The sequence below is a fragment of the Micrasema longulum genome, unplaced genomic scaffold, assembly GCF_059751315.1.
Source record: "Micrasema longulum isolate JH-2025_06_02 unplaced genomic scaffold, ASM5975131v1 h1tg001021l, whole genome shotgun sequence".
Classification (NCBI taxonomy): Eukaryota; Metazoa; Arthropoda; class Insecta; order Trichoptera; family Brachycentridae; genus Micrasema; species Micrasema longulum.
In genome coordinates, this window is record NW_028278209.1 from 588,090 (window position 1) to 709,958 (window position 121,869).

A 121,869-nucleotide genomic window follows, 5' to 3' on the forward strand; every position below is an offset into this window, starting at 1 on the left:
ATTTTCTGGTGTGAAAAACCCTTTTGAATAAATATTTCATGTCGAGAATCCGAGAACCCGAGACCTCTTGCTCATGGTAGGCAAATACTCCGACCATTTTTTATTTTTTTTAATATGGGAGTTGCATTTTTTTACCTTGCTTATACGAGTACACGGTTTATATTTTAAAAAGAGGATTTTTCTGCTATTATATTGCATTATTTAAGCTAAACCGTTGGAATCAGGAAGAATATTCTAATGTGGGCCAATCAGGTACTTCTCTGCATTTGCTCATGTGGAGAGGAAACCACTTAAAACTCTTCAGAAGAAGCCAGCCTGTTGACAGTTGTCAACCGGCCTTCCGTTCCACTAGAAGAGTGTTCGGCATTTTATTCCCTACTTTAGTTTATTTTACCAATTACCTGCACTATATTGATCATGTATGATACTACCTCTCGTATGAGTTATTTATTACCTATCACTGGCTTCTGCATCGCGCCTCCAGCTGTTGTCTTTGAAAGCTGAAAAAGGGGCAATGCATCAACAGGTGAGGGACATCTTGAGGGGTTTCATCGTCGCATGGGCAGCGGTCGATCTCGGAGAGCTTGAAGCAATGCAGGTAGCTCATGAACCTACCGTGACCCGTGAGAATCTGGGTGAGCTCGTCGCCAGCTTTCTGCATTCTCCTGAAATCATAGGCATGGAAAATTGCAGGGAAAAACATTTTAGTAATACTTCCGGTAAGTTCACTCAAATAACGATCGTTCCAAAGTTGAAGGGTTCTGCTTCTTATTTGCGTAGCTTCCCAAGCTCTTTTTCGTCAGTTTTTTCGTTGCCAAGGATTCCGCAGTTTCCCCTTATCCAGCCGATGTACACGTCCTGGTGTCTGCATCGTAGGTTCTGGATATCTGATCTGATGTCTATAACAATAGGGTTGACTTAGTTTCGGTCAGTTATTGCATGGACGCCAGATTTGCAATCGGTCAGGATGGTTATTTTCTTCCATCTGTTTGGTGGCTTCTTTAAAATATAGACCAGGGCTTCTCTGATTGCAAACAGTTCCACCGGAGCATTACGCTGATCATTACACCGACAGTTCAATATTATCGAGCGTAATTATTCACAATGTATTCTGTACCTGGGTGAATAAAGGATTCAGTTATGTGTGTGAAATGTGATCAGAATTCTGGGCAAGTTTTTTCCACTAGATGCCTTCGCCAGGTAAAAATCCTGAACTAGAAATAAGCCCGGCTCATACTGCAGTCGTTGGGGCGTTCATGCTTGAGGTGTTAGGTTCGATTCGTGGCATCAGTATCAGCGCATAAACCTTCAATATCTCTTATTACTTTATAGCATTCTTCATAATCCTTGCACACAAAAATATCTTGCTGATAACTATATTTACAATTTTGATCATGGTCTATGGCTTCGTTACTATCAAGAGAGAACACTTTTCATTCCTATACAGCATAATTCTTTAGCGAAACCAATTCCTTGCAATGTACCAGACTCTGTAGTAAAATACCTCTTTATGTAATAAATGCTTTAAGGTGCTTTTTAACTTTGGTCAGCTTCAAAAAACGCCTAAAACATTATTACATAGAACCTTAATTTCTCTTTTTGCGTTCTCCCAAACTTCGTACTTTCAGCTCTTTTACTTCACAAAACAAATTGAAAAATTGAAGTGTTAAAAAAAAGAAGTAAAATTGGCGGCCTTCTTGGTATAGTGGTCAAGACGCTTGAATCACAAACGGAAGGTTCCGGTGAAAACACAATAATTTAACATGATTTTTCTTAAACCTGGGTGTTCTTTGCTGTAATTCACCACTGTAATTGGGCCTACTGGCCTGTTGTTGTGCAAGAAAATGTGGATGTTAACATTTGCAGGTTAATGTTACTTAAACCAGCTAACGACAGGTCATAAACCTTATATATGCCTAAAAATCCATAATATTCCCTCATAGAAATGTGTTCCCTCTCTGTTGCAATAAATCTTAATATTTACATCTGTAAAAAGGGGAATTAAAATGACCTAATACGGTGCCTATTTTTCCGACTACTGATACGCTATTTTACTTGTAAAAAAAACTTTTATGTCGTCTACATATCCGAATAAAATTAAAATATGCTTCCACTCTAATGCCTAATAGGACGATAAATATAAATTTATAAAGACTTGTTGGATTTTATAATATCCTAAACGTTCGGTATTAGGAAATCCAGTTGTGAAATAACTTATTTTTAAAAGGAAAAGTGATTAGGAACTCACTATGAAAAACTTTTGTATATATATGTACATATTACTAGGACCAGAGAGAGGTAATTATTCTTATGCTGATATAGAGTCAATGTTGAATATTTCTATTCTACAAAAACGTAGAACTAATATTGATTCCATATATATGCTCGGCATACTAAATGGTATAATCTATGTTCCATAATTACTGGACAAGTAAAATTCAATATTTCGACTCGTAGATTGAGAAACAATGAAGTACTGTTCATCGATCAGCATAGAACAAACTATGGCCTTAATTATCCAATGTCTTTGTCGTATTGTTAACTCAAGACAAGTTCTGGACTTTTTTGGTTTACGTTTCCAACGATTTTAACGAGCATTAAATATATAGTCCAGATCTTGTCTTGATGTCCCTTATGTTTGTAATGCTTCTTTTTTTTTTTTTAAATGTTTTAAACTATTATTTTATTATAATATTTAAGCCCTATAAATTGTATACATGGACAATGTCCGTTAATAAATAAATAAATAATGTCCGGGCCAAATAAAAAATACAGTTTTTTTTCGAAACAGAACGAGAACCTTGGACCATTATTCGACTCGAAAGCTACTTTCGGGGAATAACCCTGAAATGGAAATTGATTGAATATTAGTCCGTCTTGTGGTGTACCGGTGATTGCGTTTTTTTCTTACTTGAATGGGGTTTCGGATTCGATTCCGGCATAAATTATTTATTTATTTAATGAACCCATTGCAGTCATACAAAATTGAACAATACATAAAATGTAATAACAGATAACTAGACTCATTACAAATTTAGCATAGGAAGAATAATACAAAATAACATAATCGATATTTGGTACATGATAGCAGAGATAGAAACTTTTTTGAAAAGGGTATATTTAATTATCTGTCTGTGTCCGGGTGAATGCAAAACACAGTTCTGTGTACGAAATACAAACAGAATCCTGGACGAGTGTTTTCGACTAGACTACTCTCGTAAGTAAAATCCCGAAAGGGCATTCACCAACTAAATTTAAAGTTTTGAATTCGATAACAGGCTGGGTCAGGGGTATGAAGTATTGCTTAAAGGGTGGTTATACATTACATTATTTTCTTTTTCCGGGACTGGTACCGGAAGCGTAAGCCTTATCCCTTACCTTCTATGTAATAAAACCGATGCATTTTCGCTGCATTGGTATTCCAATGCAGTGCTCTATGCTGCACCACTTGCAGATGAAGAAATTATGTTATTCAAGTTCACAAAACCTTTCATTGCTAGGTTTAAGTGATTACTTGACACGTGACATTCACCATTCTCCCAATGCTTAAACATCCCTGATTTGTAAACTATTCCATCCTATGGCTTTTGTAAATCAAAACAGCTGAAACCTTTATTGACCTGAGTGAGATTTATCCAAATTATTTTACACACTCGGCAACGCAACGAATATGTAATTCTAGGCATGTACAGGGCTTATGACCTGTCATTGGCTGGTTTAAGTGGCCACTTTACACACTATGTAACATTCACCATTCTGCCCATGTTTGAAATAAATGACTGGTCATAAGCCCTGTAAATGCCTAGACTTCCATATTCCCTTCTCAAAAATGTTTTACCTCTCTGTTGAAATAAATTTAAATATGAATAACTCCCTAGGGAGGAAATCCAGCCAGTCTGCAAGCATTTGGACATACTCAAATATTGTTGAATGTATTTTCGTTTCTAATAATTCTCGAATAAGTTTCCTATTTTGGAATGTACGATCAAGAACGAACATGGAATAAAATGAATCTAATGTACATAATATCGCCATACTCTATATATTATGATAATTCTTTAGTGGACACATAAGTTTTAATTGGAATACTTCAGAGATCAATGTTCATCTTCCTTTTACGGTTTGATTCATAGCCTTGCTCTACTATTAAAGGTTTACAATTATTATAATAACCTCAGAAAAATATTTTTTCAATCAATATCAAATACTAAATGATACTTGTGTATAAAAGTGACAGGCTTACTAAAATGGCGTCCGATCCTCTCTGCCTGCTCCCACGGGGAAACAGTGCAGTAGGATGGTTTGTTTTTTTTTGCTTGTATTTACAATAATGTTGCCTCATAACCTTTTATTAACCTATTATTCTTTAAATTTAGAGCGAGTGACCAAAATGACTGATCTTGGTATTATATTTGATGAAAAATCAAACTTCATTAAACATATACAGGCATAACTAATAAAAGCATGAAAACTCTTGGATTTCTGTTGCGAACGATTAGAGACTTTGACTGAGTCTTTGTTATGAAAATTTGATATGATGCTTTAGAACGTAGCCAACTTGAATACAATTCGGTTATATGGTCATCATATTGTAAAGTGCATATAAATAATATCGAAAGAATTCAACATAATTTTTTACGTTTCGTTAATTAATAATAATTAATTAATATACATACTTAAATAAATATTTAAATTTACACACATTAGAAACTAGAAGAAAATTAAATGATTTGTTATTTTTATTTAAAATATTAAATTCAATATTTGACTGTTCCGAACTGTTAAAACTAATTAACTTGCGAACGATTACTCGATTTAATAAACTCTTCTTTATAAATGTATCTACAACAAATTACATTGCACACTCGCCTATAAGGAGAATTCATGTGTTTGCAAATGAATACGCAAATGATATATTTAAAACAACACTTTTGAATTTTAAAAGGCAGTGTATCAATTTACTGTCTCCAAATTTAAATACTTAAATAATACTACGTTGTTTTATATTGTATACCTATTATTAACTTATATCTGTATTCTTAATTATTATTTTTCTACATTCTTCTAATTTTAAGATCGGTTACGATGGGAAAAAATGAAAGGGGAATATATGTATTTATGTACTATACGTAAGATTAGTTTTTATGTATTTTTATTTTATTTTTCTTATTGCTTCATTTTCAATTTTTTGCTACTTTTGTGTAAAATATATGATTGTTATTTATACATAAATGCATGTAAAAGCCTACAAGGCGTTTAAATAAATAAATGAATAAATAAATATTACAACAGAGATACATAATATTTGAGAGAAGGGAATATAGAAGTCTAGGGATCCACAGAATTTATGATCTATCATTGGCTGGTTTAAGTGGCCATTTTACACACTGTAACATTCACCATTCTGCCTATATTTTAACATTTATATTCACGTTAGTGTTGCCAGGGTAGTAAATTGTTTTACCCAACTTTGCTCATCTAATGAGAGAATTAATGAAAAAAGGATCTAGGATTAAACAACTCTGTGGTGGACGTTTGACCGACATTATCTTCAAAACATCAAATATTATTTGACATGATATAAAAATATCCGTTTCGTGTCAAATAAAATTTGTTTTATATTTTAAGTTCAAAGTTCATTAATTCAATTACTCTTATTAAATGACCCTTTACTTATCTACTCTGTTGTGTCAATCAATATTTCCGCGTGCACAATAAAATTTTAGAGAAATTAACAGATTACTTTTTTTTACCTTACATTTGTGTTATAATTATATTTTTTCCCATCGTGCAACATTACGCGGCGGCATCACGAATGCGCGCGGTGAAAGTGAGGCATAGTGGGGGAATTATTGGACACAGTCCGATGTATTCAAATATGATTCTACGCTCCTTCTGGACTATTCTTAAATCTATGTTTGCGGGGCTTATAAGCTGCTATTGGCTGGTTTACGCACTGAATAACATTCACCATTCTGCCTGTGCTTAAACATCCACATTTGTGCGAATTTTCCATCAGTTTACTTTTGTTAAGCAGTTTAGTTTTTTTTTAAATCATGTGTATGAATATTTTTATATAAATTCATTTAGCCCAGTCTTTTTAATTACAGTCTTGACCTTTATTTCATTATCCTTTATACAGTTATGGGAATTACAAATAAAACACGAATAATAAATACTTGTCATTGTAATTGTGATAAAAAATACAAAAAAATAAATTAAACTACTTATCAATTGGCACATGTAGGTATAAAACTCTGTAACAAAATACATCCACAATCAATTCAATATAATCACGATTTAATAATAAAATATCACATTTGTTTGATTAATACTGGGAAAAAATGTAAAATCATAAATTAGGTATTCAATCCATAGTAACCCTCTTTGTCAGATGTATTTTGAAAAATCATAAATTAAAAATAATTTGTACATATTTCCATAATACTAATTGGCTTAATCAATTTATTACCTTAATATTTTTAAAAACTCAATAATATCACGGAAACATCATAATTTGCAAAAAATTATCTAAAATTCTTAATTACTCTAAAGGACATGTAATCAGTTTTTAACTTAATAAATGAGATTAGTTAAAGTCATTATTATTAAAATAAATAATTGATTCAGTACAACAACGCACAGTATATATAGCATAAAAGAAGTTACCAGTTCCAGATACAATTAAATAAATTATTAACGAATTTAAACGCTCTTCAAGCTTTCTTAAAGTTTTTTCAGTTCTTTTTTTTCTAACTTTCTAAACAACCTCTATCCCCGAAGATAAATAAAGCCTACATTGTCGTATCAACACATTTCTCTATCCAACACTACCTTGAGTAGTGGTTATGACTTTGGACTTCAACACCTCATGTCTTGGTTCTATTCCAGAAGTTCTAAATATGTAAAGACACTGTGGAACAAAAAAAAAACGGAATCGTTAGATTTTTCACCATGGCTTCATGTGACAATTTGTCAATATACGAGATAATGCTATTTATGTAACAATTCAGTGTTCTGAGAACTAGTTTTATAATAAGCAGAATCGTTGTTGGGCGATGGGTCAGTAAATTTTAAAAAAAGATAATCACAGAAATACATTTTAGCCTTCTGTTTTATTGTGTATTTTATTTTTACATCGGAATTAGAACAGAAGCCGAAAGTCAGTTTCAGTTTCGGCTTTGGCTGAACATCTTGTTTCGGTCGGTCACTAATATTTAAATCTTTATTCCACAAAGCACTTTTTTTTTATTTGAGCTCTTTCATATATTAAATTTCCAAATGAATACGCAAATGATATAGATATATTTAATACAACACTTTTGAATTTTAAAAGGCAGTGTATCAATTTATTATCTCCAAATTTAAATACTTATATAATACTATGTTGTTTTATATTGTATACCTTTTATTAACTTATATCTGTATTTTTAATTATTATTTTTCTACATTCTTCTAATTTTAAGATTCTTTTAATATAACCAATGGGAAAAAATGAACTTCTGTTCTCTCTACTGGAATATATGTATGTATGTACTAAAGGTAAGATTAGTTTTTACTCGTATATTTTTTTATTTTCTTATACTTATTACTTCATTAAAATTTTTTGCTACTTTTTTGTAAAATATATGTTTTTTCTTTATATATAAATATATGTAAAACATGTAAAAGCTTACAAGGCGTTTAAATAAATAAGTAAAAATTATATATTTATATGATTTGATCATCATCACTATTCCCTTTCCGCACCTAATTGCAGCGTATCTTGATCTTTTTTCTTGTTGCACGAAGATAAGATGAAAAATATTACGCTTCAGGTACCATTCCAGGGACCATGAAATATTCCAGTGTAATTCATATCAACCATGTCGGGAATTAAACCCGAGACCTCTAGCATGGTAGGCAAACGCGCTGACCACGAGGCTGACAATCATTTAATACATAAAATATTTTCACTTTATGCGTTTAAGAAAATAATTCGGTTTCATACAAAATCTCTAAGAGTAAATCAAATACAAGATTATATTGAATTGATCGTTTTGTTACGGTACAGGTAATTTCCCCCGTTTATATCTTCATGGGAAAGTGTGTCTAAACAACAGGGTATCCCGCAGGAGAAAAGGGCTGATTTCCCTTGCCACGCCAAGCTGCTTGCAACAAACGTCCTAAGCCCCAGCGTTGATGTTGATATTGAGGCTCCGATCTGTTGGAAAAAACACTTTTTATTTTTAAAAAAAACTACTGATTTATTCTTTATTGGAACCAAACAACAGATTTTGTAAACTCTTATAATTTGAATAAAAAATATAATGAGGAACTTTAGCTCTACGGGAAATCGGATACAAAAAATGTTTTCTTGGAAGCATTAAATTGTACGGCAAAGTTTCTTAAAAAAGTATGAAAAAAAAACGCACTACTTTGAACGTCGTCACTGGTTCATATAAACCAACCAGTGACATGAGAGCTGTGAAGGATATCCGGTTTGCTTACCTTAAACGAACCAATCGAAAAAAAAACCTCTGACGTCTCACACGGAGTCATTTCAAAAATACAACACTTTAAAAAATCATAGCGCTGATAGTAAGAAATTTAAAATTATTTATTTATTTTTTGGCTTATTTTAATAGTCTATTTACAAATAAAAAAGAGAGGAAAAGCTCGGAACTTCTTCATTAAAGAAGATAAATAATAAAAATAATGATGAAGCTATGAAGGAAATTAGGCAATATAGTTTTTATGAATCGTTTGGAATATTATAAGTACGAAATTAGAGTAAATAAATAAATACAATTGTTTATTTAGATTTAGAATTTCGCGTTGTTCAGAGTGAATTAATTTTATTCTTGATGAAATGCTCGGGTGCAATTATTATTTCAATAAAAGCATTATTTAGTGTACCTTTTCTTCGAAATGTGATGCATCAATTTAGATTTTCCTCCAAGTAAGATTGAAAGGTTAATCTTTCGTTTTAGGTTTATATTATTTTAAAATACTTTTTTTTTTATGTAAAAGATATGTTATTTGTCTGGTGAGTCTTTGGTTTATTAGAAAAAATCAAGTAAGAAGAGCTGAAATGAATAAGCATGACTTAGATACTGACTGACAGGAACATAATCCAACTATTTATCTGCAACAAAATATAGAATTTTTGGCTATAATTACAAAGCTTACCTGCCAAAGCGACAAAACCAACGACAAGAAGAAGGAAAGCTCCACAGCAGTCGGGACGGGGAGATCCAGCGGGATTGGGAGGACCTCTGGTACAAGAACGGAGCTCGGTCGGTCTACGGGCACAGGAACGGGCACCTGCGGGCAGCTTGCAATAATGTTCAGGGGGCAAGGACATATCTCTATACTAGTCCAATATATCGGTCTACAGACAGGAACGGGCACCTGCGGGAGCTTGCAATAAAGTTCAGGGGGCAAGGAAATGTCGCTATACTAGTCTTATTTTATATCGGTCTACAGACAGGTACGGGACCTGCGGGCAGCTTGCAATAGTGTTCAGGGGGCAAGGATATGTCGCTATACTAGTCCAATATATCTGTCTACAGACAGAAACGGGCACCTGCAGGCAGCTTGCAATAATGTTCAGGAGGCAAGGAAATGTCGCTTTACTAGTCTTATTTTATATCGGTCCACAGACAGGCACAGGACCTGCGGGCAGCTTGCAATATTGTTTAGGGGGCAAGGACATATCGCTGTACTAGTCCAATATATCGGTCTACAGACAGGAACGGGCACCTGCGGGAGCTTGCAATAAAGTTCAGGGGGCAAGGAAATGTCGCTATACTAGTCTTATTTTATATCGGTCTACAGACAGGTACGGGACCTGCGGGCAGCTTGCAATAGTGTTCAGGGGGCAAGGATATGTCGCTATACTAGTCCAATATATCTGTCTACAGACAGAAACGGGCACCTGCAGGCAGCTTGCAATAATGTTCAGGAGGCAAGGAAATGTCGCTTTACTAGTCTTATTTTATATCGGTCCACAGACAGGCACAGGACCTGCGGGCAGCTTGCAATATTGTTTAGGGGGCAAGGACATATCGCTGTACTAGTCCAATATATCGGTCTACAGACAGGAACGGGCACCTGCGGGCAGCTTACAATAATTCTTAAAATTTATCTTTCATAAACCGCGATTTTGTCTGAATTTTACCCTACTGCTTTTATTGCCTCTTCCACTGAATGGATTTGTACGATCGACAGCGTCCTGTATGAAATAACGCCCGTATTCAGAGGCAAAATAGGGAAATATATTTTTTTTTACATTTATAAAGTAATAAAGGTCCATGAAATACTGTCCAGTAAAAAAAAAAAAATCTAATTATTAGTAGCATAAAAAATATTTTTTAATTTATAATTTAATTTATAATGTTTATAAATTTTGTGTTTTCATTTAATATTTTTTAGTGTTATATTTTCTCAATTTTTAAAATTGTTTAATTTTTTATTTATTTTATTATTTTGTTTTGCATTTTATGTTTCTTTTTTATGTTATTTTGTAAACTTGCCAAACACAAGAGCTAGACTCTTTTTTGGCAAGTTCAACCTTAAGTGTTCCGTTTTTTTTACTGAATGTATTGTTTATTTATGCTAATAAAGGTTTTTAATAAAATAAAAAAATAATCATAATTTTGAATTCCTGCAAAAACGGCCATTCCATTGACCACGCCCCTAATACGTCACGATTCATATTTATTTGTTCCTGACCATACAAATTTGTTTTGAACATTATCACGAATCTTGACGTCACAACTACCAAGGCCAAACATGTCGCGTTTTTCTAGCTACGTATTTTTATTAAATTTCTTTTTTACATTTATTTATGAAAACATTTCTCCACAATATCCATATTGATTTTGAAAACACAATAAATTATTCTGAATCCATTTCATATATTTTTATCGGTATTCGTAGTACGTGATATTTCTCTATTCAAGGTGAGGAATGTACATTCAACTATCCACAGTAGAATGTTCTTTCTTCGCATTGAGTTTTGTCCCCGAATACGGGTATAAGGTTATCGATGGTCCCGAGAAAAGTATAGATTAAGAAAAGTTTATTTTTTTATTTTCACTACAAACTTTCTAGCATTTTATGACTCACAATAAATTTTAATTTAAGATAAATAATCAATTTGACTACCATATTAAAAACACAAAATTACCGTTGAAATAAATAAAAAAATTAGGAATATAAAATGGATTATTAACCTTAAATCCAAATTTGTGTTGTACAGGCACTCCCTGGTGTGAGAATGGTATTCCCAGGTGCCTTGTGAAGGTTGATTGTATCTCATGACCAATTACATTGACTGGTCCAGCCCCTGCTATAGTCCCCAGGGCTGAAGAAACTAGTGAAGATGGAGAGCCTTGGTACGCACTCTGTCCCAGAACTGAGTTCTCCAGAGCTCCGCCAAATCTACTCAGTAGGGCGTTTCGCTTGAGGAAGTGCTTCTCTCTGTGGTCTATAGCGATTGTTAAAACTAATAACGAAAATACGAGTAGTATCTGCAATGAAATAAGTAAGAAAATTTTACGCGTTTTTTCATACACAAAAAATATATTTACGTTTTTATGAAGTATCAAATTATTTTATTTTTGTGCGGATTTTGTCTAATAAACAAAACAAGTTGCATGTTTAATGAATGATAATACAAATCGTTTTAGTCATTTTGAAAAAGAAAACACTGTTTTTTAAGATACGCTAATGAAAAGTTAAAATGTAAGTGTTGCTATAAATACACAGTTGTAAGCGGGTAAAAAAGGAAATTGTAAACAAATTATGAACATGCTTAAAAATGCTTAAACGTATACATCTGTAAAAGAGAACTAAGCAAAACGTATATGTACAAGAAAAACTAGTAAGTATCTTAGACAAATAATTGGCTATAGCGAAATAAATTCTAACTTGCTATTGTATTTAAATAAGCTCTTTAACTTCACAAACATCAACAGATGAAAGAATTGAAGGAATATCGATGTTCAAATATAGGCAAAATGGTGAATGTTACACAGTGTGCAAAGCGGCCACTTAAACCAGCCATTGACAGGTCATAAGCCCTGTAGATGCCTAAACTTCTATATTACCTTCTCTTAAATGTTCTTCCTCTCTGTTGTAATATGTTAATATAAACAGCTCCCCAGGGAGTTGAATCCAGTCCTTGTCTACAAAAATTTGGACAAACTCAAAATGTTGTAAATAAGAATGTGTATTACAGACGTTTGTAAAAATAAGGTGTTATAAACAAAAACTTGTCTGACATGTATGCATCTCGGGTTCGATTCCAAACAATCGTCATCATGTCCGTTTCTGCTCCCGGTGTTGCATAGGGCACTGTATTGGCAAACAAAACGCAGCGTATATCGATCATCTGTTACATGAAGGTAAGGTGATCAATTTCACGGCCTTGCAAGCCGGAAGTGACAACTCATAATTTGGTTTTCACTGTAATATTTCGGTAGCGGGATGCCAAAAGAGTACATCTGTCATTTCTTAAACTGTACAGTACAAGCAAATACTCCTCAGTGCAATTCCAACTGGTTCTAAAGGTGTTCCGCGGAACCCTGGGGTTCGGTGGAAGGGTCACAGGAGTTCCTGTCGTAGAAAGCAAGCAATCGACGACCAAAAAAAATATTATTCACATTAAGTACGTGCAGTAAAGATTTTAAATTAAAATCAAAGTCTTTAATTTCAAGTCATATTCCAGCTTGCAAACAATAAGGTGTCATGGGTCTTGAAAGCTCAATTTTGTCGAGATGGGGTTCCATAAAAAAAAAGCAGATCCAATCAGGGTTCCATGGTAAAAAAAAAATTGGGAACCGCTGTTTTAAATGACCGTTTTAAAACAAACTCTAGAGATATATTCATATATCCTTTTGTCATTTGAAAGAGCATCAGATTTTATTTTTATGTAAAAATGTCTGTTTTAGAAAAAATTACAGTTTTAGCATTTTACTATCACTCCACCAATTTACAAACGATCTCTGGATACGCCCTGCCCTACACACCATTAAGTGCGATTTTTATTTTGTTCTGCCACTATTATTCGCGGGGTGAGATATTCTATTTTTTATATTACTTTATTCAGAAAACATACAGTCATACATAATAAGTATTTTAAAAACAACAATTTTTTAACACAAAAAGAACAATGAAGTTTTCATAAATTACGCAAAAGATGTAAACATTTAATGTGACAAAAAAAAATATAAAATAAAACTCAAGTGAGAATAGAATAATAGTAATAATTTGCGTTTTCCTCGGAGGTAATCGTTGGTAATAAATAAAAATACCTAATGCGCACTCCAAGCCATCTACGCACACACACATGAACGCACATTTAAAACATACACAAACATATTCAGTACATGCGGTATATATACATTCAGAAACTCCCACTAAAGATGCACATTCTGCAACTATCCCAACTAATCAACTCCATGAAGAAATTTTCTGTATAAATGCAACGTGCAGTTAAAAATGTCTACTGAGTCCATTATAATATTTACAGGTACGTCTAATGAATGAATTCGAGGTTTAATTGTTTTTACAAGTTGGTATATAAAAAATGGAATTTAACTTTGTAAAGCGAAGAGGACAACGGAAACCAATATTATTTTGTAAAGGGTACGGCGAATCAATCATATTATTTAGAATTTTGAAAAGAAAAATTAAATCACATTAAGACGCCTTTTTTCTAGTGATTCTATATTAAAATTAATCAAAGATGAGCCGTAATCATTTTCAATGTTATCAAAACGATATTCCAGGCTTCTTATAAATTTATTTTGAATGTTCTCGATTTGATTAATATATACATTATACTGAGGGGACCATACTTATGAAGCGAATTTGAGTTAACTACGTACATAAGTATAGTAAAGAAGTTTGAGTGTATCTGGTGATGAGAATGGCTTGGAGATTCCCTAGAAGTCCATTAGTCCATTCGCCTTATCCACTATTGTATTTATGCGATCTCCAAATAAAAGCTTATCACTTATCATCCATCAGTACACCCAAATCTCTCGCTTTCATTGAACAATTGACAATTTTTCCAGATAATTTGTAGTCAAATAGTACACTTTTTTTCTTTCTAGTTAATGACACGACAAGACATTTATCAGAATTCAATAATAACTGATTGTCCTTGCAATAGCTAACATATTCTATCTAAGTCAGCTTGAAGAACTTCGCAATCATTTATTGAAGACACAATTTAAATACCGATTGTATGAAACCTTGAGCTAAATCATGCTAATCTCTACATACGACACTGCTTTAAAGACGAAGAGATGTGCAAAATGCAGGAAGATTTATTCCGAAGAACTAAATCTGCATATCGACAAATTTTGACTTCTGGTGATTTTTATTATTTTCAGAAACTTTGAAATTCTATTTTGCATATTATTTGTGACTTTTGTACTTACAATTGCCTTCATCTTAACTGTATTCATTATAGTTTCTTATTAAGTAACTCCACTTCACTACACAACTAGCACAGTGTGAACAGAAAGTTATGCGACAAGTGAGAGCTTCCGCAACACGACTACTATTTATAGGAGATTTGATAATAATACTAGTTTTAATAACTTCTGACCCCCCCATTACACCGTTTGACTAATAAGTAGATTAGAGTAACTAATTAAATTAGAACTGTTTTGTACATGTACTCACACTTCAATAAATGATGAGCAAAAATTTTTTTATGAATAAAATAAATAGATAAGAAAATATTATTGTCTATATTTATTTGATCATTTTTAGTTCGAGTTGTAGGAAAGCCTGTAATTGAACATTAATATAATAAACGAACAGTATAATTAAAAAAAATCTGTTCTTGGCCTCCCTACGAAAAACATGTTTTTTTTAAGTCTGGAAGCCCCAGTAACGAGGCGAGCACAAGATGAGAAAGTATGAAGAAATATTTATTGACTTCCAAATTTGGGTCTTCAGACTTAGACGAGGCCCGAAGGCCAAGTCTCGAAATTTCGAGACGTTTCGAGACTTCGAGACTACAATATTTTGAGTTTGTCTAAATGTTTGTAGACAAAAGACTGGATTTCACTTCCAAGGGAGTCATTAAGATTAATTATTATTATTATGAATAACTTATATAGCGCCAATTTCGTAATATAATACCTCAAGGGCGCTTTACACGGTGATTATACAGGGTGTTATTTAAACCCTGTCACATCCGAAACCACAATGATCAGTATGGGCAAGATGACATAGTTTTTTTTAAATAAAATATTTAAAAAAAACAATTGTTGCTTACTTCTGCAGGGGAAAAGCAAGAGAGCGCGGTCGCGTGGGTGGCGATGTATCAGACTCCCCTCCCCCTCCTCTTTTCTCCCCTCCAGAAGTAAGCAACCATTTTCTTTTTTGATATTTTATTTTGTTAAATTTTAATCATCCAAAAAAAATATTTTAATGTGACAATATGCCTTCTTGCTCATACTGATCATCGTGGTTTCGGATGTGACAGGGTTTAATGAACACCTTGTATAAAAAAATAATTATAATTTTAACTTTTTTAATTTGTAGTTTGAGAAAAAACAATGTACTTTGTCACCACATGCTAAGGATTTAGAAAACAAGAGAATATAATAACTTTTCCTTTCGACGTAGATGTAGCTGATTTAAGCGTAAGACGTCTGTCAGCTAGTTTATCGGGAATGCAGAGTTCCCTTAGATATTCTGGAGCAGAGTTGTGCAGTGACTTATACATAAGCCAACAGAGTTTGTATTCCACCCTCTGTGGTAAACGTAGCCAGTGTAATTCCTGAAGAAGTGATTGTAGTAATTAACACATTACAACAGAGATGGAGAACATTTTTCTTGTTGATCAATCATGTTTCTTCTGCCTGATCCAAAACTTTTTGACCGGTCGATGACTGATCACGTTTATTAATTTTTTTGGATGACATAATTGTGCGCTCAGTAAAAATTTACAAATTAACATAAACTCAAATTCATAAAAAAACTGACTAAGCATGTTTCTTCTTTCCAGTCTTAATATTGTCCTTCTTTATTTATTTATATATTAATAATTAGTTTTTACATTTTTTCTTTTTACTCGCAGCATGCAAATTTATTCAAATTAATTTAATGTTTCTATTAAAATCGAATAATTTATGTTTTGATATAATAAATATTTTTTATTCGTGATATCCTGCAAATACTATCATTGTTAATTTTATATTTTTACTAGGTATGTATTGTAATTTATTGACTGTGGGAAAAATTTCTTTTTAACCATGGAAAAAAGTAAATGGACTAGTTTTACAAAATATTTTTATATTCCGTATGCGTTTCATATAAAGTTTGTTATTTTTGCAGAGTGTATAAAAATATTAAACTAATTCAGTACGATTTATATTCTATTCTGTTCTGATTTCCTATTTTCTAGGGAAGAATGGAGAACATAAATATGTAGAAATACAACTCGTATACATAACAATCTTAGTTGTATAAACTTGTTCTTTAACCTGTATTTTTTCATGTTACTATTTTACATGATGTTTGCTTATATTTATTTGTGCTCATACGTGTGATAATTTATTATTTTTTTTGTCATATTATTGACATAAAATTATACATTTATACAAAGTTGCTTTGACTGTCCCACTAGAGTTATTTACCCCGTTCTAAGATAGTAAAAACAAAACTCAAAAACAATAATCGATATGTAGAAAAAATAAATAAAGGTAGAAGAAATAGTGAAAATATAGTGAAAAACATACTAAAATATGAACATTGTAAAAAATATGGTAAAAATGTAATTAAAGGCACAGTAGAAAACATATTTAAAACCTCAGTAAAAACAAAAAGCATAGTAAAAAACATATTTTTTAAAATTATGCATAGAAAAAAACATAGTAAAATACGTAGTAAAAGGAAAAAAACATAACAAAAGATATAATGATCAAAAAATATGTATATATAAATCGGAAATAACGTTGAAAATATATTAAACAGGTAGAGCGGATTTTAATAATTTTAACTACTAACGCAATTTAGATGTAAATGACACCCGAGGGAGGAAATCCAGCCTGTCTGCAAATATTTCGACGTACTAAAAACATTTTTGAATTAACTAACTGGTATAAGAAGTATGAAAAATGGAAAATTGTTTTCAGGCGTTGCTTAGTAAGTGATTTGGTTCATGCGGATGAATCTCACCCACGTGATAAAGGTTTCAAATCTTCATGATGAATTTTAATTAAAAGGAATTTCTGTAAAATTATTAATAGTAAACGGAACATAACTAATTATAACCACTATAATTGTATTTTTAGGGGGAACCCGCCTCGGAGGAGAAAAAAATAAGATATTAAAACACAAATATTGGTTTTTTATTGAAATCATACTGTCTTTAATCAAATACAAGGTAAATAAGAAAACATTTTTTTAAAAATAATAAATATTTTTTATACAAAATTAATAAGAGTCCTCCTAGTGACAAAGGAAACCAGATTATGAGGACTGTAGCAGTTCAAAATTGTATTTACATATTTCATATTTTACATTTAAAAACGGTAATTCCAATTACAGATAGAAATATTGATAATTTTATTTGAAATATAGACAATGTCAATTTTGCAATTTATTCAGAAAATATATACTTGTATTTTGATTGATTGATTCATCGATTTATTTTTATGTCATTTGTGCATTTGTTTGCTGCTTCTACGCATCTAAATTATATATTTGCGCATCGGGGTATGAAATTTCCCTTATCACTGGATACTGGTTTTGCGAACAGAATTTTTTTAAATGTGAATTTGGAATATCTTGTGGTTGAACTTTATCTGTTTCTGGTAAAAGATTGAAGTAGTGACTAATCACTATTAAAACAAAGTATGATTTCAAACCTGAAAAAAATACATTTTATATAAAAAAATAAAACGGCAAGTTTTTGTTTTAAATGTATTTTTTTAAACAAGGTATTATGATGGCTTTTTTTGCCATTTCAAAGACTAATGAAAATTGAGTTAATCAAAATATTTTTTAGGACATACGAAACGCTGGATTTTTTTACTATGGGACATTACAGCACATTATTTTAATAATCTCACAGGAAATCGAACCCAGAACATTACAACGTGTACAAATATTATTAACGCGTTCAGATTCCAAGAATTTTATAACATTAAAAATATTTAATGTAAAGGAATCAAGTAAAATAAGAAAAAGGTTAAAAGACAAGACCACAAATCGCAACCTCTATAAGTTTTAAAAAAACTGTGTCTTGAGTTAACTGTGACATTTTATAGAATTTGGAATGTAGTAGACTGTGGCAAAATTTCGTAACTAAAATTTTCACTATAACCGCATACAGAGTGCATAATGGTCCTCTAACAAGATATTTACTTTTAAAACTCGTCAACGCTGCCATAATCCGAAACGTGTCAGTCATAACATAGTGATTCAAAATTAACAATCAAATACATAGTTTAATAAATAATTGTCGTAATTAAACGTAACCATCGAGCGATGACGGTAACCACCGAGTAAAAAATACTCGTCCAGAATTTTGGTTCGACTTAACACACAGAAAAGTATTCTTCTTCCGCCCAGACATTTTTATTTTTATTTATTTTTATTTATTTGTTTTACAATGGCGGGCTAAGTGGAAATTCTCAAAACTGAACGATGAAACAAAGATGTTATTTTTTATTTTTTAGTTTCATGTAAAAATAAAACAAAATGAAACAGTTACTAAAATAAAACTAGCAATTTGTGTAAGTTAATTGGGTAAATGTTGAATAAGAGAAGGAAAATAAAAGTAGGAAAGATATGGGAAATGTGTCCTCAGACGTGATTTAAATAAAGTCGCTGTGGAAATACATTGTATAGTCCCAAATCAACACAGGACTTTGATTTCATGTAGTTGGGATTTGTGTCTCAATTAAATGTAACATAAATATATTGTAAATAATACAAAAAAATAGTTGATGTGAAATGATTCCACAGTCGAGTCACATGCTATATAATCTGTGGTCGCATGAACAGTAGGTATATTAATTTGTAAAGAATGGGGTATTATGGGTGGGAATTATGAGGGTGCTTACAGAATGTGAACGATAAGGAAAGCCATGATCCGATAAGCGTCGAAATTTTTCACAAAGGTACAGCTTGCCCACCACATACCGCACACCTTAGCGGTGCCAACATACACGGAAAAGTTCCTCGTTGCCAAACGAGAAAATCTGCCCGAAGGAGCTCTCTGTAATCTGGTAGCCTTAGCATGTTTGTGCTGAAAAAAGGTAATCCAGAAGAACGTCATAAACACTTCATTGGATTGAGAAAAGAGGGAAGTGAATTCTTCACTGACTGGGGTTAAATTGATTGGATGTGATCAGTTTGCCGAAATGATAACATTTTTTAAAAGCCGTGAAATTATTTTTGGAAAACACCAGATGTGTATATCCGACAGGACCTATAACAAGGCCACGGATAGTAGCGAGAAGCTCCATTCGGTAATCATAAAGAGGGGAAAAGACCACAGGCTGTGTTCAGAAGATTGATTAGGATATCCGCACCAGCACGAAGGAGAATCAACAATATTAAACACAATAAATTTACCATGACCTGATAAAAACTGCGTAGTCCAGTAATCCAAGGATAACCCAAGAAGATTCTAACGGATCGAAGGAACATAAAGAAAGGTAACCCTCCCTGAAGGGGAAGATTCTCATCGCGATCGCCAAACATCAAGAAGAGCATTTAAAGACATTTTTTAAAATTCGATTGATTCATTCCTTAAGTTGGGAGTAGTTTCACAAAAGTACAATGGAGCATACTTACCCATGAAAAATAAAGAAAACATGATTCCAAAAACACCAAGTCCTATTTCATTGGCTTTGAAATGCAGTACACCGAATATAAATGGCGATATAGTATACATGAATATACTCAGTATTGAGAATACTATCCAAGTAAGCAACAGCGGAGAAAAGTTCTGAAATAAGCGGGTTTAATATTACATAATCCTTTTCATTTTACATGGCAACTATAAACCAACATTGGTATGTTTACCCTGTGGCGGGTTCATTATTGAAAGCGTGTATTTTAAATAAACTATGAATCATATTCTGTAACAAATTTATTTGTTTACTCAATACGAAAAAACATTTTTAAAAGGTTTAATGAATTACAGCTCCAGACGGAAATGCATTACATTAGAAATTATAATTTAATATGGAATCAAATTTATTCATTACATTTTTGGAATAACCATTCTTAAAAAACAATTTTAAAATATAATATGTAAATACGGTGTCGTTTCGTAATTTGGCTAGCCGAATAAAATGACAATAGAAAAATATCACATACTACAAATACCGATAAAAATATACGAAACGGAATTCGAAAAATTAATTCTTTTTTCAAAATCAATATTGATATTGTGGAGAAATGTTTTCATACCCAACTTAAAAAAAAAATGTATTAAAAAATATGTCCCTACAAAAACGCGACATTTTTGGCCTCGATAGTTGTGACGTCAAGATTCGTGGCGATGTTCTATTTAAATTTAAGCGGTCACAAACAATGTTCGAAATTTACACGAATCGTGACGTATTAGGGGTGTGGCCAACGCAACGGACCGTTTTCGCCGGAATTCAAAATTATAAGTCAATTTTTTTTTTACTTGACAGGATTTTATAGACGCTTATTTATTTTGAAAAGTTTTTTTAAAAGAACAGTGATATTTTCCAATTCGACTGCGGCATATATGTATACAGAATAAAAAATATAACTTAACTGTACCTTTGCTGTGCCGATAATTAGGAGAATGTCCATAATCATAATTAAGCCGCTTATTGATGCGATATTAATATAAATACCCAGATATGGGGAACTTTTATCCACTACTGTTTCCCCATTGTAATATGTCTCTCTCATGGTAGAGAATATGGTTGATGTTATAAAAACCATAGATGTCATAATCTGAAAATTATTTAAGATATATTTTGTCAATACATACTTTGTAGGCATACTATCATATAATACCGGTCGGCAATAAGTTTTATTCAATAAATGTCACCAGAAGTCAAAATTGGTTATTTATCTAATTTTCTAAGAGAACATTTGTTTTTATGCCCCGATGTGTAGATCAGTCAATTCGTCGCACAACTATATGGATACTGTAACTCATTTAACTGTATTGTCCCATTTGTATCACCCGCCTTTGGTAAAAAGCAATACAATGTAATTACTCCAAAAATATTTAATGATTTAATATTTAATGATTCAAAATATAAAACAAATTTTAAAATAAAAATAACTGCACATATAAATAGTGTAGCGAGAGATTTTTTTGAAAAATATATGTAAATCAATAAACGTAGTACTTTATATAATTGGTACACATATTATTTATATTTTTATGTACTTCATTGCTTTATATTTGTTTTATTATATGTTATACTATATTATTCATGTTTAAGTAACATTTATTCTTGGCACATATATATACTTTATATTTGTATAATAATGATTTTTAATTTCTTACATTTGATTAGGTAGGCATTTACAATTAAGCAGTTTTAGTTTTTCTTTTTTACGTTATTGTTTTATTAATATAGGACTACTTACGCTCTAAAGATAAAAAAATCTCCATCTTAGAACAGGCTGTGCCATGTTAGATGGAGACTATCATAAACAGAGAACACTCCGTTTTCATTTTACATTAATTGGTTTTATCTAGATTCCCTGTTATTAAGTAAGTATATTATTTTTTGCAATCAATTTATAAATAATAATAAATATATATTCTGGCATTAATACAGTGTGGGATGAAGAGGGATTGGTACGATTGAGCTCAAAGTCTTGTATGTTGGGCGTGTTCTTGAATATATTGTATACCATTATTTTATAACCCTTATTTGTCTTTGCTCCATAGTTTTATGTTCTTTTTGTTCAGTTTCTTGTACATACATAAATATTTTTCTTCATGTATCTGCTGTAATTGACTTATGTCGTATAATAAACAAATAATATACAATTTATTGGACAACAACTTGAGATAATGATGTAATAACTTATATTTACATATAAGTTATTAATTTAAAGTAAAGATCGGATCGACAAATTTTAAAATAGCGGAATATACGAACTAACATGTACTTGTCCTGGTTCATATATAGGACAAAGCGGGAGAGCTATTAAATATAGAGTGAAAGAACATTTAGCTTCACATAGATTAAATAACGACTTATCAAACTATGCATCACATTTAAATGAATTTAAACATACTTTTGATAAAGAAAAAAACATAAAAATTTTACATTTAGGACATAAAGGTCAAAAATTAGATAGATTGCAAATTTTAGAAATAAATAGGAAAAAAAAAATAGCGATAGAATTTTAATAAATCAGCAGATACAATTTAAAAACTCACCCTTATTAGCCTTCTTAGTTAGACCCTGTACATTGTAATAAAACAATAAATATTTTTCATAACATAGAATATCCTCTTAAAGTACACCGCCAACACGTATTTCGATCATTTGTCTCACTCTGTTCCATTGCAATATTGCGTATTGTATTTTTTTCAACTTATTTTTAAATTTACCTACACTTGAGATGATATTTAGTTTTATATAAATTATCCATACACTGTATAATATTCACCAGTCTGAAGATGCCCATTAGAAGGTGAAAGCGCTAATTGGTCCAAATAAATAAGTGGAAGTGTACCTAGTATTTTTTAAATTAATAACTTATACGTAAATATAAGTTATTACATCATTACAATGGAATTCCATCAAGAATTGTCAATAAATAATTTAAATAAAATAACTTGAGATAAGGTTTACAAAGTATAAATTATTCGGAAGATAAAACAAAAAAGATTATTCTGTTACTTAATTACTAGTATGAATTTGAGAACCGTGTCATCGGCAGAATTCTTTAAGGAAAAAAGTCAAAAATATATTTTTAATCCATTCAGCATTAACTTTATGGAACAACGCTTTAATAAATTATCGAATAGAGTTCAAATATTAACTTAACCAAAACAGATAGAAAAATATCTCCCCTATCACTACCTTCATAACCACTTTCTCTGCACAATATCTTTGTATAGTTTATGTTTTCACCTGTGGGGTGATTTTGTTGTTTTAGTATTTAATGTGAAAAATGTTCAGCAGTTGGAAAATAATGTTTGGAAGAATTGTATAAATTGTATTGGTTCATATACAATTACTTCTTTTTGTTGTTAAAATATTGGACAATGCAAACAAATATCAAAAACAGTCAATGTAATGTTCAAAACTGTATTGTATAAATTTGCTTTTTTTCCATTAGAGCATTTCAAATTTTCGTTGTCGATAAGGTTTATTCATAAATGGGTTGTTCATAAAAATATAATAGTAGGTAATATGTCATAAGAAGTAAATAATTGGGACTTTATGACGTCGTAAATTAATCTTTAAATCATTTGACGTCCGTCACTGGATTTGAAAAATTATCACTTCAAGTAATTCAACAGATTTTCAAAAAATTGTTACAGATTGGTATGAAAAATTTCACGAAATATCAAACAGATAAAAATACAACGGATGATTCGAATGTGAGGGAACGTACTTGCTCTGACTCCCTAGAAAATCCACGTTGAGTCAGAGCACAAATATTATCGGTTAATCATTTATACATTATTTACTTCAATAAAAAATGAAAGACAATTATAGTTTAACTTAATAAAGGTCATTTTATTAATAGTCAATGTAAAATTTACCAAATCGAAAACTCCAATAATAGACGCTCCCTTTTTAACAGTGCATCTGCAGAAGAATTGTTTTAGTAGGCACATTTTAAACCATAACGTTAAATAAATTAACCAATATTATTTTACTATCTTAGATAAAACTATTACGCATACATATGCTCACGTGAACATAAACTGTTATTTGAAATAACAAAGAAATAATAAATACTCGTAGCATTAAAATAAATCACGTTGAATCATTACAGTGTCACTTATACATTTTTTTATCGATTCCTACCTACCGTTTGATATCTCAACAAATCTTATCTAATTTTAGGATATCACTGTTTTTATTGTGGACCAAAATAATTTATTAATTGAAGCACCTGCAAAATACCGAATAAGAAATGTTAAAAACAGTTCATTATTAATGATACTTTTGGTAATAAAACAATCCGTTAAGATTTTGGAATACCTCTTAAGGTTCTTAATGTTCCTTAGAACAGTAATTGAACCCATACAGGGTGTTCATTAAACCCTGTCACATCCGAAACCACGACGATCAATATGAGCAAGTAGACACATTGGCATATTAAAATAATTTTTTAGAATTAATATTTTTTTTCTTAAAAGTATCAAAAAAATCAAATGGTGGCTTACTTCTGCAGGGGAGAAACGAGGAAGGGGGAGGGGGAGTCTGATACGCCGATAAATGTGCGGCCGCGCTCCCCTCGCTTCTCCCCTGCAGAAGTACGCAACCATTTGTTTTTTTAATATTTTATTTAAAAAAAAATATTTCATCTTAATATTTTTTTCAATATGCTAATATGTCTTCTTGCCCATACTGATCATCGTGGTTTCGGATGTGACAGGGTTTAAAGAACACCCTGTATATTATATACATTAATGATATTTTTAGTATAGAGAAAATGAATATAAATATAATTTAACACTGAACCTGCTCAATTTAAGGGGATGTTAATGGGATGAAATAAATATAAATTCATATGTCGATATTAATAACTTAAATTAATGCTTTGATAATAGTCTTTTATCCTGGACATTGAAATATATAATCCCATCTCTCTCTAAAATGGCACTACAGCCCTTATCGAGCCTTCCTTGGCTTCCATTAATTTTCGCCTCCAACTCATTCAGTCATCCGCTGCAACCCTACATATACGTCCATTTTTCATTTTTAACAAGTTAAACTTTCTGTAAAAATTCGTATCCACACTACAAAATGCAATGAAGGATATCGGCATCATGTTAAACACTGCCTTTAAATAATTGGGAAAATAGGTATAAGATATTTAAACACAATCATGGACCAAAATTTACAATGAAAGAAATTAATCTTATTGACATAAGAACGAGAAAGCTAATATGTATATTAATTAGATTAAGAAATTTATTGACAATGAAAGATTAAAATCAATTTACTTTGCATTAGCTCAATCTATATTTGGAATCCGATGAGGTTATGCTTTTAAAACAAATACTTTACCGGTCGATAAAGGTCTCCTTTTCTCACTGCCCTATTGTTTAAGAAGTTCAGGGTTCTAGATATAAAATTGCTAATCAAAAATAATTGTTTTCTTCAAATCCATAAGCACAAACCAGAACATATATAATTACTGGAGAATTTAGCCATGGTTTGACTGCAAGAATCGGGAGGTTCCTTGCTTTTCCTACTCTCGAGGGAAAGTATATTGTTAGGAGAATGGAGAATGGAGAATGGAGAATGGAGAATGGAGAATGGAGAATGGAGAATGGAGAAACGAGAATGGAGAATGGAGAATGGAGAATGGAGAATGGAGAATGGAGAATGGAGAATGGAGAATGGAGAATGGAGAATGGAGAATGGAGAATGGAGAATGGAGAATGGAGAATGGAGAATGGAGAATGGAGAATGGAGAATGGAGAATGGAGAATGGAGAATGGAGAATGGAGAATGGAGAATGAAGAAAGAAGAATTATGAATGATGAATAAAGAATAAACCTGCGGATTCTGGATTTTAGGAAAAAATCTAAAGAAAGACCTTACCGTCCCGAAATAAGAGCATTTCGGTTGCCTTTCAGTATCTATCATCTGGAAAAGCTGTTAATGTGCGTTGCCACATCTTGCATTCACTTTTGACATTGTTATATTATTTTATCCATAACTCATTTGTGTAAATGGATGTGGAATCAGCCTTAATAAATAGTGCTTAATTTATCCAAAGAAACAATAATTTATTTATTTTTTTCAAAAACCCTTCAATTTTAATTTCTGTATTTTAAAATCACACGTGCACTTTCCATTATGTTGTATTCTGAATTGGGATACAACATAATAAGTTGGGAGTCAACAAAGGAATTTTGAAACTTACTGATTTTACCAAATTACAACGGGGATGGAGAACATTTTAGAGAAGGAAATATGGAAGTCTAGACATTTACAGGGCTTATGACCTGTCATTGGCTGGTTTAAGTGGCTACTTTGCCCACTGTGTAACATTCACCGTTTTGCCTATGCTTGAACATCCATATTTCTTCAATTCTTCCACCTGTTGGTTTTAGTGAAGTTAAAGAGCTGAAACCTTTATTGTTTTGAAGAGATTCATCTGATTGAATTATTTCACATGCCAAGTAACGCCTGAAAACATTTTTGTAATTTTACTGATTAATAATAATAATAATAATAATCATGGTTTAATAACAAAAAATTACAATTGCTTTATCTACTACATACATAAATAAGTAATAGTCTAGTCTGCCTAACTAGGTACAACCTGTTTTAAGTCAGACATTTTAATGCAAAAATAAACAATAACATTACTACCTACAAGTGAATTTATTATATAGTTATACTATTTATTATTTAAGAATGTTTTTGGATAAATTTTCCGATTTTCTCTGTGAAACTAGCGCCTTTGATTTACACAGTCAACGTTTTAATGAAGTCATCCGCCGCCCCTTGACGGCCGCTAGGTGACAGTACCGCTTTCCTAGGAAACCATAGCTTTACAGCTACTAATTATTTATATCGGGAAAATTGCCAAACTTAAGCTAGAACTCATAAATGACGATCATTTTTTAAAATAAAACAATGTTTAATTGGAATAAATTAAAAGTGATTTATTATACCTATATAAGTTATCCGATATAGTTGTTACTGGTGGCGTCCATAACTCCCCTTATAAGAATAATTGATTCAACATATATTTTATTTGCTAAAAATCTACATTGCGCATGAATCAATTATTTTCATCGGAGCATTTCTGACATTTGTAAGTTAGGTTTGGATTGATTAGCAGTTTGATTTATTTGTACGCTTGCATTTACAACTGGTGCATTTTGATATGGATTATACGCGTGCGGGTATGTCATCTGTCCATTTGGGTATGGCGTTTGTACATTTGGGAATGGCATCTGTACATTTGGGTACGGCGTTTGTACATTTGGGTACGGCGATTGTACATTTGGGTACGGCGTTTGTACATTAGAATATGGCGGTGGTGGCGTTTGTGCATTTGAATACGGCATTTGCATATTTGGGTTAGGCATTTGTGCATTAGGGTACGTCATTTGTACATCGGGTGGAAACTGTGTCTGAAGATATGGATTTGGGATTGCCTGGGGTTGAATTATGTTCTTTGATACCATTTCACGGAGGTAATTACTTACCACAGCTATAAAATATACTTTGATTGCTGAAAAAAATTAAACATGTCAAATTTCCTTTTCGGTTTACTGTTGTTACTTTCGTCTTACGTTATACATATATATATATTTATAAAATACACAGAGACAGCTTATAGTGACAAAACCAAGAACAGCCTATGTATGTCTGTGAACTTAGCCCCACTCGCTTGAAAATCTATTTTGAGTCGAGGCACTTGTAAAGTATTCATAAAATAAACAATACCTTCAAGAAGGGAATATGGAAGTCTAGGCATTTACAGGGCTTGTGACCTGTCATTGGCTGGTTAAAGTGGCCATTTTACACACTGTGTAACATTGACTATTTTTTATATGTTAGCACATCCATATTTAATGACTCCCGAGGGGGTGAAATCCAGTCTTTTGTCTACAAACATTTGGACAAACTCAAATATTGTATACAACTGGTCCAAGAAGAAGTTTAAAAATTGGAAAAAAAAAATTGGCGTTGGCGTTGGTATGTGAAATAATTAGTCAGATGAATCTTTTCACAACAATACAGGTTTCAGCTCTTTACCTTCACTGAAATCAACAAATGGAAGAATTGAAGAAATATGGATGTTCTAACATAGGCGAAATGGTAAATGTTTCACAGTGGGTAAAGTGGCCACTTAAACCAGCCAATGACTGCTCATAAGCTCTGTAAATCCCTAGACTTCCATATTCCCTTATTGAAAGTATTCTCCATCCCTGTTGTAATTTGTTGTTCTTATGATCGTTAAGTTCTCTCCAAAATGAACGTATTTATGCAGAAAGCAGCCAGTTCACAATTTAAAAAAAAAGGGGATATTGATGTTATCGGGTGCAGTAAGATCAATTATATGTTCTGCTAAAAACAGCCAGACCGCTTTTATACAAAAACACTATAATAATCAACTTCTGAAAATGGTGTCAATCACAAAAACGGCATTTCTCAATTTGCAGAAAACACCCACAGCACTAGAAAAATCTTATAGTACTTTAAAAATCTTGTTAATTAATTAGATTCTTGTTTGTTATACAAAAAAAAACTTATATACTCATTGTTTATTATTTGTTAAAGTCAAAGACATTCTTACTGTTGTATAGGCTTGATTATTCACTATTTTTACAAAGGTACTATTTTTACAAAGGTACTATTATCTCAGTTTCAATTTTCTATGGCTGGCTGCTTTCTGCATAACTACGTTCAAATATATCTCGAGTAAATATGTATGTTTTTAATATTAAAACTTAATGATAAAGGTAGGTACGTTGTACCAAATACATAATAAAATTATATAATTACCAAGATAAAGTATGGCGTAAAAAATGCCTAGGAAACCCAGTGAATTTTCATGAACCGAAAAATTTATAGCCGCAAATACAGTAGGACATACGAAGTTGAAAAATGACGCTAGAATTGAGAAAACTAGCCAAAATACTAGAAGTGGCCTTGATTCCTGAAAACAAACGTACAAGCATTAATGAAGAGATTAATTAAAAACTGGACTGGAATGTTTAACGATCTCGCGGGGATATAGAACACTTTTCTACCACGAGCACGTAATTTACGTACTAAGCCAGAGGTCGGCAAACTTATTAGTCAAAAGAGCCAAGGATCAGCAGTACAAAAATTAAGATTTCTTTTGCGAGCCAGATGTATTTTCGTATAAAAACGTTTCCTCAAAGCCAACGGGCCTAATTATGTGGTCAAAGATTTGCGTATTTTTCTCTCTATTTCAACTAAAAATTCTTTGAATTGGCGATAATTGACCAATTTTGTTGACAATCTTGATTACCAATTCCAAAATGTTGCATTTTTCTGGAGACGTCTTCGCACAAAGCACTTCTTGGTGAATGATGCAACGACAAACAAGTATCTCGTGATAATAGAAACAGAACCTTTTTTCTTTCCGGTCACACTTTTTGTCCCATCTGTTGAAATTGAAACAATTTTATCGAGTGTAAGATAATGTTTCTCTGTCCATTTAATGACAGTGTTTGCAATATCCTCGCTACGTGTTTGATCTTTCAATGGCAATGATCCTAAAAGTTCTTCATTAGGACTCGTTGACAAAATAAGCGAGAGTAAAACTTGAGTTGTGTGAGCCGCACTCAAAGAGCCACATGCGGCTCGCGAGCCGCGGTTTGCCGACCACTGTACTAAGCTAACGCTTAATTAACTTGAGGATGGGGTAGCACATAATATCCCCACAGCATCGTCTTTGGTTTACATAAAATCTACAGTGTATTTTTATGTGATTCGGGTTTTTTCTCTTCTCACATACTTTTATATTTATATGCTTATAACTGCTAGAAATAATCCCTGGTTCAATTACGACAATAACATATACTAGTATATAATAGTATACGGCCCGGTAAATCGTATCACCTCCACATGATGACAACTGAACGGACACAGTAACTTCTGGTGACAGCGGTCATCAAGCGGAGATACCATATTTCGTAAGGACATGTTATCATTAATTAATTTTAGTAGTTTAAAAAATATGTTATCAGATGGTTGTAGAACTCTGAACTATTATTTGGTTCCTCGCTTTTTTAATTTCTGACTTTAACATTTCGTGTAAAAATATTAGAGATGCACCGAATATTCGGTAATTATTCGTATTTGGCGGGGTTTTATTTGTTCAGTTTTCGAAATAATATTCAGTTGAGATGCCGAATATTAAATTACTTACGGTGGACACATATTAGGCCAGCGAATGTTGATGTTGATGCATTGCCCCTTTTTCAGCTTTCAATGACAACAGCTGGAGGCGCGATGCAGAGGCCTGGGTGAAGATCTATGCGACATCCCATCGGTGATAGGTAATAAAGAACTCACACGAGAGGTAGTATCATACATGATCAATATAGCGCAGGAAATTGGTAAAATAAACAAAAGTAGGGAACAAAATGCCGAATACTCCTCTAGTGGAACGGAAGACCTGTTGACTACTGCCAACAGGCCGGCTTCTCTTGAAGACTTTTAAGTGGTTTCCTCTCCACGTGAGCAAATGCTGAGAAGTTCCTGATTAGCCCACATTAATATATCCCTCCTGATCCCAATAGTTTAGATACATTTTAAGATATTTAATTGCAGAAAAATCCACTTTTTTTAAATATAAACCTTGTATATTATAAGCAAGGTAAATAATAAAGCATCTCCAATATAAAAAAATATATATAAAAAAAAGGCCAGCGAATGGGACCGCATGCAAGCGGAAGTTTGTGAATTTATCCAAATTATATAAACATAATATTATAAGGGTATGTCGTCTCGTCTGTTTAGTGTAGTCATCATGTGCTTTTTAAGGTAGATTCCCGTCGCCCATTACTTTGGATATAAAACGATCGATAAAAGAGGTTTTTTTGTGTGGAATGGGTTATCAGCTCTGCCATCATTATTGTCATGCAGAATCTATTGGCCTGCCAAAATTTACAAAATGTGTTGTGTGGGTATATGTTCGCTGTACCAAAGATCTTATTGATTGCATAATGGTATAATGCTACCAATTATTGATTTTTTTCCCAAAATAAAATGAGTTTGCATGCCATATATCGCATCGGGGGTTGCGTGAGTTGGGATTTTAATAGGAGTTTTTCATTTGTTCTGTTGTCATTCATAATTAGTTAAACTATTTTTTTAATGATAATAATTAGAATGCCGTCTTATAATACTATCTAATAATACATATCTCAGAACTGTATGAAATTTGAAGTAACATAATAAAAACAAAAGTGTTATATTATTTTTCATAATTATTATTACGATATTGTGTTATTACTGAGCACTTGAACACCCACCTTGATTATTCCGATGATTAGAACTATATCCACAAAGATAACGATTGAACTAAACGATGCCATTGCAATGTAAACCCCTACGAAAGGGCTCACACTTGAAATCACCATATGATCGCCAAAATCTTCCTTCATGATCGTAGTCGCGTATATTGTAGAAATTATGAATACCGAAAGAGCGATTGCCTGAAAATAAAAACAAAATATTTAATATATATTATTTATTTCTTTGTGAAGCAATAAAGCTAAAGCAAATGTGACAAATGAATTATACAGAAATACATCTTATATACCTAATATAATGTATAATTCCAGTACTCCTATATAAGTGCAAATTTTAGCTCTCGGACTTCGGCGTTAGTAATGAAATCAAATCACCTTATTACCTAATATTCTCCTCAAGCACTTACTCTCAGAACTCAAAGTTTGGTGTTTTGAGTTTTTGTAAGGTGCGTAAGTGTTCCTTAGGACTCTAAAAGCATCTCCTCCAAAGACCCCACCAAAGTTAGCTGTTATAGAATTTATAGAACTATACCCCCCCCCTCCCCATGACTATTTATTTTTATTCTTTTTCACAAAAAAAGGTTAGAGCTAGGGGAAAACTGTGACAAGTAAATATCATAAAATTATCTACAAAACGATACCTTTTCCGTGTACGCATAATTCAAGTACAACGGACATTTGATTGGAAAAAAATTAAGAAATTCGGAATATTTTTGAACCTATGAATCCTATAAAAACGGATAATGTGGAAAGTGACATTAGAGCGATTGGCCTGGCAAACTGGAGAAGAGCCGCGGGGTGCAGGGACGAATGGAGACAAATTCTGGAGGAGGCCAGGGCCCACAACGGGCTGTAGCGCCACTGATGATGACTTTTAGAGTCCTGAGGAACGCTTGTGCCGAAAATCAAAACCACAGTATTTTTTAGGTTGAAGATTATTTTTCTGGGCTATTATTAGATGTTATTATATCATATTGAGTTTAAAATGTATGTGGTTAAAGGTATTTCGACTGTTTGATATAAATTTAGACCTACCGAAAAAATATCAACCATCCACTGTATATATTTCTAATTAGAAATATTGACAAAATTGTATCTTCGCTCACTCTGGTTATACAATAATATTATTAAATATACGAAATTGTAATATATTTTATAATACTGTGTTTTTTATTTTATTTAGTTTGTATTATATTTGAAACATTGAAAATGGAAAAAATCGTCATTTTCAACCATTGTTTCTAAAAAAAATATTACAAATACACATTTATATAATACATACCATGTCACAAATTCCTATGATAAAAGACCCCTTTTTTAAGCTGTATACATTGCAGCATTGTAGCATTCGGCACATTTTTAATAATTATGTAGGCAACTGAAAATAAAGTTCTAAAATGTTGGTTACAATTCGCTATATTATGTAGTATAAGAAAAAATCCATTTTTAAAAAATATAAAGGTTCATGCACTGTTGATCATTTTAACTTTACGAAATAAAAAATATCGAATGCTACGATTCGTATACCAATTCAGTGCCCTATGAACCATTAGATGCGGATAACGGAATGGGGGATTATCATTCAAATAAATAACTCGTTCATTGTGACATTAAAAAAAAAATTGCTGTGAGGAATAAATCTGTATATACAAGGCAAAGTTTGTATGTGTGTCCTCAATATAGACTGAATAACTACTCGACCGATTTACGTGCGGTTTTCAGCGAAATGCAGATCTTTGCCATGAGCATATTTATAGCTCTTAAAATCTCCAATTTATTAAGTAGCAAAAAGTTAGGAACGTAAATGTTTTTTTTATCGTTTTCCAGGGCTGCATTCCCCAAGAATGCATATACAAAAAAATGAAAAGATGTCATTTAGTTTAAAAACAACATTCGTTTTTTATGGATCCTAATTAAATTATTTCCTTAAATTCCTTATAATTTCTACCCATTTATTTCTATATCCTGGATTTATTGTTATACTAAAAAAATATACAATAATAATATCAATACATTTTCTAAAATAGCATTCCTAAATAAAATGCACCCCTGTTTTTTTTTCCTTTGTTAGGGCCTTCCACCAAAACATGATAACATCAGGCAAAAACAAGTTACATATATTAACAAATTAGTATTGAAAATAACATTAAAACAACACAAACAGAATAGAATAACAATATATACACAAACAATAGACAGCAAAATAATATTTGTAATAATAACCCTGAGACCTCTTGCATGGTAGACATTCGCGCTGACCATGCCACCACGAGGCTGATAAGTATCTAGGTAACCTACTTATAAATAAAAAGGTTCACCTTTTTTTGTACGTTTATCTGAACGGTTTTTACACGCTTTTACCACACAGCCAAGCATTTCGGTTTCGAATTCAATGTCAAGCTCCTGTCAAAACCTAGTTGGTGGTCAAAGGACGACTAAATACGCGTAGGGCAGGACTGAGCGTTTGGGCATGAGTTAAGTGTAATAATTTTAGAGGGTTCCGGGTGCGTCTATGTGTATTTATATGTCGACGGTTTTATTAAAGAACACCGATCCTGTTTCTATGGTTACATAAAAGCATCATGAAGTAAAGTTTTGTAAGCATACTTAATAATGTTTAATCACTCCGTGGTCCGACTTTTCTTCATACAAACGTATTCCCGTATTTCCTCTCTGGATTATGGCACTAGAATAGTGATTTTTTACACACTATACATTGTTTTGTTTTTTTTTTAATTGTTTATTATGGGAACAAGAATCGTCCATAAAATAAAAATGAACCGTTTCATCTGCTGTCTTCGGACGCACGGTATATATAATACAACTATTTTTGAAAAATGCAAAACGTCCCGCTACAGAAAATTTTATTCTGAAACTCAAAAAAATAATGAAATCGGTTCAGTTTTGAGGTGCGGAAAACGGGACAACGAAACGTCGGGTTTGTCTACATTCAGTTGTCTTTTTCGCCCAGTATTGGGGAGGCATTTGCAAGACAGTGACAGAAAAACTGTTCGAATACTTATTTATCAAAATTCTCAGTCTTCACAATTTATGTAAACCCAAACACAAAAAAAATGCATATGTACAAACAAGTATCTAATTTGGACTAAATACAATAACTGATATCAAACTTTCGATTGTGTTCGTTTAATCTATATGTACTAAAACCTAGCTATTGCTATTGCAAAGCATTACCGGGTTCAGCTTGTTTATTATATTATTTGAATATAACTCATTAAAACTGTAGATAGAATGCGTGAACTGTCTGAGTGTTAAGATAAAAAAAAACAACCTACCTCTTTTCTTACACCAAAACAACACTATTTCATCTGTCTACATTTGTGAACATTTTATTAAGTATTCTGCTGTCACCTGTCCATTTTCGTAGAAAAAAAATATCGCTACTTCTTGTGTTCTGACTAAAATTATTTTTCATTTTATTGATTATATTTTCTTGATATAGTATCCTTATCTCAGAAAGATAATGTATCATATCGCAGATCAGGGTTCCTGTTATTGTGTTAGAATTGATTTATAATTTTAAAATAAACAATTATATGTATCATCTATTAGAAATTCATTTACTAACGTATTCGTTTTCCTTATCCGCTTCTACTTATGAATTAGAAAACTATTATACTACCCATAGATGGGGTCTGCGTTCAAGGCGCACGCTTCGCCAAATAAACTGAAAAATCGTCTTCGACTGCCTTCCAGGACGACGGGAGTCCCCAGCTGTGAAAAAGAGGCAATTTAAGTTCAGGCTCTTCTGAGGCATCCTCAGCACTTGTCTTAGCCAGGTCCAGGGCCGCACTCTCAAGACACTTTTTATAGGAGGCTGCTGTGTCCGTTCTCGGACTTCAATGTTAGTATTGAAATTGAACCACCGTATACCTAATATTCTCTTCAAGCACTTTCTCTAAAAATTTGGTGCTTCGAGTTTTGGTAAGGTGCCAGGATTAGCACCCATATAGGAATACTACCATTCTCCAATTAACAAATCTATGTCACAATAATAAAAATATGGATCCATTTTCAACTACGTTTTTTGTTGTTTTCACAAAAATATACTTTTCAAAAGTACAGGTACAGCGGGATTCGAACCCGAAACTTTATCTAGGTATCCCACTACAACGGTATTACAAGTCCATCTAATTTACTTATTTTAATCATTAATAGGAATCTCGCGTTACGTATAATATTGTGTTGTTATTTTTATCTCGTGGAAACTAAAAAACCTGCTTAAATTTCAAATCAAAGTCGATGGTTATTTTTGGTTCCTTTCCATTATCATTAAAAAAACGTGCCCTTGGTTATTTCTTATTGTCTATAGTAAAATATTAAAATTGAATTATTGTTCATTTCCACTCAAATATGTGTTTCCACTTCTATGTATATTTTCTATGACTAACTAAAATTTCGTTTTGAGTTTTGACGTTTCTCGCGGTCGCAAATCTTATGAATATTGCATAAATCTATTAGTATTTATTTGTAGTTCATTTATTATTTTGTAAATCGAGACAATGAAATAAAATGGATGTGAACATAACAGCAAAATATGACTTCCAGCGCATTTGTCGTATATGTTTGTCAGAATCCTCGGATATGTCTAATATATTCAACTCCGATCGGAATATTTGTGAAATAGTTACAAGCTGCTCTGATATAAAGGTAAAAAATGTATTTTAAATAATATTATTAGTTTTCAGTGAGAACTTTGTATGAGTTATTTGTGTAACTTCTTTGCATTTTCAGCTTGCTAAAGACGATGGTTTACCAGAACAGATTTGCAAAATATGCACGCAACAGGCTGAAGACGCTGTTAGTTTTAAACATAAATGTGAAATATCGGATGTAAAACTGCGACATTATGTTACTAACACCTTTAATAATCTATCAGACATGGATATCAAAGGCGAAAGTTTATTGGGAATAAGTGATATTAATGATTATTTTAAATGTGAAAACCAGTCTCCAGATTCTATATTTACCAGGTCTGTATTAGTACATTTTGTAAGCACCTGAAATATCAAGATATTACTGCAATAATTCAATGCTCTATGAACTATTAGGTGTAGTAAGACTAAAGATATTCATTTTTTTATTTTATATCTTTTACTATATCAATTTAAGTGGCACTTCTTAGAATTTACATTACAGGTATTTTAATAAATAAAAAAATAGCTGTTAGGACTTATATACAAATATTTTAACTGAGAGCCACCATTGATAATGGTTTAAAAGGAGTAGATTCTTTTGAATTATTTAGAATACTACCTCTCTTTTTTTTAATATTTGGTTTTTAAGTTAAAGTTTATGCCTGCTTTAAAAATGTTCTCATTAATATTTGCATCATTTTGTTGTAATGAAAGTAAACTTTTGAAAATTATTGTTACAAAGAGGACAGTATAATTTTTTTTAATGTATGAGTGATCAATGCCTCTTTTTCATAATACAGTGTTTTTCCTCGTCGTTTAAATGTATATTTTTCTTGATTCTGTTGATATACATCCATAGTTTATTAATCTGTATTTAAAATCAGATTACTTTATTGATGAGTTTTTAATTGTTAGCAATGTTATTATAGAACTTTAATACTATATGTTTTATTAATTTCAGCCCTAAAGATAAAAGATTTTATGGTTTCCAACCATTTGATACTTCCGTCCCAAAATATGAATGTGTTCTGTGTAAAGATATATTTTATACAAGTAAAGATCTTGTTTTCCACATTCACAATCACTCCATTTCTTTAAAAGAGGAAGAAGTTACCAGTCATGTATGTGATTTATGCAAAGGGTATGTTTTAAATATATCAACTTAATTTGATAGAAAATAATAACAAAGAAACTACCCGCATTACAATATATCTACTGGGGCTGGGGTAATTACTACACCTAGGTAACTTCATAATCATAATTTTTTTAGTTAACCATTAAAACACATTTTGTATCTTCCTCTATGAATGCTACAAGTAGACAAGTCGTGCATTCAAATCATCGTAATATTATTTTAATACACCAGTTGTCTATTTATACTATTCATGAAGGAGGAAACAAAAATGTGTTTTTAGTAATGATTTAATAATTTATGTGAATGGTAAGTCATTTGGAACGGTAAGAAGTTATAAAAGGTTGCAGTAAATTATTTGGTCCCAGTTAGGCGACATTGTAATGGTAGGTTATCACAACCTTAATGATCAAATTTATAAGATATAGAAGAATAATGAAGATAACCAAATAAAGTACCTACAAACAACTTACCATTCACCAGTTTCGCTCAATCGGCAAGAACATGAGAATTCTCCAAAAGAATAAGATTATGTTGTTTAAATTTAATTTTATGAACTGCATCAAAAACATTTTATATAAAAAACTTTACTGTAAAATGGAATAAATATGACTCGGAGATCTGGATTTTATGAAATAAACAACTCGTTAGTGAAATACAAAATTTTAATAAAAGAAGCAATCCTCTACAAATATAACAAGGTTAGATATTATTAAAAAATCAGAATTCTGCCTAGCTGGTGTGAATATAAGTTACTAATTAAAAATACTTGGTACACTTCCATTTGTTTATTCGACCAATTAGCGCTTTCGCCCTCTAATAGGCATCTTCAGACTGGTAAATATTATCCAGTGTAAGGATAATTTATGTAAAACTATTAAATATAAGTTATTACAGTGGTATATCATCAAGAATTGTCAAATCAAGCGGTTTTAGCAGTTAAGTCAAAAATGACAATTTTGAAGTTACATTAGTTCTAGTAATTACCCCACGAATATGTTAAAAACACTGAAGCTCTATGCATTATTTTTATGGTATGCTATCTCAATGACTCTTTGAAACTTGGGTTTTCTTTTATATAGGTGTGTATTTAAAACTATTGGAGCACTCTATCAAAGTGATTAGATTTTGCAGCTGTTTATTAAGTTTATACTCAACTAAAGATAACTGCTGTTCTTATTTTTAAATCATAGATTTTAGCCACAATCTCCAGTCCAACTCGGTTATTACGAGGAAGACGGGACCGACTGAATTTGCTCGTTATAAGCATTACTCATTACACCAGAGGAAGGTTTTTTTTAATCCAATCGCCATTGCATATTGTCACTATTGAAAATTTTAATAAATGCTTACCACTTTCTAAATTTCAATTGCAGATAAATAAACATTCATATTTTTTTACAATGTTGACACTATAAATAAGGATACAGAAAACTTTTTACACACTTCAACCTTTTTATCACAACCTTCTATTTTACAAATAATTTTTACTTTTTCACAAATTGAAACACTTCTGCTTGTTAGCAGTCATGTTTACAATTCAAAGGTTAGGTTTTAAATTATCTGGTATCGAACATTAAAAAAAGAAAAACATTGTAATAACCCCCAAAGCAAAGGATTTGAGAATGACCCCCGTAATTCATAAAGCACAAAGAAAGTTGTAAATTTTAATAAGATGCCGACCCCGTATTTACTAAGTTCACAAAGCTTGGATGTATTATTTGCAATTTCAACCATATGTGTGATACTTTGTCAATTTTGTCGGCGAAAGCACCAATTAGGTACATAGACACTTACATAGTGTCATATACGTAAATTGATCCCGATGCCCAGCGGCACCGGTGCTAAGTTAGTCCCCCTTATGGATTTTATTACTTAGGTTCTTATAATTATATTTTTAAACGACTGAAGAGTTTTTGCTCAACTGTTGACAATATTTTTGTACGGTATGTCCGAGAAGTAGCTTGCTATAAAAGTTAATAAATGTATCGAGAAAACCGCAAACTAAAATGTCAACTAATGTTTCCTCGTTATATCCGAGATCTCGCTTTTTTTCCGTTATTGTTATAACCAAGCTCGACTGTATAACATAATGTATTTTAATTAATTACAACAGCTTAATATATAGGTATGTAAAGGTTTTGCCTTTTAATTACTAACAGACCAAAATCACCCAGTTTGACAGGTTTTATTAAACTATTTTTTTTTTATTAATTCATTATGACCCCATTACTTTAAAATTTACCATGAAAGAAAGATAAATCCTATAACACACTTTATCTGAAATTTTGTCTTTAAAGATTGTGCAATTTCAAAGTAGGTACTTACTTAATTTGTTTTGATGTTATGTGCACTTGATGAATATTTGGGACAAAAAAATATAATTGTTACAATTGCAATTTGAATAGTTTATTAATGTCCGTCCGATCTTCTTCTATGGCTCTTTCTTTCCCAACAAAGAAAATAGTTACCTGGACTTTGTTACTGCTCCAGCCTAGAATCTTGCACTTTTCTATAATACCCAACTATCTTATGATTGAGTTCAATGAATTGTGTGAAAAAATAAAGAGTTTTTATAAAAATATTATACCAGCAAATCTTGAAACTTCTGTAGAACGTTGCAACATACATATCAAATTATTTCAATGTCTTTTTATGATTGTAGAAAATTCCACAGCAGTTTTGAACTCACAAAACATCAATCGATACATAAAGAACTGTTAGTTGATGGAAATAAATTTGTTTGCCCACTTTGTCAAGATCACTTTGTTAACCATGATGGTGTTCTGAGGCACTTGTGTAAGTTTACATTCTAGAAATCATAAAAATTATAATAAGTTTACATTTATGTCACTAATCTACGTATAGACAGTTAAACGGCTAAGTGACTGATGCGATACTATCGCCAAAATTAAGTTATTTATACCACTTTTCTCAGAATTTATTGCATCTTGTAAGCTGACAGTCATGGATATCAGATATGGATTTTGTTTGGCATTTAAATCAAAAGCCCTCTTGTATTACGTTCATAAAATCAGTTGATTTATATCACACAAAATTTGACTTTTTTTTACAAATTGTCATTTAGAATTACATTAAATCAGTTTTTTTTTGTAAAATTATTTGAATTAAATTATTAAAGTAGTTTGAATTACATATTGTATAAAAATATGCTTAAATTAATTTTATTATTTATTTATGTCTGAGTTAAGTATTTTTTGTATTTATTAACATATATTTTGTAATTTTTATTGGATTTATTTGGCCAGTATGGTTTTACAGTTAAATTTTTTTTTCATGCATAGTATATTTATTTTCATTAATTCATTTAGTAAATGAAACACTCAAATTATCAAATTAATCCTTGATTTATAAAAAGAAGATGAAGCTTATTACGCTCATGAAAACATAATAATTAACAGATATCATGTTTTCAAAAACTAAATGGTTGATTTATTTTATTTTTATTATTTTATTTTATTGAAATAAATGTTGTTATTAATGTTGTAATGTTTTAATTAAATGTTGTAATTACATATAAGTTGCATATACAATAAAATACATACATGTAAGTGGCTTAAGTAAAATATAGTATTTAAAACAAATTATTACTAAACAGTTATTTACAAATTGAGAAGTAAAAAAAAATACACATTAAAAAAATTATATTACTAGTTATAAAAATACTTGAAAAATAAAATATTTGGTCATAGAAATATTTTGAACCTGTAAAAAAAAGAAAAATAATAATTTAATCCAATTTATTATAATATTTTCTAATACAGTTTGAAAGATAAACTCAGCATAAAATGAATCTATATATTTAGAGGCTCGTAGTTTTTAGTAATGATTTAAAAGCAGAGTTATAAATTTAAAAATTTCTGATTTTTCAGCCTACCACCTGGAAGAATCACATCACAAATGTAATATTTGTCGGTGTTTCTTTACATCCAAACTCCATCTTAAAAGGCATAATCAACGGGCACATTACAATACTGACCCGGAGTGTAATCCCAAAGAAAATGTTCCGTTTGACCCAGATAATATATTAATCAAGTGTGAAAATGACAACGATGAAAATAACCTCACTCTGGATTCTAGCACCTGTGAACTGGATCTAGGCGCTGATGGTATAATAAACTTCCAAATTTAGTGCTACCCAATATTTTATTAGTTATGTTTCTCACATCCCCTGATTGGCTCTCCATTATCCGCCAAAGTACTTAATCTTTGTACTTGAAGTTGTGAATAAATAAATAATATCACTCTTTTACCAATAAACTAGTTGACATTTGAAATCTAAAATATTTGTCACATGTCAAAATAAGTTACAATTTTGTGAAACAAATTTATTTTATAATTTTTGTGAAAAATAACAATTACTTTATCTACTACATATACACTTAGGTAATAGATTTCTCTGGATCATGTCTAGTCTGCCTAACTCGGTACAACCTGTTTTAAGGCAGATATTTTTATGCAAAAATAAACAATAACATTACTACCTACTAGTTAATTTACTATACAGTTATACAATATTAATTTATACCATTTATTATTTAAGAATGTATTTTGAGTAAATTTTACAATTTTTCTCGACCTAAACCCAGTAATCAATTTTTTACAATTTTTAAAAATTGAATCGGGTCATGGTTTTACAATGTCTGGGTAATATATTCAATATTTTGGGGCCCAGAAACCTGAAATTTCTTTGCCCTAATTCAGAGTTTGTGATAGACCCCATGACCCATCCTCTAGTTTGACTTCTAGTAGTGTGAGAGTGTTCGTTTTGGGATTTGGTAGAATAATTTGCTTTCGCAAACATTATTATTCTAAAAATATATATTGCTTTATATCTAAAATCACAAATTCCTCAAATGAATTAATCATAATGTAATAATAATTTACTCTGTAGATATATTTTGTTTATTATTTCTTCATTCACACCGGTGAAGGGACACTGGTGTAAAGGCACTGCCATTACACCAATGGCAGCGTATCTTGTTAAAAAAAAAATTATATGATGAGAAAATAATAATTCTTATGCTGCAGGGGCCATTCCAGAGACAATGAAGTATTGCAGTGGAAAAATACCTTTTTAAATTAATATTTCAAATCAACCTTGTTGGTTACGAACCCGAGACCTCTCGCATGCTACTCAAATGCGCTAACCACCAGATTTTAATTTCACAAGGAGGATATTTGTTCATTTAAAAAATATATCTCACTATCATTTTTCTAGATCAAAGAAAAAAAAAAGCGTATAAAAAGTTTAATTGCATGCTTTCCGATGAGAACTGTGTCCATAGCAAACAATATAAGCCTAAGCCTACTAACATTACTAAAGTTAGCATGCAAAAAGTGACATTGTAAACGTCTCGTATATAATAAAGCTTGTTATTTTTCTTCTCTAGATTTGATTGCTAGTATTGAGGAAGCCAACCTGAATGGTGATTATGGAGACCAGGACCTGAACAATGACTGTGGCAACCTGACAGATTCTGATTATGATGCTAACAAAATTCTGTCCGAAATCATTGATGAAGCTGACAGTAAATTTTATAAAACTAAAAAGAATGGCTCAAAAAGCAAACGCTGTGATATCTCTATTAAATTAGACGTGGATAACATTTCTGAAAGTTTTATTCTCGAAAAAAATACCAGGTATTTTTTAACACATAGGTGTTGGTGTCTATTTTCAGTAGAACATAGGTTCTACTTGTAAATAGTTAAAATTTAATCTTGATTCCCAAAAATTGTTAGGATTTTGTTTTTAAAGACATAACAGTATTATTTTCATCTTTAAAAAAACTATTCAGTTAATCTAATTATAATATTAAAGTTATTTATAATGTATTTTTATTACCAGGCACATTATGTATTTTTATAAAATATTAAAAAATTTTAATTTTAAAAAATCACTTCAATATTTCACTTCAATTATCCCTCTGTGTCAAGGTGGATGAAGAATACAGTTCTGTTTGTGAAATAGAACCAAAACCCAGGATGATTTTGACTTGATGGCTGCCTTCAAGTTAAAATCCTAAAAACGAAAAATTCCTCCTCGCAGTTTTGTGGTTGGCGCATTTCCCCTGCATTCTGGGATCTGGGTCTGATTCCTGGCAGAGTGGGTGTAAAATATTATATTTATATATATGTATGTATATAGATTATACCTGAAGTATAGGACTGATTTCATGTAACAGATGATCGAAATACACTGCATTTGATTTACCGATTCAGTACCCTATGCACCACTGGATGAGGAAAGGGGAATGATGATTATTATCCTTCAAATATCGCCTTTGTATAAAATAATGTATAATGAAAATCAATGTTCACCATAAGTTTCATTGATAAAAAATCTATAATATTAACAATATAATATTTCTGTAGAGTTTAATTTTATTTTCAGGAGAAAACGTTCTAAATCACATAAATGTGAAAAGAAAATTGGTATAAAACGTGAACGAGGAAAAATATTCTCTTGCGATCAGTGCCCAAAAAAATTCCATCGGTAAATATAAATAGTGCCTTAATTTATTTTTTTTATTCTACATTTTTTATATACTCCATATAAATTTAAACATCTATACCAAAAATGGGCCTACTTAAATTATGTAGACAAGTGTTTGAATTGCATACATTGTGATAATGCAATACTGCGTAACTATCAATTCAATTTTGTGGCGGGGGATCATTACTTATGATTTCAACCAACCAAAAATACCGCTGAAGTATCAGAAAAACTATTATTACTTAGAGTAAAAATAGCTACAATTTAAAACCAACAACTCTCAGTCTCTATAACACGTTTATTTCAGTAAAATGTTTTCTTTAAAAAATCAGGATATTCAGTATTGCAGTTTTACCGACAATATGGCATAATGCGTTATGTTTTCTATTAATTAAAACCTGTAAACATTTTATTCACAATATTCATTTTTGATATTTAGATTGGAGTATTTAGAAGATCATCAGAAACGGCATACGGGGGAAAGATCTTTCTTGTGTTCACAATGTGGAAAAGGATACTTTAAACAAAGTCACCTAGACAAACATATGATGATCCATTTGGTAATTAAAACACTTAAAATTATTTTGTTACAAAAATTAAAATATGTAGGTATGTGAGTTCAATGCTGGGCTGCCATTACAAACGCTAACTTCATTGGTAAATATCCAGACGGTATACTTAACTTTTCCACTTTCTCTATCTACCTCGGTATGGCAAATTTTGATCTACCAACATGTCGATACATGCCTTCATTACATCATATGATCGAATTCAACAAATAGGTGGAGCTGTAGGTGAACTTTACTCCGCGTTCAATGCTAAATTAATGTTTAAGTACATATTTCTTTTTCGTATTTTAAATAGGCTTCTTTGATGAAATGTAATAAAACTCAATTAAATAAAACAAAAAGGGCTCGCTTGAACATGTTTTTTATGTCATTTGACAATTCCCAAGACGGTATACTTAACTATTCATCTATCTCTATCTACCTCTCTATTACAAAGCTGGCTCTTTCAATTTTTTATACGTTCTCTTAGGAAGCTAGGAAAAAGTATAATTAGGGATATTTCTCTTTCGTACTGGCAATATTTTGTCCAAATCTCAAAGGTCACGTGGCCTTACGCATACGCTCTAATTAACCCAAATGTTTAAACTTCACCCCTAAAGGTACTGCACTAACTGTCAAAATTAAATAGGGGTAGGGGTAGGCAGAGAGAATGGACCTCCACATATGTTTATCCTGGCATACATTTCCAGCTTTTTCCACATTCATACATCTTGTCATACACGCCCTTCTGTTCTGCCTGCTTTTGACATGACCAGACTTAAGATTTTGGTTTATCTAATCGTGCCACATCTTCTTTGGTCATCCTCATCTCAGGTTACCGTTCATTCTCACCATATATACCTGTTTTACCATTATTTCAACATCCATTTCTACATGACCAACCCATCTCAGAGACCCCTTCTTAATATTGTGGAGTTTATAGTCCATTGATCGCATGTAATCCAAGTGTAGCCCGTTCAACTCTTCATCGCTGTAACACTCGCGCAACATAATTTAATTCATTATTTATTTGCCATGTAATAAATATGAATCCAACAGCAACATCGTTTCTTCTGTCAATCTCCAACTGGGGTAGGAGCTCCAACAACCCTTAATAATCTAATTCCTACAATCTTATCTTATCAGATTGATCTCGCCTGATTTCATCATTCGTAACCCTGTCATACATTGATTTCCCACACATTTGTCAAAGAGATCGCATTTCGACCGCATTCACTCGGCTCTCATCCTTCCTCTGCCAGTTCCATGTTTCGCTTCCATACATAAGTGTTGGGACAAATATTTTCAATATTACGTTATGTGCAAAATTTTCTACTACTACTACTACCATCATGCCATTTCCCCGTAGGGGTAGGCAGAGAGAATGGACCGCCACACACGTCTATCCTGGCATACAATCCTAGCCTCTTCCACATTCATACATCTTGTCATACATGCCCTTCGGTTCTGTCTGCTTTTGACATGACCAGACTTAAGATTTTGGTTTATCTGATCATGCCACGTCTTCCTTGGTCGTCCTCGTCTAACGTTGCCGTTCATTTTCGCCATATATACTTGTTTTACCATTCTTTCGTCATCCATTCGTTCTATGTGACCAAACCATCTCAGAGACCCTTTCTTAATCTTATCAATTATACTTGTCTCAGATTTACACTCTCGCCTGATTTCATCATTCGTAACCCCGTCATACATTGATTTCCCACATATTCGTCTAAGAGATCGCATTTCAACCGCGTTCACTCGGCTTTCATCCTTCCTCTGCCAGTTCTATGTTTCACTTCCATACATAAGTGTTGGGACTAAAACTCCGTTGTGCACTGCCAGTTTAGCTTCGATTGACATATTTTTATTAGAAATTACTGTGCTTAGTGCTCCGTTCATTTTGTTGCCCGCATTCGCTCTTCTTTCAACAACTTTTTCTACTCTTCCATCTCTTGAAAACATGCTTCCCAGATACACAAATTCTTCTACTTGCTCGAGACATTCGTTGTTTACATTTATTATGCAGTCAGTAACCTCACTATCCCTTTCAAATACCATCACTTTTGACTTACTTTCGTTCATCGCCAATTCGCTCTCCAGGCATACATCATACATTCTAAAGACTATTTGCTGCAAATCAGCTTTGCTGCTTGCTAACAGAACTGCATCATCAGCATACAACATGCAGCTTACTGAAAAATTATAAATTTTTGCTCCAATACCCATACACATTCTATCTCTTTCATACAGTTGTCCATGTATAGATTAAACAACCATGGTGACATTACACATCCCTGTTTCACGCCTTTTGAGATCGCAAACCAAGATGTAAATCCCCCATTAACTCTTATACACGCTGAACTCTCCTCATAGAGAGACGATACTGCACGTATAAGTTTATTGTTTACTCCATACTTTTCCAACACGCCCCACAACTTCATTATATCTACTTTATCATACGCTTTTTGCAAATCGACAAGTGCGCAGAATAGTTTTTGAATTTTTGGCAAAAACGTCTCCGTTAAAATTTTCAACACAAACAATAAAAATAGAAATCATGTTATAGAAAAGTAGGGATTAGAACTTGTGTTGTATTGTTTTATGTACACATATCTAATAAAGTACATAGTATGTTTTTAATACACAATACAATGTTTTACTTTTATTTAGAATTAACAATTTTTTAGTAGATAATGTTAATCATAAGCCTATTTTCGTGCTGTAAAAGTGAAAAAAAATATTTGATCCATTTTTATTTTAAATTGTTATTTTTTTTACAGAATGAACCTTCTACCAAGCCAATTTACAAGTGCCCACTTTGTAATAGAGTAGTCAAACACTCTAATCATCTCCAAGCTCATATGAGAACTCACAAAGGCAAGAATGGAGAACCTATTTTACCGTCTATTGTCAATCCTAATAAAATCGTAAGAAAAAACTGTATTTTAAAACATAAAATATATCTCAACACATACATCATCATCATTCCCTTACGGGCATAGGGACATCATTGGTTGGGAATTGAACTCAAGACTTCTTGCATGGTAGCCAAATGTGCTGACCATTAGACCTCGATGCAGTAATGCATACTCTTATTAAATTTTCATAATTTTTAAATTAAATCAGCAAATAGATTATTTTATTTTTTATTCAAATAGTCGGCCTCGAGATGTAATGCTCAGCGCGTTTGTTGTTTGCCTACCATGCGAGAAGTCTCGGATTCGAATCCCGACATGGTAAAAAGGGGTTTTTGCACTAAAGTATTTCATAGTCCTCTGGGCTGGCACGTGACGTGTAAGACTGGTCTTCTAACCTTCATATTACAAAAATGATCAAGATACCCTGCGATTGGTGTACTAATCCAGTGCCCTATGCACCATTAGGTGCAGAAAGGGGATGATGAAAATAGTGACAAAACAATGATTAAAATTGTTATTTTTACTTAAGATTATTATTATTGATCGATTGAATTACCGTCGTGTTTTGCTAATCACTAAAAATTAAATTATTGATAATGCATTTAAGGAGATTTATTTGAATAAAAAAATTTGACTACATATGATCACATCTTTTTATGACTTGAGCTTACGTATATCTCTCTACTTAAACATTTACGAAACACTGCTCATTTTAGTCTCACTTGTGTTCCACTTGCGGAAGGTCATGCAGTTCACGCTCCAACTTAGCAGTTCACATGAGGAGGCATTTGGGAACAAAAACTAGCATTTGTAAAATATGCGGAAAAGGGTACCCACGAACTACTGATCTCACATTACATATGCGGTAAGACTTTTTGACTTGCCATTAAATCTTCATATATACTCGTTACCTTGAAAATGACTTAATCCTGTGTACAAAAAATACATGACATTAGGACTCAAACTTTAAAATCAGTATATACCACTTAAAAGATTAAAAATAAGAATTTAAGCATCTGCACCTCGTAATCTTTTTAACTATTTTTATTTGTTGGTCCTTTTTTACATGCGCAATTTAACTGAATATTTTAACTAAGCAAAAATTATCTTCTCACATATAAGGATGGATTGATATGCCTGACCTATTTCAAAGTGGACATGACAAAGTTTTTGCACCTTATTTTTCGACGCAGTCCCTCTGGACTTGTATGCTCTTCTTCCACCGATGCTTCAATATTTCTATAGCTTCCTGGTGGAATTTGTCCAATCCTTGCCGACCACTCTTCTACATCCAAAAACATATTTCTTCAAAAATGCTACTTGAGTTGACCCATAGGGACTGGATCAGGTTAATACGGAGGGGTGTTTAACCGATTTAAACCCAGCTTTGTGAATAGCAGCCACTGACACCTCCATTTTAGCACTGAACATCATTTTACAGCGGTTGATCGGTACATTACCTGAAGGCATATTAGGCTACATAATGCATACACATCAGCTCGAGTGGTCAGCTCGAAGCAGGTTAGGGGTGGAGCATATCAATCAACCCTCGTATAACATGGAGGGAAATTTAGTTACATGAATGTTTATTTGTGTCTCTTACTAAGAAATATCCAATCTATTGAAGCTTTGAAAATTATAAGTGGAAGCTAATATTTTTGGTTAAAATAATTTTAAATGTACAAGACAACTGTAGTGTTGGAAGAGATGGGAACTAACCTTCTCTGCGTCTTTCCACTCATATTCTTACAACAATTAACCTTTACCTTTATAATAAACTTTGTCAATTAATCAGTTTCATTGCTCTTGTCAGCTGATTGGTACCTATAATTTTATTTTTTTTAATAACCTTTAAGCACAATAACTATATAAATTAATTTGGTGTTCCCAAAACCAGCAAACATTTTGTGTACAAAAATTATCTAACTTTTCTCTTTCCAGACAACATACTGGTGAACGCCCCTTTATCTGCAATATCTGTAATAAAGCATTTGCTCGTTCAGATAAACTTGCCATCCACATGAGAACACATACAGGTAATTAAAAAAATGAAGAATACCTTCGAGCTTAGTATTAATTTTCATATATACAATATGTACATATCTGCGAAGCAAATGAATTACAAAGGTTCATATCAAAACATGATGCTTTATGATACATAGATCTGTACCAAACATTTTTTGTTGATCTTAGATAAATTTTATTGAATTCTCTATCTGCTTTCAGGAGAAAAACCTTACCTATGTTCTATCTGTGGGCGTGCATTTGCTCAATCAAATGATCTCGCATCTCATAAAAAGAGAAAAACCTGCAGTCAAATTTCTATTCCTTTGGATCCATTGTCAATTAACTGCGTCAAATCTGAAGACCACTTACTCCTTTTATCTCAGAACTCTCAAATCGAAGTGACTCCGGTTGAAGGATCAACATTTAAACCCGAAACTTTCCATCAACAAAGTTTAAACCATTACAAACCGAAGCGGAAAAAAAATGCCGAGTATTCGGAAGCTATGAATTTAGCCACAAATTCAAGTCAGATGTGCGACGAGGTCATCTCTCCTAAACAACCCAGGCTTATGGATTTAGCCAATCCAAATGCAATGTTTGTCCTTTCAAATAGTAAAAATAATGATTTAGAAACAATTACAGAAAGTAAAAATGTTGGTGATTTAATTAAACATGGTTTTGGCATCCCTGAATTGGTCGCATCACGAGCGATAGATTTGGCTTCCGGAAGTCATAGTTTGCTAGGGCCAAGAACTGACCTGACTGATTTTACAACGGCAGCTTTATTGCAAATACAATCAGCACACTTTAGATGATTTGATTTTCAATAATACCTACTATTAATTAAATAATTTACCTAACAAAATATGGACAGTATTACACTGTATGTAATTAGTCAGCTGATTGTCAATGTTTTGATTGCGATAATATTGAGCTTTGATATACAAAATTCAAATATTTTCCACGTTTAAATAACATGGAAATTGCAGGTTTGTATAATTTTTTACATATACATATGGTTGAACTGAATACAAATTGAACGTAGTTATGCAGAAAGCAGCCAGTCCACAATTTTGCAAAAATGAGAAATTTATGTTTTCGGGTGCAGTGTAAGGTCATTTCTATGTTCTGCTAAAAACAACCAGACCGCTTTCTGAAATGGTATCGATCACAAAAATGGCATTTCTCAATTTGCAGAAAACACCCACAGCACTAGAAAAATCTCACGGTACTTTAAAAATCATTAAAACTGGTCTATTATTACATAATAAAATTCTTGTTTGTAAAATAAATAAAAAAAAAACCATGGATTCATTGTTTATCATTTGTTAAAGTCAAAAACATTCCAACTGTTGTGTAGATTAGATTATTCACTCTTTTCACAAATATGCTATTATCTCAGTTTCACTTCTATGGCTGGCTGCTTTCTGCATAACTACATTCAACTGTTGTAAGGTTTTTACGTAAATTTTCATAAGTGTGAAATGATTGGCTTTTGCGTAACACCGCCCATGTAGCAGCCCTAATATTTAAAAACACTAATACACAACATTTATGTTTAAAAATCTATTTTTATTTAATCAAATACTTATAGGTGCCATTTATTCAAATCTCTCTTACATGTATAGTTATCATATTTTCTTTAACTATGAATTTTCCTAACTTAAGAAGTACCATAAGTGAGATTTGAACATCATATTTTTTAATCAATCTATGCTGTCTGTTTTAACCACTCGAATACCGAACGTAGATCTCACCTCTCCATTTGGGTAACTGCGGAGTGCCGGAGCTGAGATCTGCGCTTCAAAATCTTCAAGCGGAATTAACTTTATTTTATACTATATTCATTTGTCATAATTTTACATTGAAACATGATGTGTAAAGAAACATTATTATAATTTGTCATCTGCCAATATGATGTTTTTGGAAATAAAGATGAAATAAAAGTATACATATTTTTAAAACTTTCTCTGCGCTATGAAAAATTTTAGAAGGGAATTCATCAATGCTTATGAATTTTTTATGTTATGATGTGAATAAAATATACGTATTTATGTTTGAATTGTCTTTATTTCTTTTTTTTTTATATAAACCAACATCTTAAAATTTCTAATGTAAATTGATATTTACAGCAACAATCATTTTAAATATACAACAAACGAAAGATATCACACATGGATACGGTGATTTAAAACTACATACTGGTTTTATGTATATAAAAATAATATAAATGAATTACAAATTTACAAAATCTTTTTTTTTATGTATGTAAGTAGATACACATTCTGAGGGCCAGAGCACCACAAAAAGTTAGGTTAAAAAAGTTTAAAGTTGAATAATTTTTGTGTTATCAAAATGGGCAAATAAGATTTTTTGTCAAAATAGGCATTATAATATTATCATACTTTTTCAATCTAGCATACAGACTGCAGATTTTGTGAAAAATGCAACAATTATTTATCTTTAAACAACTTTTTCAAGTGCTTACACAGAGGCAAATAAAACAGGGTTTTGTTTTTCGCAAATCCATTGACCCATTACCTCAAAGTTAAAACCACACAATTTTAAAAATAGCAATGCCTACTAAATAGAACATCGTGACCTTGTAACCGATCAAAAAAACAATCCATCTATAATTTAGTGTTGCTAGCATAAAAATCTACCTAGTTCTGATGTTAGCTGATTGCTGCTTTTTTGGATAAGTTGCATAAAATTTATTTATCGACATTTTTGGCGTAAAACACCTGGGCCGGGATTACAAACGCCACCTTCATCTGTACATATCGAGATGGTATAAAGTAAAATCAATATTTATGTATGAAAATGTGTATATTTGTATGAAACTTTAAGGCCTTCTTCGTCAGTAACCTGTAATTTACTTATTTATTTATTAGTTTCACATGTTTAGAAAAAAAATGTATACATATTCTATTTTTCATACAGAAAACTTAATTTTACTTTGTAGATGAATTGAAGATAAATGTTAACTTCCCATTGTGACACGGGCCCTGGTGTAAGATGCACTCTGTGCTGTGTATGTTAATAAAATAATAATATGAAATATTATTTTTAATTTTGCTAATTAGCTAAGTTAAATAAACAATTAGAAAACAAACTATTTAATATGTTAATACAATCATAAGATATGGATATTGAAGTAAAAATAAACACTCGACTTTTATCGTTACTGTGAAAAAAATTAAATGAAAAACATCAAGCGGGTATTATTTGTATTTGTGTAAGTATTTTTCTTTGGAGTTTAATCTTTACTTTTAACTTGTAATTTTTTTCACAGTACAAGATCTACATATGAATTTACTTGCATTATCAAAATGCAGTTTCCTATGTACATAAGCTTTTATAGAATTATTGAGTCACAATTAACATAATTCTTAGGAAGACGATGAATAAGATACACAATATCACTTCTCAATATTAAAAAGAAATATGGGAAATTGGTGAAATTATTGCCAGTCAATACATATTTAGAAATTAATCATAAAAGCACATTAATGATTTAAGTCAAAACCCACTCTTGTTTTTTTTTCTTCTTGAAATTGCGGTTTGAATTGCAAATTAATAGATCCATCACAAATAGAATAAACTTTAGTTATCCACACTATGTATTTATTTCATTATAATATAGGTTATTTCATTATTTTTTTTTCTGGGTATTTAAAAATATCGTTTTTTTATTAAGGTGGTGCATACGGCATAATATAATAGAATGCATGTCTATCTTGGAATTTATTATTTATCGTTTCTCATTACATATAATATTAATTTGATATGTGACACTGCAATTGATTTTAACAGTGCGGAATCTTAATATCCTATGTTCTACATGTTTTTCTTCAAATGAGAACTTATGGATTTGGAGAGGGTTTTGATTCTCTATATTTTTAGCAAATAAATTTAAAGAAAAATAAATAAATAGTTTTTACACCATTTTCATGAATGATTAAAATTTTTATAAATTTTATTCAATACTGTCTGCCCTTTGAACAATTTAATAAATGGATTAACATTTTCGGAACACTAGGTTTGATTCTGGTTTTTAGCACAATTATTTAATCCTATAGAAAATATATTTGACTTAAAATTTTAAATTTTAATGCTCAACATCTGATGCATTAGGTACAAGAAAACTTATATTGCGATTAATTATAATTATTGAGAAAGTTTGAGCCACTTCAAAAGGCACATCAGAAACATACATTTGCTAAAGTTTATAATACATAATTAGCATTTCTATCCTAATTCATCCATTGATACAATAAACAAAATATATTATACTCTCCATTTACCTAATTGAAAAAATAAACGTACAAGTAACATATTAAAAGATATGGTTAATTATTTATCATTGTAAAAAGGTGCCCATTTTCTTAAAGATTTTAGAAAAAAATCACAATTTAAGAATTCATTAAAAATATTTCATTTTAAGATTGTACATAGAAAGTAGAAAAAAGTGTGGAGTACTTGTACTAAAAAGTGCTTTTTGTTTTAATACCAATCTTATAATTAAGAGAAATCAATATGTGGCTAGTGTATAGCAATAAATATCTTTTAATAAATTACCACAATAATCAACAAGAATCAACCCTTTAAAGATCACTGTTATAACACATTAAATTAACAACAATTACCCTTCAGTTTTTGGTTTTTCGAAAGTAAGAGAGTTATGGCAAAACACTATTTTCAAGAAATTTAGGGATTTTAAAATTATAATGAATTTAAGCTTCAAATATAAATTTAATCAAAAGTTTTCAGTGTAGCCAATTACTAGATATTGCAAATTTATCTCCAGTAAAATAAAACACGCTTTAGATAAACATTATTTATACTATTATCAGCTGAACTGTGACCTTCGAGGGGTTAAAATAACATTATTTTTTATACATTTATAAATCTAAGCGATGAAACCTTTTTTGAAACATCAGTTTTATAAATTATAGTACATTTTGGTCATAATTAGATTTAGAAAAACATCACATCAACTTGGTAAAAAAATTGAAGTTAAAAAGTAGATAATATAGGCATCCTTGATAAAGAAGCTTGTAAAACAAAAAAGTTTTGAAAAAACAATATTAGATTATATTTTTATGTTTTGGTTTTGTCACAATATTTATGTTTTGGTTTTCATTTCATAATTCCAGCAATAAGTTTGCAACTGTGATGTAGTATTTTAAAAATAAATAACTGTCAGAATAGTAAAAAAATAAATTACTATAAACTTGACCATTTTGATTAGGCGAATTTATTATATTACATACACCTATGTACATAAATTAAAAGATACCCAGTTTTATGAATCCATCAACCAAGAATGCCGGAAGAATTCTATTAATTTACTAAAATCAAATATATAAAAACGAAATTATTATTGCAATGTATAAAAACGAACACACAACAAGAGCTATGAAACATCGGGTGACTCGGTGTTGGGGGCAATACCGTTCTGAGAGAGTTGGTTGCGGAGTAGCATATTGACTCTCTTCAGGTTGGATACTTGCATGGATAAATTCACCAACTCTGATGTTAGACGGTCTTTATCTTTCAGCGCCTCCTCCAACCTATAAGAAAAGTGTGATATTTTGACCAGTCATCATTTTCAAGAAAATAAGAAAAAGAAAAAAAACAACTAAATAAACAATATTTCCTTTAGTCCATTCCTGTCTAGTTTTGAGCGTATTCATCTCAAATTACGCTTCCCATTCAAAAAGACAAAAAGACTTGATTTATTAGTTCCATATGTATAGCATAATACTGATAAAGAAGCTTGTATAGCTTTGAAACCGGTCGGTAGAAAAACTAAAAAATAAGTGGTTAAAAACTAAGTTGTTTTATTTATTTGACTTTATTTATTTTTGTTTAACTGTTTTAGATGCTTCGGGAGGGTAGCTGTTTTAAATAGAGGGTACATTTTTTTTACCACCTCTAATTTACAAACACACACATCTATGTACACAGATAAACATGGTTTTTTTTCTATAAAAATTAATAGCAGTCATAATCTATAAATCATCCCCATATCTGCAGCCGACAGCTGCATACGTATATAGTAAACGGCACTGCATTGGTACAGCAAATGCAGTGTAACTTAATCATTTGTTACAAGAAGGTAAGGAGATCAGTCTTACGCTTCAGGTGGTGTCCAGGGACAATAAAATGTTGCCGTGGGAAACCATCCTTAAAACCAATATTTTATGTCAGCCTTCCAAGAATACGACCTAGGACTGAGGTCCGCATGGTAAGCGAATGCGCCAATCACTACAAAGATAGTGTGTTTGTCTCAAATTGATTCCCGGTGACGTTGGCATAAACTATTTATTTAAAAAAATGTGTTTTTACACTACAATATTTCATAGTCCTTGGAATGGCACCTGAACCATGTCATAGATTGAATTTTTTGTGATCTCTTATTGGGTATAATTATGAAATACAAACATTTCTATTATGTAGATGTGTAAAATAAAAATGTGCTTATTTCAAATCACAAAAAGTTTAAGAAAACATTGAGTTGCTGTGGTAGATAAAAGGTTGTGAAATGCACTAGACTTTGAGGCAGCCGAGGAATACACCCTAATGAAACAGATGTTTGCAGACCTGGTCTCGTTGTCCTTTAGTTCGGCAATGTAGTCGCACGCCTTAGCCAGTATTCCTCCCTTGCTCTGCATCTCCCCATTACACTTCTCTCCCGTGTCCAAAGTTGGTGGCATCAGCTTGTCCAACTTTACTATCCAGTTGTTAATCTTGTCTCTTCGTCGCCTCTCTACTTCGTTGTGTGTCATCCGTCGTCGGTCATCGCGCTGAACATTGTCAAAAGAAAAATGTTGAAATAATTCACTGGACTCCTGTTTTATACGGGGGATACGTTCCATGAAATACTGTGTAAAAATAGCAACTTAAAGAATAATGGTAGATAGATTTCCTCATATAAAGATCAATTCAGGATATCAAAATGTTTATATTATTATTAGTTGTATCTTAATTATTCTTTTAAGATTACTTAAAAAAATTGTAGCAAAGATTATTCGCCAACACTCTCTGTTAATAGAGATACCCGTTTTCATATTATGCACATTTGGTAAAACACTGTTTCCATCACACGAGATATCCAGAAACTTCCGCATGCCTCTCTACGCCTTCTGAATAGTAAGTATGTACATGCAAGGGGTGTTGAAAAGTTCAAAAATAAATACACACACCTAGTATTTCTATTACATATTATTAAATTAATGTTCAAAACAAAAAAATTGCACTAGGTTATTTTAAAACCATCTAAAATGGGAGACCAGTATGTTGTTTTTTTACATGACAACAAAAAAAATCACATTTAATTATTGTAATCTCTGTGCTTAGCAATTATATCACACATGCAGCTAAATAATTTGAGGGAAAATATATTTATGACAATCAATGTTTAAAGCAAAGAAAACTGGACTGTGGTTCCGTGCTTAGTGTCGCAGACTCGCAGATCAAAGGTCCAAGGTTCGAATTTGATTTCCATTTTCTTATAGTGAGTTATTTAAAACTCGTTGAAAATGGCCCCCCAAAATTGAAATGCACATTAGGGTAAATCATAAGAACGGAAATATTTCTTTTTTAAAAAAATATATGGTAAAGGTACTGAATTCAGGAATAAAAAAATCAAAGGGGAAAAAATACTGCTTTTTTGTTGAAGGCTTTATGTTATTTTATAAGATAGTTAAATTTTCATTTTCAGACATTCTGATAATAAAAATTATCAAATAGAACAATATAAATATTTTTTATCATGTTTTTGATATTGCATTTTATGGTTGACTAAAGAGATGATTTATTTTATTAACTAAATATTCCTTGATCAAAAAAATGTGGTTAGAGCTGGTTTGAAATGCTTAAACACAAAAATATTGACATGAGATACAATTATCTTTTCCTATTCTTAGTATTTTTCTAATCAAAATGTCATGAAAATCACAAACTACTGTGTATAATGGTTGACAGAATTTTAACATATTTTTAATGATGGTGTATCTCTTGTTTAAAAACATACATCAGTATTCACAAATTTTGGTGTATTGTTGTTGGGAAATTAAAACTAAAAATAATTACACGGCTAACCTTTTTCATACTCGGTCCTTTGACATGCGCTTCTCTAGGTATAGCTGATTTGGTACCTGTACCTCCAAACACCTCAGGATTCCCAATTACATATAATTGTCCTATAATCATAAAAATCATTATTATAATAAAATGTATATTTGATCGCTAATTAATTAATCATTTTTATTAATTTATTAATTATATATACGGCCTAAGCCAATTACAAGAGTTATACGAAGAAATATATGTACAAGAAACTGAACAATAAAAACATAAAACTATGTAGCAAAGACAAACAAGGGCAGTAAAATAATGGTATACAATATGTAGTTTTGTTGTCGGCCTCGTGGTGTAAGGGTCAGCGCGTTTGCCTACCGTGCAGGAGGTCTCGGGTCCGATTCCCGACATGGTTGATGTGAAATATTAATATTACTGATTATCTTACCTACAAGTAACAAAAAAGATCAAGGTACGCTGCGATTGGTGCAATGCAGTGCCCTATGCACCATTGGGTGCGGAAAGGGAATGATATATTCATAAACATGATCAACATATAGGACTTCGAGCTAACCCATGCCAATCCATCTTCATCGCACACTGTGTTTATGGCGAGGAGATCTACAAAAAGCCGGAAAACGCGCTGACCATTACACCACGAGGTTGACAAAATTCTTCTTTAACAAGTTAGTTAATTCAAACAGAGAGGGAAAATACTTTTGAGAAGGGAATATGGAAGTCTAGGCATTTACATGGCCTTATTCTCTGTTGCAACAAATTTATATCTGAATAACTCCCTAGGGAGGAAATCCAGCCTGTCTGCAAATATTTGGACGTACTCAAAACATTGTTGATAATATCTTGTTTAAAAATACGCTGTGTTCTAGCTCTTTGGGACCTCTTCCACAATAAAAATGTATAAACATAAACACATTAATAACGTAAATATAATAAGATTAAACACCAAAACATATTTCATGAAGAAATCAAATCTCTTTTGCTGTTTAGACTAGACAAAATAAATTAGCTTGAGACTTACCATTGACAGTATTGGCAAGCACGGTATGGAGAGACTGAGGATTGCCTCCATCAGATACTCCCGATGTCGTGTAATGTTGCGTCGGAGTCGACACCCCTCCGCCATCCTCCCCCGCTACGTGGACAAGATGGTATGTCACTGTACCACCAGCTAAATCAATTTATTAATTTATATTTTACTGCTCATAAAAATAAAAAAATATTGGATCTTTGTAGAAAAAACTACTTTTAACACATTCAGGGACACTTATTTCTCATGGGATCCACTCAGTAGACATTTTTTTCTTAAAGGATCATATGAACACATATCGACCCTGATTAGGTCGAAGGCATTAAAATGACAATTCTGAAAACATCGGTTTTACTATTTCAAATATGTTTTAAACCAATTGTCTAGGTCTTTGGGCTTAAATTATTTTTCCAGAATATGTATAAGACCTATGCATTAGGAAGTTCAGTGATTTTTATTTGTTTTTTTTATTTGTTAATAGACTATTAAACTAAGCCAATTTGTTTTTTTTTAATTTTTATATATTTTTTGTATTTCTGAAATAACTCCACGTCTGAGGTTCTTTTCCGCTTATTCTCAATCAGTTCTTCCCATTGGTCCATCCATGGCAAACAAACCGGAAATCTTCCATAGCTCTCATATCTTAGGTTGATTCATATGAACCAGTGACGTCATTCAAAGTAGTCCGTTTTCATTTAAATATTTTTTATTATTTTTTTGTATATTTGCAGGAAACTTTGCTACCGCGCGCAAGAAAAAAAATATTGTATCCAATTTCCCGAAGGGCTGAAGTTCCTAATCGGTTTAAAACACATTTAAAATAAAGAAATCGCTTTTTCCAGAATTGTGGGTTAATTAAGTCTTTGACCTAAACATGGCTGATATCACAACTTTTCATATCCTTTAATATTTCATTTCCGATTGGACCGTAGTTAATGGTTTAAAGTAAATCTTATTTAAATAACATACTGGAACACTTTTGTTGCTGACTTATTGTTTTGTTGTTTTTTTATAGGGAAACAATATCTACTCCTACCATATAATCATTTCAGTTTCACAAAGGCTATAGCCATCTTTTCACTAACAATGTCTTTTGGACTGACGGCTATGGCCGTCTTTCCTAAATGAGGGTTACGATTTTGAAGACTATAGCTGTAATTTCTCAAATGAGACACGTTTTTGACGGCTATAGCTAGCATAACCGCAAACGTGTTAAGGATTTTTTTCAATTGCTTTATTATTATTAGTGTAATGTTTGAATAATTAATGATACACTAAGTTATCCCATGTTGGGTCATTATCAAGTACTCTTTATTATTGTTGTAAAAACACTTTGACTTTACACTTATGCACAGATCATATTTATCCAGACAAGTACCTACTCAGTGTTGCTATAATACATAACAATTAGTTTGGATGATTTACATAACATCATTTTTATTAAAATCACCTCAACGGTGCTGTACAGAACATTCCTACATATCTTATAGTTACAGATCTCATGGGCAGTTGGGATTCTAGTTCCTCGATTACAATCAAAGTAAATTATGATCAGTTTACGTAACAGATAAGAGCCCCATTAAAACACTTCTTGGGGATATAGAGCAAATGGACTGTTGTTAGAGTTCTGGCTCCAATTATAACATCATAAATATGTATGTATTTTTGTAATTTTTCAACCACATTTTGTTAATAATAAGTCTATTTTACTTCTCAGCTTCAAAAACTTAAAAATTTAAATGCCAACTCCATAAGTCTCAAATTCATATACCAAATATTTGAAGCCTATAATAGCTGAAGTTACTCAAGATTGGATTTACAATGCAGCAATTAGTTCCCGATTAAGTGCCTTGTGTTGATACATAATGATTTAGGTGCCGATAAAAACAAAAATATATTTTTATTTTAAGTTAGTGAACAACAGAACAAATAACATGTATTATACACTACATGAAATATTGACCTAAGAATTTTTGCATTTCTTATCTCTCTTCCCAGACATAGATTGTACATATTATGTAGGTACACAATAATTCATTATGTTAGCATAATCAACTATAGAATAGGGCAGCTATTATTATCAAAAGGTTTCCTGAATGCAATCTTACGAGAGATTAATTGAAATCATAACTGCACAGAATTACGGTGCAATTTATCAAAGTTAAAATAAATCAACATTTATTTTGAGATAGCACATTATTAAGTTAATATAAATTTTCCTAACATTCACAGTTACAAAAATTCATAATTTTAAATTTACTGCATTTTTATCCACTATGGTCCACCATTGTGTAGTCTCAGACATAACTGACAAAACAGCATTTTAAAATGTTTACAAACATGCAATTCTACAACACCCAAAATCTATTGACATTACGATGTTTAAACTTCCAAAACATTGGCAAAACAGTTATTGCTTTTAAATGTTATTAAACTATATAAATAATTAATCACTTCATCTATTTCATATTATAGATGCCCTAAAAACATTTTACTTTTTCAGATTTGTTGGAGGTTTTGCATCGTAACAATATAATATTGTTGCCACACTATTTAAATAAACCAACTGCAAAGAGAGCATTATTTAAAGCCAAATAAGTATTGAATAGTTATTGAAAAGCTATGTTTATTCTAGATTCTCCATTGCAAGTGTCTGTTTTGGAATTTTTCATTTATCAATGAGAAAAATTACTTTTAATTTATTGATTTTACAGTGGATTTAATTATACTATGACAACAAACCTCTAAAAAGGAAAAGGTCTGAGGTGATATTTAGAAGAAAAAAGTGTATCCGCATTGCGTACGCTTGGTTTTGTGCTATTCTTAAGTCCGTGTTTTTCAACCTGCGGGTCGTGACCCCCAGGGGGGTTGCGGAAAACGATAAGGGCAGGTCTGAAGGTCATAAAAACGTAAATAAAATGTTGTTATAAATTAAATATTACAACCAGAATTATCTTATTTAAAAAAAAAAAGAGAATACAATTCTATAAAAAAAAGGTTTCAATAAAAGAAAATGTCACAAAAATTTATGTGATTTAAAATGCTTGTAAATCTTTTCAAAATCAAAAAATTAAAATTTGACTTCGGCCACATTTATGTTCAATTTATTATCTACAAATTATTAAAACAAATTTTAGTTCAATATTTAGTCTTTATTGAGATCCCAGATACCTAAGTTTAGTCTAAATTTGAAATGGCGTAATCTGCCGTTCTAAAAGTAATTTTATTTTAGTTACATAAAACTTTTAAGTATATTTTTTAACAGAAATAACTTTAAAAAATAGTTTTAATTTAATTTGTTTTTTTTATTTTTTTATTATTGCGCGATTAAAAAAAAACATTTGTTTTAAAATAAAATGTCAAAATCGTATGATTTCCATTTGTTTTACCAGACTACAGCCTTACGACACAAATCAGAAAAGTACAGTCTATTTCTCTTTTAAGTTTTTACGTCCACCATTAAAGAGAATGTTAGTTCACATATGTAGGTTGGGTGTGAATGGCACTAATAATTTCAAAGCTTTCCTTGCTCTGAATATTCTTACAGATCAAACTGTTGACAGCCCGCTGCACCCGCTCCCGCCCCGCACTTGACTTCTCAATTAATAATAGTTACAATCTCGTCGCGTATTCAAAGGTTGAAAAACACTGGTTTAAGAAATCATTTGATACAGATTTCTGTCAATTATTTTATCGACCTTTTTCTTTTCCGTGGACACAATCAATAAAATAACACATTGTTTCTTATAGAAACATGAGATAACTTTTAAATAGATCCAAGCAATAAAAGAAGTAGAAATTGAAGAAGGATAGAACAAAAATAAGATATGTAAAGCCAGTTGCTAAGTTGTGTTAATTATTCAATCATACTAATGAGGAAGTTCAGTGTTTTTTTTATTATTTGTTAATAGACTGTCAAACTAACCCAAAAAAACTTATTTAAACTTTATTTGTATTACCATCGCTATGATTTTTTAAAGTTTTGGAATTTTGGAATTACTCCACCCGTGGCCTCGAGAGTTGTCGTTGGCGAATTGTGCTGACATTTAAAAGTAGGGCCCTGTAGTGTCAAAATATACTAAACGTTGAAAAAAATGGCCACCCCGAAACCGATACCATAGCAATGCTGTAATTGATTGATTGATTCACAAGAACTTGTGACGTAGTTCATTTTTATAAATTCTTCATACATCTTTGCGAAACTTCACCTTACAAAAATGCTCCGATTTTTACCGCGTGCAAAAATCATTTTTTATATCCAATTTCCCGAAGACCTGAACTTCCTCATTGTGAATTTGAAAAAGAAAACCACACTGACAATTAAACATCGTATTTTTTTATGGAAACTATTTTAAAAGCTATAAAAACATACCAATATAATATTTTGATAACTTTCAAATTAAGTTTTAACATTACAAAAATTCAAAGAAGGAAATATAAATTTATTCAAATACACAAATCAAATATATTCTCGTCCCAACTTGCAAAGTTCGTAAGTCCCAAACTTATTTTTGTTTAGGGGAGAGTAAAATCATTTTTTACTTCAGTAGCGAATGGTAGTGAAGATTTTTTTAAATAATGGAACCTTGTAGGAATTTACTAGTTTTACACACATAGATTATTTGAAGTCCCACCAGAAAATTACAAAATATCATTTTTGCCCAATTGTGGACTTACAAGTTTTACAAGATTGGATTTCAAAGATTTTTGAAACATTGATAATTTTATAACAAAAAATAAACTTTAAAATAATAACAAAAATAACTGTAAAATAAATAAGTTATATGTAAGCATAATAATATTAATAGACAAATAAAATAATGTTGTAAATATTAATTTTATAAAAGTTCAACAAGATAAGTACTTCGAATCAATTAAATGTTTGAAATACAAATCAAAGTATATAAAATTAAAAAGAAAACTATTCACCACATGTGTATTTTTATAAGTCTTTCATATGCCTCTCAACTCAAGCATTTTATTGTTTTCAATTTTAAAACACTAATTCGTAGGGGTCGGTAAGTATAAACGGGGTCTACGTACAAGGCGCACGGAAAGAATGCGATAATGTGTTTTGACGCTGCCCAGTTGAGTTCCGATAAATATTGGCTCGTCAATATTCACGAACATATCAGGGGTTAAGGGGTTTTAGACAGTACCCCACTAGCTACAAAAATGTGTGTTGTGAGTTGAGCTTAGTTTCAGTGATACCATAATCATATTTCCGGGTTTAGGGTCACAAGGAGGTAACTGCTGAAATATGGTTTTGTGATAAACCCATATATGAATGTTCATCCTATGGAACTCAGAAAATTCAGAGTTTTTGTTGTTACCCCCCCCTGTGATCCTAAACCCCCAATATTATATTCGTGAACATCAACCGGCCAATGTTTATCTAAACTCAACCAGATAGCGTCACATCTCACTGCAGCATTCCTGCCTTCCTGTTAATTGCAATCGGAGGAGAAAGTTGTAGAATTTTTAGATAGAAATGCAACCGATTGCTAGCAATAAAATGAATAAGTGGTTCATGAACTCACGAGAATTTTTATAATAGGCAACATCGTCTTCACCTGATCCCATAAACTTTGCCAATTGACTCTTGTCATCTCCCCCACTACCTGGAAAACAATTGACAATCATCAACTTAACCCCCCTTTTATTTTGTATTTTTAAGTTCTGTTTCTTTTCATTCATCGACCAATTAATACATAGACACGCCCTATGGAGTAAAATATTTTTAAAAGTTGTGACACGAAAATGTACCCATATTTATTGAATCTGTTTATTTATATCAGGGCTGCATTCAACCAGCATGCATATAATACCAAAAATTATAGGGTACCGATTTTCGGCATATGAAAAAGTTTGTATTTTAATTTAAATTTGTTGCAACAGAGAGGGAAAACATTTTTGAGAAGGGAATATGAGAGTCTAAGCATTTACAAGACTTATGACCTGTCATTGGCTGGTTTAAGCCATATTTCCTTTTTAAAAATGTTTTCCCTCTCTGTTACAACAAATTGAAATGTGAACAACGCCTTAGAGAGAAAATCCAGCCAGTCTGCAAGCATTTGGATATACTTAAAACATTGTTGTATTTTAATGTTTAAAATCAACATTCATTTTTGGTGGATCCCCGTCAGATTCTTTCCTTAAATTCCTTATAATTTTGAGTCATTTATTTCTTTTAACTGAAATTTGGGGAAAGCAAAAATTATATTAACTCGCATTTATTATTATTCCAAAAACACGTACGACGTTTGCTCAGAGGAATTTCTCTTTTGTGGCCCCAAGAGTGTTTAATGTCCTGGATGAACATATTACGTTCTTTAGAACGAAAGCCATTTTCAGGAGGAGTCTACAAGTCTGGATTTTGTCTAAGGGAAGAGACCATTGCAGACTGCCGCGAGATATTGCATAGATTTATATAATATTAAGCGTGTTGTCCAAATGCCCTTTGAAATATATGTATGTTTATGTAATAATATTTCATTTATAATTTTGCTATTATTTAATTATGTACGTGCTTCCACTTTCCATTATATTGTATCCCAACTCGACACAGGGTCCCTGGCCTCATAGAGTTTGGTATACATTGTTATTGTATTTTTTTGTAATATTATGTATTTGTATGAATAAATAAAAAAATTCAAAACATATTTCTATCAGTGCATCCCTGTTGGAAGAACTTCACCGTTGCGCCGCTAGGCATACTTTAACATTTACAAAAAATTACATTTTTCATTTGAACATGAATTATTTTAAACTTTGTTAATCACTCATAAACAAATATTTACCAATGAAAAGTTACACAATTCTTTCTACAATCTTTTTCCGAGAGGTTTTTACCCGCTTTTATGAAACAAGCAAGCATTTTGGTTTCGATTCTAAACGAAACACGTGGCTGGCGGTCGTAAAACGACGAAATACGCGTTGGACAACACTGAGCGTTCGGGCATCAATTAAGAGTCAACATTTTTGAGGGCTCAGGGCGCGTCTATGTATTTATTGGTCGATGGCCATATCACTCTGCCTCACATACAAGCCTCATTTCATCTTCTAACACACACACGCCAATTAGTCCAACTTTTGACAAGCCAATTTCAAGTATTTTTTAGACTCATCGTGCCATGTCTTTCTCAATCTTCCTTATTTTATGCATTCATCAATATTCACATTGTTAATCGTTTTAGCCATTATATAGCTGCCCTTTTGCTACACATATCCAAAATTACGCAAAACCCCTTTCTTAAATTTGTCAATAATGCTCCTCTTAGCTTCAACGTTTTATTAATTATTGTTTTTTAAATTCCATACAATTGGGCCATCCATTGTTAACTGCTAGTTTCACCTCCTGCGACTAAAGTTGGTTGCTAAGGTTGATTTTAGTGCACCACTCACTCTGTTCCCGGCACTCACTCTCGTTTCGATATTTTAAAATGAACATAATATCGCAATTCTTTTACAAGAGGACTTCATTAAGCGAGGAATGTATAAAACACATGCATTATTGTACTAACAAGTTTTCATTACAAATATTTATATGCCTTCAGCCTGGATATTCTTATTTTCGAACTTCAATTCCCATAAACCAACCATAAACATATATAATTTAGATCATGACAAAGGTACTGTTTAGATAACTAATGTTGAATATATTATAATTTCTAAAATATAATAATATATTTTTAAAAAAAGCTATCTAATACGCAAATACTGCTTAACTTTGATTTAAGGCGTTCAATGTAATCGTTCATATTCAGGCAATCATAAGAAAGTCACCTTAAGACAAATAAAACCAATTGACAACATATAAAGCAAAAATAAAGATAAATAAACAAAATAATAATATTGAAAATAAGGATGCAACAATGACATCCATGATAGCAGCATTATCACAAATAATACGCACAAATTGCACATTCATTTGGCATAGTATTAAACAAATTAATGGTAATCAGAAGCAACTTACCGAATGATCCGTCATCTACCATGTCCAAAATCTCGTGATCACCATCACCACTAAAAAAGGAATTTATTTATTTCACTTTTGCAGTTAACACAAAATAAAAAGGTATAATCTACCACAGATTTATTATTATTTCCTCTTCAATACAAAGGTCCATTGCTATGCCTGTGAACTTTAAATTTGATGACAACAAACGGTGACCGTAATTGCCAAGTATCGCAGAGATATGACCTTCACTACTAATAAAATGTAGATTATGTAATCAATTCGCTTATTTAGATGGTATTGTGAAGGTTTCTAACAATTTACCTGTTATCTAGAGAATTATCCAATGGATCAATCTCAATTTTTGCCATTCCGTCAAAAATATTTTTGAATTTTCACGATTTGATCACGGGGACAAATAAACAGGTCATGTGAGCGGCGGAATACAAATGGCCACTGGCTAAATCGGTACGACTTAACAACGAGGCATAATTTTCTTCATATATTTGACGTTCAATAAAATCTCATTCTGCGTATCTCTGCACTGTACTTAATTCTAGAAATAAAATTTATGAACAGGGAGTTTACGGCGGCAAAGATAATATATTTGAATTTTTTCATTAGAAATCTTGGTTTTGCTTTTTTATATTATATTTTTAAAAAGAAATTGAATCAGTAGTTTTTCTGAGGGGCAGTTTTATAAAGTAAAAATTTATTTCTTCAAATTATTTAAATTAGTAATTTATGAGAAAAATCATTGAAAACTAATAAAATTTACATTAACTTCGTCAAAAAAAGAAAGAAAGAGTAAAATAAGACTGCTATCTTAGAATAATAGGGAAATATCTCGTTTTTACATTTTTAAAGTATATGAAATACTGTAGAGTAAAAAAAAAATTGCTACCAATTAGTATGGCATAAAAATATTTTTAAATTTTGAATACCCACAAAAACGGCCATTGCGTTGGGTACGCCCCTAATACGTCACGATTCCTGTTAATTTTCAACTTTGTTCCTAACCGTTAAAATGTTTAAAAAACATCATTATGCATCTTAAAGTCTCAACTATCAATGCCAAACACTTTTTGTGTGACATATTTTTGATAATTCCTTTTTAAAATTAATATAGAAAACATTTCTCCACAATATCTAATCTAAGAAAAATATAAAAAAATCATTTTTATGTATCGTTATATCAGCACTATGATTTTTCAATGTTTTGTATTCCTGAAATTCCTCCCCGCGTGATGTTTCAAGTTCTCTTCCGCTTCTTCTCAGTCAATTCTGCCGATTGGTCTGTTGGCTTACTGTAAACCGGAAATCTTTCACAACTTTCTTATCATTGGTTAATTCATATGAACTAGTGACGTCATTCAAAGCAGTTCATTTTTGTTATTTTTGTTATTTTTTTCATGTATTTTCAAGAAACTTTGATGCACAATTTAATGCTCTAATTTTTACCGCAGGTAAGGAAACATTTTTATATCTAATTTCCCGTAGGGTTGAACTTCCGCATTGCTAAAAAACAAATAATGGGGGAAAAAAAAACCAATACAGGTTTCCTAGTTCGCAAAAACAAAACAAAGCATCACACCGTTTCCCCGTAAGGATAGGCTGAGAGGATAATATGCCACATCACTCTATTTTTGCATGCAGATCAGCGCGCCGATTATTCCGATTTCTCCTAGTTTTCAATTTATTAAAATGATGCTAAACTTCAGTTTTTACACTGCACTTCAACTGCAAAATTTGTTTAAATAACATTAAAGTAAAAAGTTTCGATGTTCCCAGGTAGAATTACCGTCATTTATACAAATGACCTTAAAATACCAATATGGGGCGTTTTTACAATGTTATATCTGTAGTTGTAAGCTATGTAAAATACCAATATGGTGCGTTTTTACAATGTTATATCTGTAGTTGTAAGCTATGTATACACTAGGCTTCCTTATTACTTTCTCAAAAAATTTCTCCATCTTCAGTACTTATTAATCTCATTTCCCCTTTTGAAATCTTAAAAAATAATACTAAAATATTATCCAGAGGTGTAAAAAATAGCCACTAAACCTAGTAAGTGAATCTTATAAAATCAAAAATATATTATGAAAGGGTAATAATGATCTTTTGCAAAAGGGAAGGAAACAGGGGGAAGAAAATGAAAACACAGTGTGGTTAGTGCCTTTGGAAACATAAATTTAATGTTTTCAATAAATAATTAACCATTACCCAAATAATTGAATTATGAAAAACTTAAGTTAAATTGATATACAATAGGCACAAAGAATTTAATATCACAACATGATGTAAACTGTATATATTGAAAATTAAACATTTCTACAGTTATGTAGGACATGGATACTTTTAGAATATATTATATATTTTAAAGAGAGACAAATAAGTACAATAACGTCGTTATAAAATAATACAAATTTACTAATTGCAAAAAAAGACATGAAAAAATTATGTGTGTATATGACTCTGGTCCTTTCGAATCCAGTTATTGGAAACCCTTGCAACTACATATTTAAAAATGTTTTCGTGGATTATTTTTTAGTTATAATAATTTTTTAATGAAGTAAATTCTTCGTATTGCAGTTTTAGCCTTTTTACAGTGATATGTGTTTACATATGACTGTATGTGTGTATGTATATAAATATCTTATAAAAATTGTATGACTCACAGCGTATTATTATTTACTTTACAGAAATTAATTGTAAAACAGATAAATATTGCTCTTCAATAAAGCATATTTCTAAAATAATGTTCATTTAACATACAGACCATTAATGAGGGAATCGATCAGAAGTAAATTATTACTAATTTATCCAATAAGGCATTCGAGGTGTGTATAAAAATCATTTCATAAGAGCAGTAACCACTGCTTTTGCATTGAGTGCTTTCAAGTCTGTGTATGTTTGACCTGTCCCCACAAACACAATTGGTTGGCCTGTAATGTAAGTCATCGAAATGGCCGCACCGACTTTGTCATCGATGGTGTCAAACTTAGTCAACACGATACCGTCGATTATGTGAGGATTGGTGCTTGAGCTGTAGTCTGCCAAGGCTTGGTTAAATTTGACTAGTTGATCGACGGCTTCATTTCCGACGAGGGCTTCTCCAACAAACAAAACAAGATCCGGCTCGTTTACTTTGATCAGTTTAGCTAATGCTCTCATCAGTGGCTCATTGTCCTGCATTCTGCCCGCTGTGTCTATCAGAACTACGTCGATCCTCGATTCATTCGCGAATCTTATGGCTTCCATCGCTATACCAGCTGCATCTTTACCTGAAATTGAGAAAATAAAAACATGTAGATATTGAAAAAAAAACTTTTGAGGTACATATCGATGGACTAGAAGACAAACGTGCTAATTACAGAATTGGTAATTTTCAGAACCGTTTAAAGTTTAACAAGTTGCATTTTGTCTTCATTTTCATGTCACTTATTATGCATACGCACGCAACTACGATTTGGGGAGGGATAAAAAATTAGTGTTCTAGTGAGTGCAAACGGTAAGACATGCTCATTTAATACATTTGACGTTAAAATTACCTAGCTCAATTTTTTTGTACTTGGCACGCTTGTCTTCATACAATCAATATTATATACTCGTACATAACTAATAAGGGTTATTACACATAGTATAAATTAGATCAATGCAACAATATAAAAACTTGAAAATTGTAGTTCTGAGATTACAACTGTTTTTTAAACACCATTATTTTTATTTATTATTTAATAAATTTAATAAAAATACCGTATTCTTTATTATTATATTTTTTTAAGAATACTCTAACCAATAAAATACTGCTTTCAACAGTAAACATCCAAATTACTATCAATTTAGATATAAACTGATATTACTTAAAAATAATATAACTACCTCCATATTTAGTTTGGCAAAATCACTAAATTTAATATGTCGATCGGTTTCAGAACGTAACACTTCCTTTGTCAAGGCTTAAAAAAATTAAATATTTAATATTAGTTTATTTTTATACCTTGACCAGAAACAGTCTTAACTTTTTCAACCATCAAAATCTGTAAAAGGGAATCGAAGACGCACAGTAAATTTACTTTGCCATTATTAACTTTTAAAAATCAGTTTTGTAAAGGCAATTGTAAATAATTATTTTTTATTCAATATGTAAATAGATCATATAAATTGACTCAAAACATACCGACCAGAATATTAAAACAAAAAAAAAATTGTTGCAACAGAGGGGGAAAACATTTTTGAGAACGTGATATCAAAGCCTAGGCATTCACAGGGCTTATGGCATTTACAGGGCTTATTGGCATTTACAGGATTTAACTAAAAAAATAATAGTTTTTTATGAGAGACTTAAACAATAGATTTTTTTAGATTAATTATTTTTAATTGGGTGATAATTATTACCATAGCCTTTTTCATATAGCTGCACCATTTGCCTTCCTCCGTGTTTGCTGTCTGGATGTAGAGCATTCAGATGGCGCATGTGTGTTCTCAGTTGCTCCACAGCGCCGGCTCTGAATGTATCACACGCCGCAATAAGAACAGACAACTCATTTTCAATTAGCCAAAAGCATATTTTAGCCAAGTTTGTAGACTTGCCGACCCCATTAACCTGTAATAAAATATGATTATATTTGTTTATGCAGATTAAGATTTACTCTAACAAAAAGTAATCAGTGTCTTCTCTATCATACTACATATCGTTGTTGCGCTTTGAAAACCAGCTGTGTGCATTCATTTATTTAATACGTTTTTTACGTCAAAAAATGGCAAAAAAATATTTTTAACCATAATCCAAATTATAACGTACCAATTTTCATAAACGTACTACAATTAAGTATTCACAAAAAAAATTGTATTGCCAGACACTTTTATTAAAATCTGCTATGTTTTTTGTTTCTCCTGAATATTTTTGTGAAAAACACATGGCCGATTTCCAAGGCGCAAAGATGATATATCTTTCATAAATGATAACAGGACACAAAATTCAGTGATCTCTTCAAGTGAAAATCGTAAGGCCTCAGATGTCTATCAATAGACCTGCTTCTCTTGAATGAATTTTCTGCTATTTTCTCTTCATTGTATAAATTCGGAGAAGTCCTTATAAAGGTCCACAGTCAAAATTCCCTGCCTTCCAAACATTACTCAGATAAAGAGAGCCAGAAAACAAAACCATTTGTGAAATATAAACCTCGTACATTATGAGCAATGTCAACAATACTGCAACTCTCATATAAATTTATTTTTTTTAAAAACTTATGTGCTTAATACTCAATTTTACTTAACTATCTCTTACATATTGAATGCAAATTATTTTTAAATGATTTCATAATGTACGCATAAAAGTAAATTTGTGAATTAAGAGAAAAAGAGATTAATGTAAAAAAAAAATTTTTCCTTTTGAGGCATACATAATATGTATATCTCATATAAAACAAACGTTCAATCGAGCATTAGTGGGTAGTATCACTTACTCCACAAAAAGACATAACATATGGCATTCCCTTCTTCTTTGCTTCGAGACAATCTCTTAGAATATCAACTCTTCTTTTGGGTGATAAAATCTGAACCAATGATTCCGTTAAAGTATTTTTAACAGTTTTAGCGATACTTTCAAATGTTCCCAAAACCTAAAACAAAATACATACTAATGTTTATAATTTTGTAAAAGTAGATAGGAGTTAGGACACAAAAGACAAAATGTTTATTGTGTTGCTATATTCATTTACATAAATAATTTATTTTGTTAATTATAAAATATATTACCTTTCCTTCCAACTTGGCTGAAACAGATTCACAAAGTTTTTGGGCAATATCTGTAGCCACATTTTTTGAAATAAGATGATCTTGTAACTTCTCTAGAGCTGGCTTCATAGTCTCAGTAGTCAAGGCCTTGGACCCAACCAAACCTAAATGACAAAAATGTAAAAAAATATATTTTACCCTTGTCTTTGTAAAAATATTATTATTTTATTTTATTTAAATAACTGACTATTTTGGTGTAAATGGTATTAAATAGTGAATAATATTTCAATTATATTAACACACAACCTATGTGAAAAACTAATATATATTTTTGATTTATTTTATTTAGTTCTATGATTAACATAGTCTATACAATGTTTACATATATATTTATTCTAACATTATTCATCACTATTGTATACTTACTGTCCTAATTTATAATATTTAAACCTTTTATATGCACACTTGTATTAACTTATGTATATTCACTACTTTATAATGTATCTAACCTAATATATTAATATTAATAGACAACTTATTTGCCACATTATCACACACCCTGCAAAGCCAAACTTTAATATAGTAATAAAGGAACGCATTAAATATAAAGGTGGTGCACACATCTAAAATAAATTTATTTTTAAAGGCAAAATATGTGCAGATGAAAAGCAGCCATTATGGAATATAGTACGGAATGGGTAATAAGAAAAACAATGTATTTAAAAGAGTAAACATAACGACAAGATATAAATACATAAAAAAATATATGTTAACCTTTAAACATGCTGAAAACTCCACCAGATGGCTTAGTTTGATTTGTTCTATTTACGTTTGGGGAGTCGTTTTCTTCATCGCTGCTGTATTCTTCATCATCAGAGTTAACTTCCAAGTCCTGAATCCCTCCTTGCATTTGTCCAACAATCTTCAAAACATAAATAAACATTTAGCCATTTTGTAAAGTTTCTTTAACTCAAAACATATAATTTTTAGTATTTATGTACTGCTCATTCGCACTTTCAGTAGTACAATGTAAAATTCTGAAGTCATTTTGAAATAAAAAATCTACACAAAATAAAGAAAAACAGATTTAAGGCTCTAATCCGGCAATATAGAAGAATTAGAAAGAACTGGGCTGCTTTTGGCAATCTTAAACATATTTTCAAAACAAAGCAATAAATTTTAAAAGTTTAAATTTATTTCAACAGATAGGGAAAAAAATTTTGAGAAGGAAATATGGAAGTCTAGGCATTTACAAGGCTTATGACACGTCGTTGCCTGGTTTAAGTGGCCACTTTACACACTGCCAGCCAGTCTGCAAGCATTTGGACATACTTAAACATTATTGAATTTTAAGTCTTCAAATCAGGAATATTTTTATTTTTGTAGACTTGGTGATACTACGTTGTTTCCAAACTTTTTTTCAGAATCGCAGAATGAGCCATAGCATTTCTTTTCTTGATTACTGCATTGAGCCCAGACAAATATATCCATTTACAACCTCGCAATTTTCAATTTGAGTTATTTCTGGTCTATTCCCATTTCTCTGTCAATAATCATTATTTAGGTCTTCCCTGTTGATTTCAAGGTCAAAGTTATTGCTCATATTTTCTAGTAAAAAGAGAAGTTCTCTTATGTCATCTTCATCTGCAAGGAGAGTAGAAGAGATGGGCATTTAGGTTTTTTTATAAAACTAGCAATAACAGTTACCGTTTCACAAATTATAAATATTGAATAGTAAGGTGACAAAATACATCCCTGACGAACTCCAGCATGAGTTTCAAATACATCCAAGTCGGCGCTATCCATTTCATCTAAAATGGTCGATAATATTTCCCATTTCACTGAGTCCAAAAGCTTATTGAAGTCTACATAAAATATGTATAGCGGTAGATGAATTCTCTTCCTTTTTAAATAACCTGTCTTAATCTAAGGATATGCTTTCGAGCATCTTTTCCTCTGACAAATCTCGCATGTTCTTCAGCTATCTGTTCTGAGAGGAATGTCAATCATTTGTTTAAAATAATTATTTCCTTTGTTATTGGTAATAAATCATGTGAATCACATGAATTCGATGATAAGATAAGATTGATATATATTATTGAAAATCTTATCATTGGAAAAATTTTGTGAGACCGAGTTCAAAATTCTATTAGCAAAAATGTTTTTTTTTTAAAAGCCACAGAACTTCCTCATTATTTTTGTTACCCAGCCTGTTACTTTTCTATCTGAAATAATGATTTTAAAAGATTTTTTTTGGGTTTTTTCTTTTCTTTTGTACTTAAAAACATATCTGTACTTTAAATTAAAAATACATACACAATAATTAACTATCACACGTAATTGCTAAAGATAGAACACCATTCTACTATATTTTTATGTATGTATATATTGAACCCGGTTGTGGTCCCGTGGCTAGTGTTGCTGACTCACAGATCAGAGATCCAAAGTTCAAATTCCGCTCTACCACAACTTGATTCCCATTTTCTTACCTATTTGGGTAAATTATAAGAACACAAATACTTATTAAAAAAAAGAAAACAAATATGTACATCATTTCCTCCATATATTTTTTTTACACATGAATGTCAAATATTCTGACTTTTTACTCTAAGATATCGTACTTTTCTCGGCTTCTGCGTTTGTCCACATTCACACTGTAAATCTTTTAAGTAATTCTATTATTTTTTTTAATCTGTTAGGGTTATATAAGAAATATTATAAGGTCTAGTCATGTTATGTCTCATCTGGTAAGTGTAGTCATCGTGAGTTTTTGCAGGTTAATTTTTAATTTGATCATTATAGTGTCCATTGTGTAGTATTTTTTACTGTCCTACGTTTGTCTTTGCTTTTTAAATGTGGCAGTGTTGTTGTTGTCTGGTATTATATTTGCGTATGTCAGCATTTTCGGTTGGTGTTATGTCATCGACTTGTATATTTCCAGTGCAATTTCGTGTACCTCAATTTTCGTCAAGTATTTTATTGTGTATTTGTATCATATACGTTAAACATGGTACCACATCAATATGAAGTAAAGAGTATTACTAAAATATTTTTAACTGTTTAAAATAACAATATATTACATAGTTTTCTGGTGTAAAGTCTGATCTGATGACATCATCGGGTTGATCTTTGGAACGATCCAGATCAGGTAAATCTCTGGTTCCTCCTGCAAGCTCCCAAACCCTCGGCTTCTTTCCACCTTTGTCTACGGGAGGACTTTTCGGCGACTTGGTCCTACAAAAATAAGTCAAGGCATTTATGTACATATACATCTATATATTACAACAGCTGGAGAATATTTTTGAAAAGGTAATATGGTAGGCAAGGCAAAATCTAGTACTTGCCAACAAACATTTGGACATACTCAAAATATTGTTTATTAAACAAAAAGGCAAAAAATCTTGTAATTTAAATAATTTTTGCCTGAATAAAAAGATGCAAATGCTGTATAAACATCACAGGCATATACTAAAACAATAAACGTTCAAGTGGGCCGCTACTTCTTTGCAACAAACACACTATTTCTGCATGCGAATCATCCTGAATTAAAAAAAAAATGTAAAGTTACGGTAAAGACAATCCTTTATATCCTTAGATGGCTGGTTCAATATTAAAATGAACCAACTGTGTACCGCAGCATAGCACCAGATGGAAAGACAATTTAAGATGACACAATTAATACATCAGAAAATCCACATACGTCTGAGTATCTGAAGCCTATCACAGTCAAAGCTATAAAAAAAAAAGAGCAATCAGAGATGTTAAAGGATTTTCCGTTCCGCAAATGTCGGCAATATGAAGGGGGAGCTGAAAAAAGAAGGGGAAATTGAAATAATACAATATGGATTTAGCATGCATTTGCTCAACTTGGTGGCAGAGGATTTTCAAATCAAAGGAATTGTCTCGCACATTTTGAAAGTTATTAAGTATTTTCATAAAAAGCACCTAACTCAAGCATAGTACAGAGAACAAATAGTAAAATGCTATTGCAATAAATCTTTTAGCCCAACTAAATTCAGTTTCAATCGCTTTACACCGAACACAGTCTGAATCAGCAACAACAGTTGTTGTGGAAATTTGGAAAGCACTTGAAAAAGACCTCGTCCACCAACCTTAGTTAATTAAGAAGAAATACAGCGTTTAGTGGCTATCATTATTTGGCTAACATCATTGACCAGAAGTTTAGAGGAAGGAACCTGTGAGAAAAGACCAAAAAGGCAAAGCGTTTGATGTTCTAGATTTTAACTATATGGCTATTCTTACAGCAATTCTCACAGAATCCAGACCATTCGCGTTATATCTTTTTGGTACCCAATTCAGAAACACATCACTTGCGTGGTAATAGCTCATCAACATGGCATCAAATGGATAAACTTAGAGCAAAAAATTTTCCTTTCCAGATTTCTGCAAACAGCTCCTGACCGCAATAGATACTCTGCTGATGTAGAAAGAGTTTTGGCCTCACTCGCTCAAAAAGAAGGAACTGCCTTGTCATAGAGAATAGCCAAAAAAGTTATTTTTATTTTTAAACACTGAAACAATGACAACCAAAAAGTCAGGGCTGCTATACTGAACGCTCTATTGGCTGAAGAGAACATTTTTGAACCGCGTATTTAGTACATAAATATGCGCTATGAAAGCGTTCTTTATGGTTGGGAAAGCAGCAAATAGAGTCTAGTCTGAATTAGATCTAAGGAGCAATATTTAAAATCGGGTTGTGGTCCTGTGGCTAGTGTCTCGGACTCACAGACCAAAGGTCTGTGGTTCGAATCTCACTCTACCCCAACTTGATTCCCATTTTCTAATAGTGAGTTATTTACAACTCGTTGAAAATGGCCCTCAAAATTAAATATTTGGGTAAATCATAAGAATGCAAATATTTTTTTATCAAAAAAAATAAAATAATAATCCGACACTAAGATAAACTGATTGGATGTGTACTAGAAATATGAGCGCCAACAATGGCTGCCTGCAGCCTATAATCTAATAATAAAAATAAAATATATATTTTAAAACTTTAGTCTGATTATTTCAGTGACAGTGGCTTTTTTGTTGCTATAAACTGTGCCAAAATAACAACATTTTGTGAGTCACAGACTGAACGAAAAAGATGTAGAATGTATGGGTATAAATGATATGTGGGAGTGTTTGAAAATAAGTATGTGCGAGGCGGCGAAAGAAGTGTGCGGTGTGACAACGCTAGGGAGAAAGAAAGGTGATGCGTGGTGGGACGACGAAGTCAAAAAACTCGTTAAAGAAAAGAAGGATGCGTGGATAAATTTGCTTGCTGTAAAAAAGAATACAATTGAATATGAATCGGCTAAACGCGTGTATGGTGAAAGTAAGAAAAAGGTTAAGCAGGGTGTATGTGAACGGAAGAAAAAATTGAAGGATGAAGAAGGAATGAAAATGACACACAATTTCCATGAAAACATTAAAGTTTTCTGGAAAGCTGTGAAAAACTCCAGGAGTAGCAGTGAAAGGCATGACAGTTGTTAAAGATAAGGATGGAAAAATGGTGACTAGTGAGAGTGGAATAAAAGAGAGATGGAAGGAATACTTTGAGGAAGTTTATGAATCGCACACTGGTAACTCGGGCGGTGCCGATGTATCGACATTATCCGAGGTGTGTTTGAACGCAAATGATGAGGTAAGTCAGATTAGTATGAAAGAAATTATCAGTGTTGTCAAATGTATGCGGAATGGTAAAGCGCAAGGGTATGACTGTATTGCAGCAGAGTTTATTAAGTCGGGTGGCAAATTAATTCTCACATGGCTACATAAACTTTTTAACTTGTGTCTCAAGGAGGAAAGGACTCCACCTGATTGGAGGAGGGCAGTTGTTATGCCGTTATACAAGGGAAAGGGTTCTAAGGTGGAGTGTGGGAATTACAGAGCTATCAGTCTTCTGAGCGCTGTCGGCAAAATGTATGGAAGAATACTGATAGAAAGAGTAAGAAACGTGACCAAGGAGAAAGTATGGGATGTACAGAGTGGATTTATGAATGGTAGAGGATGTATGGATCAAATATTTGCATTACGCAATATGACAGAAAAGTTTTTGGCGAAAAACCAGAAGCTTTTTTGAGCTTTTGATGATTTGCAAAAAGCATTTGATCGAGTTGATAGGAAAAAATTATGGATGGTTCTATCGGAGTATGGAGTGAGTGACAACCTTGTCCGCGCTATTGCTTCTTTGTACAAAGATAGTGTAGCGTGTGTAAGGGTAAATGGGTCATTAACTTCCTGGTTTGACATCCCTAAAGGAGTCAAACAGGGATGTGTAATGTCACCGTGGTTATTCAACATATACATGGATAAATGTATGAAAGAATTGAAAAGTATGGATGTGGGAGCGAAAATGAGTAATCTAACTGTCAGTTGCCTTCTGTACGCCGATGACGCAGTCTTCCTAGCTGACAGCGAAGAGGAACTGCAATCCTTGGTTACAAAGGTTTACGAAGTGTGCAAGGAGAGTGATTTGCTAATGAATGTGCAAAAGTCGAACGTCATGGTCTTTGAAAGAAATGTAACTATGACTGAATGTAAGATTGTAGTAAATGGAGACAGTTTGAAACAGGTCGAAGAATTTGTATACCTGGGTAGTATGTTTACTAGAGATGGAAATATGGACAAGGATATTGAAAGGAGGGTTAGTGCCGGTAACAGAGTTAATGGTGCCTTAAAGTCTGTCGAAGCAAATAAGTGTCTATCGCAAGAGGCTAAATTAGCAGTTCATAATGGAGTTCTGGTACCAACCCTAATGTATGGAAGCGAAGCATGGAGTTGGAAAAAAAGGGACGAAAGTAGACTGAATGCTGTTGAAATGCGATCCCTCAGGCGAATGTGCGGAAAAACAATGTATGATAGGTGCCCTAATGTCGAAATTAGAGCAGAATGCAAGGCTGAGTTAAGCATTATCGACAAAATTAAGAAAGGTCTTTTGCGATGGTTCGGTCATGTGGAGCGAATGAATGATGAAAGAACGGCTAAGAAGATTTATGATGCGAATGTGTCTGGTTGTAGAAGTCGAGGAAGGCCGAGAAAGACATGGCATGATCAAGTACAACAAATTCTTGAAAGTGGTCATGTGAAAAGTCGGAATAATCGACGTGCGTGCATGAGAAGATGTATGAATGTGAAGGAAGCAAAGGAAGTGTGCCAGGACAGAGTGGTGTGGCGTTCTATCCTCTCTGCCTACCCCTCCGGAGAAATGGCGTGATGGTTAGTTAGTTAGTTAGTTAGATGAACTCACATTTTCTCGGCTTTCTTTTTTGGTGCCATCTTTTGGGCAAGTTTGGCCCTGTTTGCCGCAATTATTTCTTCATCGAGAAAATCTTCAGTTTCAGCTTTTCCATTAACCTCATGTTTTATTTTGGACTCCATAATTTTTACTAAAAAATGTTTACAATTCTATAAAATGCATATTTGAAGCACTAACATTGTGGTTATTTTATTGTTTACAATTCTAGTTATTATTATATAATATGATCTCATCATGGGATAGTACTCCTACTCACCACTTTTTTTTGTTTCTTTCTCGTCCCCTTTCCGTTCAATCATGGAGGCCACAGTTTTCTTTGACTTGAATGAATCTTCAAAAGTTCTCATTTGTTTAGGGATTTTGGCCTGACTTTTACCTTAAAGAATAACATAAATTTCTTAGTTTAAGCTTAAAATAACACAATTAATGAATTTTAATGCACAGGATAAAAATATATTTACCCCATTGCTCAGAATCTTGTAGAACTTTCTGGAAAATAGAACTGAAGGAAAACTTTTGAAAGAAACTAGCATTTTGTAGTTCATTTTTATATTTATCGCGGAATTCAAGATGAATGTCATTTAAAAACTTATCTACATAAGACAGCTGTAGAATTTTTTGATATGCAACGACAAATATTAATTCAAATTCATTGTCGAGTTTGTACTGTAGTGTGAGAGACTTGTGGTCGAATGCATTATTGCCCGTCCTTTCCTAAAATAATAATTCCTTAATCGGTAAGAATCTAAAGATAATTTAAAATAAGCCTTTTTATTTACTAACAAATTCCTAAGACTTAATAATTAAAAATAAGCATGTGTTTTGCATATGGTCTTAATTAAATTATGAACTACCTGCAATATAACACTACGAATCAATGCATTGACAGATGGAGTAAATATTTCACTAGTACTTTGAAAACACCAAAGTACAATTCCACCTTTACTAAAAATAGTGAATAAATCTAACATTTTGGAAAAATTACAAAAAGAAATATTTTGGACATTGACATGTACGTATTCTCCACACGTCACTTTTTAGAGACAATACCACAGACAATACAATAGACTTGATTAAGATTAGAGAAATTAATACCATTAACTAAAAGAAGTTTTATAAATACAATTTCCTAAAGTACTTACCTATGAACCAAATTAATTTTTCCCTTGTGAATGATTACGTGTATATTTTGCGTTATATTCAAAAACGGATTTAGCTATTACCGATTTAAACGCGCATTATGTTCATTTTGACTGTTATTAAAAAAGTATCTTCTATATTATAACTAGTATTACACCTTAACTAACCGAATTTTTTGACCAGTCAAACTTTATATATTATATTGTTTAACGTTACAATGCCACGCAACCATGGGAGTAGTCCTGACAACTTTTGTTATGTGTAGGGTGAAGTGACTTAAGCCTCAAAAAGAAATAAAGCGATACATTTTTTTAAAGATATACCATCTGTGCTTCGGGTGTAGAGTTGGAGTTTAGGATAAGGTTTGAGCCTCACGTATCTGTTGATTATTATGTGTTGAGAGATTTTACCAAGAAAGCAATCATATTGAATAGCCCTACAAGGGAAAATTTAACAAAAACATGCTTGAAAACTATTTTTGGAATCTTAACTATTAAAGCCTGCTGGGTCGGAAAAAAATACGTGCGGTGGTGGGTCAGATTAGACCAAATTTTTAAAAGTAGCCTCTTAGGCATTTTTGTAGTTTTTTCGCAACTATTTAAATATTAAAATGTTCTCTGATTTAATAAAAAGAGGTGTGGAAGATTTTTTTTCCCATTTTTTGTGATATTATTAAATTATATTTTAAAACGTCCGAGCGCACCGAAATTACTTTACACATAATAAATACTTTTAAATACTTTTGGGTCTAATCAGATCCATCTCCGGGAGGTTTAAGTTGAGAAAGACAAGCCAGCAATGAAATACGTACAAAATCTAATAAAAATAAATTTCGAAAATAAATCATGCCATTGCGTACCTACATTATTCTTGTAAAAAAAACTTAAGTTTCTAACGGGTTTCTCTCTAAAACCTAATGTGCGGGAATAATTTGGAAAGCAGCAGAAAAATGAATAAGAATCACATATTTTAGTTCTCGTAACATTATAAAAGTTTTGATTTGGTAATCATTGCAAAAATAGCTGGTGATCCCCCCTAAGGCCAGCTTTTGCCTTGTTTGGGGGGTCCGGTCGCAGTCGCAAAGGAGGGGGGATGGGATAGCAACAGATTTTTCAGGAATTGGCGCTACTCCCCCCCCCCCCTCCCGCAGGGTGCCAGTTTTTTATCCCTTTTACTTTTCCCTTGCTTGGGCCCGCGACCCACAGGTTAAAAACCACTGGTCAAATCAATGAAATCAATGCGGGTGGTTTGAAACTGTTATTTATGGTATAAAAACATTTTGCATAATTTTTTAAATTGCAACATTTTAATGACGTCGTGTGACGTCAATGTGTCAATTGAAGGGGGTGATGGGTGACGTTTGGTTGAAATGTTTTTATATTAATATGCGTAGGTAAATGCTTCGTGCAGATAAACCTTGCGCATTTTCAGTATTTCCCTTTCAATATGTTCATAATTCCGTGTAATATTTTCAAGAAGTATTGTTGAATTAAACCGAGAATTAGAACGCTCTGTTCGAAGTGCAATAAATCCATAATTTTCTTTCCATATTTTATAAATGGATTCGTGCTCTAGCGACTTAGACGATGCTGTCGATAATTTTAATGGAAAACCTGTTTGGGAAGGAGAAAGATGCGAACCTCTGGGGGCTGCAATGGATACTCTCAGCGATGAGTTGGAGATGGAGGATTTTGGGAGGTCGGATATATGTGAGATCCAGCGTCTACAAGCATTGGAAGAGGAACAAGAAATGCTTTCTTCTTCTCTATTTTCTTTAACTTCTCATCTCGCACAGGTACAATTCAGATTGCGACAAATTGTAGAAGCCCCATCGGATGATAAAGAAAAAATGTTGAAGTCATTGGAGGAGTTCACTTTTCGCGGGGTCCCAGATTTGGGGTCTATTGTCGGCACGGGTAACGCATCTCAAGATATTCTAGAACATTCTGCAAGCTGCCCCGAGTGTCAAAAGCTAGATGAGAAACTTAAAGAACAACGAATCAAACAGCTGCACTTTATAGAACAATTGAAATCACAACTTAAAGAGTTGGACGCCTTTTCTAACGAAAGTATATCCGCTTGTACAAGTAAAAGAGATTACTTGGATCATCGCAATGTAATCATAAATGATTTGAAGCAGAATATAAACAAATCTCTGAATGAGGGATGGCAGCCGCCCCTTACTGCAGAGGAGCTGCGACATCAGGCTGCCTGCGCCGCACGCTCCGCTCCACACGACACTCGGGACCTCATCGCACAGTTGCAGGGACAGGTGGAGGACATGCAAAGGTTTATTCATTTTCTTAAAAATGGATCTATCAAGGTAAAACCTGAGTCTGAAGTCGCACAGATACCGAAAAATAATCAGAAATCGAAAACGGAAAATAAAAAGTGTAAGATAAGTTCGACGGCCAATAAAAATGAAGAATTAAGAGCCGAAACAGTTAATTTAATGAAGAAAATTGTCTCTCTTCTACAAATGTTTGCAGTTGCCCAATTTGGATGTTCCTCTGATGTCTTCCATAAAAATGATTTGAAGAGATCAAACATTATCAATCACTGGGGTGACCTTCGAGCCAGACTGGAAATGTCCATTGACGCCGTTCTCAATTTGCTGAAGCATAATCACTCGAGACCTGACTCTGTTTTAGGGAATTATGATAGCGATTCAGAAGACAGTTCTGTGATATTACATAACGTACCATTAACTACAGCCGTGAGAAAGCACTTAGCTATCAACATCCGCGACTTGATGCAGCACGGACTGCTTCCCTTCGGAGATATGAATAGTGTCGTTCCCTTCATCATCGGTTGCTTCCCAATGCGAAGGAATTCGCAGTCCAAGAGTATGCACGCTTGGGAACTTATTCTCAAGTACTACCAGATCAATAATGGAGAAAGTTACAACTCTACTCCGGCACGTAAACTCTCCCAGAGCTTCAATCTTGATATTGTTGGAGGTACAGCCATATCTAATAAGCAAATTATGCTGAGTGCCATTGGGTCAATAATAGCTTCACACATGCCATATAAAAGAAGCTTTGATTCACACTTCAAGGCTTTTGTATGTGCCGGCCTAAATTCCAAAAAATTGGTGTGTTGGTTAAATCTTTTATTTAAAAATAAAAACCTGATGCAAATATGTTACTCTTCCACAAGTTATGTTACAAACACTGGATTCCAAGATAGTCTTCAGAGCTTGGATCGACTGACCTCTTACAAATTCAACTTGCCTGTTGATTTGGCTGTTCGACAGTTTCAAAACATCAAAGATGTTTTTATGTAATAAACATATTAGTGCTGTTAAAAATGTGCAATTTGTTTATCCCCATCAATATGCTGAGCAATTTCCATGTATGTTGTGTTTGAATTGTGTATTATTTTGTGATATTTTGTTTTGCAGTAGATAATATTTACCTACATACATATATTTATTATAATGTACTATAATTATAGATTTATTTTAACATAATATATTATATTGAATACGAGTTAGTGCAATGTTTTATATTGAAATATTATTGTAACTAAGTACCAAAGATTTTTTGAGAACCAAAGTTTCTAGTCAAGGCACTGTAAATAATTTTTTTTTAGTTGCTTTCAAGTTTATTATATGAATATGTATACATACACACTAAATATATTGTTTTTTCTTAAGATCACAATAATAAAGAGTAGAAAACACTATTGCTTAGTTAGTTTAAGCTTGTATAGCTTAAATATACACGCTCCTAAGTTTTTAGATTGTTAATGTATGTCAACAAACATATCTTAAAGTTTTATTTTTATGTATTTTTATTTTAACATCTATAAAGCAGGGTTTCCCAATTTTTGGGTCTCAGAAAATTTATGTAAAATCATTTCCTTTACCTCAAAGACAAGGCTAAGATCCCCTGTTAGCAATTTAAAAAGTCCTGCTAATGTGTTTATTTTAAATATTAATAATCTCACTTGGTTATGTGTTCCATAATATAAACTTTGACTGAAAGACATTCCAACGTTGAGTATAATGATGTATGAGAATTAAAGATAAAATATATGAACAAATGTTTTTAAAGAACAAATTCTATATATGTATATGGCATACAAACTATGAAATATTCTCTTGATTTAGTGTATGTTTTGATTGCATCTCACCTGTTATTTCAACCTAATATACACTAATACTATGCCTTATTTTGACACTTAAAATTTGTAATTTCGTGCTAAAATACATTTATAAAATTATACTGACAAATTACCAAAGCCTCGGAAGTAATATTATTATTCCGAACTATGAATGTTGTAATGTTGATGAAGTTAGGTTGAGAAAATGAATTATTGCCATATTTCATGTGTTTTATTTTCTTCCTCCTTTTCTATGATCAAATACATATCGAAATTGTACAATTAACGAGCCTATATCAACAATTTTGATTTCCTGTGGATATTAAAAATTAATATGTGATATTTCTCAAGTCTTGGTGTTCTATTCACCGCTGTAATTAAGCCCCTTGTGGGGCAAAATAATAATAAAGACCCATAAAAAAGTTTTATAATTATTTGCATTCTAGTTCACAAAAATCGATGCTGGGTCACTTATCAGTTGTCAGTATTACAGTCGAGTTATATGATATGCTTCTTAAATTTTTTAAATGTATTACTACAAAGTCCTAGTTAGGAATTGGAGTGATTAATTATGGAGCATTCAGGTTTGATTACACTGTTGCGGTATTTATTGTGATAACAACTTCCTGTTTCAATAATTTACGAAGATAAAAGAAAGGCCTGTCTTCCTCGATACACAAATTAAAACTTGTGCTGTAACAAAAACTCACGGATGTAAATAATACATACATTAGATTGAATAATTCATTTCATTTTATAAATTGCCCAGTATCAAGTTCCATAAAATTAGATGTTTTACCTGAAAGAAGAACTGTGTTCAACTAAGGTAAAAAAAAAACTACATAATAAATTTAACATTTCACAATCGAATAGTCAGAAAGTAAAATGTATTTTATAATTTTTCATTACTCTGAAATCAGGTGATCCTTTAACGCTTCGGTACAAGTGTGACCGTATGGTCACGATAGACATTGTCACAAAACACTATCCTCACTCCCTTAAGTAAATATGGTTGCGTTTACTATATTTTAGCCTCAAAAAATATTGTGTTTTTTATGTGGTGTGCCGCAGTGGAAAAAACTGTGTGGAATTAATAGCAATTTCTTTAGTAAAAAAATAGTTTAAAAAAAAACTGAAGAGTTACAGTACTAATAATTAAGTGCTTTACCCTAGTGCATCTATGTTTATTTGAAATAAAAATAAGAAAACTAGACTAATTATTATCAACTGCAGGTTCATAATACATTATGTATGTTTATTAGTTTACTGACAACATTAATAATAGGCAAAGGACAGATGGGACTGGGTTAAATGTAGATTGATGAGATGTGACTAGTACCAACTGTTCTAGTAAATGGTAATGAGGGAGAAGGAAGGTAGATAATATAAATCCTGGGTCTCGAATATAAGGTTTACTGATACGCTGAAGACATTTTTGCTACGGTGATCATTCTAAGACATTCAAGGTAGATGGCAACTATATTGCAGAAGATCCGAAAAACAATAGACAGCAATTGCTACATAGAATTTGTGAATGAAGAACAAAGAAAAAGCCAACGATTATATTTTTTTATTGTCATATGGATTTTATTATCTAAGATTTAAATAACAAACACAACAATAAAACACAGAATCTGAATAATAATATATTGATACACTGTAAAAAATCTTATACACAAAAAATGTTGGTATAACCACAAGTATTTCATATGAAACACATTTTTTATGAAAATTATAGTTATTACATTTGTGCAAATTGAATCTGTAGACACGGGCAAATTCCAATAATATGCACATATTAATAACTTCTATATTGATATTTTAATTATATTTTATAGAATAATATGTGTAATATGTTTTCTTTCCATACCATTTTTTTAAGTACAAAGTTTGCCTACACATTATAAATAAATTACATAAAACATTTTTATAGTTTACAGAATTGACATTACATTCTTGATTGTAATAATAAATAACTTTTATGTTTGCACATTAGAGTATGAAAACCTGGGACAGAATTTTCCAGAAAAACAAGTTATTTAATACTGAAGTACGTAATACTCTTTACTTGGGGCCTAACATGTCCTCAGGTCGTACCCATTTGTCGAAATCTTCCGATGTGAGATAGTTCAGCTTCAGGGCGGCTTCTTTTAAGGTGGAGCCATCTTTATGGGCGGTCTTCGCAATCTTAGCAGACTAAAACAAAAAGAAAAAGATTTTTTTTTAATGTTCAGATGAAGAAATAAAATGATAAAATAAATTTGCATAAAAAATAAAAGATTTGATAAAAATGAAATTTTAGAATTCATTAGTGGGTAAATAATTTTTAATTTATCAAACACGTAAGCATTCTTATGTGTTAAAGCTGATGTTATGGCGTTCAGAATTAAGAAAAAATAATAATGAAAAAAGGGGTTTTGTTCAATAAATACAAGTTCAGTGAATATGAACGTAAAACGGAGCAAATTTTCCAGTATAAAAATTATACAGGATGATTGTAAATTCAACCTATTCCTCGGAAGTAGTTATACTAGTGGTCATACATATATGCATATGCAACAACTAATTTCCGTAATTTGAATCCAAAGTGTAAGGCATTTTTTTCAAGTAACTCAACGATCTTTGAAAATTAAAAACAAAATTCTGCCAGTCTTTCATTTCTGAGATGGGAATTTCGGGCATGCATTTTTAAAAGTAATCAATCATTTATCTTTGAGTACCCAAAATGGAGTAATTTTCTTACAATTGTTTGTTTCAGGTAACAAGTTCTAAAAAAGTCTTGAAACCACCATTACTCGGATTTAAAAGATGATAGTTTGTAATATTTTTAATAATTAATTACACATGTTATTTATTTTGGAATTTTTTGAGCTATTTATATATTCGTAAAAAGGGTTGTCGCCCTCGTGGCGTAATAGTCAGCGCGTTTGCCTGCCATGCAAGGGCTCTCTGGTTCGATTCCCGACATGGTTGATTCGAAATATTTATTCAAAAGGGTGTTTTCACACCAGAATATTTCATAGTCCCTGGACTGGTACCTAAAGCGTAAGACTGATAATCTTACCTTCATGTAACAAAAAATGATCAAGATACGCTGCGATTGGTGTACCAATGCAGTGCCTTATGCACCATTTGGTGCTGAAAGCGTGTTAATGAAGAAAAGTCAGACCGCATTTTACCTTGAGCCTTCTAAAATTATGTTATAACTCTTGCCAAAAGCGAATTTAGTCATTCTTTAATCGCCAGTCGTGTTTTGACGTTATCTAGACATTTAATTCGATACCAAAGTAAATATATAAAAAAATGCCCGATTGTGTCGTGAAAGCTTGCAAAAACTGTCTGTATAAAAGGAAAAATACTTTTCATTGATAAGTATGTACCTAGATACTTGTTTATGATTGAATTCCAGAACTAAAATTTATTAATATACCCGAACATTGGCTTGCCTGCTGGTTTAGCAATAGTTTTTCGTTTATTTTATTGGTTAAGAGGCCTCGTCGTACTCAAATCAAAATCGTGCAAAATTCACTGCTCTAGTGCCATAATCCATGGAGAAAATATGGGAATACGTGTTATTAAAGAAAAAACAGACTGCGTTTTACCCAGAGCCTTCAAAAATTTTGACACTCAACTCATGCCCAACGCGAATTTAGTCATTCTTAAGTAATAAAACAATAAGTCGAAACCAAAATAAATAAAATGAAAAATTACTGTGACTTGAAAGCGTGCAAAAACTGTCTGGATAAAAGGAAAAAGACTTTTTCATTGTTTTTCAAGTAGGTACCTAGATACTTGTTTATGACTCAAACAAATAAACCATCATGCTGCTTCGCCGTAAGGGTAGGCAGAGAGGATAGAACGCCACGTTATTCTATCTTTGCATACAGATCTCGCTTTCTATACATTCATACATCTTCTAATGCACGCGAGCAGATCATTCCAGCTTTTGACATGTCCATCTTTAAGTATTGGTTGGATTTGGTCATTCCATGTTTTTCTCGGTCTTCCTCTATTTCTGCATCCATCAACATTCGCATTATAAATATTTTTAGCCATTCTTTCACTGTTTATTCGCTCTACATGTCCAAACCAACGCATAGCTCCTTTCTTGATTTTGTCGATAATACTTATCTCAGCCTTACATAATGTACAGATCTCGACATTAGTGCATCTATCATACATAGTTTTACCACACATTCGCCTGAGATCGCATTTCGACAGCATTCAACCTAATTTCATCCCTGTTTTTCCATGTCCATACTTCGCTCCCATACATCAGAGTCGTGACCAGGACTTCATTGTGAACTGCTAATTTTGCCTCTTGTGACAAACATTTGCCAAGGTTGATTTAAGCGCACCGTTCACTCTGTTCCCAGCACTCATCCTTCTTTCAATATATTTCTCAGTCATTCCATCCCTAGTAAACATACTTCCCACATATACAAATTCCTCTACCCGTTTTAGTATAACCCCATTCACAATGATTTGTCATTTAGTCATATTTTCATTTCTTTAAAAAAAAACATTTAATTCGATTTATCGAGATCAAATAAAAATAATTATTATTCAATTAATGAATTAAAGTAGGTACCTAGGTACTTGTTAATGGTTGAATTCCAAAACATCAATGAATTATTTTGAAATATAAAATTCTTTTTGCGACTGTTAAACTCTGGTCTACTTACAAACAGAGGTGCATTTCATGTAAGAATCCATTTTTCAAAAATGTATTAAAAGTCAGTTAAAATTATTAAGGCATTACTAAAAATCCACTAAAAATAACTTAATATGGAGAAATTAAGAAACTGTAAGGAAATTATTCAATTTAGTATCCATTAAAAATAATTGCTGATTGTAAATGTTTAAAAACAAACTTTTTAATATACAAAAAAACAACATCCTCCAAATTTTTAAATATATGCTTCTAACTTTTTTTCTACTCAATATATTGAAGATGTTATTATTTGTAAACCTCGAGGACGTGAATTAGAAAATTTTGCAAAAACGTAAATCTGTCAAGCCATTTTCGAGTTTTTGCGAGACACAACACGGAGATTCATTTTTATATATATATAAGATGTATGTTTTGTGCAAAGTTTAATGTTTTGAATAAAAAATATTTTTACCTTGTCATAACCAATATGAGGGTTGAGCGCAGTTACCAACATAAGAGATTCATGCATAATCTTGGCAATGTTAGCTTCATTTGCAATAATTCCGTTGACGCAGTTTGTGGTAAAAGCATTGCAACTGTCACCTAAAACAAAATTACTGTACATAGAAAAAAATATACAGTAAAAACATTCAGACTGAAAATATTTTTTAATAAAGAGAAATAATATAATTTTATTAATAACAAGTAGAAGATTATAGGGTCTCACCAAGCAGTCTAATTGATTGAAGAACATTAGCTACGATCATGGGTTTGAATACGTTGAGTTCGAAATGCCCATTGGATCCTCCTATGGTACAGGCAACATGATTTCCCATAACCTGTGCAGCCACCATGGTAATTGCTTCACACTGAGTCGGGTTTACTTTGCCTGTAAATTACTAATAAATTAAAAAAATCAACTGTGCACAATAAAAGTTTTGACAAACAATGGTCAACCCAGCGATGTGATTTTAAAGAAAAATATGTTTACAATAAAAAGCACAATTCGGTTATTTTACAATCTGGAGATATTAGTCTATACTATGGTGGCCAAAGTTTTAACCACTACGGGCGGGCTTTAGAAATTTTTGGCGGCGGTCCACTAACACTGAAAATAGGAATTTAAAACCAAAAATAAGTTTAAATTGAAAATACATAAACATGGATTATACAAATTCAATATCAAGTTATTTTAATAACAGCAATTAATGATGACTTAAAACAAACATAAAAACAGTATTTTTTATTTATTTATTTATACTTTAACATTGTTTGTATTCTTTTTTTATACAGAATAATGTTCCCTCCCTGAAATAAATTATTTACATACTAACCGGGCATAATCGATGATCCAGGTTCATTTTCAGGCAAGCTTAATTCTCCGAGTCCACACCTGGGTCCAGAAGCCAGGAATCTGATATCATTAGCAATCTTCATTACAGAGCATGCCAAAACATTTAGAGCACCAGAAACTTCTACCATGGAGTCGTGGCAGGCCAATGCTTCAAACTTATTAGGGGCAGTCATGAAGGGAAGTCCTATCAAAATACAAAATTATCTTAGAATGCTATTAGAATAGACTAAATAAAAAGTTAAATATCAAGCAATAAATAATGTACATATTATATTACTAGAATAGATTCTATGGCTCACTAATGTAGAAACATTTTTATTTAAAAAAAAAATATATTTATTAAAATTTTTTGTTTTTTTTTTTACAGTATACATAAGAGGTAAAACAGAGTATTAAAAAATAAAGGATAATTACATAGAAACGAAATACATATTAACAGTAAAAATATTAAACAAAAAATCCCACAAAGGCATGGCCTGTTCGTGGGTATACAAGAAATGTTTATGAATTTTGCTCCAATAATAAATAGACAGTTTTAATATTTTTGTGTAACATAAAGAGAAAAGAAAATATTCTGTAAAAGATTCTTAGGTATTTCCTTGGAATTCAATACTTTATATTGCATGTAAAGATATAACTAGTAAAAAAAAAAAAACAAAAGGCTCAATGTTCTTGTTTTCTAAGAGTGGCATATAGAAATATGACTTTTATAAAATTAATATACAATGTATGGTTAAAATATCCATCCTTTTCTATGTTAAATTAAATTAAGTTTAATAAAGCTTTTTATGGATTTAACACTAATTTATTTTTTATTACTTCAGTGAAATAAAAGTGCATTTTAATGCAGAAAAAAATTTGATAAAAGATACAATTTTTTACAAACCCAGTCAGTTAATATTTAGAAAATATAAAAGAACTCCATTTCAAAATGAATACAGTGCAAGAATAATAAATATTACAACCATACGATCAAAAAACGTTTTTTTGTTTAACCTTTTTATTAATACGGGGGTCTTCCAAGAAACATGGAAGATGTCAAAAGTAACACCTATACACAAGAGTGGATCTAAGTTATCAGTAGAAAATTACAGACCTGTAGCTGTTCTTTCTGCACCAGCGAAGGTATTTGAAATTATCATATGTACAATCGTCACTTCCCGAGTAGAGACATTTATTATCGATGAACAACATAGGTTCAGGAAAGGCCACTCGGTTGAGACCAATCTAATGGTTTTCACAAACCACGTCTTGGAAGCTCTGGATGCAGGACATCAGGTAGACTGTTCATATAATGACTTCGCTAAGGCCTTTGATACTGTCGACCATGATGTCTTATTAAATAAGTTGTATGAGATCAGTTTTTCGGATGGTATGTTAAAACTAATGGTGAGCTACCTCCAAAATAGAAACCAATACGTCTCCTACGGTCTATTCACGTCAGAGTGTTTCTATACTTTCACGGGTGTCCCGCAAGGCTCTAACCTGGGTCTATTGTTGTTCTCAATTTTCATTAATAATATTAAAAATGCAATTTTGAACTCGAGATTTCTGTTATTTGCGGATGACTTAAAACTATTTTTAAACGTGACAACTTCTGACGATTTTCATTTTCTCCAAGCAGATATATCTAATATATCTGAATGGGAAAGGCGAAACAAACTTAGGTTAAATGTTCCCAAATGTTCGGTCACGTCCTTCACTAGGGCCGCTTTGCTACAAAATGAATGACGAGAATTTGATACGAACATCGAATGTTAAGGATCTGGGCGTTAAATTTGTGAGCACCCTGACATTTCATGAACACATAGACACAATCATTGGTAATGCATTGAAGATGTTTGGATTCGTTCTGCGTTTTGCCAGAATTATTTGAAAATACTTGCATACTAAGAACTCTTTACAACTGCTTGGTGCGAAGTAGGCTCGAGAGTGGCTCAATGATTTGGGGGCCACATGAACTGTAGTACTCTCTTATGATAGAGAAAATCCAAAAAAAGTTTCTTAGATAACTCTACATGAGAGAGTGCGGGTATTATCCTTGGCTCTACCGACTCTACCCGACCGAGTTTCTCTAGGGTATGCTTGGCTACAACAGTTTAGAGACTAGAAGGAATGTGTATTTGACTACATATTTTTATCGATTGTTGCGCGGTATGATCGATAATTCTGAGATTATGATGAGCATTGGTTTGTATGTTCCTGACACTTACCTAACACAGCGTCAGCATAGATTGTTTCACGTTCTGATATACAAGACCAACCTGCCGATGGTTATACCTATTGGAAGGGCAACCGCTATGCTGAACAACATCGCTCTGGATGTTGATCTGTTCCATGTATCCGTAGGGGTTTTCCGGAGCAGGATTCTCCTACTATTTTGACAAGAGTCTCTTTATGTATTTTTTGTCTTTTTATAATACGTATGTATTAAATTTTAGTTTGTAATGTATGTAATATTTAAAATAAATTAATTGAATTGAAAAACTGAATCCCAATTCAAGCATTGATATGGTTAAATAAATATCAAATTGAATACCTGTCAATTCTGATATCCTCTTGGCACATTTTTCTGCAAATCCTATTCTAGTGTTGAGACCAGTTCCGACAGCAGTTCCTCCCAAAGCGAGATGATAGAGACGTGGAAGTGTTGCATTCACCCGCTCGATTGCTAATTCTACCTGCCGCGAGTAGCCACTAAACTCCTGGCCCAGAGTAAGAGGTACGGCATCCTGGGTGTGTGTTCTAGAAATTTAATTACAAAATTTGAAAATCAACAAAGACAACATCTACAGTATGATGTATCGTTCAGAAAAAGTTATAGACAACACACAACACAACACAATATTTCAGTATACCTGAAGTGTAAGACTGATCATTTTACCTTCTTATAAGTATTCGACGTACACTGAATTTGGTGTTTCAATGTAGTGCCCTACCTACCATCGCACAATGGACGGCCCGTAGGCATATCATATCCCTATAGGTTTTGATGTCATACAACATTTTAAGTAATAATAACAGTGACTAATAGTCAAACTTTCATAAACTACAAATACTTTTAAAATTATGATTCAGATTTACCTTCTTTGCATTCAATGTGAGTACACCGGGAACATTTAATTAGCACTATCAGTGAGTCATTCCTGTCACTAATTGTTTTACTGTCAATTCTTAGAGATTCGGTGTTTGTTGTGAATCCAGGAACATGGCATGTATATACTTAATATTAAAATTTATTTTCAGTTATAAAACTGTTTATTTTTAAATATACATAGGTACATGCTACAGAGGGCCTAATTTGAGTAAGTTTTTACATTAAAAGTAACCTGAAGCCACTATCGAGATGTACTGAAATAATATTCTTAACCTTCATTGACCACAAGTAAAAACAACAATTGGTTCATGGGCTTGCTAAAATGTTTTCCATCTCTGTTGTTGTAAACATCAATATTTATTAATAAAGAGCCTTACATATTTTTATTTATTTATTTATACAAAAATTAAAAAAATAGCATCCCAAACTCCAAATAATTTCTCCAGAATATCCTCTGATTTTACTAATGTCCGTACAATCAAAGCTCTTTATTGCTCAACTGTTCGCCCTCTTCTTGAATATGCCTCAGTGGTCTGGTCTCCATTCTATGTCAATCGCATAAATCACATTGAATCAGTCCAACATCGCTTGCTTCGAAAAATAGCGTGGATGCTTGGACTAGAGAGAGATAATTATTCTTATGCTGAAATAGATTCAATGTTAAATATTTCTAGTCTACAAAAACGTAGAACTAATATTGACTCCATATATATGTTCGGCATACTAAATGGTATAATCGATGTTCCATCATTACTGGGACAAGTAAAATTCAATATTCCGACTCGTAGATTGAGAAACAATGAAGTACTGTTCATCGATCAGCATAGAACAAACTATGGCCTAAATTCTCCAATGACCCGCCTTTGTCGTATTGTTAACTCAAGACAGGATCTGGACTTTTTTGGTTTAAGTTTACAACGATTTAAACGAGCACTAAATAAATAGTTTAGATCTTGTCTCGATGTCCCTTATGTTTGTCAATGCTTCTTTCTTTTTTCTTTAAATGTTTTAAACTATTCTTTTATTGTAATATTTAAACCTTATAAATTGTATACATGGACAATGTCCGTTAATAAATAAATAAATAAATAAATAATTTGCTTATATTATTTTTTATCTCTTAGTCATCTAATACCTCATGTATGTTATACTGATGTGTTAAATATACTATATATCTCCAAAAAAAGTAGGTTTTCATTAAAAAGGCCTATTATTATAAAAATTAGACATATTATGATACAAAAAAAAACATGCTTAGTGATTTTTTTTAAATTTTAAACTTTATATAATACACATTTATACAATAATTGAACTTTTTCTAGTTTATTGTATTTAACAACTTTAGTAACCTAATACACAATCCTAATTGGTTAAAATAATTCCTACTCAAACAAGTGTTTATGTCAGACCCTTGTATGGAGTGTGGTGCGGATAAGAATTAATATGGATTATTTTACAATAATTTTACCTGCCAATTTTAATAATTTTGCTGAAATCCTTTGACTTTTTATCGAGAGCACAATGCAGGTTTTTGAGTGCCGGTAGTAGTCTTTGATTGATCTCCATGGCCACGGCAATGTGCATGGCGGTTGGGAAGGTATCGTTGGAACTCTGAGACTTGTTGACGTGGTCATTTGGATGTACTGGCGTCTTAGAGCCCAGTTCTCCCCCTAGTGCTTCAATAGCTCTATTAGCAATAACCTAGAAAACAATAGATCTTTGAAATTCTTAAACAGAGACATCCATCAGTACAACACTAACTTGTGGAACTAAATTCACATAGGAGTTGTGAAATCAACAAAGTTTATATTAAATCCTCACATCGCTTGGTATTTAGAGAAAATTCCTACACCCGCGATAACTCATGCAAACTTTACAGCGAAGACCACTCCCGATATACTCAGGTGAAAATAAATAATGCTACAAACCACAATGTTTTTTTTTCAAGCTAAATATTTGTATTTATAAGGCATTCAATTAATTATGATGAATAAAAATTAATATTTATATTTATTTCTTGACTCCCCACTATGCACCATAATAAAATACCTTTTAGCCCAATTTTGTGCCCGAAATGGTTTTATGAAGGATGCATAGGTTCAGTAAAAAAAATATTCATAAAAAAATAAATATTTTATATTTTTTAATGATCACTGAAGCGGTTAAATTATTTAAAATATTTTATTAATTTGTTGTAACAGAGAAAGAAAACATTTTTGAGAAGGGAATATGGAAGTCTAGGCATTTACATGATCTGTCATCGGATGGTATAAGTGGTCACTTAATACACTGTGTAACATTTCACCATTCTTCCTATGTTTAAACATCTACATTTCCTCGACTCTTCCATATATTGACTTTTGTGAAGTAAAAGAGCTGAAACCTTTATTGATGTGGGTGGGATTCATCTGACTGAATTGTTTCACCTACTAGCCTGGAAACAACTTCAATTTATATACTTCTTGGGGAGTAGACCCAGCCTGTCTACAAACATTTGGACATACTAAAAGCGTTGTTATTAAACTAACTAGTATAAGCTATTTCAAATTTAGAATACAACAATAGAAGTTAATGATACATAATTACTTATATTTATTAAAGACTATGATTGTAGATAATAGAAATCTACTGATAATCAAAATATATGGTTAGTGAAATTTAAATATAAGTTTGTCATATTTTTAAAAAGTGAATAACACCACTATATGGCAATAAACTGGAAAAAAAAAGAAATATTGTAAAGTGTGGCCGCAGAATGGGAAATCCCGGTCACGGTCATTCATGTAATTCATGTTTTATTATTTAAATTTATTTCAACAGAGAGGGAAAAAGTTTTCGAGAAGAAATTTGGAAGTCTAGGCATTTACAGGGCTTATGACCTGTCATTGGCTGGTTTAAGTGGCCACTTTACACACTTAATTCATACAAAGATACATAAAAATAATAATGTATCCCTGATGAGGCCAAGAGCCCTGTGTTGAGTTGGGATAGTGGAAAGTGGAAGAATACCAAAATAAAAATGACATAAACACCAATTTTAATCAACATCTGGATAACACGATTAACAGCATATAAATCTATGCAATATCTCGCAGCAGTGAATTAATTAATAGCAAAATAATACCTCATTAGTATTCATATTGGTTTGAGTGCCTGATCCAGTTTGCCAAATGACGAGGGGGAAATGATCCTTATATAGTTCACCGGAAATTACATCATCCGCAGCTTTGGAGATGGCACAGGCTAAAAACATAGGGGAGAAATATTTTACTTTTCATGGTTAAAAAACTTCAGACATTATTGCTTCTTAATATAATAAACCAGCTTATATCTTATGTGTGTTTTGTTGCTGACCCAACTAAGGCCTTTGACAGAGGTCTCAAAAATAGGAAATGATAAATCAAAATAAATCTCAGCTGCAGTAGACATCAGACAGCTTGAGCCCTTTTTTATTCAATATCTTTATGGATAAGAAAATCGAGAATGTTAACTCTTGAGTGGCTATGGTGTAACACGAGGCTACATAGGATACAAGAATTGGTATATCTCTCTTATTTATTTAAATGATGGAGTTCTATGTAATCTTCAAATGGACATTTTCACACCAGATTTGGAAAGTAAAATTTGTATAAATATGCTGGATTTTAATATAAAAAATATTTATCCTTGCTATGCGAAGAATAATTATACGAATGAAAGTGATTCTAATACCACAATAAATCTGTTTTACTATGTAAGAAAGAGCACGAGAATAGAACTTGTAACAAGGAAGACAGAGACGCTGTTCTGTGGCTGATGTTTGTGTGAAAGAGACAAAACAAAAGAAGAAATTCGTTATTGGCAGTGAACAGGAGTGCACGCTAGTTAAATGACCGGTGAATTTATGATTGATAATTTATTTTGCTATAACTGGCCTAAGTAATAATACAATTTTTATAAATTATGGAATAGGAATTATTTGTCAGTATGTCTCTATGTTTTTTCTTCAAATATCTGAACTTCAGAACATTCTGTCTTTTTCTAGAGGTAACACGGTATTACATCTTCTTCATCATTTTTTTTTACCACAGGCCTTTAAAAGTTAAACCAATGGAGCTGGGATATACCATAAGAGAGAAATATATATATATATTTATAATGTTTTGCAGATAGTGCTGTCCTAAAAGAAGACTCAGAAAATGATCTCTAGAGAGAAAATCTCCATAGATAAAACAAAGAGCATCGTAGCCTCAAGACAGCCATTACGATGCAAATTTGCAATAGATAATAAAACAATAGGGCAAGTAATGCGTTTTAAGTACTTAGGTGCTGATATATACTGCAGCAATGATCTCTGTGAAGAAATTAAGTAAGTTAAATAAAAATATACAAAACATATATGTACTTAAAAAACACCTAAATAAATTAGTTCTTACAGCCCGTGTGACAAGTGATATGTGATGTTATTTTATCGACTTTTTATTTAAACTATTGTGTTATTATATATAATATCTCCTCATATCAGCACTTTTGCTGATTGGGAATATTTCATACAAATAAAATATGTAATGTAATGTAAAAAAAAAAAAAATGTAATTTGTAAAGTTTAAAAACCTTATATTTTGTCATAAATAAATAAATTAAGTAAGGAAACGAAGCCCCCGTTGTGGCTGGATGCTTGAGAAATGCTGTGAAGAGAAACAAACATATGCCTTAGACCTATCGAACAAAGTGCAACACCACAGGAACGAAAAGCCTTCTAAGAACCGTCGCGCTACAGAGAAGATCAAGAAGATATTTCTAGAGAAACCACGTGGAGAGAGCAGATTTGAAAAAAAAAGAGTGATGAGCATAGTAGGAGATGCGATACCAGTTGGCAGCAGACGCCCTGGAAGACCACCAAAAAGATGGCGGGACAGTTGGACATCCGCATCTCAGGCAAAGGCTCTGAGTAATAACATGACGCAGTCCTAGAGAAAGCAGAAAAAGAAGACTACTATTTAACAAAGTAAAACGTAAAACTTTTTTTTTTAATTGCGTTATTTTGATGCATCCATGATTTTTAAATCTCCGCTTTCATTTTTACTTGTGATATTGCTCTATGTTCCTAGGAAAACAACTAGTAAAGCTGTTTCAGGAAACACGTGGGTTTTTTTCTACTGAATTACGTGTATTAAAAATGTTTTTACTTATCAATGTTTTACATACAGTTTAGAGAAGTTTTGCGGTACAATTAAATGTTTGGATTTTAAAATACAATTTCAGATGGCTCAAAATTTTCTCAGTCCATACAATAACCGAATGAAAAACATACCAATTTTTTTATCCAGGCCAAACTCAATGTTAACTTCAGCAGCTGCTTTCTTCAAAATTCCCATAGCAACTATAACAGGGTACTGAAACAGAAACATTAAAATAAGTTTATTTTAAAGAGTGCTTGTAACATGAATTGCGGCTTGTGATGTATAATAAACAGAAACATCATTCCCTTGAAAACTGTATCTTAAATTTGTCAGATATTGCATTGCTCCCGACAATTTTTAAAAAAGAGAACAAATCACAATATACATGCACACATTCAAGTGGGAAGAGATATACAATACATCCATATTTCCTTAGTTCATATTTCTGTGTAACTCGTTACCATAACTATAACACCGGATATCAGTGTTATTATTTATATACTTTAAAATCATGAAAAATGTACTTAAAAACATCACAATTCAATATAAAGCAATTTTGTTTTTTTTAGAAAACATTTTGAGTAAAAGCATTGTGTTATTTTTTTCTATTTTTTATTTATTTATTTTATTTATTTATTTTATTTATTTAATTTTACAATACGCCCAAGGGCATTTACAAAAAATATACAGGTAAGTACAAACATAGTGAGTAAAAATTTCAAAGATAAACAACGCCTTTTTGTATACATGTAGAAACAATAAAAAGCATACTGCCATGCAAAATAAAAAGTGAAACTTTACATAGTAAAAAAGAAAAAAAATTTAAATGGATACAAGAAAAGTAATTGAATTAAAAAGCAAATTGTAAATAACTTGTAAAGAATTCAAACAAAAAAATAAATACATTTACATATACTTATAAGTATAAAAAAAATGGTATCAACAAATTATTGTTAAAAACAATTAATAAAAATTAGTTTACAGTAAGTATATATAAGATAATAACATAATATCTGGTACAAAAAAATATTTGATACATCAATTTCAGAAAAAGATAATAATAAATAATAATACACATCAAAAACAGAGAAAGAATTGTATGAAAAAGAAAGTTTTATTACGACATTAATAATTAGTTTCAAACAGTGCATTTAAGAACGTTTTAAAATTGATAATTGTCGTATTAAAAATGTCTATTTCACAATGGTTACATATTTATTACAGTTACTTACATTTAGTTATATTTACAATAGGTTTAATGAGTAGTAAAAGTATAAATACATATGTTTAGTTTTTTGCTGGTGAGTCATCTAAACTGCCGAACTAGGGATAGCTTCCCCATTATAAGACAGTATATTTTTTAGAATCTGTTATTTTTGTCATAATTATTTTACACCTTAGTTTTTTTTTTATACTTTTTGTTAGTTTTTCAATTTTTATTATTAATATTCAGAAGGAAATTAAATTAATATATAATGTAGAATAACAAATGTAAAATAAAATAAAAAAATAAAAATGATAAACCGTTTTAAACTTGAGTAAAATTGTGTAGTAATAAATTAGGCAAAGGTTTATTAAATTCATATCAAAATTTAGACTTAAAGTTAAGACACATGTGTCAAACTCTTTAATTTAAGAATATTCTTGTGTGCCCTACTTTCAGATTTCCAGTTATATTAGGGTTAATATGGTATATAATTATTTAATTCCATATTAAAATAATACTAAGAGTCCCAACACAGACATCTACTGAATAAATATTCCACAAATCACAACTTATGACACCAAAGTCATTATATGCTAAAGCAATACTCACTTACAGATTCAAAAACTATTCTTATTTAAATGAAAGACATAACCCCATCAATATAACACATAAAAATAATAAAGTCACTTGATCCTTAACACAAAGACAACTTAAACAAATACAAACTAATACCATTTTCGGCCAAAATGATTTCGAGCATTATGCAATTAAAATCTATAACTCCCACTGTCCACTAAAACAATTAGTAATGAGAAAATGTTCAAAAAGACTATAAAAAAATGGATAGTGAAGCTTGGTAGAAGTAAAATGGATTATCTCATTCGCCCAAACCAATATTGAATCACCTGCTCCACAAATTTATAGTTTATATTATGTCTTTGTTCTATCATTTTGCGTTTAATAATATAGGTATACATAAATTAAAAACTGTCTGAACATTTTGTTATTTCTCTATATATTTAGTCTTCTTTGTATATTCTCACATGTAAAAAAAAATATATTGTTAAGTGTCCTCGGCACGGGTAACCCCAGTGAGGTCACATTACTTTTCTAATTAATTATTGTTTATAATGTGAAAAAAAAAAAAATGAATTGCATTATCGAATGAAACTATTTAATACATGTGTTCTGTTTTTCACAGCAATGCAAATAAAGCATTTCCTCATCCATCCGCTTGTAAGGTGTCTATTTAATTATATATCATTGGATGATCAACATAAAGTTCTACAAGTTATTAACCAATTCATACCTTTGTATCAAATTCATAATTAAGAAACATTTACATTTAATTACTTACAGGCATTCTCTCTGAATCTCCGCCAATGGGAAAATTCATAACGGATCGAAGAGTTTGGGCTCCATAGTATTTATCTCCTTCCACTTCTAATTCTCCAAACGTATCGGATTCCTTTCGGACAGATTTGTTGCCAGACACCTAAAAAATAGAAATGATTTGATTAAATTCAATTTGATATATAGAAGGTAGGTTAGTAACAGAGAGAAATAAAAATACAGAAAAAAGCATACGATTTTTATAATCGACATGATGACCTTAAACATCTGTTATAACATTGATCAACATTGATTAACTTCAAAATAATTTTAAAATAATACTGAATAATGCATTCTGACTGCCTAAAATAATAATTTGATATTGGAATATTCAATCAATTTTTGTGGTTCATTTATTTTTAGGGTGACGAATTTTGGGGTAGGTATTTATTATAATTATAATTGTATGTATTGTAATAGTTTTTTATTTGAGTAGATAAATATTAAATTGCTACAAGTGTATTAATTAAGAAGTTATAAATCATTTTTAATAACTGGAGGTTAAAAAATATATGAAGGGTACTAAAAATAATTTTATTAAAACTATTTTTGGGTCATTAATTTAAAACAAAATATTTTTTATTATTTATTTTTTAATAAATTCAATGTGGGTCATACCACTTTATTTATATAAGTTTTCATCATAAGCTATAAATACATGAATGACGAAATTTTAAAATTGTAGAATAATACAGAGTATGGGTCATAATTCTTTTAAAGAGTGTAAAAAAACATTCCATCCCAAATTGGTTTAGGTAGTAAAAAGAGGATGTGTATTAAATAATAATAGTGTATATTGTATATTATGTAAATACTTATGCATCTACATACCACATACAAAGAATACTACTTTTTATGTTAAGATTTTTTTAAAAAGAGTATTGAAGTAAGAGACAGACAATTATTGTTTTTTGTGTTAGCCATTGCAAAAATACGTGACTGTATATCACGAAGCTAGTATTTAAAAAAAAAATGTCTACAACATGATGTAAAATAATGAAAATGAGGTACCCAGTTTTTTATTAGTTAAAAAAAAAAATATCTTACTATTACATGAATGTAAGGTCATCAGTCTTATGCTTCAGGTGCCAGTCCGGGGACTAGGAAACATTGTAATGGAAAAAATAATTTTAAAATGAATTTCACAGGAGTCGAACCCACGATCTCATGTATGGTAGGCAAACAAGTTTATCATTGGACCACGAAGCGGACAAACCCTTTCTCTCTCTTTCCACAGGCAGGCAGTCACCTAAAATTGCTATATTTTTAGGTCCGGCAGACACAAAATGGTTACGTTGATAAAAAACTCTAAACAAAAAAAAACGCAACTTTCAATATCGCTTAGATCATAGCATGTTGCGACTTCGTTTCGTGAAAGTTAAAATATTCGTTTGTAGGTCGTAGTGCGTACAATTATGCTAAAATTGAGTTTGTACAAATATTTTCGAACGAAAACTCTTGTGCATAGCTACTAGGCCGATATTATCATATTTTGGGTAAAGGTCTCAACAAAGAAATAAAAAACATGATAGGGTATTTTTACGATTTGAAAAAATTAATAAACAAAAAATTATGATGGAAAACGGTATTATTGCAAATTTAGAATTACCCAAAAACGATTCGCACCCTATGGGACAAACGGCACGTATTACGTTACCGCGCTATACTTATACCCAATGTTTTTAGAAGCGCACTCGGCGGGCATGATGTGTGACGCCAAAACGACGTGACGCCAACTGCGAGCCGTTTTGTTATAGTTATATAATCAGAATCGTAAAAATCCGCTTTTAATATTAAATATATGAACAATGTTATTCAAGATTTGTAAATATATACCCTATTTTTTTCAAGATTATAACGTGCAAAGCACAAGTAAAAAGATAAATATTATCAAAGTCAAACACTAACCTTTTCTGTAAACAGATTTATCATTGAACCATAAACGGATCATACCTACTCGTATATAATGCAATTTATGCTAACATTGCTGACACAGTTTTGACCCTTCATTCATTCATTTACATCCGTACCTACCGAAATTATCTCTATTTTTTCTGCTCATGTTAGTATCCAGCATTATAGAGATAAGTCCGTTTTTTAGTTTGACAGCTGGCGCTGGTTGGATTTTGTTTCGGAGCAAATTCCTGACGTTATTATAAATTATACTTAAACCAAACTAAATACTGTGGGCCTTACTCATTAACTTGGTATTACCCAGGCATAGTGGTAGAATACGGATGGGAATACCACCCTGATTGTATTCCTATCCTTATTCTAACACTTTGCCTAGGCGTAACTTTATACCAGGTTTATAAGTAAGGCCATATTATATTTTATCTAGGATATTGGAGCACTGACTTTGTGGATCATAGTTATATTTTTGAGAAATAAATAAAATAACTTTGTTTTATGAACCACTTTTTATTGACACAACCGACTAGTTTCGGCAACTACACGTTGCCAGCTTCAGGGTTATTTAACAACTAAACCATTTTTTTTAGATTTATAAAAGTCCAGAAACCGGATACGCGCATCAAACTAAAACCGACTAAACTACTCATAAATGAGAAGTTTTACGTTTTGGCCATAACTTATTCTGTAGACGTCGCTTAGTATGCAACTGCCGATTTAAATTAAATTATGCTATGTTATGTCGTTTGTAAATGCCAAAATACTGCTAGGATTAAATGGGAATAGGGTGGAATCACATTCCACGTGTTAGTAGCGAATTCATAAATAATGTTATTCAAGAATTCGATTACTTTACCGTCTGTCAGATTGTTAAATAATCAAGGTAGACATTTTGTTAGTATTGCCAGAGTAGTTGTTTTTTTTTACTCGGCTTTCTATTAATAAACCTTAGTATAGTATTAAACGGTATTAATTTACTAAATAACAAAATTATTATTTAATGATTTTTTTTATGTGTGCCGAATAAAAGTACCTGTTTTTTTTTATAGTCCAGACAGTAAAATATTTTTAGTGGTAAAACCTAACATTACAAAAAATTCTCTTATATTTGTGTTATGATAATAAATTGTTTGCGGTCTGGTAACATTACGCAGCCACTTTACGCATGCGCGCAGGCAGGATGTCCGACCTTTAAACACAGTGAGATGTATGCTAACATGATTTTACGCGCCTTCTGGTATATTATAACTCTATGAACTAAACATACATAATATATATGTATAAAGGTAACAGTGAACAGATTAGTGGTTGTCGATAAGGATAGAGGAAGGGGTAATTGTGTTTATGGTGGGCTAGAGATAGGGGAGGGGGTAATTGTGTTAAAGGTAATATTAAAAAATAAAATATTAAAAACAGGGCTTCGGCTCAAGTTAAATTGATTATTTATAAAATTAAAGAATTTCCAAATTATTTAGTATCATTGTTTAAATGCAATATTTCGATTCCGTCTTCAAAATAAAAGGAAGGTTATGTGTCCAAATATGGTCAGAAAATTCCGAAAAATTGTTATTGCTGAGACATCTCATGTGTTTGCAATTTGTCATGCAATTTGACATCTTGCCGAAACTAGTCGGTTGTGTCAATAAAAAGTGGTTCATAAAACAGAGGTTTTATTTATCTCTCAAAAATAAATAAATATATTTGACTAAAATTAAACTAATGTGATCGAATAAGCGTATCGAGCAACGATGGCCAAAACATCATAACCGAAAAAAACAATATTTTACCAGAAAACACTTTTTCCACTAAATTAACAATGACTACAGTTTGAGACTAAAACTGTGTTTAGAATATTTATTTTATTGATGATGATGTTTTGGCTAAAACATGTTTCATGAAATTTGTCGGCTTATTATTAGTTTGAGACCCATTGTATGTTAAATAATTTCTGAAGTATAAAAGAAAAATACCAAAAAATATCAAATAACTCAAGTAGAAACATACATAATCCCATCCCAAAAAAAAGATTTGTCCCCCTTTCGTACATATCTCTCCAAATACATAAAGGGCCTTGCTCATAAACTTAGTATTAAGTTACGCGTAGGCATAGTGGTAGTATTCGGAGAGGAATACCATCCTTATTATAGGATGGGAATACAATCCTTATTCTACCACTATGCCTAGGCGTAACTTTATACCAGGTTTATAAGTAAGGCCCAAAACGTACTAACGTTATGTACGGACATTATTCTTAAAGGGAAAAAATATTTGCGTTCTTATTATTTATTCGGCCTCTTGGTGTAATGGTCAGCACGTTTTCCTACCATGCAAGAGGTCTCGGGTTCGATTCCCGACATGGTTAATTTGAAATATTTATTTAAAAGGGTGTTTTTACACTAGAATATTTCATAGTCCCTGGACTGGTACCTGAAGCGTAAGACTCAGCATCTTACCTTCATGTAACAAAAATGATCAAGATACGCATAAATTGGTGTACCAATGCAGCGCCCTATGCACCATTAGGCGCGGAAAGGGATTTTTAAAAAAATTGATTCAAATATTTCAACATGAAAGTCTTGAAACTATGAAAGCCGTAAATAAGCACGCTAAAAATGGGAATCAGGTTGTGGTACAGAGGGGTTCGAACCTTAAAACTCCACGAAACCGCGAAACTAAAACGGGCCTAAACTCTAAGGTAAATACAATAATGGATGCATATTATGCTCCTAAAGTGGCGATGCTCATAATTCATAATATATTCATGGAAAATTGGATTAATCTACTTAATTACGAGGGTTGCTACTTCAGTTTAGAGATATGGCAACACCAGTGTAAATATGTCAAATCTGACATTGCCATCGTAAAGATGGCCATTTTTAATGGTAAATGCACTCCGAACGTTTTGTCATACGAGTGATATGTGTGTTGTTTACAGATACTTGAAAAATTAATTTTGTTAAAAAAATGGAACAAAATCGTGAACATTTTCGTGCGATGATTTTCTATGACTTTCGACGTAGATTAAACCAACAACAATGTGCCGATCAACTCGCTGCTACTTTTGGTGATGAAGCACTATCTCGAGCCACCGTGTTTAGCCGGTTTTCTGGATTCAATCGTGGTCGCACTTCGTTACAGGACGAATTTCGTGGGGGTGGTCCAAAATCGGCTGTTGTGCCAAAAAAATCGACGTTTTGCGTGAACTGATATAACAAGATCGTCATGTGACATAATGAAGACGAATCATTCTCCACCACGACAATGCAAGCTGTCACACATCAGCTCAAACAAGTGAATTTTTGAGCATTTAAAACATCGAATTGATGGGTCATCCTTCGTACAGTCCTGATTTGGCAACCAATGATTTTTTCTTATTCCCGCATATCAAAAATAAATTGCGAGGTCAACGTTTTTCGACAACTGAAGAAGCGGTTGATACGTTCATATCACATGTTTGGAGGTACCTCAATCGGACTGGAAAAAGTGCTTTGAAAATTGGTTCAAACGCATGCAAAAGTGTATTGATCTTAAAGGAGAATATTAAAAAAAAAAATAAAGCCATTTTCGATTATAAATATTTGTTTTTACTTGCCTATCTCAAAACTTAAGTAGCAACCCTCGTACCTGCCTGTTATGGAAGTAACCGATTGGTTTCTGAATAGGTTTCGAGCTTGAAAAACATGTTTTCATTGTGATAACATTGAAATTAATCGATCAGTAAGGCGCCCCTGAGCTCAACATTCAGATTTTTTAAATAAATATGACTTAGAAATGAATGTCCGTTTATAATAAATTAATATAATAGGAAAGGGAGAAATGAGAAAACAAAAAAATAATTCATCAAAGCAAAAAATAAATTCTAATGATCTCACATAGAATAAAATATTTAATGTGAGCTGCAAATGAAGCGTCGCAGCTTTTTTTTGTTGCAACAAAAAAATAAGAAAATAATTTAATTCGATATTGGCGCAGAATGCATGCAGTATTGCAGTAGGAAATAAAACTACTGCAATACTAATGCAACTTAAACCAGTCAATGACAGGTCATAAGCCCTGTAAATGCCTAGACTTCCATATTCCCTTCTCAAAAATGTTTTCCCTCTCTGCTAAAATAAATTTAAATTTGATTATGAAGTTAATTAATAAAAGTCGGCCTGGTGGTGTAGTGGCCAGCACGTTTGACTACCGTGAAAGAGGTCTCGGATTCGATTCCCGACATGATTGATATGAAATATTTATTTAAAAAAGGTGTTTCTACGCTAGAATTTTTTCATAGTCCCTGGAATGCCACTTGAACCGTAAGACCGATCATCTTACCTTCATGTGACAAAAATGATCAAGATATGCTGCGATCGGTGTACCAATGCAGTGCCCTATGCACCATTAGGTGCGGAAGAGGAATGGTGATGATGAAATGAATTTTAAATGTATAAAAAAATTACAAAGAATAAAAAAAAAACTATTCATAAGAAAATTGAAATATTTGTATGTAATATTGTAGAAAGTACATTTGATTATATATTAGCAATGAAAATAACTCAAGATACTAAAAAATAAGATTTTTTTGCGAAAATTTCGAGTTGAATTTATCAATCCGTCTGTCGATAGCATAGATGTAAAAGAGTCGATCAAAAATCATGTTTTTTTATATTCCACCGATCAAATCATACGTGCATGCTTTGAAATCATTGTTTTTTTAATGATTTATTTATTGAAAATCTACAACATAATAAGCAATATTATGAAGAAAATATTACTTGTACGAGTACAATACAAAATTCGAATATTTTGTCGAGTCTATAATAGTGATGTATTTATTAATTTAGTTAAGGTTTAAAAGTTATGATAATTATACATTAAATGTTTAATTTCGCTGCTGATAGATCCTTTACTTTTGTACGAGAAATTTTACGTTTATCTTTTCAACCAATAAAATAGTGTTTTTTATTGTTTTCTCTACAATAAAAAATAAAACATTCATTATGGAGATTAATATCTCGTATCGAAATTGACTGTAAAATTAAACATAATTTAAAAAAAAAAAACAATAGTAAATATTCTTATCAGGCAAATATTAATTATTTTGAATAATATTTAGATACTAAGTTATAAACCGGAATGCATTCGTTAACTTAAATAAGCGATTTTAAACAAGGAATATATTATAAAAATCAGTCAAGAACATGTCACAGGATATACTTCTATATAATTGGATTTACTTCTATATTTCATTCATCAACTTCTCTGTATTTTTTTTAGATATCTGATAATTTAGGGCTCAAACCGGTATGTGTGTGCAAAAAATATCATCATACCAGGGCCCCGATAACAATGGGAAGTGATCGTTTATCTTAAATTTTATCTACAAAATAAAATTTTGTTTTCTGTATGAAAACCAGAATAATCATGCAGTTTTTTCTTCTAAACATGTACAATTATAGGTTACCGACGAAGATATTTTAAATGTTTGTGCAAATATACTCTTTTTCGTACACAAATATCGGTTTTTCTTTATAGACAGTCGGAGATGACTCTATTAACTTCCCATTTTAATCAGGGCCCTGGTCATGTTTAGCGACAATAATATTAGATTAATAAAGATTATTAAATTAAACATTAGATTAATAGCTTTATAAGAAATGACGTTTACGTAAGTAAGCCCTCTGGACAAATAGATAATAAATATGTGGAACGCAGAACACACGCCTGCATAATCATTGTAAACAAATAAATTTCTGTATATGAAATAACAAACATTAGTTTATAAATCAATATAGTTTTACCTTAGAATTCGTCGTCATTTTAACTTTATCTTATCGAAATTGTAATTATAATCTTAAAATAAGCAAATCCTCAGATAAAACTTATGTAATTTATTCGGGCGCACACGACCGTTCACTTGTTAGTTTCATAAGCAACTAAGGAGTGTGCTGTTTGCTACTGTTACCAGACTTAAATTAATGAATTTTACTGAGAACCGGTTTAAATTTATTAAGGCTGTATCAAAGAATCAAAAATGTTTATCATTTACTAGCGAACCGGCCACACGTGTGTTTATAAAGCCAAGAACATGTTAATAAATATTTGCTAAGAAAACTACGCAAGTTTGATCACAATAATAATTACTAGCAGGCAACAGGCAACAGTCGACTGTGGCTGATTGTCACATGATAGGAAATTCGATCCTTCGGGCCTCATGTAATCGGCCCTTCGGGCCTCGTTTTAACGACCCGGCGGCCCCCAGTTGATTAATTAGGATCTCGGGCACTGTGAAATTTTGCCTCTTTGAGCCTCACAATTTATTGTTTGCTGTTCGGAGCAATCTAAATGTAATAAAGAATAATCTGATGCTACCAAAACCACACAAAATTTACATTTTTTTATTTTTTATTTTCTTTTATTCAGGAAACATACAGTACAGTTACAAAGTTTAATATTTTACACAATTAGACTTAATTCTAATGGACCAGTGAAGTTTCCATATTAAAAAGCAATTATATGTAAGGTTAATTATGAAAGCATAAAAAAGAGAAGGAAAAAGAAAACTTAAATGAAAGTTGTTTAAAAATTAAAATTTAAGTGAAAAAAAGATATTTTAAGGTTTGTAGTTTGTAGTGAGTATTTACAAATGGAAATAATATTAAAAATGCAGAAAATTTGTAAGAGTAATTAAAAATTAAGAATGGAAATAAATAATGAAAAACATGCTCAGATGTAAAAATAAAATAAAATAGTAATAACATTTTTTTAAAACAGGAAAAAAATAAACACAAATTTATTTTAAGGGATTCAAAGAAACGATGAGAAGAATCTTTAGTGAAATATAGGACAATAAATTTAGGTCAATTTAAAAAACATCTTCAAAATTAATGACACATTATAGTACGAGCAGCAATATATTGATTTTATTTACATATATAATATAAGTAATTAAAAGTAGTTTAAAGATATAAAAACATGCCAATGGCAGCAGAGAAAAAAGAAAAAAAGAACATATATAATACACTAAATATCCCGACGGCCTCCGCGGTGTAGTGTTTATGACTCACAAACGGAAGGTTCCGGATTCGATTTACGGTGAGAACACAAAAATTAAATGCGATTTTTCTCAAACCTGGGTGTACTTTGCAGTAAATCACCACTGTGATTGGGCCTCGAGGCCTGTTGTGGTGCAAAAAAAATATTTACGAAAAAAGTTATATTAGTAAGCGATTAACATTGAATAGCGAAGAATCGGTAATTAAAAATGCCAACCATACCGACTTTTATAGAAATTCTACCGATTTTGAAACATTAATTTTTTTTTCAAAGAATTATTTTTTTACTATTTATTTGTCCCCAATAAATCCACATATAAATTAATAAACCAAATACATACTTTTATATGTTTGCTCATAAAGCTACCCATTTTCTGCCATCTGTTTATTGTTGTGAATACTACTTATCCTTCGGTCGTACATAATACAAATTTAATGTCCGCGGCAGATTACCGATTTTAAAAATTTATTTAAAAAAAAAAAACGAAAACATATAAATCAAAACTATTTATTACTATAAATAGAAGACAAAAGCGGATTTATTTTTTTTAAATGTCGACCATTGTTTTGTACACACTCCTCCAACCTATTCCGTATATTTTCAAAAACACGCCTAAACAATCCACTGGAAATTACGGTTATTTCAGATCGGATATTGTCTTTCAACTGTGCGATACTGGCAGGGTGATTTTTGTAGACGAGACTTTTGAGATAGCTCCACAAAAGTCACATGGACTGAGATCGGGAGATCTTGCGGGCCAGGTGACGTCGCCAAATCTGGAGATCACTTTCCATGGGAATAATGCCCTAACTGCATTCATCGATGGCCGGGCTGTGGGAGCAGTTGCACCATCTTGTTGAAACCGTGTGTTTCGATTAAAAAAAGAACCACCTTCAACGTGTTGTCTAAAAAAACGTGTCAATCATTTCGCAGTATCTTTCATACCGATAAAAATATATGAACCGGATGTAGAATCATTAATTGTATTTTTATACATATATTTAAAAAATAACAAAAAAAATACGTCGCTAGAAAAACGCAACATGTTTGGCCATGACAGTTATGACGTCAAGATTCGTGACAACGTTCAAAACAAATTTGAATGGTCAGAACAAATAAACATGAATCGTGACGTATTAAGAGCGTGGCCAATAGAATGACCGTTTTAGCGGGAATTCAAAATTCCAAATTTAAAAATATTTTTTATGCTACTAATAATTGTCATTTTTTTTTTTTTACTGGACAGTATTTTATAGACCTTTATTACTTTAAAAATGATTTTTAAAAAGGTGATATTTCCCTATTGACGGTCACGGCTGCGCCTAATGCATCTCGCTGAAACGGCACACCAAACAGTGACTCTTGATTGTGTGGACCCCAGTAGCGACAGTTTTGTTTATTGACAACCGTCGAGATAAAAATGTGCTTCATCCCTAAAGAAGATGTTCCCCATTCGATAGTCGAAAATCTCTCCAATATCTGTTCGGCATACGATTTTCTTGATTCATAATCATTATCTTGTAACTTCTGCACGATTTAGATGTTTTAGAGGTGGAACTTTTGTGGGTCGAAAGTCGCGGATTTTCGAGTACAGAATCACTGACACGATGCACGTTTTCTTCGGTCGATACGGTGGACGAAATTCGCACGGTGGACGAAATTCAGAAAAAATACGAATTAATTATTTTTTGATTAAGAATGAAAAGAAAAAAAAAATCGGTCATTTATAAATATTTAATACTGCGTAACGAGTAGTTTAAGGCTTAAATGACTAATCTACTCTTACTTAAGAATTGAAAAAACAAATAGTGCATTTTTAAGATACACACATTTCTAGGAATACATGTGAGTCATATTGTTTTTAATTTACATATTTTAATTACGTCTATGAACACGAAAACACGAGCAACAAGTGGGATAGTAAATATTTTAAAAGAAAAATGGTAGACAACTTAAGTGTTAAAAGCATCTTCGTTGTCTTTAGTCATCACTAAAGTTTTCAGTGTCATTGGACGGAATTCTTAGTAGACTTAAAACATCAGCAGGTAATATAGAACTTTTTTTTAGGAAGTGGTCGAATAGAAGAAATTACTGGGTCTGATGAGACTATCAAATTGTTCAATATCTCTTGATTGGTGCTTGTTCTGGAAAATATTCGGCTATGGTGTTCTCGGTAGTACTTTGTTTGTTTGTGTCTCGATTTTGGTACATCTTCACTTAATTGTCGTATCAGAAGTAAAAAAAACTTCATCACTGATGCACCGTGTACAAGCATTTTAGGAACGCTTGTCGGCATGGGGTACCAATCATATAGATGTACATAAAGTCTGGAAGTGTCTAAAGCATACTATTTAATTTAGAAACTATTTTCGTCGACGTCATATCCACTGGATATAACTTTCAAAATGACCGAAAATCGCCATACTAGATCAGCATCGATACCTGTTATTTCTGAAGACAGAATAAGACTGTAAAAAAAACCGACAAGCAGTGTTGCCATCGTTAGTACTACCAAAGCCCTGCTTCGGCATATCTACCAGTAACCCAGTTTTTTCTCGAAACTCGCTAATAATGTTCATCTTTCTTAATGCATTTTTTGTTTATTTTCTTGTCTACAGACTTGCCAGAATTTAATTTCAAGGCGGTATGAAATATGTAATAGATTTTCAAAAAAGCTTGACGTATCCTTGATGCTTGACGGGGTGAAAATGTTAGTTGCTGAACGAGCTTTGCAGCATCACTTTTTCCCACGCTCCGAAAACTAATTTCTGTTGCTAACTGGAGTACATCAGGACTGCGAGTCTGAAGCAGATCTTGCACTTTTTTCTGCTTCGATCTAAAATCACTTTTGCTGGTTTACCCAAAGATTTGAAGAGTACTATTTTTTCTTGCGACCACTCTAAATTACGTTTTTCAAACTTCAAAATTAAATTGCAGGTTTTTTCACATCTCTTCAATTGTTTAGAATTTTTAAAAATAGTTTTGTAAAATTTGTTATTCAAAATGTTCAAATCTGCCACTATGTGGTTTTTTGTGATATATGTTTAGTAAAAAACTCCTTCGACTTCATAGAATTGGCATTGAATGCACCGCGTTCTCTTAATGCTTCAAATAATTCTTTACGGGAAATATAAACAGACTTTACAAAAAATAACAAAAGTGTTGAAGAGACGACAAAAGATGACAACAATTTATATATGGCATAAAAGCTAAGACTACAAGTTATATTACGTATCTATTCTTTAATGGGGACAAATAGGGTTTCGTTTCTAAACGCTTATTGAAATATGCGTTTAAAACGCACAAAAAAGACAAAATTAGTGGTTCATTTAATGGAGGTTAAAATCTCACTAGCATATGATAATTTGATAAAGTTAAATAAATTGAATGAAGAATACATTGAAAAACGTCAGCCATAACCAGTTGTTGTAAATTTCTCCATAAGTCACTTAATACACAACTGCCTTTGCCCAAGCGTCAAAGCGAACTGAAAAATGCAATACCAAATATTTAGTGTACGGCCCATTTTACGTCGTTGTCAAGCTGCCATTATGCGCTTTTGACCGAAATAAATTAACACAAAGTTTACATAGGCTATAATACTACAGTATTTTTTTTTTTTTTTAAGTTTTGAAAACCACTTAATTCAGGGTTTTTTGAAATTTCGTCCACAGTGCGTCGGTCTTGGACCAGGCCCCGGTTCGTTTATTGTTGAAGCTCTAAACTGTGCTACCCTTTTCTCAATTAATTTAGTCAATGGCGTATTACGAATGCGGGGTAATGTTGAAGCGAGCACAAAACTTACGCCAAGCCCATTAGGGCGAACAGTCATTTGTTGGATACGCCTGAATAGCGTAAGCACGTTGCTCTCATGTCCGACGCTCCACAGTGCCTGACAAATCCACAACGCTCACGATACCAAAACACCCTACCGCGTCTCTCCCGCACTTAATATCGAACATGATTTAAATTCAAAATCTGAAATTTGCCGCTGGACACCTTGTACAAACTGGTGGATTTTTTTAAGCTGGCGCGTTCGCAATACTTACACAAACGCATTGTGTAGTGTCTGTCAATAAGCTCATGGTATGACATCGCACGGCATACGCATTATGAAAAGCTATTATTAATCTTATTATCTGTCTCTCTCGCGTTCAGACGCGCTTATGAGCGTGACGTAGACAACTATTGCTTTGTTAGTTGCTAATGATAATATGGTAATAAAATACACACAGGATGTTTCTGCGTTCGTCTGAATTTCGCTGCGATTCTTAGTAGTAAAAATATAATAATATTCGATGTATATGTATAAAGCTATGGATTTAAAACACCGGTTTATATTTTTGTATTTTCATTTAATCAAATCATGTATAAGTCGATTATCTAGAGCTGGCGCTTTCGCAAAACTTACACAAAAACATTTTTAATGTACAGAATACTGATTTAAAAAAATCTTGATAATATATTGAATGTTTTAAAAAATCTCTTTTGGATTAGAGCGAAAAAAACAATCACTTAAGAAAATGTCATAAGTATAATAATATTGATTTATTTTTAAACAACCATGTTTTTGATTTAATATTTTGTGTTCATTATAATAATAATTAATACAGAGTATGTTATTAAAATGCACAGTACAAATTGTATTGGAGAAAATATGAGTACACATTTATTATTAAACAAAAAAGACAGAACATTTGGATAAAATTTAATATAACCTTTTTTAAAATCAACAATCTGTAGATTTTAAATGGGTTTGAGTGAATTTTGCAATCGCGCCAGTTTTAGTTAAATAATTAGTATGTTGATTGATATGTTTTAAGATAATATCATCATTGCTTATATTATGTTGTAAGAATTTTTTTTTTGCATTTTTTGTAAGATATCATATTTGCAATGATCTGCCGACCTGCATGAGTAAAATGCCTTATGAATATTTAGACTTTCGTATTCATTGAAAAAAAAACTACTCGCTAACTACTAACACTAGTCGCCGACTGACGATATACCAGTACAGACATAAGATAATAATAAAAAATTAAAAAATTATGAGGAATACAAAAATCCCATCCCTAAAGGTAAAATAAATCAAGAGGTGAAAGTACTTAATAGTAATTTTCTTCAAAATATAATTCCATCAAGAACTAACACTATTAAAATGATATTGAAGTTTGTTAGTGAAATTGATGCCTAGATCTTTAACCTTCGCAATCTGCATAAGATTCTGGTCATTCATTATATAGCGGAAGAAAAGCGTTTTGTGGGCCCTGGTGAAAATACAAGAGTTACTAGATACTCCACCCTGATGCTGCAAAAAAATAAATGCAACCTTCGGTCAATGGGGATTGGCCTACTACTCGGTTAAAGTGTACAATCTACTTCCATTATCCATAAGGACAATTAGTAAGTACTCACAGTATAACATTGCTATTAAGAAATGGATAGTGGAGGTGGGTTGGACACGGATCGATAAGTGGATCAAGCCAAATAAGTCAAATGTGTGTACTGTTGGTGAAATTTGTTGTATTGGTCTATATAAATTGGTTTTGTTTTTATGATAATTTTAGTTTTTTATTGTATAATATGTTAATAATAATTAGGTTAATTGGATTAATTAAGTTTTTTTTGTTGTTATTATTATGTTAACTTTGTTAAATAGCTAATTTAAGGCATGTTTCACATTTTGTAAAATGTTTCCCTCGGCACGGGACACCCCAGTGAGGAAACATTATTCTGTATAAAAAAAAAAGAATACAAACAATGTAAAAGTATAAATAAATAAAATAATATTTTTTTAGAAGTCTTCTGAGGAAGTTTGGTGGTTTTTTAAAATTTCTTTTATTTGTTAACTATTAATATAAGCAAAAGAAAATGTTTTGTATTATCAGCGCTACGATTTTAGTAAGTTTTTATATTTCTGAAATTACTCCGAGTGTGACATCTCAAGTTCTCTTCCGCTTCTCCTCAGTAAGTCCTGGCAGTTAGTCCATTGTCTTTCTGACAACTGGAAACATTTCACATCTCTCTTATCTTTGGATGGTTGTAAACTAGTGACGTCTTTCAAAGCAGTTTGTTTTTAATAAAATATTTTTAAAAAATTCATGGAATTTCAATAAACTTTGCTAAACAATTTAATGCTCTAATTGTTACCGCGGGTAAGAAAATATTTTTTATATCCAATTTCCTGTAGGGCTGAACATCTTCATTGACAGTCATTAGGTTCACCGGGATGGGATGGTCAAAAACTTGAAAAAAGAAGAGCCACGACAATATATGTATTTCAACTCATTGAAATAACATTTAAAAAATATATATTTTATGATTAACCCGCTAAGCCTCTATTTAGAGGCTTGTCAGCAGGTGGGAAAGAGGGAAATGGAAAGAGGTTTTAAAAAATACACCACAACACCCAGACTAATTGAGAAAAAAATATTTCTCGAATTTTTTTCTTGCAACTGGCGGGAATCGAACTTGCGCCGCCAGTTTCACAGTTAGCCGTCTAATGAACTGCGCCTGTCAAATTAGATCAATTGTTGTATTTACCCAATAACACTTCGCAAAAAGGTAATTAAGACAAAAGTAATTCAATTACATTATTACCTTACATTTTTTGCATAAATACATTTATTTATATGTTAAAGATACCAGGTTTGAAGACCTTGGGAAAGCGATCAAATAAGTAACTGGTCTTATATTTCTTTAATCATCATCATTCCCTTTCTGCATCTAATAGTGCATAGGGTACTGAACTGGTATATCAATCGCAGCGTATCTTATCGCATTTTTTGTTACATGAAGGTAAGGTGACCAATCTTACGCATAAGGTGCCGGTCCAGGGACTATGGAATATTCTAGAGTAAAAACACTATTTTAAATCAATATTTCATGTCAACCATGTTAAGAATCGAACACGAGACCTCTTGCATGGTAGGCAAATGCGCTGAACACTACAACAAGAAGCCGACTATTTCCATGGTAAAATTAGTTATGTTGATTGATAACAGGTTACCAATTTTAAATCTTATTTTATAAATGCTTCAATATGTATTTATAAAAAGTTGCAATACGACATACTTAAGTACAGAAAAATAAAACATGTAAAAGTGTAGGATCACATGTGTTTGAATATTAATATAACCAAGAGAAGGAAATATTATTAAGTATGTTTTGCAATAAAAAAACATAAATTAATTTTGAAATATGCATATAATTAAGCAATTACAAGACACTAAATTGTTGTATAGTCATACCATAAATGCATCTTTCTTGCGTAAACATAATCCTTTAAATTTCCAGTTTGCTCTAATTAATGAAATGGTTCCTAGGAAGAACGTTATTAGAGACTAAGGAATAGTTTTAGATTGCAAGCTTGTGTTCGATATTCACATTAATGAAATTATTAATAAGGCATACAAAATGCTAGGTTTTTTAATGTGAATGTCTGATGACTTCAAAAACATCAACACTGCTATAGAACACATATTATGTGAGAAGTCAGTTAGAATATGCTTCAATTATATGGAATCCCCAATATAAAATATATATAAACAACCCAGAAAGGATACAGAAGAAATCTATAAATTTAATAAAGTACTAATTTTACTGTCCACCAAATGTAGTATAGAAGAGTGATTGCAGATCAATTATTCCATTATCAATTATCTCTCCTATATGAAATATAGAAGATTTAACTGTTTTTTTTTCATATGCTTTGAATTAATAAGATTTTCATTTACTTTATTTTTATTACTACATGTATAAATATTTGTATTTTTTATGTATTTTTTATTTGCAACTTTTAAGTGCCTAACATTTCTCCATTTTTAAATTGCTTTTATTTTGATACCTATAATGGACTTAATCAATAGTTTACATCACAGTGGAAAATTTATATTGACTGTTTTCACAATTTTAGTTTCTATATATTCTTATTTTCTGTATGCAATGTATGTAAAAACTGTTGTTTTTTCCCAAATAACTTTGAGATGTATATTTAACGGTTCATACGATTGATATGCATAAAATTTACATATTTGACTAAATTAAAGTAATTCATGTACAACATGGATCAGTACTCGGACCACTCCTCTATCTCCTTTACACTAAAGATATAGAGAACATTATCATAGAATGTGGATTGTGGTCTCACTGCTACGCAGATGATACTCAGATTTATTTTTATTGCAAACCAGGCGAGAGAAGTGTGCTTGTCAATTTAATTGATGGATGCATCGAGAAAATAGGAAACTGGATGGCTGAAAACAGACTAACATTAAACCCATCAAAAACTGAACAACTATGGGTGGCTTCACCCAGACGACAGAATTTGATCCAGGATACGGCCCTACCCAATGTAGGGAGTACCGCTTTACCCACCGTTAAACTACTGGGAGTTTTACTGAATTCTGACCTTTCTCTTGACGCTCAAATTAGTAGAACGATAAGTTCATGCTTCTACCAGCTGAGACAAATTAAATGAATATGCAAAAATTTGCCGATTGATGCCGCCCGTCAATTAATAAATGCGTTTGTAGTGTCTAGAGTCGATTATTGTTATGGTATCTATGCAGGTCTACCAATGAACAAAATGACTCGCCTACAATCTGGATTGAATGCCGCAGCGAGACTTATTTTCGTCATATCACTCCACAGTCATATCATATCATATTCTTCAGTCATATCACTCCACTACTTCGGGAACTACACTGGCTACGTTTTCCACAGAGGGTCGAATATAAACTCTGTTGGCTTATGTATAAGTCACTGCACAAATCTGCTCCGAAATATCTAAGGGAACTATGCATTCCAGATGAACTAGCTGACATGCGTCTCATGCTTAGATCAGCTAGGTCTACGGCGAGAGGAAAAGTTATTATACCTCTACGCAAACAGTGCACTAAATTTAGTGAAGGCGCATTTGCGGTCGCAGGCCCTATGGCATGGAATGCTCTCCCAGCAGAGGTGCGAGGCTGTGAAAGTGAAGTGATGTTTCGGAAAAAACTTAAAACCCACTTGTTCTCTAAATCATTTGAATAAATCCGTAGCATGTGACAACAAAATAAATTATTTGAATTAAATTACAAATTCAAAAGAATCACTATGTAAAGCGCCCTTGAGGTATTTTATTGCAAAAATGGCGCAATATAAGTTATCCATAATAATAATAACATATATAAATAATAATTGAAAATTAGTACTCAATAAAGAGTAGATACATAAAATAATCTAGAGTACAAGTTATTATATTAAGGCTTTTAAAATATGGTAAGAACACAGTTGTTTGAAAACTACAAAGTTCTAAATTGTTCCGACTAGATTATGCAATGATACAAAAGTATATTACCTTGTCCAAAACATTTGTGGTTGTAAGTAATCTGGCGTTAGACACCCGAAAGTGTTGGCATGCTGCCCTCAACAAAAGTGCGTTACACCCCCGAGATAGTCGGAAAAGAGGCAAAGCCATAGTTTTAATTTATTATTGAAGTTAAAAATTAAAACCGGCGGCGTTTCTGATCTGAAACGAAGGCAAAAAATCTCACGACGGACAAGTCATAGATAAAAGATAATTGTCAAAATCTATGCTCTATGCATCTGCCAAATAAGACATTTTAAATTGTGATTGCCAGATGTAAATAAAACTGGAAATTAAAAAAATATCAGCTGGTAGGTACTCATCTTTCCTAAAAATCCTAAAAAAGTAAATCGACGCAAGGTAGGTGCGCCACGTGACCTAGTGGTTCGCGCGTTTACCTACGATGCCTGAGGTCTCGACTTCGATTCCTGGCAAAGCCGATGTGAAATGCGTTTTTATTGTATAATTTTTTATAAGCCTTAAATGGGTGCATAAGAATTGATCACTCATACGCACTGTTATACGCACTGCTTGAAATAATAATTATATTTTTAATGGAAAGCAATATTTGTGATATTAAAAAAAAAACAAAAAAATTACCTGCATAACATAATTTTTACATACACATCTTCTAATTGAAATCCAAAAGCGATTGACATTTTGTCGGGATATATTATGTCAAGATTGTCATGGTGGACTTTGCCATTATATATACTACCCATACATATATTACTCTGGTGCAAGTACGAGCATCGTCCAAAGGCAATATAATGTTATTGCAATGAGAGTGTATAGTCTGCTGGACAGTTCTTTGAAATCCACAAAAAAAGAAAACTTAAGTAACTGCATTTGTAGTGCAAATAAACCATATATTAATGAACTTTTCTTTAAAGGCACAACAGGCCTTGAGGCCTAATTAAAGTGGTGAATTACAATACAATGCACCCAGGCTTGAGAAAAATCATATTTAATTTTCCTATTCTCACCGGGATCAAACACAAAACCTTTCATGTGTGGGTCAAGAGTCTTAACCACTACACCACGGAGACCGGTTTTTGTGGGTTCAATCCTTGAAGATTGTAAGTTCAATCCTTGCCTTGGGCTAAGAAAAATTTAGTATCCTTCATTGTCTTTTTGTTGAATTAGTCATGTTATTTTGAAAATACATTCTTATTCTTAGTGGTGCGAGTCAGTGCTGCGCAAGCTCCTGACGTCACTGCGACCTCTGAAGATCTATTGTGATGGCTATACACGGAAAACAAATCACAACCACACAACCAAGCCGCTTTTGTGTATATTTCTATTTAAACCTGGACACCTTATTTTTACAAGATAATACCTAGCCTACTTACACTTTATTTTCATAATCATCATACCCTTTTCCACACATGTAGCTCATAGCACAGTGCTGTATACAAAATGCAGCATATTTCAATTTTATTTACAACTATAACAGATTACCTGTATTACTTACATAGACATATATTAGAACAAAATATATTTCTCGGCAAGCGTGATAAAACTTTGTATGATAGGTGTACAAATGTTTAGAACTGTGCACTATGTAAGGCTAAGATTAGCATTACCGTCAAAAGCACGAAAGAAGTTCTGCGTTGGTTTAAACATGTAGAGCAAATGGACGGGTAAAAGGATTTGCCAAGTGAATTTTGATGGATGCAGAAAATGGGGAAGATAGAGAAAGACATTGGTATGATCAAATACTTGAAGATGGGCATGTCAAAACTCGGAATAATCGGCGTGCGTGTGTGAGAAGATGTGTTTTCATTTCATTTCATTAATTTATTTATTCACATTGAGAACATTACAGAGTATCCAAATTCATTCTCAATGCATAACAAAAGTCATGTAAAATGAGCAAAAATATTACAATTTAGAAATTGCCCTCCTAAGAGAAATCCCACTGTCATGAAATATATCGACACTTACTGCATGGACAATGTTTAAAATAGTGTATGTAACATAAGTAATTATAAAATATGCAAAACTTTCAACTTAAACCTATAAAACAAATATTTTTAAGATACCATGTGAAAATCACCAATAATAAAAATGGAAATCTTTGACTCACACATAAATAGTAAAGAATACAACCAGTTTAAAACAGATTCGTAAAAAATAAAACACAGATGTCAGTATGTGTATAAAATGATAGCATAAAGAGTAAAACAATTATAGTAACTAGCTGATATTTCGATTTTGTGAATCATTTTATTGATAAAAAAAAAAGGAAAACGGAAATACAACATCGAAAATTTCGATACAATGAGTATAATACAAATACAATTTTTAAAGTAAATAATACACTGTTTTAAACGCATGAAATGAGAAAAAAAATCTGTTGTAAATTTTGTACA

General features: G+C 31.8%; 5 protein-coding genes and 3 long non-coding RNA genes across 12 annotated transcripts; 2 read left to right on the plus strand and 6 right to left on the minus strand.

Annotated features, from left to right (window-relative positions):
* Nucleotides 1-6,171: 6,171 nt before the first annotated feature.
* Nucleotides 6,172-14,565, minus strand: LOC148277508 (uncharacterized). Its single transcript, XR_015823452.1, has 4 exons — nt 14,436-14,565; nt 11,220-11,516; nt 9,172-9,284; nt 6,172-8,203 (listed from the first exon to the last, which is right to left on the minus strand). It is a non-coding gene; the product is annotated as an uncharacterized LOC148277508 (long non-coding RNA).
* Nucleotides 14,566-17,503: 2,938 nt separating this feature from the next.
* Nucleotides 17,504-21,502, minus strand: LOC148277509 (uncharacterized). The gene is made up of 3 exons (XR_015823459.1): nt 20,782-21,502; nt 19,819-19,972; nt 17,504-17,882 (listed from the first exon to the last, which is right to left on the minus strand). It is a non-coding gene; the product is annotated as an uncharacterized LOC148277509 (long non-coding RNA).
* Nucleotides 21,503-26,649: 5,147 nt separating this feature from the next.
* Nucleotides 26,650-34,629, minus strand: LOC148277510 (uncharacterized). Its single transcript, XR_015823451.1, has 5 exons — nt 34,495-34,629; nt 32,481-32,576; nt 31,199-31,381; nt 28,695-28,848; nt 26,650-27,417 (listed from the first exon to the last, which is right to left on the minus strand). It is a non-coding gene; the product is annotated as an uncharacterized LOC148277510 (long non-coding RNA).
* A 935-nt stretch (nt 34,630-35,564) lies between these two features.
* On the plus strand, nt 35,565-51,048 carry LOC148277511 (uncharacterized). Its single transcript, XM_088232791.1, has 12 exons — nt 35,565-35,869; nt 35,954-36,192; nt 36,818-36,997; nt 39,654-39,787; nt 40,882-41,118; nt 42,403-42,652; nt 43,404-43,505; nt 43,945-44,065; nt 46,837-46,983; nt 47,691-47,839; nt 48,916-49,010; nt 49,201-51,048. Exons 1-12 carry the CDS (start codon nt 35,732-35,734, stop codon nt 49,794-49,796), a joined length of 2,388 nt encoding a protein of 795 aa, XP_088088917.1. The 5' UTR covers nt 35,565-35,731; the 3' UTR covers nt 49,797-51,048.
* Usf (upstream transcription factor usf) lies at nt 51,032-66,535 on the minus strand. 3 transcript variants are annotated; one of them, XM_088232792.1, is made up of 7 exons: nt 66,399-66,535; nt 66,093-66,142; nt 63,658-63,738; nt 58,109-58,258; nt 57,091-57,191; nt 55,591-55,793; nt 51,032-54,557 (listed from the first exon to the last, which is right to left on the minus strand). In XM_088232792.1, exons 1-7 carry the CDS (start codon nt 66,443-66,445, stop codon nt 54,401-54,403), a joined length of 789 nt encoding a protein of 262 aa, XP_088088918.1. In that variant the 5' UTR covers nt 66,446-66,535; the 3' UTR covers nt 51,032-54,400. The 3 variants fall into 3 exon arrangements, with proteins under 3 accessions (XP_088088918.1, XP_088088920.1, XP_088088919.1); XM_088232793.1 differs by having other exon boundaries at nt 53,594-54,557; nt 63,691-63,738; XM_088232794.1 differs by lacking the exon at nt 63,658-63,738 and having other exon boundaries at nt 53,480-54,557.
* Nucleotides 66,536-68,246: 1,711 nt separating this feature from the next.
* On the minus strand, nt 68,247-80,128 carry SrpRalpha (signal recognition particle receptor alpha). The gene is made up of 10 exons (XM_088232820.1): nt 79,935-80,128; nt 79,542-79,794; nt 79,337-79,456; nt 79,072-79,210; nt 74,897-75,050; nt 72,591-72,738; nt 71,838-71,980; nt 71,546-71,701; nt 70,476-70,683; nt 68,247-69,361 (listed from the first exon to the last, which is right to left on the minus strand). Exons 1-10 carry the CDS (start codon nt 80,049-80,051, stop codon nt 68,931-68,933), a joined length of 1,869 nt encoding a protein of 622 aa, XP_088088946.1. The 5' UTR covers nt 80,052-80,128; the 3' UTR covers nt 68,247-68,930.
* Nucleotides 80,129-81,534: 1,406 nt separating this feature from the next.
* LOC148277514 (RUN domain-containing protein 1) lies at nt 81,535-84,549 on the plus strand. The gene has a single exon (XM_088232795.1). The coding sequence runs from the start codon at nt 81,779-81,781 to the stop codon at nt 83,504-83,506; it is 1,728 nt and encodes a 575-aa protein (XP_088088921.1). The 5' UTR covers nt 81,535-81,778; the 3' UTR covers nt 83,507-84,549.
* A 1,338-nt stretch (nt 84,550-85,887) lies between these two features.
* On the minus strand, nt 85,888-119,730 carry LOC148277515 (fumarate hydratase, mitochondrial-like). Of its 3 annotated transcripts, none has more exons than XM_088232796.1 (10): nt 119,486-119,730; nt 101,159-101,296; nt 98,726-98,807; nt 96,557-96,675; nt 94,901-95,133; nt 92,875-93,080; nt 90,316-90,519; nt 89,709-89,870; nt 89,454-89,584; nt 85,888-86,523 (listed from the first exon to the last, which is right to left on the minus strand). In XM_088232796.1, exons 1-10 carry the CDS (start codon nt 119,603-119,605, stop codon nt 86,392-86,394), a joined length of 1,527 nt encoding a protein of 508 aa, XP_088088922.1. In that variant the 5' UTR covers nt 119,606-119,730; the 3' UTR covers nt 85,888-86,391. The 3 variants fall into 3 exon arrangements, with proteins under 3 accessions (XP_088088922.1, XP_088088924.1, XP_088088923.1); XM_088232798.1 differs by lacking the exon at nt 119,486-119,730 and adding an exon at nt 108,888-109,022; XM_088232797.1 differs by lacking the exon at nt 119,486-119,730 and adding an exon at nt 101,389-101,510.
* Nucleotides 119,731-121,869: the final 2,139 nt, after the last annotated feature.

Coding starts and splice junctions, on each gene's coding strand:
- LOC148277511 (XM_088232791.1), top strand. CDS start 35,732: ATGGATGTGAACATAACAGCAAAATATGACTTCCAGCGCATTTGTCGT. Junction 35,870..35,953: donor CAAGCTGCTCTGATATAAAG/GTAAAAAATGTA, acceptor TTGCATTTTCAG/CTTGCTAAAGACGATGGTTT. Junction 39,788..40,881: donor TGGTGTTCTGAGGCACTTGT/GTAAGTTTACAT, acceptor CTGATTTTTCAG/CCTACCACCTGGAAGAATCA.
- Usf (XM_088232792.1), bottom strand. CDS start 66,445: ATGGCAAAAATTGAGATTGATCCATTGGATAATTCTCTAGATAACAG. Junction 66,143..66,398: donor GATAATTCTCTAGATAACAG/GTAAATTGTTAG, acceptor TTCCTTTTTTAG/TGGTGATGGTGATCACGAGA. Junction 63,739..66,092: donor GGTAGATGACGGATCATTCG/GTAAGTTGCTTC, acceptor ATTGTTTTCCAG/GTAGTGGGGGAGATGACAAG.
- SrpRalpha (XM_088232820.1), bottom strand. CDS start 80,051: ATGTTAGATTTATTCACTATTTTTAGTAAAGGTGGAATTGTACTTTGG. Junction 70,684..71,545: donor ATGTTATGTCTTTTTGTGGA/GTAAGTGATACT, acceptor ATTTTATTACAG/GTTAATGGGGTCGGCAAGTC. Junction 69,362..70,475: donor GCTATATGAAAAAGGCTATG/GTAATAATTATC, acceptor TCTCAATTTCAG/GTAAAGATGCAGCTGGTATA.
- LOC148277514 (XM_088232795.1), top strand. CDS start 81,779: ATGGATTCGTGCTCTAGCGACTTAGACGATGCTGTCGATAATTTTAAT.
- LOC148277515 (XM_088232796.1), bottom strand. CDS start 119,605: ATGGCTTTGCCTCTTTTCCGACTATCTCGGGGGTGTAACGCACTTTTG. Junction 95,134..96,556: donor CCAATATGAATACTAATGAG/GTATTATTTTGC, acceptor ATTGTTTTCTAG/GTTATTGCTAATAGAGCTAT. Junction 93,081..94,900: donor AAAATTATTAAAATTGGCAG/GTAAAATTATTG, acceptor TTAAATTTCTAG/AACACACACCCAGGATGCCG.